We start from the raw sequence: 144,179 nt of genomic DNA, 5'->3' as shown, positions 1-144,179 counted from the left end.
TGAATCAGGCATAAACATCTTGCATTTTTAATTAACTCCAGTCAATAGTTTTGAAACCTAACTGTAGAATGGTGCAGAGTGTGTGTTCAGCACCACATGTGTGGACAGCAGCCAAATTAAATGGGCCGGGCGTGTCTTTATGTAAACAGGTTTCTCATTTCCATACTCATTTGAAGTGATCTAGTATGCTCAGAAGGCTGTAAGAAAGAAATTACAGCATGTTTTGAATCTGTGTATGTTAGAACAGAGCTCTGTGTGTTACAATATATCAAACTCTGCAGAGCTCAGTAAAAGTGACAGTCCCCAAACCATAAGCTGTAGCGTGTCTTTTGGATGGTGCTTAATAACACGTGCTTAATAAGTGATTTGGGGTTCATTTGTGCAACCAGTAAAATACATGGAAACATCAAGGTGCAGGTGGGAGCATCTAGGAGATCATCTAAATCACAATCCAGTAATATAATATTATTCATTGAGGAAATGAAAACACAGTTATTGCAATACACTGATGCACAGCAAAACAGTGTACCTTCAGCTCCACACATCTGGTGATCTGATACAAACACAGAACAAGTCATCAAAAAAAAAAACAATTGCAATGTTTATTTGAGGTTAAACATTTAACTGTATATTCAATAAGGCTAAAAAGGAAACTTTTAAAACAACCCGTACCACTATATAAAATGTATTGAGCTGTATATGCTGTAGCATTAAAAGGCAACAGAACTCAGTAGTCATGACCATACTCATACCTATGAGGTGTAGTGAGTTTTATTTTAACTGTGTTTGTTAAAAGTTAAAAGCCAATAACATTTTTGCATTTTTAACATTTTTGAATCCACTGTTGGAAAGATATTGAAAAACAAAGTCTGAATGTGAGAATATGAAACCAACTTTACCGCAGTAAAAAAGCATACCAGGTATTAATGTACCCAGTGGAAAAAACCCTAAAAGTGGGTTTTCCCCACCGTACCTTGCCGTACCATGCAGTGGAAAAGCGCCATGAGGTAACATTTTAAATGCATGCTGGGTACAATTAACTATATATTTTTTATCATATTTCATCTATTTTGTAAACAATTCAAGTGTAACCATAACAAAATACTGTTATTAAACCAATGTAATGTTCAAGTTAGCACATAATTTATAACTGAATTGAAGTGCTACCTATTGCAATACAATATAGTCACACAATAGCAACGCTCTCCCACATATTTTGCTCTTATAACTGCGCTTAACGTGAAAAAATACTATAGTAATTTATAGTAAATACTATAGTATTTTTGAACCATACTGTAGTAAAGTACTTGAATTAATTTGTTGTGTTAATTCTATAGTTGCTGTGGTAATATAACAATTATAGTAATATAAACAAATTAATTTACCTGATACTGTCCTATATAGTTTTCTACAATTATAGGGTATATCGGGTATACAATACACCACTGTTTACTGTAGTAAAAACTAAAGGATATTACAGGATTTATTTCAGTTCATTATAGTTAATACTACAGTATGCTGTAGCATTCATTAACAAAGTGTTGAAAATACTATAATATATGCAGTATAATACAATTTACTATAGTATGGTTCAAAAACACTATAGTATTTACTATAAATTACTATAGTATTGTTTCATGTTTTCTGGCAGTGGGTGGTAAAAGACAAGAAATGTGCAATGTTTTACACCATCATGCTGATAATGTTACTAACGCAACTTTAGTCTTTCAGCGATTCTACAGCTTGAACCACTGTAGGGAAACCAGCGTTACAAAACAATAGAGGGCAGTTCAAACATGAATCCAGTTTATCATGATTTTCATGCACACAGCCTCAGCCTGAGGGCAAACACAGAGCTTTAAAAGGTGACATGCCAAAGAGAATGCAAAAAATATTATGCAAACTCTGTCATGTGAGTCAACAAAATGATTACTGCCGAAGATGTTCATAATGTCCCTCGAACAGAACTGAAAGGTTTAACCTTCTTCAAAATGTAATCTTGTACAGATGTAAATTATTCAAGATTTATCTGTTATTATTAGTATTCTTGTTATTATTTACACTTAAATAAAAAAGAAAACCTTAAGATGCACATACAGATACATGCAACAAAATGGACAACTGCAACTGACTCAAGTGATCACACTCTTGTGTTAAAAGCATGCAGTACTTGCAAAGTTACTTATTACAAAGTTATTTACTTGGGAGACCATCAAAATAAAGTGTCAGTGTTTCCTAAAATAAAAAGCAATCTATGTATTTTAAGACTTATCTATAAAGTGTGGAAAAATAAGTATGATTTTCTAAAGACAGTATGTTATTTAAAACTGAAATAAATGGCATTAATGTTGCAAAAATAACTTTTAACTTATACAAGTTACAAGATTTTTTTTTTTTTTTAATACATCAATTAAACAACTAAATAAAACAACTATTTACATGAAAACAGTACAGTCCAATAAAACATGTTTAACAGTTATTGTAGGTTATTGCATCCTGGCGCACAGCAGCTGTTGAAATAGTAAGGTTTGTAAGGTCTAAATAGTCTGGTTTTAAATTGTTGTTCTACAACTGTCTATATCAATTCTACAGCCGCTCCAGCGCTCTCCTGATGGCCTGCCAAAATGGCAGAGTTTAGATTGCGTGACCTCAACCTCTGGACCTCTATTGACCTTCTGTAGCCCCGTCCCTTTTTAGCGCTGCATTTGCTGTCTTCTGTCTTCTGGTTGTATTTCCACAGTGATCTCACAGATTTATGAATGAACTGCTCATTTTAAAAACTTCCTGGTCTACTGACATTTGTTAAGACATCTGCTTTAAACATTACAATGCTCACGATAACTTTCGTTAACTATACAATACATAAATCCACTTTACCAGCTACCAAACAGAAGTTCAAAGACAATATTCTAAAGATTATGATGCACTTGTTTCTCTGGAGAATAAGGTCAATAAAATACCCCAAGGTATTCTATTGAAGAAAGCCCCTCCTTCTGAATAAAAGAGACCATTGCTAATCTGTAAATTCAGCGAGTCACTGCAGCTGCCATTAGAAGCTCCGATTGTTAGAAACGGTCAGCGTCCTGGAGATGTGCACTCAGGACTGTGCATCAAACATGAATCCAGTTCATCATGATTTTCATGCACACAGCCTCAGCCTAAGGGCAAACATAGAGCTTTAAAGGGTGACATGCAAAAGAGAATGCAAACAATATTATGCAAACTCTGCTGTGTGAGTCAACAAAATGATTACTGCCGAAGATGTACATAATGTCCCTCGAACAGAACTGAAAGGTTTGAAGTAACCTCCTTCAAAATGTAATCTTGTACAGATGAAAATTATTCAAGATTTATCTATTGTATTATTGTTATTATTTACACTTAAATATAAAGAAAACCTTAAGATGCACATACAGACACATATAACAAAATGGACAACTGCAACTGACTCAAGTGATCACACTCGTGTTAAAAGCATGTCATATTTTATTGTTACACTTTATTTTGATATTCCCCTTTAGACGTGCTGTTGACAATAACTTTGCAACTATAGCCTGTCAACTAACTCTAATTAGAGTATTATTAGTAAACTGTTAAGCTTAGTAGAATAAGACGTACTTGCAAAGTTACTTATTACAAAGTTATTTACTTGGGGGACCATCAAAATAAAGTGTCAGTGTTTCCTAAAATAAAAATCTGTGTATTTTAAGACTTATTTATAAAGTGTGAAAAAATAAGTATGATATTCTAAAGATATGTTGTTTAAAACTGAAATGTAATTAATGTTGCAAAAACAATGGATACTTTTACAAGTCCACAGGCAAAGTTTTTTTTTTTTAAATCAGTTAAACAACTCTAAATAAAATAGCTATCTATTTACATGAAAACAGTATAGTCCAATAAAACATGTTTAACAGTCATTTATAAGTTGACAAGGAAGACATATGGTGGTGGTTATGCAAGAATAAAAAGGCATGGTGTGCTTTCGTACATGTTTCTCATATATTATTATAGCACTGTTTGTGCTGAATACAGTGATATCAGACTTTAGCTATTAACATGTTACCGAACAAGCACAAATGTCAGCGCATGTCAAAACTTCTCCAGGACCCAAACACCCCCTCAGACCTCAGAGGGTTAATAAATAATGTCTGATTCTTGTATGCCCTTAATGGCACCTAGTAAAAGCAACTTGACCATACCTAGCTTTGAAACTAATGAAGCAACATATTTCCTTGGCATTCATCCCATTCCATCTGCCACGTCTTAATTAAGAGTTGTGCTGTGGATCCCCAGAACTGAAACTGAGAAGCACTGCTGTAACTCCACCCCATGCATTTCATTGATATTATAAAAGGTTGTCAGCAGCATTGATACACATACTGCTGAGTGAGAGAGCTTGTGATTTCAGTGCACAGTAAGTAGCTTATTTATAATGAACTGTTTGGTCTAATTGTACATTATTTTTTACAGTTCTGTTTATTCATTTCTAAACTCAATACCCTTATATACTGTATCTTCTTTTATAATATAAAATCCACTTAGAATATTAAAATCACTTATAATTACAACATATATTATACACTATACTATGTGCTTTGAGTTTTAAAAAGACGCATTAAAATTTTTTTTTTATTAATATTATTATACAATTTTATTAATAACTTAACATCAATGATGTCAACATTCTTTTTTTGTTTGTTTGTTTGTTTTTTGATGATTGTAGAGTGTAGCATTTTGTTTGTACACAGACCGCAAAACTGTTGGGAGCAGCTCTGGTGTCAAACAGGATCTGAAACCTTCAGATGACACGCGTCGGTATCACTGTAAGTTACTGGAACCTTAATTATTTATTCATTTATTATAATATAGGTGTAAAAACTGTTGCAGGTTCTCATGTCTTGTTAAAGTATTACTGTTTTTCTCAATGGATTTTACACAGTTCCTCAAACTCAATGCACTCAAAACAATCTAGGCAGCCATCTGAATACATTGACATTATAAAAATAACTAATATTATATAATAATGCAAGATTTAAAAGTAAAATATAATCTCCTTTTTTAATCATCTAGATTTCAGTTTAAAATTCCTGGATTACTGATTCACGGCCACTATCATCATGAGTTTAGAGAATCTGCATTTTATGTCTTGGAATTCAAATGGGATCACAACTAAAATAAAGGATGTGAAGCGGGAAATAGAGAAACAAGAATGCCATGTTGTTTTCCTTCAAGAGACCCGTTCAGGTGTTGGTTTAGAGACGCTGGAAGAATGGAAACCATTTTACACCCCACGAACATCAAAACATAAAGGAGTGGCTATTTTGATAAGAAAAGATATATTTGATGAATCATTCTGCACAGAAAGGGATGTTGATGGCTGCTTTATTGTAGTTAAATGTACTCTAAAAGGACAACTATTTACACTTGTGAGTGTATACAATCGTCAGTCTGATCCAAGACCCTTAATGAAACTCAGAAATGTAGTTGAGAAATATGCAGAGGGCATCTTACTGATTGGAGGAGATTTTAACATCGCTCTGAATCCATATCTAGACAGAAATTCAAAAACAATAAATGAAAAGCATTTACATTTCAAACCAATTATGGAGAGTTTTATGACTACATTCCATCTTGTAGATGTGTGGAGAAGATTTCACCCAGCAGACAGGCAATATTCTTATCAGCAAAAAACTGTCATGTCAAGATTGGACTATTGTTTTGTTACAGAGGAGTCGATGAAATATGTTATAACCTGTGAGATTTCTACCGAAAAATGCTGTTCTGACCATCAGCCGGTTCTGTTTCAAATTGGGATATCCAGAGAAGAAAGCATGGAACAAGAATTTAGTCAGGTTATCACTGAAGAGGAGAACAAAATTCGTATCTCTAACATGATAAACTCAGTTACTGATAAATGGTTAAGCCAAAAACATAAATACTGTCCAGAACTTGATTTGACTATAAATCCCTGCAAACCTCTAATGATTAGCATCAGGGAGGTTGAAAATGCAATTCAGTCTTTGGCAGTAAACCCAAAACACATTGAGCATCCAGATGGTATACCAGTCTCCTTCTATCTGAATAACTCGTATGCTCTGATTCCATATCTGTGTGCTTATTATAACAACATACTTGAGCAATCAATGATGATCCCAGAGTCTTTCAATACGGCTCTCAAAGTGTCTGAGACTCACTACAGATTTAATGTTGACTATCTGATCTTAGCCTCCATCATGGCCAGGTGGCTTAATGACCACATGGAGTCCCATTCAGAGGACTACACAGATGATGGAAATAATAACGCAGTGTTGTTTACCTTCAAAGAGCAACCAGTAAAGCTCAGGTGGACTGTCTTAAAGAAGTTTGTGTTAACAGAAATGAATAGAGACAAGACAAACCCACCTTTATCCGATAAATTAAAAATAGACATCCTTAACAGGGTCCTGAGAAACAGTTCCAGAGGTAATTACAAATTACTGTGCTGGGGCTGCCCTCTGACTCCAGTGCTCATGACGCTGTGTCTTAAATGTGTTGCTAAAGAAATTATTGACAGTGCGCGAGACAAAACATCCAAATTATTTATTTCTAGAGAGAATGTCGTTGCTAGATTCTCTGTTGGTTTTGATAGAGGTTTACTGAGGGCATTGGAACAAAAATATAGTCTTGTGAAATGTATACTTCTAGAATAAATATAAAAAAACATCAGAATGTAAATAGAAATTTCAAAACTACTTTGTACATGTTGCTGTCATGATATCTGATGATATTCACAGTTCATCAGAATGCAACTTATTTTGGTGGTTTTCGAATGTTTATTTCAATTGTATGTACAGAATCATCCTAAATTATCTTTGCACAGCATGATAATATATACTATGTATTTTTGTTTTTTAGATCAATGTACATTTCTGATATTACAACATGATATTCCTTTAGTTGATGTTGCTTGGACTATAAAATGTTTTCCTTTTACACAAATATTAATGTAACAAGAACTGATGTAAAAACAATGTGTCTAATTTACTGAGGTACATAATTCTTAAGTGCATTACAGAATAAACAAGAAAATGTATAAAAATGTAAAGGTCTAGGCCAGGGATGGGCTGCTGACCTGTGGAGTTTAGCTCCGAGTCTAATCAAACACACCTGAACAAGCTAATCAGTGTTTTCAAGATCACTAAAGCTACAAACAGGTGTGTTTGATTAGGCTCGGAGCTAAATTCTTCAGGACAGTAGCCTGAAAGTTGCCCATGCTATACAATTATTATAATATTGCTGCTTTGTTCGCTTCTTCAAGGCAGTTTGCAAAGTTCACTTCTTATCAAAATAGGGATGTAATGATGCACCCTGAGCTGTATGAAAATCAATGCAAATATGCTATGATTCAAGTTTGTTGAGATGATAACCAAACTGTGATACAATTGGGGGTGGGGGTTTATATAAATGTATCTGGTATTTTCTTTTCATCTTGCCTCTGTATAATGCATATTAATGTCCTCATGAAGTCAAAAATGTATGTTTTTTTGGCTTTTAGTATGTATATGTTAGCCTTAATGTTATCTATTGGCTGGGTCATTCTTCATTTGTGGTGGCAAGTGGTGTCCCTCTACTTTACAACGGTTGAAATTAACTTTAAATACCAATAAATCATAAAATGATTGCATGTTTGAATTCTGTAGGGTAAACACAATTTGTGCACTGTTAATAGTTATATTTTTGTTTTAAAAATACATATTTAATTGAGTTTTAGAGATTGCATTTGTAACAAAATATGGATGTTCCCGCCATACCTTAGAGAGGTATCACGGAATGTAATTGCAACAATATAACATTTTTAATACAAATATATTGGTTATATTGTGAATATAGATTTTATTTAACATGTACAATTTTATTAAATTGTTTTAAAAATATATTTTGTTATATTTAAGAAAAAAGTTGTGTCCCCCAAATTCATGTCTGTGGTGTTACAGCAATGGATGTAGCCTCTTTAAGAAAAGGTGGCTGTAGGAGGAAACCGGAAATGCTGTAGGTGACGTCAGACGCTGGAGACTTGGCAGAAAAACTGAATGAACAGCGAGGACAACGAGGAAAATTTGGAAACTCTTCAGGAATACATCGACTGGTGCTTCGACGTTATAGTCATGAAGAAAAACCAAAATGCATGTTCCCCAGCCAAAAGCGAGACGCCGTCTTCCAAAAGAAGTCGCCCGACAGACTCGCCTGAAACAACATCGCCGACAGGTAAAAGCTTTACCGACATCCTGGATTCAATCGACAAGCGGTTATCCAGCTTCGACGCGAGGTTGTCCCTGGTCGAGATCCTGCACCGTGAATTCAAATCCCTGAGGGAATCACTGGAATTCAGCCAGCAGCAGGTGGAAACACTTGCTGCTGAAAACGCATCACTACGGGACTCGGTCAAGTCTCTAACTGAGAATGTGACCCGTATAAGTGAAGAAAATAAAAAAATAAAAGAGACTATTATCGATCTCCAGGCCCGTAGCATGAGAGATAACCTGGTGTTTTCGGGCATCTCGGAATCTGCCGAAGAGGACGTAGAAACTACGGTTAAAACCTTTATCAAGACATACCTGAAACTTCCGGAAGACACCGTGGAAAACATCTGCTTCGAAAGAGTCCATCGGATGGGAGCGAAGAAACCTGGAGCCCCGAGGCCGCGTCCTATTGTGGCCAAATTTGGATACTTCAAGCAGAAAGAGCAGGTGAAGAGTCGCGGCAGGGAGCTGAAAGGAACCGACTTCAGCGTAAACGACCAGTTCCCCAAAGAAATCCTGGAGCGGCGCAAAATTCTGTTCCCAATCCGACGCAGTCTTATCCAAAAGGGCTCCCGAGCTGTCATCGCCGTGGACCGGCTCTACGTGGACGGGCAGCTTTACCGTAACCTCAGTACCACTCCGTGGTTATATTAACACCACTCCAGATAAGAATCCGTTATATTTTTCTTTTTTTCTTTCCTCTTTCCTCGCTTGTTCTTCCATTTACCTCTAACTATTTATGTCAATTCGCTAATTTAATATGATATCATAACAAACACGATACCGTCAGTCTCCGCAGCGTTTAAATGTTGTTGCAATGTTTTTGTTTCTTTCAAGTTTTTACTTGCATCCCTCTCTGCTTGCTTCTTTGTATATCTTTCTTACTTCTAACTCCTTTCACTGCACCGATCACCTGCTTTACTACACATACACACACACAACACCCTATATCACACATCTGCACGGCACGACCATGTACATATACATTCAGCGTCAACGCAACCACTCCGACCTTACAGCGCACACAGACATGAAGGACATACTCGCATACAAGCGCGTACGCCCGCTCATATCTTATTCATTTGAGCATCACACGCAGCGAACAGCATTAGCTACACACACACATCTATGGGCGCACTGAGGTTTGTCACATGGAATGTGAATGGAGCTGGCTCCAGAGAAAAGAGGTTAAAAATATTTAACCAGCTTAAAAAACTACAGGCAGACGTTGTTTTATTACAAGAGACTCATAGATCTGCCACAGCTACAGATCAACTTAAAACAACTGAGTTTCCTAATGTGTTCTCAGCCTGCTATAACTCTAGGCAAAGGGGGGTAGCAATTTTAATACATAAAAATGTTAATTTCACAGTACTCAACACAGTTATAGATCCAGAAGGTAGATTTCTAATCATTAAATTATCTATATTTGACAAAAAGTTATGTATTGTTAGTATATATGGTCCAAATGTTGATGACCCCTCTTTTTTTCACGGTTTTTTTACCGCACTCTCTGAACACCTAGATTGCGCATTTGTTCTTGGGGGAGACCTCAACTTTGGACTAAATAAAGAAATAGACAGGCTGAGTACAGCTGGAACTCAGCGCAATTGGGAATCCACAAATATAGTTAAACAGTACATGAGCGACTATGGACTTTGCGATGCATGGCGTTCTTTTCACCCCAACCGTAGGGAATATACTTTCTTCTCACATGTCCATCACTCTTACTCTCGTCTGGATTATTTCCTAGTCAGCAGCTCTCTGCTGAGTGACATTTCAGACACAGAGATAAACCCTATAGCTGTCAGCGATCATGCTGCTGTTTCTTTAACTCTAGTAAATAAGAAGGCCACTCCACCAAGTAATAACTGGAGATTCAATACATCATTGCTTAAAGACGATGATTTTATTAAATATTTTAAAGAAGAGTGGGCTTTATATTTAGACTATAATGACCTGCCTGGAACATCAGCATCTGTTCTCTGGGAAGCAGGCAAAGCTGTGATGAGAGGTAGAATAATCTCATTCTCATCGCATAAAAAGAAAAGAGAAAATAAATATATTCAGGAATTAGAAGAAACTATAAAAACTTTAGAAGAAGCCTACGTATCCTCCCAGGAACAGGAAATGCTGAAAAAAATACGTAAAGCAAAACTAGAATTAAATGAAATTATTAATAAAAAAACCCAATTCTTAGCACAAAGACTTCGCTGGCAAGAATTTGAATATGGTAACAAATCAGGTCAATTCCTAGCGAACCAGTTAAAAATAAATAAAGAAAAAACAACTATATGTGCTGTTAAAGATTTAACTGGGGATACAGTATATGACCCTGAAAGAATAAACAACACTTTCAGGGACTTTTACAAATCTTTATATTCTCCACAGATAAACCCATCTAAAGACGAAATTGACCAATTTCTTGACAATATAACTCTTCCGAAATTATCAGAAAATCAAGCGATGACATTGGATTCTCCACTGACATCAGATGAACTTCAGGAAGCCTTGAACAGTATGCCCAATAAAAAGGCTCCAGGTCCAGATGGCTTTCCAGCAGAATTCTATAAAGAATTCTGGGTAATTCTGTCACCAACATTCTACAGAATGTTGCAGGAAACCAAGGAAAATGGTAGACTTCCACCAAATATGAATTCTGCCAACATTAGTCTCTTGCTAAAACCAGGCAAAGACCCTGTATTGCCTACCAGCTATCGTCCAATATCCCTTATTAATGTGGACACTAAAATAATCTGCAAAGCTATCTCAAAAAGAATAGAGAAGATAACCCCTCTCATAATTCATTCCGACCAAACTGGTTTCATAAAAGGGAGGCACTCCTCAACAAATACACATAGGTTACTTAACTTGATAGACTATTCATGCAATAGAAACCTTCAAATTACAATATTGTCTCTAGATGCAGAAAAAGCTTTTGATAGGGTTAACTGGAATTTTCTATTTGCAACTTTACACAAATTTGGTTTTGGAAACTCTTTCATAAACTGGTTAAAAATATTATATAACTCTCCAACAGCATGTGTCAGGACAAATGGCCAAACATCCTCTAGCTTCTATCTTAAGAGGGGCACCAGGCAGGGATGCCCCCTCTCCCCCTCACTGTTTGCAGTTTTTATTGAACCACTAGCAGCAGCAATTAGACAGGCTACAGTGATTAAAGGCATTAAATGCAAGAATGTAGAACATAAAGTTAGTCTTTACGCAGATGATGTGTTACTTTTTCTTCAGCATTCACAAACCACTTTCTCTGAGGTAATTACATTAATAAACTCTTTCTCAAGAGTCTCAGATTATTCAATAAACTGGTTAAAATCAACAGTTCTTCCAATTAATTGCTCCTTCCAGAATTCCTCCACTCCACTGCAATCTGGAAATATTAAATATTTAGGTATTAATGTTTCTCCTAGGCTGACAGATTTGATTAAATTAAACCACATCCCACTTTTAAAGACGGTAGAAGATGATCTAACCAGATGGAAGTCTCTACCCATATCACTCATGGGAAGAGTCGCCTCAATAAAAATGATGGTTTTGCCAAGAATTAATTATTTATTTGCAATGATCCCGAGCAAACCATCACCTGACTGGTTTAGATCTCTGGACTCCTCCATCTCTAAATTCCTTTGGAAAGGTAAACCCCCGCGTATTAGCTTAAAAACGCTACAAAAGACCAAGGATAAAGGAGGACTAGATCTACCTAACTTTCACCACTATTTCTTAGCCAACAGGCTTCAACACATTTCAGGGTGGTTAAAACACACCCTCTTAGATGAGCCTTGGCTAGATGTAGAACAGGCATTATGCAATAATATAGAGATTTCGGATCTGCCATTCATTAGCTTGATCATCAAACGACACGTATGCTTCAAAAGCATCAGTATCAGCTCTTCTCTGACAGCATGGTGGGAGTTTCTAAAAATGACTGAGTCTTCACTAATCCCGGCAAACGTACCCCCATCTGGAACAATCCTGACATATTACTAAACAATAATATGATGAACCTCACAGATTGGAGTTGTAAAGGTATTAAATACCTGGAACATATATTAGAAGGGACAGACTTTATTCCCTTTGACAAATTAGTTAAACAATATGGGATTAACAAAAACAGATTTTTAGAATATCAACAAATTAAATCTATTGTAAAAGGGAAATTTAAATCTAATCATATCAAATTACAAATACCACCAAGTGTGGCAGATTTTCTTAATCTCAAAACCCCCAAATTAATGTCTAAAATATACAGGACACTTTCCAAAATAGATGAATCAGTATCACTTCCTATTGCAAAATGGGAGGCAGATCTAGCAGTAAACTGGGACCATAATTTCTGGTCTCAGATATGTTTAAAAACCTTTGAACTGATTAGAAATCCTGGTTTACAATTAATACAATACAAAATCCTGCATAGAGTGCACTACACAGGTCATCGGATGTTCAGGATGGGTCTTACAGCTTCTAACAACTGCTCACACTGTCAAGGCAATACACCTGACAATTACATCCACGCTCTATGGTTCTGTCCACCTGTTCAGAGGTACTGGTACAGGATTTGTGAAGATTTATCAAAGTGTCTTAAATGCTCTATTCCAGCCTCTCCTTCAGTCTGCTTGTTGGGCGACCTAGATGGTGTCACTACAGAAGGTAACACAATCCACATGGCTTTCACTGCCCTATGCATTGCTAAGAAGACTGTCCTCATGAACTGGAAAAATAAAAATAATCTTAATATCAACCAATATAGAAATCATTTGTGGGATTATATTAGTCTTGACACAGCTTCTGCTGCCACATTAGATCAATCTCTCTGGACTCCTTTGATCAGCTCCATCACCTAGTGTGAGTGGGGGTCCTGATTCTGTCCGGCTGTGGTTTTTGCGGTTGGGGTGGCCATATGGGCTTGGGGCATCTGGGAGTTCCCTGGGGGTGGGTTTCTTGGGTGGTTCGGCGCTGGGGCTGCGATCTTGGCCTGGATGGGGTATTGGTGACTCTTGGGTGCTGTTTTTCTGGCGGCTGCATGCGGCGCTACTGGGGATGCCTGTGCCGGCGGACGTAGGTTGCCGGCCTGGCGGCTGCACTATTCCGGGGTTGGTCCGGGGGGGGCTTGGGGTTCTGGGGGCGCTCTGCCTCCCGGTTGGGGTTACGGCTGGGCCTGGGGGGCTTGGGTCCTGGTTGGTGTGCCGCCGGGAGCATGGGTTGGTGCATGCGCTTGGGCCCGGCCCTGGTGTGGGGGTCTTCGATGCATCGGTGCCTCCGCGGGGGGGATCCAATAGAGGCAGGGAAAACGGGCCTAACCTGGGTGTCTTATTGTCTTATGTAGTCTGGGAGTTGAATGAGTGATGGGGTGGGGTAGTTTTTCCTCTGCTGTGGGGTCTGGTGGGCTGCCCCGGGCTGCCATGGGCCCTGGTCTGGATGGGCCTGGGCCTGGGCCCCCCGCCCTGGGCAGATTTGGGGTAACGGGGGTGCCTATGGGGGTCAGCGGGGGAGCTGGCTCCGAAGGGGGGGGTATTTTGCCCCCTCTGATGCTTTCCTCCCCATCCCTAAGGCTTCACTTCTCCCGCCCCATCACACCAACACATAGGTAGGGTTTTGAGGTGCGGGTGTGTCGCTGGGATGCGGGGGAGGTGGTACTCCTCTGTCTCCTCGTGGCCACCTGCATCTCAATCACACATTACAGCTTAGACATTCTCATTACTTACTGTCACATGACACATACATATAGGGCCTTGGGGGTGGGCACACTGAATGGCATCCGGAGGGCGGTCTGTTCATTCAGCCTTCCCTCTGGTGCCAGTGCCCACTTCTCAATTTTAAGTTGCACATAGACATTGAGGGCTCTAGGGAGGGGACGAGCTGACACAAGCTTGTGGAGGGTGCCCCTCCCCTGTTTTAAAGCACCTTAGAACAACACACACCAACACTACATTTGAGCGGGTGAGGTGAAGCATGGGGTCTCTTTTTTTTTTCTTTTTTTTTTTATCTCACACCCCTGTTCTCTGTTCTCTGTCCGGGGCCGGGGGCTGCGAGGATGAGCTGGCCGCCCGGTCGGGGTCTGGGCTGGTGGTCTTCTCTGCTGCTGCGGGGACCGGGGTGGTCTTCCTGTCCCCACGCCAGAGCGAAGGGGGTTCAGCTCCGGGATCGGGCGCTGATTACCCCTCTGGGGGTGGTGGTGCCTGGATCTAGGAGTATAGAGTGCATATAGGGAGTGTGAGTGTGGGTACCATGTCCATTTTTGTGTGTCTACATGTGGGGCGAGGGTGAGAATATTCGTTGCGTGCTTGAGGGTGGGAACGTATGCTTGTGTATATGTGTGCTTGTTCGTCTACGTCTATGTGTCAGGTCGGGCCTTAGACTCCACCTCACTCATCATCTCAGTCGACCCCCACCCCACCACCATGCCCTGCCGGTGGAGGATGCCGCCGGTGCATTGGTGGTTTCTCGCGCCGGGGTAGGATGCTCGGGTGAGCGCTGGCCCACTCTCGGCGGTCGCTTGGCGGGGCCTGGCCCTACTGGCCTTGCTGGGCCCCGGTTGGGGGGTGGGGGGCCCTTGGATCTCCGGGCCCAGGGCTCGGTCTGCCCTGGTGTGGTCGGCTGCCGGCGGAGCCTGCGGGCTTGCCGCCACGGCACCCTGGGGTGTCTACACTGTGGCTGTCGGATGTCCCACCTTCGGGCTCTCCTCTGCCCTTTTCTGGGTGGGGGCCGCAGTTGTCCCTGCGGTGGTTCCCCTGGGGGCCCCGTGACCTGGGGGGCCTCCGGATGTTTGGGGCCTGGGTCTCTTCCATGCCTGCTTCATGCCTTGCGGGATGGGGCTGTTGTTCCCCACACACACACTATTAAACATTTACATGGAGGAACCTTATGAACACAAGCGCGCTCACACACACAGGTGTACACTCAAGCATTCACATTGGTGTAAAAACGGGTGCTCACAGACACACATTGTTCTGATCTGCTGTTGCTTCAAAACTTACTTTGTAATATTAGTTATGCGTGTTGCTCAATAACATTTAACATTTAGAATTTATTGTGATTCATACAGATGTTGGTTGTTGCTGCAGTTTCTCTGATGTTGTGTCTTCTGTTGTGTCTTCTGTTGTTTTCTCTTTTTGTCAGCAGGTATCGAAGCAAATTGTCTGTTTTTTTTTTCTTTTTTTTTTTTTTTTTTTGTCTTGTTTTTTCCTCTCTCTCTCTCCCCCTTCTCTGTTGACTTTATCCACAATTTTTTTTTTTTTTTTTTTTTTTTTTTTATTATTATTATTATTTTTATTATTATCATTATAATTATAATTATTATTTTTTTTTTTATTATTATTATTATTATTATAATTTTTTTTTTTTTTATTTATTTTTTTTCTCTCTCTCTTGTTTCCTCTGTCCCCTGGTCTTGTCGGTCATAGTATGGTTAAATAAAAGGGTATATAAAATTTAATTAATTAATAAAAAATAAATAATATAAAAAAAAAAAAAAAAAAGGCTGTGAATGATGATAGCATAACTACACATACGTACTGTCATGTGTTATCTGTGTTACTGACAGGCCAAAAAAAAAAAAAAAAAAGAAAAGGGGGCAATCTATTTGGACTACTTCCTGTGTGTAAAGGTCACTGCAGGTGCTGGCTGATCTGAGGGGTGCATGGGGAGTACATTCTGTCTTATTAATCTTCTTAACGTTAGCTACATTTCTGACAATTTCATGTGCCGCACTTTATTAGTGTCTGTGGTGTTGTGTTGATACCTTGCAGATCTGACATATTTTAATCAATTTTGATAAATACATACTTATTAATATTTCCAAAATGTCCCCTGATCTTATCAGTAAGATTTTTTATGTTTTTTTTTAAGAAGTCTCTTCTGCTCACCAAGCCTGCATTTATTTGATTCAAAATGCATTAATATTTTGAACTATCTTTATCAATCTTTACAATCTTTATCACTAATCTTTATCAATCTGTGGAGTAAATGAGGACGAAGAAGATCTCGAGATACCAAATGTTGATGAGGCATTATTAAAAACAACAGTCTGGGTTGCCAGTTCCTCGTTCTTCAGTCGGGTTAGGTTACTTTTAAACTGTTGCTCAGAAGAATATAGTCTGACAGCAGATAAAAGTAGCTAAACATTAAATTAATCAGTGATTGTTACAAAAAAAAATGCGCATCAGTTACACTGAACACTGAATTACTTTGTCGTTTTACTGCATGTTTAAGATCTACTCGACTAGATTTTGTAATAAGTAGTTTAGGTAGTTGTGAATCGCATGTGTTTCATATAGAGCAGAGATTGATGTGCATTGCTATTGATCCTTTGAGGTTTAGATTTCACTCGTTTAACTTTAAAGCGATGGAAGGATCTATAGTTGATTTTATATGTGCGACCCAAAATATACGTTCAATGGATCTGAAAGCAACCTTTACAAAAGAAAAGAAAAAATTAATGCGGACTACATTTTCTGGATTAATTATTTATTCATTTACTTATTGATTGATTGTCCTGTTTGGACCTTAACAGATGCTCTTAACGACGAATTTAAATCATTTTATGGCTGGACGTTTCCTCGAGGACCTCTGAAATGAAAGTGACATAAAGTGTGATTTCATAAAGCTGCCAGTGAGGGGCAGTAATGCTCTTCTAATATGTAAAGGACTATTAAAAAATCCAGTCATTTAGACTATATGCAGTTTGTTTCCTTTTCTAGTTATCCAAGAGACATAAACATTTCCTGTCATCCCTAAATATAAAGAAATGCACTTTAATTTGTTTTTGTTTTGATGATGATGATGATGATCTGGGCTAAAGAGCTTACATGAATCCTGCTGTATTTCACACTTTCAGGTGAAGATACTGTCTGAATATCTTTACACATGTGCCTTATAGAGCAGAGACTGATGTGCACGTCTCTGTTGATTCATAGATAAATGTTGATTATCAGTATATGTAGCATATGAAATATCAGTTCAGCATCTGAAAATATATAAGCGATGAAAAAGAGTAATCTTTGCAATGCATATATAAACATTGTGTAAATTTACTTAATGTCATAAACCTGTCATAAAATCACTGATTACATGTTCTGTGGTATTTCCATAGACCACTTACACACTGGATATGGTGTGTTATTCAGTCAGCATGGGTTCGTTCAACTTAGATGTGTTGGGTTATCAATGGGGCATTTGCTTGGGTTGAGGATGGACTATTACTGTTTAGCATGCAAAGCTCAGCTCATCGAAACCAAATCAAAAGATCAGAAAAATTAGGACATTAATCATGTTGAAAAAATCATATTTTTAAAGACTTGAGTATGAAGTGTGTTTTATTTTAATTTGCGGTCTTAGTAATTAATTGATTCTAATTCAGAGTGTAGACAACTGTGCAAATTCAAACCACTTTTTTTCAGGTTAATAGCCACAACCAGACGTGTGTACCGGCAAAAATCAACAGCAATGTGGTTTCAAGAAGAAAGAAATGTAGTTCTTGTGTAGATGAAAAAATATTTATTTTTAACAACAGTGAAATACAACATAAAAGAAAAACATACATACTACAAAATGTGCAGCTTGTACAATGCATGTAGTATTGTTCATGAAAGAATTGTGCAAATGAAAATGATACAAATATACAACACATTCTCAGAAGCAATTGTAAAGTGCCTTTTGTAACAAGGAGGAGCAGCCATGGAAATGCAATTACTATAATGATGCAATTAGGGCTGCCACTAATTACTATTTTTATTTTGATTAATCTATCGACTCATTTTTCGATTAATTTCCCGCCAAAAAAAAAGAACAATTTTACTTAAACCAAATTAAATCTAAATTTCTAATAAAATATTTTTATGAAATCCTTTAAGGCAAAAGTAAAGTCCAACAGAGTGCAAGAAGCAAGTGTCCATCTCATAGTCCAAATCACTGAAATCACAGTTCAGTATTATTGTGTGAGATATATCCATGTGTTCTAGTCTAATAATAACACAATTATAATCAAAAAACATTTTTTAAAGGAGTATTTACCAGAAATATTATTTACCAGAATTCATTTAGGTGAAAAATGTAAATGTGCAGTATTTCTGAAAAAATCCTGTTTTTAATATAAAATCAATTAATTGGAGATGCTTTTTATTATTAATATTTAATGGAACGATTCAAATGGAATACAGAAAATATGGAAAACAGAATTTGGTACAGATAAAACTGTAAAACTCAATTAATTAGACAGGCTTTTTGATTAATAAAATTTAACAAAACTGAATTTGGAAATAAAACTGATTTCATAGGGCCCTATAATTATAATATTTTTTTTTGTGGTAATAAAAATGGATTTAAGTGAACAATAGCTTTTAAAATGACTTAAAGTACATATATAATAGCAATAATAATTAATTCAAAAAGTATCAAAAGCAAAAAATCATATGGTTTTATTGAACAAAACGTATTATAAACAATAGAGCTAATGTAGATTACGCAATACAATAAAGGCCTGCAGGGGTGCCAGCGGCCTGATGATTATTTTTACACATTACTGTTTAATATTGACCAATCACCATTTAATTCAAACGTACACTTAATCTTTAACATTTGGCCATTTCTTTAGGACAGAAATGCTATAGCTACTGTAATTACATGAATATGTGGACATCAAGCCGTGTAAACTCAGAGTGAGCGTTTGAGCTTTTATTTTGAAATCTTGATGTATTCTCCTGTTTGTGTAGATTTATAAATGATTTACCTTACAAACCTGATGAAATGGTGCATGTTGCGTTCCCAGATGAATAAACCCAAACTCACAACAACATGCAGAGATGAGTTTGAGATGCTCCACACATAAATGATAGCAGTTTCTGTGGAGCTACTGTGAACTATGAGACGCACAAACTTAACCTACACATGGAAATAATTAAAGAGCATATACTGTGTGAACTGCATCACATATAATTATTTAATTAAATCATAGCGTTTGTGAATTCACAATTATGCTTAATTATGATTTTTAAATGGGTTTAATATATCATGCAGCCTTGGAAAATAGTCTAATAATGTGATTTATGGATTCTCGTCCGTGAAATGCGCCACTTCCGGTGTTTTGCCGATTAGTCGACGCGAGCAAAATGAAGTCGACGATTTTTAAAAATCGACTAGTCGACAAAAATCGACGAATCGCGACAGCCCTAAATGCAATGAAACCATAAATGAGACTTGCATACTTCAATTTCTACTGCCATTCATAAAGATAGGGATTCAGTATTTTAAGAACAAAACACAATGTCAAAGTTAGAAATAAAATTAAATATACAAGTATAACAAACAAGAGACAGTCTTTAGCTAATAAGTCATTAAGATTTCAGCATCATCATCACATGCCTACAAGACTAAAGTCTGCCAGGCTCAGATTTGTGCAATGATATCAGTCTGCTATTTATTTCTATTCATTAATGCTGATTGGAGGTTCTTTAATGACGAAATGCTGAAATATGTATGACACAATTAGACTAGTTGTGGCTGGTGCACAGCTGGTGCTATCAGCAATATAGACACAAAAATGAATAAAATAAATGGCTACAATTTTTTTTTATTAAGGCTTCATTGAACCCTTAAAATCTTCTATATATTTAAATCAGAAATGTATATTAAATAGTCTTTGATTATATAGAGCTCTCCTGAGTTCACTGGAAAGGGAAAATTCAGGGATGTAACGACGACAAGACAGCATAACATTTATGCAAGGAATAATATAGAAGTTTAACAGTAATGTAATCTGTGTGTGCATATAGGGCTGTCAATCAATTCTTTTTTTTTTCAATTAATTACACAATGCAGCGATTAATCTAATTACCAGCATATTAATCACACATCGAAATTTGCTGAGAAACTACCCAGAGAAATTGCTCATGTGATATTGCTTAAATATGAGACAATAACTCATACGGGGCATTTTTGGATCTTTATCTTGAACTTTGGGATACCTGGATCATCTGCACCAGTGTGTTTCTCATTCACTGCTCTCACAGGAATCACTTGCAGTCAGGGGACCCGCAGGCCTAGTGTTGACGTTCTCACTTCTGGCTGAATCAGGATTTATCTGACCTAGAGATGATACAACATATTAGAAAACTTTAGCATTAAGACAAGCTCAGGCTGATTTCATGAATATTCAGTATATATTTTACTTCCTTTAGCATATAAAACTTATAATCTTACAGCAAGATCTCTATATTTAAATGCAGAAGAAATTTAACTGAATATTTCATCTCAGATTAAAGACAAATGAGAACTATCTTTTGACATCAAATCTAGAGAAACACATCTGGAAATATGACACTGAAAATTCTGAGTCAGTTTATTCCTTTAATTAATATGAACTCACCATTTAACCATTTGTAGATTACAATCATGGCTAAGACTGCAAATACAGCAGCTGCAATAAATCCTGCCAGCAAATAATGCCCTGTAGATTCCAGACTTCCAACTGCAGGAGAAATAAAAAAAAAAACAAAGCCAAACATAAATCATAGTATTCCTTTGTTGCATGAATTTATGAAATGGTTAAAACATTTAAGAAAGTCTGACTGAGCTGCCAGCTGCGGTCGGAATCTACAACAATTTTGCAGACAATATTAACTTCTGACTGTTAATATTGTCATATTTACCCCATGATGATGTAAATGTCTGACCGCTGTGAAGGACATGACACTCATAACTCTGTTTCTCATCTCTGTGTATCTTCACTCTGGTTCCCGTCTGAAAGGTTTGGTTATCGTTGGGTCTGACTCCAGTAGAGCTGAAGGGTTGGAGTGTGATGTTGTTTAGTGTGATCTTCATCTCTATGTGTTTGGGGTAGAAGCCAGTGGCCAGACAGGTCAGAATCAGCTCGCTTTGGTCATGAGGAGCTCCCGATGTAAACATGTGAAGAACTGGAGGAGCTGCAAGAAGAAGCAAGAGTAAATCATACTGATTAAATCATAAAACACAAGTATAAAAAAATAAAAATGTAGTTAGAGCAATGCATACTTATGATTGAATCATTAAATGTGGAGATCCAGTCCATGCAGTTCTTGAGGTCCGTCTTGAGGACTTGTCCGCGAAGTCGTTGGTTATTCCACTTCATTTTGGTTTCTTTTGCCTTTGTGCTTTTCTCCATCCACTGCAATGTGCTGACATTGAATGCAATAAAATCCTCTCCATCATATCTGTACTCCTCAAATGCATTCACATTCACCACTGATCCATCTAGACGTCTGTCCACCTCACAGCCGACTCTCCTCTGTAGTGTATGGAGCCCTAAACATTTAAATAATAATAAAGAACATAAGAAATTATTACAAGTTCAAAGAATATATACAGTGGCCCATAAAAGTAACTGGACAGTTAAAAATAGATTATTGTCATTCCAATAAACCCAGTGGATTCACCGTCACATGTGGAGCTTGTGCAGTTTGCCAGAGTGTTAACCAGATTTATGAACCAGTCTCTAGAATCATCTGGTTCTTTAGTATCTCTCCAGATTTCTGCATCCAAACAATCTCTCTTCCAGGTTTCTTCTTCATTGCTGTAGTGAGAGATCTGTCTGTCGTCATACAGACCCACTGCACTGAACACAGGACCAGAGAATCCATCAGGTTGGGTGAGTGCGGTGTAAACATAGAGGAGATGGTGTCTATCTGATGAAAAATTATGACAAATCAAGAAGGATGTTACTGTCAAAGTGAACATGAGTTAAATCTAAACCTGTCTAAAGTAACTGAGGATGAATAAAGCAAATGTAAGTACATGCGTGGATTCCTTCTTTTGTGTTCAGCAGAAGAAATAAATGCAAACAGCTCTGGAACAATTTGAGGGTGAGTTGAAGAAGAGAGAATTTTCAATTTTAGGTGAACTAAACGTTTAAGTCTGATTTATTTATTTTTTTTTAATGGCAAATGCCAATGAAATCGGCTGCCAGAGCAAGTTTGCACTTATCAGGGTGACATGAACACATGAATATCCAGTGGTAAAGTAGACTAGTGAGCACGTTCTACTACTACATTGTGCAGTAATTACCATGGAAAGAGAGGAGTTGTTAAAGAAATTCAGAGATAAGGCTTTAACCAATTTAAATCTAATAAATAGGAACTTAGAGAAATACTTATCTCCAAATAATGGGATTGGAAAATAGTATTTAAATATCACATACTGCATAAATAATTATTGTTAATAATAGCAACAATATTTTTTCCCTGGATTGTTTTATTTTTCTTTCCTACCGATGCTTCACACTTAATTCCAGCTGGTGGCGGTAATACACTATCCCTGCGTCCCAATGTGCATACTATCCTATCTGCCCTAAATAGTATAAAATTATTAACGTTACATAGATTTTAGGATGGATAGTGTGCACATTGCATTCACGCCATGTGGTAATTCCGAGATGACAACACGTGACATTCTACTCCATCTAAATGATGTGTTTCTATGGCAACACTATCAACGCCAAAGCCTTCACGTGCTCCTGAACTTGTAATTACTGGTAGGGATGGGCGATACCACTTATTTTATTTTCGATCCGATGCCGATTTTTTTATTTTTTTTGTCTTGTACTTGAGAGATTCCTTCTGCAGTGCTCTGAAAAAACTGAAAAATCATGGATTTGATCAACTGGTCCCGCAGCGAAATTGACACCATCTTCTCGACGAGAAGCCTGGGATCGGGGAACCTGATCGGGGTCGTGTCTGGCGGCTCTTTCCATGGAGGACATTGACATCTACCTATTCGGAACCACGATAACGGGTTTTCTGCTGATTGGATTAAGCTTTGCTCTGGGTTATCGAAGAATTCAGGAGACGGAAACAGCTGTCCAAAGCCTCACAAGGCTGCCCGTCATGATTGGAAATTGATGGATTTGGAGACCAGAAAGGACTAAGAGAGTAGCCGTGAAATTGGAATGCGGCTACTCGATCCAAGACCAAACAATCGCAATCTTATCTTCTTTCGGCTCCCCTAAACCAGCTGGCTCGGCAAGGTCACTGCTGGTGTAAACAACCCTGGAAGAGCACTGCAGTGAAGACGCTCTCTTGCGTTCCTCCCCCCTTCCAGACACCTGATGTTGTTGACTCTGTCGGGGTCCTGACCAAGGCTGTTTCCGTGGCAACCTGCTGTGTCGCTATTACAATCTGCGGACTGAGGCAACTTGTTTTTGAATTCCAGCGTGACGACTCACCAGGCCAACGAACACACGAACTCCACTCATATACTGATATGCATTTCACCTCCCAACCCTAATCCAACGCCTTCGCCGCTTCGCACCGCCACCTGACAAGCGGGTCTGTGACCGGCGCCTTGGGCTGCAGGACCGGATGGCTGCTTGCCAGAGCTGGATCAACTCTCCCCCCGTTGCTAGTCATGTGTCTATGTTATGATTATGTGCTTGTTGCTGAGGTGTTTTTTTCCTGTTCTCACACTGTACTCCCGCAGGAGCATAGTCTGGGGGTTATATTTTTTTCTCCTCTCCCTTCCTCATGTTTATGCTGTATTATCTTCCAAAATTCCCTGTCTTCCTGTCCTGTCTACCCCCTTGTCATATTGTATGTATGTTTGTGTATGTATGGACAGGTTGATGGCTAATTTCGCTGGTACTTGTGACTAGTGACAATAAAGGGCTACTACTACTACTATTTTCAAGCCCAGTATCGTCGATATCGATACCTCGACTAAACTGATCTTTTAAATTATTAAAAAATATATAATCAGTAATTTTACTCACTTAATATTAGATTTTTTTTTTTTTACATTTCATAGGCTTTTTTTGTTTTTGTTTACACTGTCAGAAATAAAATAAATTGTATTTCAGCCCTTTACTGGGGCAGTAACCTCAAAGGTGCACCTACCCTAAAAGGGAGCATATTAGTACCATACAAGTATGCATGCTTTAAGGGTAAATAACAAATGTGCACCTTTGAGGGTACCTCATGAAAAATAAGCATTGTGTTCCATAAGTACTAAAATTATTATTTTTATGATAAATTTGTGGTTACTGCAGTTTTACTACAAATACTGTGGTAAACTGTGGTTACTGTAATAAAACCATGGTTAATTTTTGTAAAAGGCTCCCAGGCTGCTGTACTCCTAAAGGTGAAACTTTAGCATATTTTTTTATTAACAGCAATTACAGAAGCTAACACAATCCATTTGAACTTTTAACAACCAGTTTAAATAAATTTACTTGCACAAACTAGCCTATTTAAAATAAATATTACATAAACCAAGTTTGTGGTTAGTACGATTTTGTAATATTTTTTAAATAAACCTCATGCTCACCAAGGTTGCACTTATAATACAGTAAAAAGAGCAATATTGTGAAATATAACCATTAAAATGACTATTTTCTATTTTAATAAATTTTAAAATGTCATTTAAAATGCCTTTGTGATCTGCAGCTGTATTTTCAGCATCATTACTCCAATCTTCAGTGTCACGTGATCTTCAGAAATCTGCGTAGCTGCGCAGAATGGCATCAGTGAAAACTGAATTGTTGATATCGTAACACCGGTTCACTAATGAGAAGCTCACACGGTAACGTTACTTTACACCAGTGATCAATACAAAACAAGCCATGACCAAAATGCATTACATAACACACATTTAGTAGATATAACATACAATGAATCATTTTACATATACTTAAACAATACGCATTTGGTTGCTTACCGCTCTGCACATGGAATGTAAACACTACAAAGTTAAAAATTAGTGTAAAAAGAACACACATTTCGAGGTTTTTACGGGCATTGTCTGTGTTATGAAATATTCGGTGTCTGAGATTTTCTTCTGCTGCTGCAGGATTAACATAATAATTTTCTTCTGCTTCTTCTTCTTTTAGGATTTAATGGCGGTTGGCAAACCAACTTAAAAGGTGCATTCCCGCCACCTACTGGAAAGGAGTGTGAAGCGTACAATGAATAGGAAGTTTAGAAACAAAAAGCTACTTATTCAAAAAATTAAAAAAAACAGGGAACCCGGTATCCTATATCCTATTAATCAATCCTGTTTCCTTTAAATAAACAACTAATACTCGATATATTCTTGATTGTTTAGGTCCATCACCTAACAACACCGGGATTGACAAATCATTTATTTCCAAATATCTTAAAGCTTGACTTAGTTGGAAACGTTCTCTTTCATAAGCCTCACATTTTATCAGTACATGTTCTACATTTTCTATTAACCCACATTTGTCACAATTTCCATTCTCATATTTTTTTAGATTAGATTAGATTCAACTTTATTGTCATTGCACATGTAAGGTACAGGGCAACGAAATGCAGTTAGCATCTAACCAGAAGTGCAATAAGCAGAGGTACAGGATATACAGTGTCTACAATAGTTACATATGTACAGAATATACAGATAAGGCAGTAGTATTATGGACATAATTTACAAATTTTTAAATACTATCAGTATGATATACAGATGGGTGATATGAACATACTATACAGATGGATTGTACAGTAAATGTATGTACACTATGAGCAAAAACTATGAATATAATTACAAATGGATATGAATAAGCTATACATTAAGATATATAAATACTAGTGCAATGAACATTGAAAGTGCATAGAAATTAAAATTTCCAGTGCATAGTACTCAGTGTGTGGATGTTTTTTTGTTTTTGTTTTTTTTAACCGATTTTAATGATGGGGAGGGGTGAAGAGTTTGTGGTGGTGTGTGAGGGGGGTATCATTGGGCAGAGTTTAGTAGGGAAACAGCTGTAGGGAAAAAGCTGTTCCTGAGTCTGCTTGTCCTTGATCAGTAATTGTCCTTGACCAGAGGGCAGTAATTTAAACAGTCTATGGTCAGGGTGAGAGGAGTCCTTAAGAATGCCGCGAGCTCGACGTAAACAGCGTTTTCTCTGGACGTCCTCAATGGCAGGAAGTGGTGTCCCTGTGATGCGTTGGGCGGTTTTCACCACCCTCTGCAGTGCCTTGCGGTCAGCAACTGTGCAGTTCCCATACCAGACTGTGATGCAGTTGGTCAGGATGCTTTCAATTGCACACCGGTAGAAGTTCCGCTGGATGATTGGAGACAGGTGGTTCTTCTTCAGTGTCCTAAGGAAGAAGAGGCGTTGGTGAGCCTTCTTGACTAGGCTGGATGTGTTGGTGGTCCAGGTCAGGTCCTCCGAGATGTGGGTTCCCAGGAACTTGAAGCTGGAGACACGTTCAACAACCATCCCGTTAATGTGGATGGGGTCATGCGTTCCACTTTTCTTCTTCCTGAAGTCCACAATGAGTTCCTTTGTCTTGCTGGTGTTGAGGAGCAGGCTATTGTCAGCACACCATGCAGCCAGGTGCTGTACCTCCTCCCTGTAGGCAGTCTCATCGTTGTCTCTGATGAGGCCAATCACTGTGGTGTCGTCAGCAAACTTGATGATGGAGTTGGATCCATGCACAGGCCTGCAGTCATGGGTGTAGAGGGAGTAGAGGAATGGGCTCAGCACACAGCCCTGTGGTACGCCGGTGTTGAGTGTGATGGTGGTGGAGCAGGTGTGGCCTGACCTAACATGCTGAGGTCTGTTGGTCAGAAAGTCCATAATCCAGCTACAGAGGGAGGTGTTAACACCCAAGTCTCCAAGTTTAGTGATCAGCTTGGAGGGAATGACGGTGTTGAATGCTGAGCTGAAATCAACAAACAAAATCCGTGCATAAGTGTTGTTATTATCCAGGTGTGTGAGTACCGAGTGCAGTACTGTGCATACTGCATCCTCAGTGCTCCTATTGCATATTTTCCTATTCTATGTAAGCATTGATTTAATAAACAATGTCCAATACGCATTCTTGTTATTAAAACATCTTCTTCTCTCTGAACCAACTTTCTCTTGTATACAAATGTCTACCTTTTGTTCCTTCTTTCCATTCATTCTGCCATATTTCCTGTACTACTTTCGCTGTTATCACTTTTATTTCTGTTTTAATGTCACTTCAATGTCTATTTGTGAATGATTTAATGCCTGTTTATCCAGATGATCAGCCTCCTCATTTCCTTTCACACCCATATGTGATGGTACCCACACAACATTTACCAGAAGTCCATACTGTCTTATTCTAAAATGACTTACTTCATTTATCATATCTTGTCTTGCTAATGATTTTCCACTTGACAAACTGTTTAGTGCTGAAAGAGAATCTGTGCATATTTCTGCCTTTGTTGGTTGTATTTCTTCTATCCACTGAAGTGCCGATAATATTGCTATTAGCTGTACAGTATCAGCATCAGAACAAAGTCTAGAAGCGACACGAATAAGAGGTGTGTAAAATAATCGATACAATTATTATTGTTCAGTAATCGTGCAACGTTGCACATTTAAAGTTAAATGATTTGCTAAGAGTTGATATCGATTAGTTTTAATATGTTAATAGGTCTAAAATGTACTTATTGAGGGTCAGCATTTGCACGTAACGTTATGCTGTTTGTTTTCTTTGTTTAAAGAAAGAGCTTCGACTTTTATGTGTTTGCGAGCTATTTTGATTATTATCTCTTGCAGATTGGAAACTCGTCTATGAAGAGGTTTGAGCACATGTATAAATCTTTTTCACATTGTTTTATATCAGCTGTAGTTTATCTTCTAGTTATTAATTTCATATTTGAATGGCAAGTGGTGGTCTGCTTAATTTGTCCTTTTACTCTCACAGGACACTGCCAACATGCATGTTATTGCCACAATCCTCCAGTGAGTATTGAATACATAAATCATACTATTTGATATCTACCATAAGTCAGAAGTCAAATAAAAGGTATTCTTTATTGGTGTTATATGTGTTTTTTAGGATAACGCTTTCATGTGCCCTGCATGAACACAGATCATTATCTGTTATGTGTAAGATTTTACATGCTGTAGCTCATAAGAATATAATAATTATTAAACATTGTGGTTTGGAGGGATTGTTCTTTTATGCTGGTTTTACGGAGGGTGATTTTACCCCAATATAATAAGGCAAAGATAATGCAAATGTGAAATGGATTGTCATAACACTTTTATATGCATCCCTATAGATACAGAAGCCACTCTGAAGAGAGATCCTCCTTCTAGTCTCCCTGTATAGTCATCAAAGCCTGGGTTTGGAGATGACCAGCACAGAGACATCTTTAGGTCCACAGCTAAGAGACGATTCCCATGTTCCTGTGGCATATAACGCTGACAGTATGCCCTCTACACTCCAGTCAATTTCCCTCAGGTGAGCTTTTCTGTTTTCTTCATTAAAAGGTTGCTAGAAAGTTGTTGTACTTTATTGCTGGTCATTGAGTCGTAACAATAAGATCTGAATACTAATCCTGTAACATTTCAATTTCTGTTAGCTTGACATCCCTGAATCCAATCTGCTTTACCGACACACATTGGACAATACTGCAGTGTACAATACAAAAGAGCCTCTAGCAAGGGTTTCAATCTCTGTAGGCTGTTGAGTCATGATAAAGATTACAAATGTGCTCTTTCAGTTTTAAAAAAAATGTAGAAACAGTTTAATTATTAACTAATGATTCACAAAATAATCACAAAGAGCGCTTGTAATGTTACATAAATCTTTTATTGACATTTGCTTTTGAACATTATTGTAAAAATGCAGGTTATAGAAAAGACGTGTGGTTTCTATAGCAACAGACTGTAAATATATTGCTTTGAATCTCTGTCTTTTTTAACATTAAGTCTTTATATTCAGAGCATATCTATATTTACATTTGCAGATTACAACAACACCCCAAAATATTAGTCTGCATAAACATGTAATTATCAATAAAAGCCTTTGACACGTATGAAATACTTCAGTGTACCATAGTAACATCTGACAAAAAAGTCTAAAAACACTGAAGCAGCAGACTTTGTGAAAATTAATATTTGTGTCATTCTCAAAACTTTTGGCCACGGCAGTAGGCCTGACAGAAATATGAGCTAGTAGAGATTTTGATTATGGTGTTGTTGTTTGAAATTGATTTGTATTTTATTTGATGCACAATAACTAAGATTTTAACAATTATACATAGCAGATGAATGAGGAGTGTGACATATTTACATGATATTGGTATATATTTCCCTAGTAAAAGAAAACGTTATATATTTAAAATCCATTTATTTCGTACTAAGTACTGTTCAAATCTATTAACATATTTACTGCAGATAACTCAAGACTTACTGATATACAATTTTTCATTAAGCTTTATTTGGAGCACTGCTTGTGCACAATGCACATTTCTTAATATTAAGTCTAAAATGTGTTTTAATGTCACTATTGATGAGGATTGTATGATATGTTCAAAGTGTACCTAAAGTATACTTGCAATAGTTCTACTTTAGCACAATTAAATATAATAAGTATATCTTTAATTGGACTTCAGCTCAATTAAAATGCATTAAGTACAAAATTATAGAGTTGTTCCAGTATAGCAGATTAAGTATACCAAAATTACAATTGCAGTGTATTTTATTAAGTACATAAATATAAAAATGTATTTTTAGTATACTTAGCATGAAATAAATGTATTTCAAATACATTTAAGTATATTTAATTTTTTACAAGCCATTTTATATTATCTGCTTTTTTTGACTTTACTGTAGCATGTGATCCCAGTTAAGCTTTTTCATTCACATTTCTCTTGTAAATGTTTGTCATTTTGGATAATTTTAATAAAATGAACTCTGTTCTTCAGTTACGCTCCATTCTGCAAAGAATTACGGCTTTTTTCATGCAGTCATCAGTGATATCTGCTTCAGTGTTTCTATCAGCTGTTTCTCATGTCTCTAACTTAATCATGACCCTGTTTATGTTCCTTTATGTTAAGTTGAAATATGACTGCATCAAAATTCACGTTTGAAAGTTTCTTGCAACATTTTGAAGGATCAAGAACGCATAGTATTTGTTATTTATGTAACAGTATTATTCTCTGTCATTGTTTCAGGGACATGGAAAAGCTGAAAAAGAAATCGGCAAATTATTGTGAAATTTCAGAGGGTTAAAATCTTCTGGCCAAACTGAGTATAATAGCACACTGAAGTGTTTTCATTTTACATCATTAATGAACCATTTTTACATTTCACTTTTGTATTCTTATTTGCTCCAGTAGAAAAAGTAATAATCCAAGATAGTATTTCATGACTTTCCTAATTAGAACAAAAAAGTAGAGAGATTGATTAAAGCCATCAGACAAAAGAAAGATGTCAAATGTATAATTCTCTCAGCCGTTGCATTAGATAAGCCCACAGAAACCTGTACTAGTTTTTGTAATGAAGATAATATGATACAAGGCCAAAGCACAAATATAGCGCTATAATTGTACATTGGCATTTTTAAAAGGTATATTTAAAAAAACTTGAAGTTTAGATGTCTACAGTGTTACTGTGTGAAACAATTCCTGACAGTTTGTGAAAAGGAGCTGTGAAAAAAAACACTGTATTTTGTGTCATGTTCATAAAAGAGGTGTGATTTCAGAAAAAAAAAAAAAAAAATTTTTTTTGATGAACTGGAGAGTTGACATTAATTATGCTGCATTTCATGCTTTCAGGTGGTTGTTTATTGATATGAAAATACTATCTGAAAATATTGAGCAAAGACTGATATAGGGTCTCGTTGAGATCATTATTTGTTCAGGCGGATGTAATTCTTCAGAATATTAAATATCTATGTTCAGCATCTCATTTTGTTAATTTTCTTATAAATCTGTCATAAAATGATTGTTCTTAAATGTTATATTTTCATAGACTGCTTACACAATGAATATGGTGTGTAATTCAGTCAATATGAATCAAGTTCACTCAACTTCGATGTATTGGGTTACTAAATCATAGATAGTTATGTTGTTGCTTTTGCTTGGGCTGAAGACAGATTTAATATGCAAAGTAAACTGTTGCTAGCTAGTAGTTAGCCAGTCCATAGAAACCAATGAGATCACAAATTAGGAGATTAATCATGTTGGGGATGTGATTTCTCTCCCTCATTTTACACTTAAGTCTGTGAAAATATGTTTATTTGAATTTGCAGTATCTGAGCAATTTTTGTGCAGACAATCACACAAATTCAAAACACATCCACATACAGACATGGACCGGCAGGAATGAACTGCAATGTGCAGACAGGTGTTGTTTAAATCCATAATAAAGAATGCTTTTACAAATTTAGTTGTGCAGGTAAAAAATAATAATGATTTAACAACAGTGAAAGACAACAAACAACATAGCATATTATAAAATGTGCGGTATTTATTCATATTGAAGTAGCTTTGTTATTGTAAACATTTTCAAAAATAACAAAAAACTGTGGAAATGATAGCAAATATTCATTCCTTGAAACGATTATAAAGTGCATTTGTTACAAGGAACAGCCATGGACAAGCCAAAAGATCATAACATAGCATATTTTACAGACATGCATAGCTGCAAATGGATAGGAAAGAATTAGGTTAAACGTTTCTTAATACATTACATAATTTACTACAAAACAAGGATTGTAAAACATTGGTTTAAAGTGCATAACACAATCAAGAAATCAGTTGGTGACACCAGCAGGACAAGCTGGTTGGACACTCTTTTCAGCTACTTATTTAATTAATTTTAATGGAGAAATGCTGAAATATTAAAATAGCACAATCAGTCATGGTTTGTGCACAGCTTGTGCTGCAATAACAGCATTTAATGTTAGTTGATTTAAAAATTAAAGCTTAGAAACCCATCTTCAGCATCATTGCTGTACTAAATTTGCAAATGTTTTTGGCTACAGAAAATATGTATTAAAGCTTTTTCTATATATTTAAAGCTGAAGTGCTGATTACAGTTTTTCTCAATTGCTTTGGCACATGTTTTGAAACCGCTTTAATCTCTCAGCTGTAAGTGCAATTGTCACAACTGTTTGCTAAAACATCAGAACCCTATTTCATGTCTGCAAAAGGTAGTAACTCACCCAAAACATTTCATTCAAGCTTAAAAACCTTGTGTCAATGACTTGGTCAATGCCACCAAAATAAAAATAGTTTTTGTCATTTTGTAAGCCAGTGTGGTCAAAATGTTTAGATGTTTTTTAACCGTGGAAACATTTGTTATATGCAATTTTCATTTAATTTTTTTGTCGACAATCTGCTTTACAAGAATGTCTGTTTTGTCTGTGTATCACACTGAGCATTTTAGATATTTCAACAGTAGGTAAAAATGTATTGGGGAAAAGTCAACACTGTAGTATACGATAAGGAAATTAACATTTTTATTTATACACTACTTTTATTTTTGTAGAAATGTTACATGTAAACTGAAATTTCACCATTGCTTGTTCATTTTTACACACTTTGTTGTCTTCCCCTTACTACACCAACATTACCACTCATTCTTACATATCTCTCTATTGCTCTTCCACAACAAGCAACTGTGAATGTTTACAGTTTACATAACACATTTCTACTGATGAATGTACTGTACAAATATAAATGTATTTATACAGCACTGTCGCAGCTGCTGCGCTTTAGGGTTGTGACGTTCATCCTCGTTTAAAAAAATGGTAGTGATTGTGCTGGGCAAACTCTATATATGCTTCCAAATTTGATTGTTTGGCAAGATTGCGATCCAGTGTTTGAAGTTGAAAAATTAAGTACTTTTTAATTTTCATAATTCACAATGTACGTGTAGAGTCACATTAAATCAATCATTAAAAGTTTTCAATACAAATAAGCACAAGTCAAGCAGCAATACCAAACAGGGCCACAGGGAGACGCCAAAGACCACTAAACCTCCTGCCTTGAACTGACTGCAGGCTATTACTATATGGATCCATTCAGAATCACTAAACCTTTGACCACCGCATAATCTAAGACACCTTCAGCCAGCGTTCATTATAAAACACTCTTACTTATATACACGCTGAAAAGAATAATTTACTGACATATGGACGTAAGTCACTATTCTCTGCATTATAGAACTGTTTTGAACTTATTGTTTGAATTCTTTTTACTGATGTGATCGCAAAAACCTGCTTCTTTTCATTTTTAAGGTATTGTTTTCATTATAAAGTACTGATTCCAATTAGTTATCAATAATTCATTATTATTCTGCTACTCTGCACACCTCCCCTGACATGTTCTCGCGTCCCACACATGAGGTAGACCGCTTGCATTTCTTCACATATTTATTGAGATGAGAGGTGACCCCTCTTGGTAGTGATTTATATAATGGCATAGTGTCTAATCACACAGACACTGACGCTTTGACACTGAGAACTGGCAACATGTCAGAAGTGCCGGTACACACTAAAAAAAGTGCTGATATGCTATAGACTAAAATACAGACGTGCAGGTACGTACCGGCCCACTTCAAGCACTGTTGTGATCCCCATTTCATTATAATGGCAAGTAGGGTTGCAGAGGGGCAGAATTTTCCAGTGAATTTCTGGAAGCTTTCCAAAAATTGCTTAAAATTTCCACATTTTTTCCAAAAGTGTCCAAAAAATAAATAAATAAAAATCACAAATGTTCCAAAAATTCTCTAAACGTTCAGAAAATTTACAGAAAATCTTCCACCCCTTTGCAAGCCATCTGCCAACTTAGCAGACACTAAAACCATTCCATGTCTGATATTTATAGAATTTACATGCATGTTTGATAGATTTTGATAATCAAACGGGTCATTTTGCATGTGATGGTTTAGAATTTGTGAAGAGTTTGATCACTGGGAATCATCTTGTCAGTTTTAATCAGCAAGCCATGTGCATTTAGTTGTGTAAATTTTAGACAATTACACTTATTCATTTGCACACGTGCCAAAACATAGGCAATTTGCTTAAATTAATAAGAAATTCAAATCTGATGTGAACAAGAAACTAATCGTTTAGACATCTGAACTTCTTAATTTGAGAGAAAAAAAACCCGTCATTTGAGAACTGAGCCAAAGCGACTGAGAAAAACTGTAAATAGCCTGAGATAATAGAGCTTTTCTGTAAGTAAACGTAGTAATTAAGCAATGTGACGACATTTTAAATGAAATTTAAGCAAGAAATTCTAACAGTGATAGGATCTGTAGGATCCTATAATGCTAATGAAAAAGCTGATACTGCAAAAAAATAAAGTTAAAAATGAATGAGCATAATGAACTGGTTTTGTTTTTAGTAGTTCATGCAGAGTGAGTGAGTGACATACTGTGTCGTTAAAACAACGGACATGATTGTATCATAGACGACACATCCAGGATCCTGCTTTTCACTGAGGAACGTGAATATCAAGCGGAGATCCATGGATCCTTTCTGGTTCACTGCTCTCAGGCGAATCACTTGTAGTCAGGGGATAGTGCGGTTCATCTGGCTAGAGATGATACAGTATATTATTAGAAAACTTTACATTTATTCATTTAGCTGACGCTTTTATCCAAAGCGACTTACAATTGCTATATATGTCAGAGGTCGCACGCCTCTGGAGCAACTAGGGGTTAAGTGTCTTGCTCAGGGACACATTGGTGTCTCACAGTGGATTCGAACCCGGGTCTCTCACACCAAAGGCATGTGTCTTATCCACTGCGCCATCACCACTTTAGCATCAGATCATACCTATTCAGATAAACCCCATTCATGAGCATATTAAACTCAAAGTTTAATAGGATTATTTATATTTAAGAAATGTTTAATACTAGATTTTACAGCATGGTCTCCATATTCAAATGCTGAATAAATATTTCATTCAATAATTTATCTCAGGTTAAAAACAAATGAGAATGAGAAACAAAATGACATTTGAAACATGCTGTTATAATGTTTGTACTGTTTACAGTTGTTGGATGGCCGAGTGTATAATATGAATAATATGGAACAATATGAGGGAGAGTAAATAATGAACATTTTCAGTTCTGGGTCAATTATTCCTTTAATTAATATAAACTCACCATTGAACCTGTTTTTGTAGATGAAAGACATGATGCATAGAACTGCAATCACGAAAGCACCTGCAGCTACTGCTACCCAATCAAGACTTCTAGATTCCAGACCTCCATCTGCAGGGAAAAAATTAAATGTGTAATGTTCTAACCAGTCTATAAATTCATGCAACAAGTAAATGACTAATTCTGAGCTGGCAGCTGGAGTAGGAAGCTACTGTACAACAATTTTGCACAAAATATTAACTTCTGACTGTTAATATGGCCATATTTACCCCATGATGATATAAACGTCTGACCGCTGTGAAGGACATGACACTCATAACTCTGCTTCTCATCTCTGTGTATCTTCACGCTGGTTCTCATCTGAAAGGTTTGGTTATCGCTGGGTCTGACTCCAGTAGAGCTGAAGGGTTGGAGTGTGATGTTGTTTAGTGTGATCTTCATCTCTATGTGTTTGGGGTAGAAGTCAGTGGCCAGACAGGTCAGAATCAGCTCGCTTTGGTCATGAGGAGCTCCCGATGTAAACATGTGAAGAACTGGAGGAGCTGCAAGAAGAAGCACATCACAAATAAAGGATATTGGAACCACTCAACTGATTCTGAACAAAAAGACATAAATGATTGCGTTCAAATCACTGAAGTCATTAGAGCAACACATACTGCTTATCGAAGTATTATATATTGAGATCCAGTCCATGCAGCTGTTGAGGTATGACTGGAGATACTGATTGTGAAATCTGTCAGCGTCCCATTTCATTTTAGTTTCTTTTGCCTTTGGACTTTTATCAACCCACTGCAATGTGGAATAATTAAAGGCAATAAAATCCTCTCCATCATATCCGTACTCGTCAAATGCATTCACATTCATCACTGATCCATCTGGACGTCTGTCCACCTCACAGCCGACTCTCCTCTGTAGTGTATGGAGGCCTAAACATGTAAATTAATCAAACAAACAACAACATAAATTACTACAAGTTAAAATATAGGTTGTAATTTAAAAAATAGCATTTGGACACTTAAATATGTATCATGTGATTCCAATAAAACCCAGTGGCTTCACCGTCACATGTGGAGCTTGTGCAGTTTGCCAGAGTGTTAACCAGATTTATGAACCAGTCTCTAGAATCATCTGGTTCTTTGGTATTTCCACAGATTTCTGCATCCAAATAATCTCTTTTCCAGGTTCCTTCTTCATTGCTGTAGTGAGAGATCCGTCTGTCGTCATACAGACCCACTGCACTGAACACAGGACCGGAGAACCCATCAGGTTTGGTGAGGATGGTGTAAACAAACCGGAGATAGTGTCTCTCTGAGGAAAGATAAATGCAAGACAATAAAGGTGTTACAGACATGTCAACCAACATATAGTCAGACTGCCTGAGAGTGATCCAAATAATATCTCTGTCTCTCTCAGATAACTCAAATGCCTCTCTAAGACAGCTCAGTTCACTCAGCAGCTGATAATAACACTTGTTCACGCCTGTGGGCTTATTTACTGGAGTAACTGTAGCAATGGTATTGTGTCAGAAATGTGGGACATTACCATCAAATTTTATTGTTTCAACGTAGAATTAAACATGGGAAGGCATTGCAGTTTTTTTTCATTTGAATTTTTTCACTAAATAGATGCGTTGAAAAAGGCCTTGATTATTGGTTATGAAAGCTACCTGTTCTACAGATCATTCATTAGACACTACATCAAAAAAAATAGAGAACACAGTGTGCAGAGCATCTAGTGACAAAACAATGTTTATTGAATATAGTTGTCACGAATCCGGTTCATGGTCTTCTGTACCCTCACTTAGCTGCCTTACCGAGCCTTCTGTGTTCTCTAAGTTTAGTTTGTTTTGTTCATATTCTCGTTTCCTGTTTCCTGCCCTTGTATCGTGGATTTACCCTTGTCTCACCGTTTCAGACTCTGTGCATACCTCGTTTGGATTATTGCTCAGGTTATCAGACTACCCCTCTTCTCAAGCCCTCTGGATATTGTTCACCGATCGAGGACCCATGCATGCCCTAGGATTACTCTTGCGTCTTGCCCATGCCATACTCGTTTGCTGGTGTTTTGACCCTGTCTGTTATTTGACTGTTTATTAATAAAAGCTTGCAAATGGATCCAATAGTAAATATTTTGTGTGTAATATAGGAATACACACACACACACACAACTAAATAAATTACACCCAAGTTTGGTGAATATACCAAAAATTAAAAAGGTTACCCTCAAAAAGGAAAACACACACACGTGAGCTTAAAGGGTGCACAGCTATGAAAATCACACAGCTTCAGTGTGACATCAATAAGAAAAAGTATAATTTCATAGAAATTGTTAATAATAGTTGTTCATATTAAAATATGTATGAACTTAATACATGAACTAGACTATTTATGTAGCAAAATCCTGTCATTTAAAGAAATATTACATGTGGGAGCCAAATGTAATTTTGTAACCACTAGATGGCGGTGTTGGATGGGAGGAGTTAGTGTACGTCATATGATATTTAAACCCTCATGGTTGTGTGTGTGGGAGGGTAACAGGTGGCGGGAATATATGGTTCTTACCATATCCTAAGACCCATTGAACAAAGCAAGAAATTGATTGTTGGCATGGACAATGATTTTATTTCCAACTTATGCGTGAAGAACATCTTACCACCTGTTCCTGGGTGGATAGGAAGCCACTACAAAAAGTAAGAACCATTAATGCAATACAAGAAAAAAATGCTTCGGTTTGGTCTACTTTTCTCTGGGCAATGAGCGATGCCCATTCGCGAATGATTCATTCTTTTGAGTCGATTCTGTTTAAAGGCTTTATCAAACCCGTTGGCAAACCAGTGAATCGGTTCGCGAATCAGTTCGAATGATTCGTTCAGTTCCTGCCGCACGCGCCGAGTCTCTGAAGCGGTTCTCACTCAGATAACAGAAAGTTTAAGAACATCAAGAGCGCTGAAGACGTGGCTTTGGATCTACAGCCAGCTGAAAGCAAATCTGCAAAGGCTTGTTTGCTAGAGCTATATGAAGATCTTTTATTAGATGAACACCGCGTGTGCTGTCTACTGTTCCACAGGTATAGGCCACGATACCACTATGACATTACCAGTTTGTTGTACATGTGCCTTACATTAAATACAATGTATAATTTATACATTAAATAAGCTGTCACAGAGTATGAAATGAACACCCGCGGAACCCGCGTTTTATCCGGTACTTTTTTACTCTTACTCAAGTAACTATTCAGACTATTACTTTTACTTTTAGGGTACTCTACCCACCTCTGTTAGAGCCATCTATGACCCCTTGGGGTTTCTTTCACCGTTCACTTTGCCTGTAAAACAGCTGCTGCAAAAAATGTGCAAGTCTAACTTTGGTTGGGATGAAAGAATTCCCCAGGTGTTCTTGGAGCAATGGACAAGATGGTTGACTAACTTGCATCGTATAGCAACATTGGAGATAGATCGACGTGTAAAGCCAAAGGATTTTGGACCGTCAGAACATGCAGAACTGCATCACGTCTCCGATGCCAGTGAGGGTGGCTATGGCACAGTGTCTTGAGGTTGGTGAATAGCGGAAAAGAGACTACCATTGCTTTCATGTTAGGAAAGTCCAGAGTTGCTCCTTTTAAAGCAGATAACAACCCCAAGGTTGGAACTAACAGTTGCTATGCGAGTTGATAAAATGCTTAAAAGAGAGCTATAGATTAATCTGGACCCATCAGTGTTTTGGACAGACAGCATGACTGTGCAGCGATATATCCAAAATGAGACTAAGCGATTCCATACCTTTTGTAGCAAACCGAATAGCTGTGATAAGGGACTCCACAGATGTTGCTCAATGGAAGCACATAAAGTCAAGTTTAAAGCCTGCTGATGAGGCATCTAGGGGTCTTGGTGCTGAAGAATTTTAAGATGACAAAATCGAGACATAACTATAGTTTATGGCCAAAGATGAAAGAGGCATGTCGTCCATCAGAAACCTGTCGTATCTGTCCAGGAAAAAAGCAAATAAAGGCTGGAACACACTATATGACTTTTAAAATGTGAACAGATTTTTAAAACACCAGGCATCATACACTTAACGACTGAGGATCACACGCTAGCAGACTTTAAATTCCTTCCGATCACAACAAACTCCCACAGAAATGTGTGCTTCGTTTCAGTGTTCATCCCCATGAATCAAATGTTTTATTTCATTTTTGAATATGTGTTACTTAGCTGAACGTGGACTAGTCTTGATGCTGCAGTGTGCTTAAATGACACTTCACTATGAATAGATAACTGATCAAATTGAATGTCTTGTTGCTAGATTTTAGATGTTTTTTTTTATTTATTTACTTTGTACCTTCAAATAAAACATTTTTTCAATTATTCATTTTTTTTTTTTTTTTTAAATAAACAAGAATTTTTAATAAAACATGATGTGAGATTAATGGGAACAGGGGTGTGCTTAAAGGTACGCAAAGGTACCCATTAAGCACAGACAGATTTTTTACGTTTAATGATGTATATCTTAATAAAAATTCTTGTCGTCATTTAAAATAAAATTAAATATTTCTATGTGAGAAATTTATATTTTATTTTAACACAACTTTTTGTACCGAAACCAATATCTTGTGCACTAAATATGTAAGTCAAAAAGCTTCTATTTAAGAACTTTTATTTTAGCAAAAATCTAGCTATTGTCATGAATATTTTTGTGGTTGATTAGGGCTTGCATTAATAAAAAGGTTGGAAACCACACATACAGATCATATACAATGGTTCTCTATTACAAGGTAAATCATTTTCTTAATTAACAAAGCCTTTACGCACTGTCCCAATCAACCAAAATTATGTTGACAAAATAAAAACAACCTAATTCTGAAAATAGAAACATGATATTAACACTTTTTTACTGATTTTGTAGAAGTATTGCATCATTTGTTTCCATCAACAGTTTATATAATATAGTAGCTATGACAACTTATAAGCTTTTGCTAGTTTTCATAATTTTCATGTCATTTTCCTCAGTTCATGCATTTCATGGTCAAAGTCGTGACGTATTGTCAAGTATGGTGACCCATACTCGAAATTGGTGCTCTGCGTTTAACCCATCCAAGTGCACACACACAGCAGTGAATAGTGAACAAATGCGCGCGCACACACACACACACACACACACACCGTGAACACACACCCGGAGCAGTGGGCAGCCATTTATGCTGCGGCGGAGCAGTTGGGGAGCAGTTGGGGGTTCGGTGCCTTGCTCAAGGGCACCTCAGTCGTGGTATTGAGGGTGGAGAGAGCGCTGGACATTCACTCCCCCCACCTACAATCCCTGCCGGCCGGGGACTCGAACCCGCGACCTTTCGATTACGAGTCCAATTCTCTAACCACGACTTCCCCCAACTTTGTGTTTGATGCCCACCTGCATAATGTCCCACCAATGAGGGCATCCCATTTTAATTCTGTGGTCTTATGCCTAGGACTCTGCAAAAAAGTTTTTATTTTCACTCATTAGGTGAGAAAATAAATTCTGTATAGTTATACTGTCCCATTTTACCTTATCGAGGGGTGAGAACCAGAAGGGCGTAAGTGATATTTTGGTGAAATGGATATATATATATCTCAAATGAAAGCTCTTAATGAGCTCTTTCTACTGGCAAAAGTACTGTCATCCATGAGTGTACAATATTGTTTTTTTTTGTTTTTGTTTTTTTATAAACAATTGAAATCAGTACAGAGTCAGTCTGATCAAACTACAGACAAATTTTAGTTTTGGCTCTCCTGTAAAGTTGGTGAAATGTTACTTATGCCTTTCTGGTTCTCACCCCTCGTTATGTCCCCATCAACCTATTTCACACTACAGGTACATCTCAAAATTTGAATATCATGAAAAAGGTCAATATTTTTTTGTCACTCATTTCAGAAAGTGAAACCCATGTATTATATAGATTCATTACACACATAAATATTTCAAGCCTTTATTTTCTTGAAATTTTGATGATTATGGCTTACAGATAATGAAAACCCAAAATTCAGTGTCTCAGAAGATTTGAATATTACATAAGATCAATATAAAAAAGGATATTTTAAACAGAAATGAACATACTTTTCAGAAGCCTGACATTTCTATGCACTCAATACTTGGTTGGGCCTCGTTTTGCTTTAATTACTGCATCAATGTGGCGCGGCATGGAGGCAATCAGCCTGTGGCACTGCTCAGGTGTAATGAAAACCCAGGTTGCTTTGATAGCGGCCTTCAGGTCATCTGCATTGTTGGGTCTGGTGTCTCTCATCTTCCTCTTGACAATACCCCATAGATTCTCTATTGGGGTTCAGGTCTAGCCAATCAAGCACAGTAACACCATGGTCATTGAACCAGCTTTTGGTACCGTTGGCAGTGTGGACAGGTGCCAAGTCCTGCTGGAAAATGAAATCAGCATCTCCATAAAGCTTGTCAGCAGAAGGAAGCACTGACTGTGGAAACTTCACACTGGACTTCAAGCAACATGGATTCTGTGCCTCTCCACTCTTCCTCCAGACTCTGGGACCTTGATTTCCAAATGAAATGCAAAATTTTCTTTTATCTGAAAAGAGGACTTTGGACCACTGAGCAACAGTCCAGTTCTTTTTCTCCAGAGCCCAGGTAAGACGCTTCTGACGTTGTCTCTGGTTCAGAAGTGGCTTGGTAGCTCTTAGCTGAAGACGTCTGAGCGTGGTGACTCTTGATGCACTGACTCCAGCTTCAGTCCACTCCTTGTGAAGCTCTCCCAAGTGTTTGAATCAGCTTTGCTTGACAGTATTCTCAAGCTTGCGGTTATCCCTGTTGCTTGTGCACCTTTTCCTACCCAATTTCGTCCTTCCGGTCAACTTTGCATTTGATACAGCACTCTGTGAACAGCCACACCTTTCAGTAATGACCCTCTGTGACTTACCCTCTTTGTGGAGGGCATCAATGATCGTCTTCTGGATCATTACCAAGTCAGCAGTGTTCCCCATTATTGTGGTTTCAAAGAACAAGAGATTCACAGAATTTATACTGTAGGGATGGTCATTTATTGAAACTCAAATGTAAATATTATAATATTTTGAGATACCGATTTTTGACTTTCATGAGCTGTAAGCTCTAATCATCAAAATTAAAACAAAAAAACTTTTGAAATGTTTTACTTTACATGCAATGAATCTACAATATATGAAAGTTTCATTTTTTCTTGTTACGGTGGTTGCATGCACTCGTGAGAAATACAGGTACATCTCAAAAAAATTAAAAAGAAATTAGAATATCATGAAAAAGTTCATTCTTATTCTATTTTTTTTTTTTTTTTGTTTGGTTGTTTTTTTTTTTATATCATGTAAAGGTTCTTGTAACGCATTTATATGTACCTGTACTTCTCACGAGTGCACATGCAACCAACGTGACCACTACACATGGATGTGGTACATTTGCTCATTTCCGCACCGAGTCTATTTTGTTGTGTTAAAGCAACTATAAGGTTTAAATTGACAGAGCAAAAATGTATTGATACAAAATGCATTTAATGCACCATAAATGCACATAAAGTCTGTCTTTCAGAGTAAACACATGGCTTTTTAGCTATAAGAGTAAAGCAAGGAAAAGTAGCCTACAGACTGCTCCTATAGATTGCACTCGTGGAGTTAGAAAAACAAAGTTCTTGGATTACTTGTAATAAGGATCTAAATGCAAAAGAAAAGACACATGTTTCTGCCAATGGTAAGTTTTAATTGAAAATGTTTGTGATAGCCTACTACCTTTTAAAGTAAAAGCAGACTAGACTGTGTTTATATCACAGGTGTCAGACTCAGTTCCTGGAGGGCTGCAGACCTGCAGAGTTTAGCTGCAACACATGCAGTTTTCAAATAATCCTGAAGGACGTGATTTGCTGGATCCGGTGCATTTATTTAATTAGGGTTGAATCTAAACCTTGCAGGGCTGTGACCCTCCAGGAACTGAGTTTGACACGTTTTGCCACTTGCTTAAGCATGTTAATGTACAGATGTATATATTCATTTAATTTTTTTTTTTTTTTGCTTTCGGATTATGTAAACAGTAGGGGTGTGCGATACTGCAAATTTTGGTATCGATCCGATACAGAGTAAATACAGGGCCAGTATCACCGATACCAATTCCGATACTTGTCATTTAAAAAAAACATACATTTAAATGATCAACAACAATTAAAAAAAATAACAATACTAATGTTGATATGACTAATATTCACCTTAAAGTTTCGTGGATAATATTTGCCTTTCTAAAAGGACTTTGCAGGCAGAGGAGCCCAGAACATGAAAGCAATGCACAGTTTCATGTTAAGTATTTTCCTTCCATAGAAAGGAGTTATAAAAAGAATTAACATGGCTTAATAAATTAAGAACGTAATATTAATAGACAAAACTTAGTATACACCTTATTAATGTTGCAAACTAGATATACAAGTAAGCAGATGTGCCTAGAATATGAAAGCAATGCTCAAAGTTTTCACTATGCATTTTACTCCCATTGAAAACCATTATAATGAAAATTTAAAGTGTTTTAATGCATTAAGAAATAATTTTAAAAAGCTAAACTCAGTACACACCTTACAGTGATACTGTATAAAAAGGACAAACTCGGTATACAGGTATAATATGCACTGTGAAGGATTTCCTTCCCCATTTCATTTCTTTTGTAGCTCAGTTCCGTTTCATCACCCGCCAGAAAACAAATCATACATTAATACAAATAGAATGACTTACCGCAATAAACGCAGCTGATGTATGCAAACTGTGCAATGAGAGAGAACATAAACTCCATTTCGGGTTTACAGGAAACTGCGATGAACACGCATAAAAAAACAAAGCACATGGAGATCAAAAGCTACAAAACAATGCCGGAAAAAGAGGTGCTTACTGCTCAGACTGAAACATGTGGTTACGACTAGATGGGGTTAAGAAGGGATACAGCTGCGGCTACTGAGCATGCGCACATCAATACAGCCTCATTTTTATCACACTGTACAACAATATATATATATTTTGCATTATTGTAAGGGGTAGGTTTAGAGTTGGGTTAGGTCTAGACGTTAACGAAACACAATCTAATAGGTAGAAAATTAAATTTCGTTGATAGTTTCCAGTCAGAGCTGTATACCTTCTAGCCACTACAGCCACCTACTGCTTTCAGATCATTTTATAACTGCATAATATACATTAAACTGTGCTGAGGCATTCTTTAGTACCGTCACATTTTCTATTCAAAAGAATTTCTGTATTAGTTGAATTGGCTCTCTTTCATATGCTACACAATTTAATAGCACATGTCCCACAGTCTAATTCCAATGACCCGAGTACTAAATGATTAAGAGCTTTATGACCAATACGAAGCATTGCTATTATTGTCTTCCTTCCTACTTCCAAAACTTTCCCTTCCATGTTTTTGAATGCCATATAGATTATGACCTTTAACCTCCCCATCCCACATTTCTTGCCATTTCCTAGTCATATAATATCTGTACATGCTTTATAGAATATCATATAACATATCTTGTCTAGATGTAGACTTGTTAAAACAGAATATGAGTCTGAGCAAATGAATGTTCTTAATGGCTGAATTTCCTCCACCTAACGAAGAGCCATTAGGATGGCCATGTAAACTGAATCATGGTTACTTGTCCTTTTAGCAACTCTGGTTTTAAAACGGGGAATGCAAACTGAAGCTGCTGTGTCCTGAATCAGGGTGAGGTGTGTATCAAAAAAAAATTCAGCAATTTTTAGTGAAGCTTTGCGTTGGTTGGTTGTGAAACACTTTGCGACACAACCCTCACTTTCACCAGCAGAGCTCCAAAGTATCGAGATCAGATTGAAAAGAAAATAAGTGGTAGGCCTATATCGCCCTATTTGCTGTGAGCTTTTTCAGTCACATCTGGCTTCAGTTAGTAGTATTTCCATCTGTATTATTATCAGTGGGCTGTAGCAGGGGTGTCACTAGGCCCTTTTTAGGGGGGCTTCAGTAGATTAAGCATAAACATGTAATGTTACATAAATCTTTTATTGACATTTGCTTTTGAACATTATTGTAAAAATGCAGGTTATAGAAAAGACGTGTGGTTTCTATAGCAACAGACTGTAAATATATTGCTTTGAATCTGTCTTTTTTAACATTTAAGTCTTTATATTCAGAGCATATCTATATTTACATTTGCAGATTACAACAACACCCCAAAATATTAGTCTTCTTCTCAGTGGCTTTCTGTGCTCCTGATGACAACAGCAGGTCAGATCGGTTTCATCCATAAAGAAAATAATCTGACCAGCACAAGACCACCAGGACCCTCTGTGTGAGCAAACCTCAAAATAACTCGCTGAACTCAGAGAATCTCACAAAAACTGTCCAAGAAAGATATATATTCACATAAATAGAATTCATACTAAATTTTCATATAAAATATTTTGTCACATTATGGCATCACTTTCATGACAATCACATAAAAACCCTCCTAAATTGCAAAAAATTATTAGAATTAGATTTGTGAAACATATGTCATGATACTATTTCTGGTATTTAATTTTGTAAAAAAAAAAAAAAACAATTATTATAAAATAATAATAAATAAAAAATTAATTATACATCAATAAAAAAAATGTAGCTCATATTTCACCCCAAATAAATAAATAATAATAATAATAAAATTCATGAAAATATTTAAATTGTGATCCTTACATCATGCTAGTATTTGCTGTACTGAATTTAATTTTACAAAAAAAAAAATCTAAATTATTAAAAAGTATTTCCATTGTAAACCATACATGTAGTAGTACTGAGTTAAATTTTATAAAATAGAATTAATAAATAAATAAATTAATTAAATTAAATTAAATAAAGAGAGTTTTTGTGGAAGGACATTTTCATTACTTATTTACTTCTTACTCTTTGGGGTAAAATGTGTGACCCAGTCATTTGTTGTCCTGAATTTAATTTGATAAAATACAATAACAATAAAAGGGGGAAATTAAAAAGTTTTTAAAAAGAAAGAAATAATTGTATCGGGTACAGGATGTTTTTCATTATTTGGTGAATTAATAAAAAATGTGTTGGGCCAGAATGTTTCTCATTATTTATTTACTTATTGCTCTTTGGGGTGAAATCTGTGACCTAGACATTTTTTGTGAGATTCACCAAAGCATCAGACAGCTAAACTTTGATCCCCGTCTCCATCTGTGAACGGCACACAGTCTGTCACAAAATAACACAAGTGCCATAGATATATATTTATATAAGAAAAGCAGTGTGTGTTCAGTCGCAGCACATTCTGTGTCTGTGAATGAATGTGGCAGTGGAGAAACTGATGAAGTCCAGTATAAACCTCACGCTTTCCTGAGCTGATCGTTTACAAACCCACAATTCCCATTAAATCAGGAATCAGAGCAGATGCAATCAACTCCGATCCCATGGGTTCATAGCTGCAGCTAAAGGCTTTTAGAAAACATTGGACAATATTAAAATCTCCTCGTATTGCATTGCTCTCCCAGAATAGTGCTTGGCACAGAAACCCACATTTCTTTACAGATAGAAAGGTATCTACATTCTTACACGATAATGTACAAACAGAGATGTAAGTGCAAATACAGTATGCATGCATGAGCTTCAGCTGCGAAAACTCCACGAAACGAACATCTTCAAGAGCCTCGGCTGCGAGGAAATAATACTGTCAGCTCACAGGAACGATCACGCCACTGCATGTCACTGGCTGGAGGAGCTCCAATATCAAACATCAAAGAAAATCACTCGGCGTGATCTCAGAGTAAAGAGAGGACTTGGCTCTATATGACATCTTCAGCATGACCTTTGACACCGGTGTGTTTGTTCATTCACTCTCAGTTCATACTGTAGGGCCGGGCGATATATATTCTGTTACAAAATATCATACATTTATAAAATGAAGCAACACTGTAATGCTATTCGACCATTAAGTTTGTAATTTTAACAAACACGTAACTTTGATTCATTTCCATCAGTTCAAACTTGATTGATTCAGTGATTTGGTTGCACTTTATATTCGTTTATGTGTTTACGAAATATCAAATATTCATAAACTGAAGCAAAACTGCGATTATTTGGCCTTTAAGTTTATTTGAACTTCAAGCAAATAAGTTTGATTCATTTGAATGAATCAGTTCAAACTGTCCGGATCAATGAATCGATTCAAATGATTCGTTTGTTTGTTATATTTTGTATATTTAAAGACTGAAGCAATGTTGTGATGATTGTATTCTGGCCACTATGTTTCTGATTTGAACTTTGGTTGTTCAAACCATCTGTTTCAATGAATCGATTCAAATGATTCAATGATTTGTTTGCACGTTATATTTGTTTTTGTGTTTACAAAATATCATGTATTCATATACTGAAACAACAGTGTGATGATATTATTTAGCCATTAATTTTCTGATTTGAAATTCAGACCTCAAAAACTTAAAAGGCAAGTCTGATTCATGAATCAGTTCAGTGAATCAATTCAAATGATTCAATGCTATTTTTGTGTATGTTAATATTGCTGTTTATGTTTTGTTATATAAGTTGTGTTCAAATGACTTGTAATATATTTTTAATATTGCATTATGTTTTTAATCAAACTGGTTGAAATTACAGATCCTCTGACTAAAATAAATCAGCCTTTAAATCCAAATATATAAATATTAATATATACTAAACATGGTCAAAAGGCTGAAAAAATTAAATATTAAAATTTAATATATTATTGTATAATCATATCGCCCAGCCCTAACAATCTGAAGTACTAAATTCATATATAAATATGGTCCAGAGTGCTGGTAGAAGTTAAATAGCATTGACAACTGCATTTCAACAAAACAATGCTGAAAAAGTTCACATTTTCCCAACGGACAGGAAAAAGCTTTCATCGATCAGTCATTTTTTACATTAGGAAACAAGTGTTTGGTGCTGTCCGAACACTAGTGTTGTGCTCGAGCGGACTGATTCACTGGGCTCTGATTCAGTCCAGCAGGCGGTGTCTCAGACCCGGGGCTCCAGTCGGTGCGAGAGCTCGAACAGCGTCTGCTGATTGTCGATGATGTGAAGGTAATGAACGCTGGAGCGCACCTCAGGACTGTCGGACGGAGAAAGCTCGTTCCCTGAGAAGACCAGAAATCAATGCAGTTCAAAGACTGATTCACCGCAGATCTAATGCACTGCTACACTTCACACAGAGCTGACCTGAGACATTCATTACAGCCTAATTAACATGAATCCACCAATACAGACATTTCAGCTGATAATTAGCAGTGTTTGCCAAGTCAAGCATTATTTTAATAATTTACAGATAATCATTTTAAGAGACCTGAAGATGAAAATTTGAGTCTTTTATTTGTATTATTTTATTATATTTAATATTCTTAAATACTTAATTTAAAAATGTAATTAAGTAAATATGATATTTTTTCTGGCTGGTAACCAAGATGCTAAAAGATACTGTCAATTTTTAATATAATCAGACTGATTATGATATGTGACCCTGGACCACAAAACCAGTCATAAAGTCATAAATGAGATTTATATATCATCTGAATAAATGCGCTTTTCATTGATGTATGGTTTGTTATGATAGGACAATATTTGGCTGAGATGCAACTATTAGAAAATCTGGAATCTGAGTGTGCAAAAAAATAAATAAAATAAATTCAAAATATTGCGAAAATCAGCTTTAAAGTTGTCCAAATGAAGTTCATAGCAATGCATATTACTAATCAAAAATTCAGTTAATATATTTTTGGTAGGAAATTTACAAAATATCTTGATGGAACATGATCTTTACTGAATATCCTAATGATTTTTGGCATAAAATAAAAATGGATAATTTTGACCCATACAGTGTATTGTGCTACTTATGACTGCTTTTGTGCTCCAGGGTCACATGTACAAGACACTAATATTAGGCAATACTATTAAAATGACTCATATATATTTATTAATGTATATTGTATTAAACAATTATATTAATAAATTAACAAAAATGATTTAGTATATGTATATGGTATATAAAATGGTAGTATTATAGTATATGGTACATAAAAACATTATAATATCATAATATTATTTATTATATTTTTACATTTTTAGCCAAACACCCATTTTTTCATAAAGATATTTCATAATTACTAAGAATTACACCAAGAGAGTGAGGCAACATTGATTCTGTCCCCAAAAGTCTCTGCAAAACATCTGCATAATAATACGATCTCTGCTCAGAATAAAGCTAAATGATTTAGATTTTGATTATGTTTATGAATGTGTGATTAGCAGCAAGAGGAGAGTCTGACCTGTCTGATCCGTCTGACAGTGGCGAATGAGTCGGACCGTATCGGCGATCATGTGCTGAGAACAGAGACAAACGTCAGTAACACTGAAGATCTGACGAGTGATGAGTGACAGCTGTCAATCACTGACACACAAAACACTCACCAACTTCTCAAAGTTCACCAGATTATCATGAAATGTTTTGTTCCCCTCGTGGATGAAGGTGATATCTGAAAACCAACACAGATATATATTATATATTTAATATGTAATATAAAACATTGCAATATTACAATGTAATAATAAAATGTCAACTAAAATAATAACAAATATAACATATTTATAATATATATTTATTATATGTCATAAAAAACAGTATTAGTATATAATAAAATGTAAATAAATAATTGTGTGTGTGTGTGTGTGTGTATATTATATATACACACACATATATAATATAACAACAGCATTATATTTTCTTAATAAAAATTTAAATATATTTTTTAGAAATATAAACTAAAATGATAAAAATTAAAATAATTTAATATATCATTATTTTAATAAACAGGATAATGAAATCAGTATAATATAAGCTAAAATGATATATATAATTATATACATATATATATATATATATATCATTTTATAAAACATAAGAATAACACATATCTGTTATAAAAAACAGTCATAAAAAAAAGAAAAGAGCAGTATTTTATATTTTTAATCATTTATATCAATTATTTTTAATTTATATCAATATTATTTTAAACGTGGAAATAATCAATATGTCAAAACAGTCATTCTATATTTTAATATAAAACAAACTAAAATAATAAAGTTATAGCTTTAATAAATATAAAGTAGTATTTTATTTTAAATATATCAATATTATTTTAATAAACAGAAGAATAATCAGTATCTATCATAAAAAGCAAGTATTTTACTAATAAAATCTAAAATATTGTATATGTATTTTTTTGTTTAATATCTCACTATTAAATACATGTTAATAAACATGTTATTAATCAGTATCGGTCATAAAAGCAGTAATTTAAAACCATGTGTTTTTAATGAAGTGGGTGTTTACCTTTGAGCAGCAGAGGCATGAAGGGGATTTTGGGCGGCTTCATTTTCTTGAAAGCGTCTCTGTAGGCTTTGTGATTCATGGATGGATCCTGAGGAAGAAATCAGATGAATCTCTTTATGTTACTGAAGTGACATCAAATCAAAATCAACTCTATTTGTATTAGAGCGCTGTTTCATGTTGTCTTCGTAGACAGGGTTTGGCTTACAGTCAGCAGCTCCAGCTCAGAGAAAAGCTTCTTGAACTTTCCAGGAACTTTCTGCAGGAGCGAGACAGAAACAGTGAGAGAGAGCTGGTGAGCACAGGCTATAAACACAATGAGTAGAGCGCCTTTACCTCCCAGGTCTGGTTGAGACGGCTGACAGCGGCTGTGTTTAAACCCATGATGATGGCAAACGAGGAGTTGAGGTTCCTCTGCGCTTTACAGCTGAAACACACACAGAGTCAATCATCATGACTCACAGTCTGCTCAGATCGTCCACAGTCCCTTCACTGGACAGCTGAGGAGTTAAATCTGTGCTAAATACTCAAACACCTCCTCATTCAGAGAGTCTCTAAAGAGCAGTCTCCGGAGAGAAACTGTTAGACATTAGTACAATTAGAAAGCATTAGACAAAATCATTTACAACCATTCAGACGGCAAAACAACCTAATAATAACTGCAATAACAATAATATCAAATATTCTATTATTACTATTTAAAAAAATAATGACAAATATTATATATGTATAATATATTATTGTTACTGTATTAAACAAATTCAATTCAAGTTTATTGTATAGTGCTTTTCATGATGCAAACAAGGCAGATTTACAGAAAATTAAAGTTTCTACATTATATTTAGTAATGATATAGTAAAATAAAAATATAGTAAAGTATAATATAATAATCAGTATCTGTCATAAAAGCAGTTTTATTATATATTTTAAAAATATAAACTAAATGCTTAATATTTCAATATTGTTTTATTAAACATATATGAATAACCAGTATGTCAAAAAGTAGTATTATGTTTTAATAATAAACTAAAATTATTAAATATTTAATCATTTTAATATATCAATATTATTGTACAAAACAAATACAATACGTATCTGTCATAAAATGTGTTATTAAAAGTAATAATAAAAAATAAAATTAATATATTCCAGTTAATATCTCAAATATTATACTTGTTTTTTTATTTATATCTGCGAAAGAGTCTGTATTTAACACTTTATTGTATTACACCTAAGAATAACTCATATCTGTCATAAAAAGCATATTATATTGTAACAATAAAATAATCATAAACATGAATGATCAGTATCTGTCATAAAAAGCAGTATTATGTTTTAATAATAAACTACAAACTAAAATAAAATAATTGATTTTATTAACAAAAACAATCAGTATGCCTCACGAAATGCATTATCATTTAATTATAAAATATAAAGGAAATAAAAAAATATTTTGAATGTATTTTATTAAAGTATTTTATAATTTTATTTTATTAAACATAAGAATAATCAGTGTCTGTCATAAAAAGCATATTATATCGTAACAATAAAATAATAAAATGAATCCATTGAATAAAAGAATAATGTGAAGTGAGACTCACTGCGCGGCGATCTTGATGAACTTCTTGAGGAGCTGCACTCGTTTGCTGAGCGAGGGACAGAGCAGCACCTCAGACATCACCCACTGCTGGACCTCATTACAGCGCTGCAGCAGGAACTCTAGAGCCACCGTGTGTCCGCTGCTCGCCTGACGACTGAACGTGTAGAAGATCAGCTCTTGCTGCACACACAGGAGAGAAACACTGGGGTCAGCGTGATGTCTTTAAACAAATTCATACTTTTAACCAACAGAGATGCATTAAAGTGATCAAAAGTGACAGTAAAGACATTTATAATGCTACAAAACATTCTATTTCAAATAAATGCTGTCTATTCATCTGTGAATCCAGAAAAATAAAATGTATCAATGTTTCCATAAAAAATATTGGGCAGCACAACTGTTTGTAACATTGATAAATGTTTCTTAAGCAGCAAATCAGCATATTAGAGTGATTTCTGAAGATCATGTGACACTGAAGACTGGAGTAATGATGCTGAAAATACAGCTGCGCATCACAGAAATACATTACAATTTAAAATATATTCACATAGAGAACAGCAGAAGAAACTTCTTTTAAGAGATTTTTTAAAAATCTTACAGATCCCCAAAATTTTGAACAATTATTATGAGAGAGAAAAATATAAGCTTAAAAATCTCCCGTTTAAAGGATCTTCAATCTTGAATGTTTCTCCTTAAAATAAATGTAAAACAACTTTAGCTGTTTTATTAGATTAAAATATATAATACACTTAAAATACAATACATTTGCACGTTTTAATAATTTTAATGTAATAAAATGTAAATAAAATAACAATAGATTTTTTTTTAAACATTATAATAGTACTACAATTTATTCATGCAAATATACATTTATCATCTATAGATTATAAAAAAATATTTAAACAAAATCAATCATAACTTTCTTTTTGCAAATATATATTTAAATAAATAATAATATATAAATAATAGATTTCTATCTTTTTAATATAATAACATGAATGTGAATATAATATAAATGAATATAACCATATAGATGCAATTGTCTGGTGTCAAATCAAACCGGTTTGTGCTCATGATTTCACAGCAGCATCTGAGAAGCTTCACCTCGTGGATGGAGTTGAAGAGACTCCAGTCGAAGTTTGTCAGAGCCACAGCGACGTCCCATGTGTTGATGCCCAGCAGTCTGACGGGCTTCTGTCCCAGCTCTGGACACTCAGTCAGCGGCGGCTGAAACACAAACACCGTCACTGAGTTATGTTTATCAGGTTCTGGCCCAAAACCAAACACACTGTGCTAGTTTGTCATACCAGGATCTCGCTGAGGTCTCTGCGACAGGCGCTCAGTCTTCCCGGCGGCACCAGAGACTCCGAGTAAATACTGTCATGCGGCTGAAGAACACGCTTCTCTGAGACACAGAGCACAGGGTCAGTGTGTGTGTGTATGTGTGAGAGAGAGAGTGTGTGTGTGTGTGTGTGTGTGTGTGTGAGAGAGAGAGAGAGAGAGTGTGTGTGAGAGAGTGTGTGTGTGTGTGTGTGTGTGTGAGAGAGAGAGAGAGCGTGTGTGTGTGTGTGTGTGTGTGAGAGAGAGAGAGAGAGAGTGTGTGTGAGAGAGTGTGTGTGTGTGTGTGTGTGTGTGTGTGTGAGAGAGAGAGAGAGAGAGAGAGTGTGTGTGTGTGTGTGTGTGTGTGTGTGTGTGTGTGTGTGTGAGAGAGAGTGTGTGTGTGTGTGTGTGCACGTTTTTGTGACATGAGGACACAAATTTGTATAATGACACAGGTATGACATAGGTATTACAAGGAGAAGGAGACTTATGAGGACTTATTTCAAAAGGCTTATAAATCATACAGAATGAGTTTTTTTGAGAAAGTAAAAATGCAGAAAGTTTCCTGTAAGGGGTAGGTTTAGGTGTAGGGTGATAGAAAATACAGTTTGTACAGTATAAAACACCATTACGCCTATGGAATGCCCCCACAATTCACAAAAACAAACGTGTGTGTGTGTGTGTGTGTGTGTGTGTGTCTGTACCTCCGCTGTAGGTCTGTGCCACCAGCATCATGTCGTCCTCGGATCGCTCCATCCGCTGAGAGACGATGTGCAGCAGCTCCTGAGCCACGACCGCAGGCTTCACCCGCATGCTCAGATACGAATCACAGCTCACATACACACGGCACATCACTGAAACAACTAACCAATCACACACAGAGACGCTGTCAAAATTCATGCTTCATCCCAACATCACAGGATGAAAAAATTAAAAAAGATGTATTACATTTATGACTGCAAAAAGAAAATCTTGTTCATATTACAATTTGCCTATTGTGTTCTATTTTCAATTAAATATTATTATATTAAAAATATTTACATTTATTATTAACTTTATATTTGCATAAACAAGGCTTGACAATAAGGAGTGCCTGATGACCCAGGGCCAGCGTGAAAGTTTAGCATTTGCATGTATTTTTAAGCCTATTCTAAAGCAGTTTTCAAGCAAGATGTTAGCTATGTGTGTCAAGAAACCTTCCTGCAAAGCTCCTGAGAAAATCTGCTCAAGTGCACCGAGTGCAAAAGCTGCTTTAAACGCAGAGGATGCACACACCAAATGTGGATTTCATTTAGTTGAATGAAGTTAACAGATAAAGAAAATCTATTTATGACATTATTTTTGACAGAATCCTCATTTTACAGCATTTTTACACAAGTGCCTAAAACTTTTAACAGTACTGTAGCTTTGCAGGTAGGTCTTGGAGACACAGTTCTTCTGGATTTAGTCTGTCTCAGTTTCTTCATGTTACTCCAGACAGACTGGATGATGATCAGATCAGTTCTCTGTGTGGAGCACTGGCTGTTCTCAGACAAAAATCTCACTGGATTATTACAATTAATGACAAAATAAATGTTTGCAAATGTAAACTGATATTTCCTCCTGACACACTGCAGCAAAAGGTAGCAATAACTGACTTAAAACCATTTTAACTGGTGAAAATACTAGTGTTGTAATCATTTTGGCCATCACTGAATATCTTCTAAAACAGTATTTAATTCACTTCAGATTTAACAGATTTATTTTTAATTTTTGGCGATGGTTCTGTTACAGCTTTCTTAAGTTCTGATACAGTTCAGCTTTCTTATGTGTTTGTATATCATTTAATTTTTATGTATTTCAACAGATCAGTGTCTGAGACAGTTACTGCTCTATTACAGTGTAATGTATGCATGCACTTTATAGAAAAGAAATCAGAAGAACCCAGACATGAGAGGACAGAAGTATTACCGTCTTTGCTCTCGACTGGAGATGCTCGGAGAGGAACACAGTTCTCCTTCAGACTCAGCTGCTGGTACAGCGCTTTATTCTGGAAGAACACAGAACAGTTCAGTATGTGTCCAGTAATCTCTTAAAAATAAGAAATATATAAATATATTATGAGGAGAATATTCAGTCGTTTACTTCATTTCAGCAATTTCATTACTTCACTAAATGTTCATTTTTTCATTGTTTCCACAGTCTCTCTCACCTTTTGATGTGGAGAATAGTCGTCCATCGTACTGAGGGGAAGAAAGAGAGAGAGAGCAGCTTAGAGACACATGACGAGACGCTCACGACTGCAGAAACGCTCCTGATGTGAGTCTGAGAGACAGCTCACGAGTCCAGACAGACAGAGACGTCTCCTGTGAGACTCGTTTGTGTCTGTCGCTGAACTACATCCATCTATCAGAAGAGTGCTGCTCTAACAGGAGCTGATAGACACATGATTGTGTTTCTGTCTCGCTGCGCTGCAGACCTCCACCAACCAGACAGTGAGAAGTCTGATTTTAGCAGGATAAATGAGTGTTTTAATCACCGTCTCGTCACTTGTTTTAACACAAAACCTTTCTGAGGAGAATAAAATTATCACTTTCTTTTTTTTACCCGTGACAAATGCCAACGATGTGGCTCATTTAGAGTTTAGAAGACTCAGCTGTTAGTGTTCATCTCAGATGTTTCTCCCAAAGTTCATCAGAAGAAATAAAAACAGACAGTTGTTGTCACAGAGCAAGTGCTATAGAGCTATAAAATGAATGTACATAACAGCTCAGGTTGGTTTTGGGAGAATTTAATGGAAACTGTTTGAGATTTCTGACTTTTGATGGCAGATTTTGGTATTTTGGTCAATCTCAGCACAGTTTGAGACATTGTTGAAATCTTTTATGAAATTTCAAAGGAGACGTCAGATTACTGGTGTCTGTTTCCAAGATTCAAAATGTTATAAATTGAAGAATGTTTGAGCTAATATTGAGATTTATTGGCAAATCCAAGCAAAGTTTGAGACATTGAGCTCTCTTTTGAAACTTTATATGAGACGCATGAGATTACTGGTGTCTTTTTCTCAGATGAAACGCACTAGACTTCAGCAAAAGTCTCCATTTATTTGCATTGTTGTCCAGGAGAAACAATTGAGATACTCAAATTAACTTGATAAGACATGTTTGAGTTATTAGCACATCTGAGAACAGTTTGGGACATTATTTAGATCTCCTATGAAAATCTAGTGCAAACAAAGTCTTAAGCCTAAATCTCAATTCAATCTGATTGCTGTCCAGGAGAAACAAATGAGATTTTAAACAAATTAAATTCAAATTAACTCCATGAGAAATGTTTGAGTTGAGATCTGAGCACAGTTTGAGACATTAAAGAGAAATAGAGCAAACCCAATCTCAGGCAAAGATCACAGTTTAATCATGAATAGCATGGATATATTTGTAGCAATAGCCAAAAATACACTGTATGGGTCAAAATTATCCATTTTTCTTTTATTCCAAAAATCATTAGGATATTAAGTAAAGATCATGTTCCATGAAGATATTTAGTAAATTTCCTACCGTAAATATATCAAAACTTAATTTTTCATTAGTAATATGCATGACTAAGAACTTGATTTGGACAACTTTAAAGGTGATTTTCTCAATATTTCGATTTTTTTACACCCTCAGATTCCAGATTTTCAAATAGTTGTATCTCTGCCAAATATTGTCCGATCCTAAATAAATCTCAATTTAAAAAAATTGACACTTATGACTGGTTTTGTGGTCCAGGGTCACAAATGTTTGAGTTAATCTCTGGTTTTTCAATTCAAATCTGAGCACAATTTGAGACTCTAGAGGAAACACACATGAGATTATTGGAGACTCGAGTCTCCATTTAGTCTCAATGCTGTCTAGGAGAAACATTTGATGTGACGGCTCTGATGGACAGCCGTTTTTGACATCAGCAGCGATCACACACACACTGACATTATTTCCCTCTATTATTCATCTCACATCTCACGCTCATGCCCCATTACACATCTGCCCCTGGGATGCTGCTCGGCGAGCCAATCAGATCTCTTCAAATGGGCGTGAGCTCAGTGAGTCTCCGCCCCTCGCAGCAGTCATAATTACACCTCGGAGCATGTCAGCTAATTTAGTGGGATAACGAGCGTCTGCCTGCCAAACCCTGAGGATGAGAATAACTCCGGCGAATCAACGGGAACCTTTCCACACTAAGCTGATCAGACGACAGCTCGTAAGGAGCTCAGGAGAGGCGTGCATGCTCATCTGCATTCCTGCTCATGTTTCATTTGTTTTACTCATCAAATACAGAAAACCTGGGGTCATTGGATGCAAAATTCACTTTACAAGTTGTTTGAACATAAATGTGTGTTGGCAGTGTTTGTACACAACCACCCTATAATGATAAAAATCCACCCCCCGATAAATGATAACTCCTATCTCAAATCAAGCCGTTCTCAGATTCTTGGCTGTGTGACGTCACACAGACCCAGGCCCCTCCCATGATTGTTGATTGACAGTAGCATTTAACCTTAGTCCCGCCCTGAGTGAGCCATTGTTTCGACGTAGACAAGAATGTCTCCATATACGATTGAGGTGTTCTGCTGTTGGATGCAATAATGAAGACAGCATCTGAGCCGCTGAAGACAGTGGATGATGTTTGTTTTTGAAGGGAATGCTCCCCCGATTCGCGCGAATCAATTATGATCCAGCCTCACCTACAGAAGAAGTGAGTAGAAGTTTTTTTATGAATCTTTGCAAATCGCCTTTCCTAATAATGTGCTGGTTAGCCAGTTCCACGGCTAAATGCGGCTAAAGTAATCAGTCTCATGAGAATGAAGAGAGGGGCGGGGTCAGCAGAGCTCATTATCATTTAAAGGGACAGGCGCTGAAACAGGTTGCTGTGAACAGAGCTGTTTTTGACCGTGTAAAAAGTTGTTTTACACGACCATTGAGAAATTTAACCAAAGTATGTTATAGACTTTTCATTAAGACCCCAAAGAAACATATCAACTTGTGGAAAATGGGCATCCGATGACCCCTTTAAAACTGACTTAAATAGTTTCTTATTTTAAAGGGGTCATATGATGTTGCTAAAAATAATATTATTTTGTGTATTTGGCTTAATGCAATGTGTTTATGTGGTTTAAGGTTCAAAACACATTATTTTCCACATACTGTACATTATTGTTGCTCCTCTATGCTCCGCCTTTCTGAAACACGTCGATTTTTACAAAGCTCATCGTTCTGAGAAGCGAGGCACGCTCTGATTGGCCAGCTATCCAATGCATTGTGATTGGCTGAATGCCTCAAATGTGTGACGGAAATGTTACACCCCTTACCATAGTTGGAAACACACTGCGTCTCCACGACAACAATATTACAGCAAGAATAAAAGTTAAGCCTTCTTTTTTTGCATATATATATATTTGGGCGGTGTTATGCAAATCTTCCCACACAGTGATGTATATTTGTGGGGGCGTGTATAAATGAGGCGTTTAGGAGGAAGTCTTCATTTTTTATAAAGAATATCTCTTTGGGTTTGAGACTTTAATCTTTGCGACTTCACAGATCTCATCTATGGATGAACAGCTTGTAACACTCCAAAGAGAAAGGAAAACATGAAATCGCATCATATGAAATAAGTACATGAAAGATGTTTCTTTCTCATGAAATGTAATGTTATTTGCAATGCAGAAGACCGATTTTCATGTTTTAGATCTTTTTTTATAGAGAAAGTCAAGTTACAGCTGAAATGCACAGAGGACACTAATTTGGAGCTTCTAAGAGCACTAATGCTGTGTTTAGTGCAACTAAGCAAATGAAGAGAAAGCAAGGCCACAGATGATGAAAAGCTTCTTTCTCAGTGAGAGAAAGTTGATTTATGCAATTTTAAGAGTAAAGCTTAAGTACATGAAAGATGTTTCTTTCTCATGAAATGTAATGTTATTTGCAATGCAGGAGACATATTTTCATATTTTTAAATTAAAAATGCAAAGTGTGTGCGACTCACTGTCTCCGTCGCAGAAGTTTCTGGAACTCCTTCAGGTCCTTCTCCAGCGTGGGGAACTCATAAACGTCTTCCAGCACGTATCGATACAACGTCTGCACAGAAGAAGATGCATTTATATTAGTGGTTGATTGATCTGTAGATATTTGGTATTTCACAATTATTGGAATCAATAGCTTTTTCCAGTTAGATGAATGTGTCACAGACAGCAGAACTGCCAAAATAATAACATTTTTAGCTTGTATATTTTCAGTTTTCATTTTAATTTTAGTTAAAGCTTTAGTAATTTTGTTATGTGCTACTGTAATTTTATTGTTTTTTTTGTTTTGTTTTTTCTTTATTGGGGTTATTTTTATATTTCTGTTTAGATTTATTTCAGTTTTGTTTTAGTACTTCAGCTTATTTTAGTTGCAAGGCAACATTTCGGATTTTTAAGCTTAAGTTTTTCATTAAGTTTATATTTAATTTAATTTAATTATCATTCATTAATTATTTCACCTTAAACATTTTTAAACATTTATTTAAATTAACAAACATCTTTTAGTTTTAGTTATATTTAACAATAAAAGCACTGCCAGTTTGAATCAGTCTGATGAATCCTTCACTGAATCTGATTCGACAGAATCTACTTTCTGCACTTAAGCTTCATGAAACCTCATGATTGTTTGTGTAATGTGTAGTTAAAATACACAATTACAATGTTTTTTGTGTTTAACACATTTTATTTTAATTCAAAATAAATATTAAAACTCATCTCTCTTTTCTCTCTATAAAGGCAGAATTCTGAATGAAAACACGGGTTGGATGCCGACTGAATGTATGCATGAGAGACTGTGTGAGTTTTGACCTTGCACGCATACTGGGCAGTCAAGAGGCAATTTATTACCCAGCATGCACTGGGGATGTACCTTATAATAGTGTACATTCTCTCAATGCATGCTGGACACTGTCAGTACACAAACGCACTGATGGAACAGTGTACTTTTACTGTCTCAGTGCTGTAAAACAGCAGCTACACACACACACACACTGTTCTCAGGGGCGCTGTAGCGTTTGATGGAATCTGAATGTTTGTGTGTCTTGTGTGTAATTGAACACACTCTCTGACCCATCAACCCCCCCGATCCTGCCTGTTACCAGGCAACCATCACCTGGGAAACACCGCATTTAATGATCTATACGGGCAACCATGAAACAGCCTCGTCATTGCAATGTCATGATGGTCGCCATGGAAACACTGCACGAGTGTGTGTGTGTGTGTGGGTGGGACAAAGGCAGGTAGGAACAAGATGTGCATTTGTGATGTGTGCGTGTGTGTGTGTGTGTGTGTGTGCGTTTGAGTACCTACACACAACTACACAAACACACTTTTAATGAGGCTTGAAAGTGTTTCTATAGTGTTCATTTACATGTGGCCTTCAGCAGCGAACAGAAGAGAGAAAACCTGTTCTCTGGAGCGAAAACAAGAGAAAACCATTAACCAGCTCAAGTCGTGACTGAGCTAAACATTTTACTGACAGCCTTGAAGTAAAATAATTACAAATAATTTTTCAAAAAATAATATAGAAATATATATATATTTTTATATTTGAGTGAAAATTGACTAATTAAAAATATAAAAATAATACATTATAATACAAAAATAAATATTAAAATATATTTTAAGTAAATATTGTGTAAAGTACCAGCAAAAATATTTAAAAATGTAAAATATTATATAAAAATAAACACATAAATATATATAATTTTGTGTAAAATATTTAAGATAAAATATTACAATAATATATAATTGATATATATAACAGTCTTAATCAATTTTGAAAATATTAAAATAATACATAAATATTAAATATAATTTTTACTTACAGACTTGCATAAAAAATGTACAATATTAGGTCACACTTTATTTCAAGGTCCAATTCTCGCTATTAACAAACCATTAACTTTGACTTTTGCCTCAATAAACTAGTAAGGTAGTTGTTAAGAGTAGGATTAGGGATGTGGAATATGGTCATGCAGAATATGTGCTTTATTAGTACTAAGAAACAGCCAATATGTTATTAATAGGCATACTAATAAGCAACTAGTTAATAGTGAGAATCGGTCCCTAAAGTGTTACTAAATACTCAATAAATTTATAAATATAAATATTTTGCAATATGTGTTCATTTTACACATCTTTACTTATATTAAACTATCAGCATTAGTCATTGCATATGTTGCTTTCTAGAAAGCATAATCCACTTTTGAAAGCTCACATCAGATGATCGCTATTAAAAACAACAGCAGCAGATGTCTGGCACGGTTCTCAAATCAGGTCTATAACACTTCCACACAGACTCCACAGAAAACCGGGCTGTTATACGCTAAATCTTTCCTTGTCACACAATTTCTGAAAGCTGTCACTGCAGAAGCACACACCAAATCTGCAAAACCAGACACGAATTCTCAGCCTTTGACTCGGTTTTCAATTTCATGAAACACACAATTCTCTATGCAACACAAAATCTAACAGGAATTAATATTATGTCAAAGGTGTTTGCAAATGTTTGCTTTTGAGATATTTTGAATGCAGTGCTTCATTTTGCAAGAAATGCGAGGCGTTTGGCATTTTGTGTGTGCAGTTCTTGGATTTGTGTGTAAAGTTTTGGAAACGTGTGTAAGCAGTTGTAAATCTAATGTTAGGTTGCCAGAGCGTTGGTCTTGCGTTGTGACCTTCATGAAGAGCTTGACGTTCTCCTCCTCTCGCAGGAAGTCCTTGTAGAGCGTGCTCCACTGAGACACCAGGTGCAGTACTTTCCTCTTCCTGTAGAGAGCCTCCTTCCCCTCCTCCTTCCCTCGGCAGTGCTTCGTACAGTAGGTGAGATCCGGTTAAAGACCAACAACCAGATGAACAGACACAGAAGAGCCTCTCTATACACCACAGATCACAGATAATGACAATATATTCAACCCACGACACAAAGACACAAATGTCGTCATGCATTAAAAATATTACAAATATTTAGTGAATACAAAAATATAAACAAAATATATAATTTTTAAGTTATGGTATAAATCGTAAAGCCTGACAACCCTATAATAATAGCAATAACAGGTGTTAATAAAAATATTTATTAAATAAAAGCCATTTATTATATCTAATATAATATTTATTATGTTTTGTTATTTATTTGTTAATATATTAAAATTATTCACTTTCTAGGTCACTAATGATATATTTTCCTTTTTTTCCAACCACATTTGAACAAATTATTAATATATTATTTGCACAATGTATTAATTTATTTTAAATGTAACTTAATATTTTATTATATTTGTTTAAATATGATTCTGCAGGGACTGTGATTATATGTTGAATATTTGTTTTTTTTTCAGCTTCAACTCTCTCTCTATATATAGAAAGAAAGATTTAATTTTTTATATATATATAATTAATAATATAAATAATATATAATGATATAATTTACTACACATAAAAACATTTACTATATATAATATAATATGTATTATATTTGTTAAATTATGTTGAATATTTGTTTATTTTTCAGCTTCAATTCTCTCTCTCAATATATATATAGAAAGAAAGAAAGATTTAATGTTTTTTATATATTTTTAATACAAAATAATATATAGTGATATAATATACTACAAATAAAACATTTACTATATATAATATAATAGCTATATTTGTTAAATAATGTTTTCAGTTAATAATTAATAATATATATATATATATAATATATCAATTACAAATAAAAAACATCTAAATCTAATTTAATATTTATTATATTTGCTTACAATTCTGCACTTTCTAAGGTCACAAATGAAAAACATTTTAGTTGTGTATTGTAAACCACACATTACCATTATTTATATACACAACAGATTGTAATTGAAAAACCCCTTTGTGCTGTTATCAATGTACATTTTGACAGCCTTTAGCTGTGACTATATGCGACCCTGGACCACAAAAGGGCCATTTTTAAAAAATCTGAAATAAATATGCTTTCCATTGATGTATGGTTTGTTAGGATAGGACAATATTTGGCAGAGATACAACTATTAGAAAATCTGGAATCTGAGGGTGCAAAAAAATCAAAATATTGAGAAAATCGCCTTTAAAGTTGTCCAAATGAAGTTCTTAGCAATGCATATTACTAATCAAAAATTAAGTTTTGATATATTTACAGTAAGACATTTCCATCTTCATGGAACATGATCTTTACTTAATAGCCTAATGATTTTTGTCATAAAAGAAAACTCTATAATTTTGACCCATACAGTGTATTGTTGGCTATTGCTACAAATATACCTGTGCTACTCATGACTGCTTTTGTGCTCCAGGGTCACATTTTATAACACAGCACGGCCATATTGCTTGATTATAAACACACACAACACATGCACATTGGTGGTGTGAAAGGCTCTGGAGGTCTGATCTGAAGGATATTGTCCCAGCAGGGCCTGGCAGAGCTCACTGGTGGACATGAACACCAGATACGTCAACAGGAAGTCATCCAGAAGCATTTCTGCAAGAAAACATCAGCAGATATGAACACACACAAACACAGTTCATCAGACACACAGCTCTCCTGCAAGGCATGTTTAATGAGAGCTTTAATGAACACAATATTCATTAGCACTCATTAGTGCTGTTTGATCAGGCAAGCGACACTATTACTACTGCTCATACTCGGCTTACTGAGTTAAACAAGAACTCAACTCAACGAAAAGAGTCCAGATGCTTCACCAAACTGCCTGCTAGACAATGAATCTGAACTTCCAACAAAGACCAAAACATCTGCTCGAACCCAAAACAGTCTCCTAACGGATATGAATATGCAAATCAGCCCCTAAATGTTATTAGAAAAACATTTTCTGCTTCATCAGCTGGCTTTAAATAATCTCACTTAAAACCATCAAAACATTCTAGAAATTAAAAAATATTTAGCATTTATTATAAATATTATATACATATAAAAATGTTTAGAGAGAGAGAAAGTACTAGTCTTTTAGACAGCCTTGAACAAAAAATATTTTAAAATATTATATATATACATATGTGTGTAAACGTTTTGATTTTTTTATTTATTTATTTGTATTTGTAAATATAGACATAATAAAGTTATTATATTAAATATAGGCCTGGTTTCACAAACGGTGCTTAGCTTAAGCCAGGACTAGGCCTTAGTTCAATTAAGATATTTAAACAACTTTTACAAAAATGCCTAAGAAGAAAACATTACAGGTGTGCATCTTGACACAGAACAATGACACTGACATGTTTTAAGATATGTTAGAGCAAGATATTTCCAGTTGGGACAGCTCAAACATGCATTTTAGTCTGGGACTAGCTTAAGCCTTGTCTATGAAACCGGGGGATAAAGTTATATTTTTCAATATATATTACTCTATAGTTAAATATACACACCCACACAAACACACACACACACACACACATATATATATATAAATATAAATATATGTGTACAGTGTTGGGAAGGTTACTTTGGAAGGTTACAGATTACAAGTTACCCTACTTAAAATGTAATACGTAGTGTAACTTTTCAATTACTTTATTAAAGTAATGTAACTGATTACTTTTTGATTAATTTTCTAAATTCCTAATGTTATCAACTGTAAATCAGATTACTGTCAGACAGAGCCGATCCTCCCTATACGCACAATACAATACGCAAGCTGCTAGGGCCCCGAAACACCAGGGGCCCCCCTTACTCTCAAAGAGGATTTCATTTTAGTTTTGTTTTTGAATTTGGCCAGCAGTTATGAAAACATGAATGATCATTTATTTTAATGAGTTGCGCTGTCACCCTTTCTACGTAAAAATCTGTCAAATCATGTAACGTGAATGTCTAAAGTCTCTTGCTCGAGACTAAAAAACGAGTTGAAAGCGAGCCGTGGAGGAGACACTGTTTCTCAAGCGCTTTCCGCGAGCGTGATTCAAGACGGAGTGAACACGGATAAAAGCGTTTCATTCATACGTACATAACCACTCGTAACCGCGCACATCCACCAAACCCCCCCATAGGGCCCACAGAAGTCTAGGACTAATCCTTCATCACTTGAATTAAGATTATAATATTTTATTTTTAAAGGAGACATAGGATACCAAATATCTTCATTTGCATATAAATGTGTCTTGGCAGTGTGTGGACACAACCACTCTACAATGATACAAATTTGAAAATTATAAAATCCATTTTTTAATCCCCCAAAGCCTAAACAGTCTCAATTATCAAGCCATTTTGATTTTGAGTGAATAACCAGCGCTCTCTGCCACCTTCAATACCACGACTGAGGTGAGACCCTTGAGCAGCAACCGAACCCCCAACTGCTCCCCAGGTGCCGCAGCAATATGGCTGCCCACTGAATGAGGGACAATTCAAGGCAGGTTTTGTTAAAAAGTTAAAACTCAAGGATGGAGCAGTAACCATTGTTCATGATCCAGCTGCACCTTCAGAAGTAAGTCTCACACTTTATATTTTTTATGATTATTTGCGAATCGCCTTTGCTCTTCCACAGAAGAGCGGTGCGGGGTGAGCAGAGCTCATTAGCATGTAAAGAGATATGCAGCGAAACAAGTTCGAGTGAACAGAGCTGTTTTTGACGGTAAAAAGGGTGTTGTTTTTCACGACCACTGAGACCATTTCCAGAAGACCCTAAAGAATCATAACTTGTGGAAAATGGGCATCCGATGTCCCCTTTGAAGCACAGCCACCACAAAATCAGACTTACTTTAAAATCATTCTGAGGTTAAATACAGATTTAAAATCATAAGATATAGTTTAAAAGCTATGATACTGTTTTTGAAATCAAATCTTTGCATAGCTATGACAGGAAACACTGGAATCTAACTTTGCCTTAGAAAAAAAACTGTTAATTAAATAAATAAAGCATATACATAAACCCATATAGGAAATATGAGAGTTATCGGATAAGCATGTTACAGTATAAACTTCTGAAACATTGGTGTTTCATATTTTAGAGCAGTCACAGCAGAAATAAATTAAATCTGTATGTGGGAGTATGTGTGAAAAAAATCAGACGTAACCCCCTTTATAATCTTTAACATTTTCATAAGTAACTGTAATTTAATTACTCATTTTTTCTTAGTAGCTGTAACTAATTACAATTACTTTTATTTTGTAATTAAATTACGCAATTCCATTACATGTAACTAGTTACTCCCCAACACTGTGTGTATATATATATATATATATATATATATATATACATACACACACATACATACATTCATATTTACAGACATACATACATATATATATATATATATATATATATGAGTAAATATTAATATTGAATAATAAATAGTAAATATATGATATGCATTATACATAGGTCTAAGCCTTTATATATTATTTAGGTCTTTGAGTAGAATTTCTACTACTATTATACAATACTTTCTCAAAATAAAGTTTTACAATATATATAAATATTATATAATAATATTTTATAAATGTACACATATTTTAAATATTTATAGACTCAGTCATTTTTGGTTTATACACACACACACACATATACAAAACTTTTGAGTAAACAATATAAATACTGAGTAATAAATAGTAAAATACTAGTAATTTGACAAAGTCCTGAATAAAAAAAATCCAGTAACACTTTATTTTAGGGTCTCTTAACTAGTTGCTTATTAGCATGCATATTAATAGAATAATAGCCATTTATTAGCAGTAATTAAACACATATTAATGCTTTATTCTACATCCCTAATCCTACCCAACACCTAAACTTAACAACTACCTTACTAACTATTAATAAGCAGAAAATGTGGAAATTACTGAGGGAAAAGTCATAGTTAATAGTTCATATATGAGATATATAATACATATAATTCATATAATAGTTAGAATGTTCCCTATTCTAAAGTGTTACCAAAAATCCTTTAAAATATTAAAACCTTATATAAATCTTAAATCTAAAAAAACTGAGTAAATATTGTGTAATACTGGTAGAAATTTTAATGAGAGTCTTGAATAAAAAGAAATATTGAAACTATGAGACATTCAGTGCAGTATTCCTGCTCTCTACCCACAACCCCCTTCTTCCTCTCTGTTTGTCTTCTCTGCGTCTGCTGATAAATAATCATTTCCATTTTTATCAGCGGTGCCTGTGCGAACAGAACGCCGGCCCACAATGCAGCGCTGCACCTTCACCTGCTGCTGAGAGACACAATCAGACACCAGTCAGAGGAAGCTGTGTGTGTGTGTGTGTGTGTGTGTGTCTTTCACAGAGGTCAGCGGTTAAAAGCAGTGTCTTCATTACCTGAGGTTTGTCTTCTGATGCTTCTAGCACAGCTCACCAAACATTTACTATCTTGAATACAATTTTATACTAAAAATAGATGTATCTGTGAAATGTGAATGTAGTGAAAAGTGATTAATATATATATATATATGAATTATATACATATTTTAATTTAAGTAAATAAATTAAACCCACTTACCATAGAAAAACTCTCATTTTGAATAAACATATTTAAAAATACTAAAATGTACTTTTAATATGGTGTAAACCTGGTAGAATTTTTACTGACAGTCCTAAATATTTCTTAAAATATAAAAATATTGCAGTTATTTCAAAATCTAAATAACAAATACTTTACAAATACTTTTTTAACTAATGTAAGTTCTGATATATCTTAAAATAAATTCAACACAGTAAAAATAAAAAGTTCAAAATGTTATAAATACAAAAATATAAATCAAAGAGTTTTATATTTTGAGTAAATATACAAAATCCTAAAAAAAATATGCAATCTGACTTAAAATCAAATTTTTAAGTGGTTTGCAAAACAATAAAAAGGCATTTGATTTACTGTAGATTATCTGTTTTGTAGCTATTTGTAATAGCACTAAAGGTTTATTTGAACTTTTTTAAGCTTCTATAGTCAGTCTGCAGCACCCACGGAAGCAAAAGCCAGTCTCATTCAAAGTCCTAATGATTTAATTCACACCTCTTTCTTTTAAAAATACCTTGGGCTTCTCTGAACGGCCGGGTTCCCGCTGAGAAACAGCATCACGAGACGATTTCTCACGCACAATAGAGAATCTCTGAACAATTATCACCGAACACCGACGCACGTCTGAACACTAACACTGGCTTACAGTTATTCAGACGTTTTACATCAATACTGCGCCGCTCATGCATTCAGCGTTTAAACACAATAGTGTAATATCAGTGCACCGTGGGAGTGTCTAATGAGAAACGACCTCAAAAACACATACATCTGAGGAAACGGTGAGACTGCTGGCCTTTAACAAAACGCTATAAGTCTTTCTCTCCATTTGCTGGCGTGGCACGGTTTAATGCTAAACACAGCTGCCAACACACCGGTAATTACCCAGGATGCACTGCACTGCAGGGCTAATTTATGGCCTATGGGTGTGTTATACAAAACACAAGGGTCATTGAATTACACTCATACACATGCACAAACACGCACGCACAGAACAACTCATTATCTGCTTGCTTTTCTCTGTTTTTGTGTGTCTCCCTCCTTATCTCATATCATCACACAGTGTTTTCTCTTCATTTGGGCTCTTTAATTCAATGCAAACACTAAAAACTCATTGCATGTTGAATTAGATATTGCATTGACTAAATCACCTCATCTGAGCATCAGGATCTAAACACACACATGCTATCAGCATGCACACATTGTGGAAACACACTCATGAATATTTATGCTTCTGCAAGAGTAAAAAACAAGCTGTAACTAATAGGTTTTGCATGCACAACTTCAAAAACATCCTCAGAAGTCATCTTGTGCGACTTCAGAGAGTAAAGACACCCGGAGGCACAAACTCCACGCAACAGAAAGCAGAAGAAACACTGCTGGTGGCAAAACACAAAGCATTCCTGCCGTATTTGTGGATGGAGTGGTTCAGACACGCCACGTGCTCAAATAACTGACAGCTGGAATGTGTGTATTCACCTGATCACTGAGATCACAGAAAACCATCCGAGTTATGCTTCTAGATTAGTTCTGACGCTACTGTATTCAGCTTTAAATGTTATTCAGCCAAACTAGTTTAGGCTTGTAAGAGAAAACCATAACTATGCCACAAGAAGTGATTGCTACAGATATTTATCTATATACGGTAGATCTAATAGCTTAATGGGGGGATAAATTTTTTTTTTATATATATATATATATATGAAATATATAAAGTATGATTATTTGGAAGTCCAGGTTTCTCAAACAAAATAAGTTTCAAACAGTTAGCTTTTATTATATTGTTTTATAGCATATATGAATGTATAATTATATTAACTTAATAATTATCAATAATAATAGAAATAATTACTTTATATTTTAATGTATATATTTAATATAAAAAATATAAATTAAATATATACATAAAATATAAAGTAATTACTTCTTATTATAATAGGACCACAACGGATGATTGTTTTGTACTTAATATAATTTAGTATGTATAATATATATGTGTGTGTATACACTAAATGAGTATATATATATATATATATATATATATATATATACACACACATACACACACATACATACATATCATATTTGTATTACATACTTGTATAGTATATATACATACTATGTAATAAATTACTATTTAATATATAAAATGAATTAATAATATATGTATTAGAAAAGTATTATTTTATTGCATTATTTTTACTTAGCATAATTTTGTGTGTATATATAAATCAGTAAGTTTATTATTAAAATTGCATTAAATAGACAGAAATATACATTAAATGTACATTTATTGTAACTGTAATAATTATAATTATTTGTTGTATGTACATATATTATGTTAACATAGAAAAAGAAAGATAATAGTTCTTACATGATATATTTGATTAATAATTATGAATTATTAAAAATAATAATAATACATTTAATATGTAATATAATTTAATTATAAATATTAGCAGCAGTAATAGTATATCTTGCCTTATTATACATTGTTTATAATATCATAGACTATCCATATCAAACTAATCCAATTCTGACAAATTAAAATACATTATCATCTGCTAGTTTCACAGTGAAGTGCTTGGAGGTAAAATGTGACAAAGAACCACAAAACCAGTCATAAGGGTCAATTTTTCTAAATAGAGATTTGTACATCTTCTGAACGCTGAATAAATAAGCTTTCCATTAATGTATGGTTTGTTAGGATCGGACAATATTTTTCCAAGATACAACTATTAGAAAATCTGGAATCTGAGGGTGCAAAAACATCTTGAGAAAATCTCCTTTAAAGTTGTTCAAATGAAGTTCTTAGCAATGCATATTACTAATCCAAAATGAAGTTTTGATATATTTACAGTAGGAAATTTACAAAATATCTTCATGGAACATGATCTTTACTTAATAACCTAATGATTTTTGGCATGAAAGAAAAACCGGTAATTTTGACCCATACAGTGTATTGCTGGTTATTGCTACAAATATACCCCAGCGACTTCAGACTGGTTTTGTGCTCCAGGGTCACATATGTGTTTCAAACACACAAATGCGGATCAGATTTTCAGCCAATGCTATGGCTGGAGTCACTCACCTGCCTCTTTGCTCTCCGTCGCGCCCTGCTGCTCGTCCAGACGTAGGTCGCTCAGCAGGTGCTCCAGGATCTTATGGGGCGTCCCGGACACAACCACGTACCTGCGGGACAGAGAAGAGGAAGACTCGGATGGGTAATCATCCTCAGAGGAGGAACACGTTGAGCAGGAGCCGCTGTTAATGACATAACCATCCTCATCATCATCGTCAATGTAACGAAAATGAGGAATGTCAAACGTGGGCATTTCATCCTCATCCTCCAGACTGTTGCTGTACTCCCCGTCTTCATCATCATAGTCATCCTCCTCTGCCTGCACCAGCGTGACGGGTCTGAGTTTGAGGAAAGTCTGCCGGTCCATCCCAGGCAGCTGCGTGCTGCGTCATGCCCAGTGCGGGGGTCCGTTCCCCCCGAGCTTCTGGGCAAACTCACACCAACCTGACAAACACGACCAATGCAGCAAAATGCACAGATTTGCACACAAACACCAACTAAGAAATCATTTACATGCACACACAAGTTTTAAGCTGTCAGCAGCTCCTGTTCAAGCTGTAATGAGGAAGAAAACATCAGGAATGTGTTCGAGAGAGAGAGAGAGAGAGAGAGAGAGAGAAGACAGGCTCCACCCACAGCCCTAACATTCCTTAAGCAACTGACAAAAATCTAAAGTATAATTTAGATTTTTTTTTTAAATAATTAAATAAATCAATAAATAAAAAAATAAATTTGACCTCCAAACCAAACTCAAACCAAAAGGTCATTGCAACCTGAGTCCGAAAGTTTCGTAAGTTGGAAAATAAATACCTCACATAATGTCAGTCACATTAAAGGTCCTTGCACAAATTTCAGTCAGAAAAAGTTTTTTCACTTTTTTTGTATTCGTCATCCTTTCCTATCAAAATGCTTGGTACAGAAGCGAAAACGCAGAAAATCGAACCTGATCCGAATTTTTTATGACGGACGAACGTTTCGGAGGCAGTGTGTAAACGTGATTGACACAACATGAGGTCGTAATTATTTTTTAACGTGCGAAAATTTCTGACGAAAATTTGGTACTCAGTGTGCAATGACCTTTACACACTGTCTCCGAAACTTTCGTCCATCATAAAAAAAAAAAAAATTCCAATCGGATTCGATTTTCTGCGTTTTTCGCATCCGTAGCAAGCATTTTGAGAGGTGTTTTAACAATTCAGAGCAAGCGAAAGCCAAAATCCAGAATAGCAATTGTCAAGTTCATCTACTTCATCTCGCAGCACAAAGCTGTATATAGATCCTTGCACACTGATTTCACAGAAATGGTCTTCTTTTTAATATGTGGCTCTAGTATCGCTAGCAAAGCATCAAACTGAGCCACTGACATCCTGAAGTTGTAACGTATCTGTTTCTGTTTAGTTTCCTTTCTGCCCATATTTGGTTCTTCCTGTTTTAGTTCATGACCCAGTTCTGTTAATTAGTTATATGCATCACCTGTGTTTGATTAATCATCTAGTTTGCTCCTTTGTTTCCTGTTTCTTTATAAGTCCTCAGTTCTGCCTTTATGTTTGTCGGATATTAAGTTGTAAATGGTCTTACGTGTGTTGATGCTATTAAATATACCTTTTTGTTATCCTTTTGTGTGGGCGCCGATTACTACAACCACCGACCGTGACAGAATATCCGACCACAAACGAAGACGAGATTAACGCTCGGAATGTTGGAGCTGGTTCCCGTAGTTTGCGGGGGTTCACGCCGCCGTTCGCGGCTCGCCCCTGCTCGTGCTGCGTGGGATGTCGGGCTGCCTATCGCGGCTTACCGAGGCCATCCGTTTTGGGGAGAACGGGTTGCCATTCGCCGCTCGCCCCTACCCACCGCCCGAGAGAGGTTCGCTCCGCCTGAGACGGCGAGGAATGTTCCGCCCGCGGCGAGGAGGATTCCGCCGCAAGGGGCGATGAACGTTGCGCCGTCCGCGGCGAAGAGGATCCCGCCGTACACGGCGATGAATGTTCCGCCCGCGGCGAGGAGGAAGCCGCCGAAAAGGGCGATGAACGTTGCGCCAGCTGCGGTGAAGAGGGTTCCGCCGCCTACGCCTCAGGTAAAGGACAGGGGGCTATTGGATGAGGCTCTTCCCCCGGAATTCTCGGCTCCCATGCTCACGCCAGAAACTACTCCTCACCAATACCATCCAGTGCCTGCTCCTCGCCAGTGCCATCCTGTGCCTGCTCCTCGTTTGTGTCCGCCTATCCCCGCACCTCGCAAGAGGGTCCCGTCCAGCCCACCTGAGTTCCCGCTGGTCCCGTCCAGCCGTCCTGAGTTCCCGCTGGTCCCGTCCAGCCGTCCTGAGTTCCCGCTGGTCCCGTCCAGCCGTCCTGAGTTCCCGCTGGTCCCGTCCAGCCGTCCTGAGTTCCCGCTGGTCCCGTCCAGCCGTCCTGAGTTCCCGCTGGTCCCGTCCAGCCCACCTGAGTTCCCGCTGGTCCCGTCCAGCCCACCTGAGTTCCCGCTGGTCCCGTCCAGCCCACCTGAGTTCCCGCTGGTCCCGTCCAGCCCACCTGAGTTCCCGCTGGTCCCGTCCAGCCCCGCGCCTCCCGTGCGCCCTCTAATGTCTGCGCTACAAGAGCGCCCCTTTGAATCCGCGCTGCAAGAGCGTCCTCAAGAGTCCGCGCTGCAAGAGCGCCCTCCTGCGTCTCCGCTGGTCCCGTCCAGCGCTCCTTCGTCTCTGCTGGTTCTATCCAGCTTCGCGCCTCCCGTGCGCCCTCAAGTGTCTGCGCTGCAAGAGCGCCCTCAAGTGTCTGCGCTGCAAGAGCGCCCTCAGGAGTCTGCGCTGCAAGAGCGCCCTCCTGCATCTACGCTGGTTCCGTCCAGCTCCGCGCCTCCCGAGCGCCCCCAAGTGCCCGCTCCTCCAGAGCGCCCTCAAGTGCCCGCTCCTCCAGAGCGCCCTCAAGTGCCCGCTCCTCCAGAGCGCCCTCAAGTGCCCGCTCCTCCAGAGCGCCCTCAAGTGCCCGCTCCTCCAGAGCGCCCTCTAGTGCCCGCTCCTCCAGAGCGCCCTCTAGTGCCCGCTCCTCCAGAGCGCCCTCTAGTGCCCGCTCCTCCAGAGCGCCCTCAAGTGCCCGCTCCTCCAGAGCGCCCTCAGGTTACCGCTCCTCCCGAGCGCCCCCAAGAGCCCTCTCCTCCAATGTGGCCCCCAGAGGGGAACTTTCCCAAAGAAATTTTGGGGGGGTGCCATATAGTCCCAGTCTGTGTGGCCAGGCCAAAGGCCAAGGCCACAATGGACTCTGATCCACCATGGACTCCTGAGCCTCCAGATCCGCCATGGCCTCCCGAATCTCCAGTCCTGCCATGGCCTCCCAAGGCTCCAGATCCGCCATGGCCTCCCGAATATCCAGTCCTGCCATGGCCTCCCAAGGCTCCAGATCCGCCATGGCCTCCCGAATCTCCAGTCCTGCCATGGCCTCCCAAGGCTCCAGATCCGCCATGGCCTCCCGAATCTCCAGTCCTGCCATGGCCTCCCAAGGCTCCAGATCCGCCATGGCCTCCCGAATCTCCAGTCCTGCCATGGTCTCCCAAGGCTCCTGATCCGTCCTGGAGGCTCCCCTGTCCTATCCTGGTCCTGCTCCAGCCTCCAGGACGCCCGCCCCCCCTCCCCGATGTTACTGTTACGGTGCGGGACGCACCTTCCGGGAGGGGGAGATACTGTAACGTATCTGTTTCTGTTTAGTTTCCTTTCTGCCCATATTTGGTTCTTCCTGTTTTAGTTCATGACCCAGTTCTGTTAATTAGTTATATGCATCACCTGTGTTTGATTAATCATCTAGTTTGCTCCTTTGTTTCCTGTTTCTTTATAAGTCCTCAGTTCTGCCTTTATGTTTGTCGGATATTAAGTTGTAAATGGTCTTACGTGTGTTGATGCTATTAAATATACCTTTTTGTTATCCTTTTGTGTGGGCGCCGATTACTACAACCACCGACCGTGACAGAAGTAAACTTTGAATCGCCCAGGATAACCCCGCTGGGAACTCTCCTTCCTCTCTATATCTAGTCTTTTTCTCTTTTTAAGAAGAGAGAGGATGACAAAATCATTCTCACTGCTTGAAAACTCCATTTAGTACTGTTTTGCTAATTTTTTCGCAACTGATTAATTAATACGCATTGGACTCAGTGTGCAAGGTTTCTGTGCGTGACGACTTTTTAGGATAACGAATACGAAAAACGCATTAGAAAAGTTTGGACTCAGTGTGAAATCACCCTAAATAAAATAGAAATACAGTCTGCTGTTATGTTTTATTTTGTTGTATTTATATTAGTGCTGTCAAACGATTAATTGCGATTAATTGTATCCAAAATAAAAGTTTTTATTTACATAATATATGTGTGTGTACTGTGTATATTTATTATGTACATAAATACAAACACATGCATGTATATATTTAAGAAAAATATGCAATGTTTATATATTAAATATATTTATATATAATATAAAATATAAATATATATACATGCAAATACTTGTAAAATATTTACTGTATGTGTGTGTATTTATATAAACATAATAATGATAAACACAGTACATATAGTATGTAAACAAAAACTTTATTTTGGAAGCGATTAAGCGTGATTGATCGTTTGACAGCACTAATTTATATATTTATTTACTCTCCTTTATTGTCACCTGTATTACTTTGGTGGTGTAATTATATTCTGTATTTTGCACATCTAAAATGCTTTGGCAATACTGTAACACACATGTCATGCCAATAAAGCAACGTGGATGAGGGGTGGAGCTTATAAGGATATGTAAATAAATGGGAGGGATATATAAGGGGCGTGGCCTCACCTCTTATCGCCGTCCTCGTCTTTGACTCCAGCCGTTTGCGGAGACGCTGGATCTGACGGGACTCTCTGGAGAACCAGCACATCTTGACCCCTCTCCTTCAGACAGACGCGCACAACGCCCTCGCCCTGCGCCTGAGAGAACCACACACAACCCAATCACTCACTGATTCACAGCAAAACACAATGCCTATCTCACTCAAACAGACACTGACTGAAGAAATTCGTTCAAACAAATGAACATGCTCTCATTTAGACTGACTATGTGAACTGAATCAACGAGTCATTCATGAATAATTCATAATGAACATGTTAAGAAAAACTAGAATGAATACTGAGATCTTCAGTGAACACTATTAAAACACATTAAAACACAATGGTTTTCTTCCTTAAACAGATACTGAAGAAATAGTTCATTCAAAAAATGAGCATTCTGTCATCATTTAAACTGAATCACTAGATTCAATATCTGACTCAAAAGAATGAATCATTCATGATTCACTCATAATTACGTCTCATGAACATGCCAAGAAAAACTAGGGCAAATATTAAGATCTTTAGTGTATAGTGACTTAAAATTGAACATTGCCATCATTTACGTGAACAGAATCAACCCAAAAGAATGAATAATTTATGAATAATGCATAACTACTCTTAAAAAGCTAAGCTTAAATTTCAACTTGTTTGTTGCTGGAAGATTTGGAATAAAGCACACATTTATATGAACTACTTTCTTGGTGCTTTTATTATACTTTTTTTTGTCATTTCTGGACTTTCATTTACTGACTGACACAAACATGAAAATAAAACAAAAATAATGACACAATTACACATCAAAACAGTTGTCTTAAATAGAAAGTGGAGAAATAGTTCACTCATAAATGGAGCAATCTGTCATCGTGTAGTCTGGCTATGTGAACTGAATCAACTGAATCAACTCAAATCAATGAATCAATCATGAATAATTCATAGCTACTCATGAACATGCTAAGAAAAACAAGGGTGAATTTCAAGATCTTCAAGAGACTTTAATTTCAGCCTATATGTTGCATTAAATCTTGGGAAAAAATATGCTTCTATGATACATTTTTGTCATTTCTGGACATTGGCATCAAAGCACCTGAGAAACGGAGAACCAAATCAATTACCGATTGACACCAAAAATGAAAAAAATGACAATTACACACAATATTTATCTTACTTAAACACTGAAGAAATGTCAGTTCATTAATAAAAACGAACATTCAGTCACCTTTTATACAGGCTATGTGAACTGAATCAACCGATTCAATACTCAACTCAAAAGATTGAAACGTTCATGAGTAATTCATAAAGTAATGGTCCATTCATTTAGAACAGCATACAAAAAAGACAATAAAATATTGATTGGAATATGGCAAATGTTGATTCTTTCATTAAAAAGCAAAATGATTCAGTTACAAACTACACAAATACAACTTCTATTGGAAAAAACAGGGTGCAATCAAAACCAATCAGGTTTGCAAATATATCACAGCGTGTATTTCTGCTGCCAAACCCGACAAGTTTCCACATGCATTTCTGTCACACTCAAACTCTCACTTTCAGTTTTAATTAAGCAGCACATCATTAGGGAGAAACGAAAGTCATTACACTCAGAATCACAATCCTGCCCGCAAAAATATACTCTTTAAAATCAAACTCCACCAAACACACAGAAGCGCTTCATCAATCTTACAAATAACTAATGAACTTCAAAACAGTTCTTGCTAAGTGATCTTTGCATTAACAAATGAATGAAAGGCTAACTCAATCAGCTCTGAACAGCGCTTCAGCCACACACCTGACGTGTTTGTGTGTGTTTCAGACGAGTCTAGACAGCAGCGTTTGAGGAAGATAAAAGGCAGGAAAAGGATTAGGAACGTCTCTCTCACACACACACACACACACACACACCTGCCGCACAGGTGAGAATCACGACACACACATTCAGATGCACAGCGGTTTGTTGCACAAAAGAAAGACGCACATCCGTGGCATCAGAAGGCTTTGTGTTTGAAATCCGGGTCTTGATGTGGCCTGCAGGTGCAGATACTTCAAAAACTGTACACTGAAGACTATTAAAAAACCTGCTCTACGACATGTTGAATAATCACATATAATCACAATAATCTAGCAATTAAATCAAGCGACATCTGATTCATCTGTCCACATCCTTTTAAGTAAACAAAAGACTAATGCAAAAAGTAAAATACAGTAAAAATCTATTTGAAAATAAGTTTTTACTTCACACAATGATTTAATAATTTCCATTTATATACATTCGTATACCATAAACAGCATTTATCTGCATACTCTATGGTTTAAAAGTTTAGGATTTCTCTTCTGCTCACCGAGACTGCATTTGATTAAAAATACAGTAAAAATTGTGAAATATTATTTCAATTTAAAATAGCAGTTTTCTATGTGAATATATGTTAAACTGTAATTTATTGCTGTGATCAAAGCTAAATTTCCAGGATCATTATTATCAATGTTGAAAATACTTGTGCTGCTTCATATTTTTGGAAACTTTGATACATTTTATTTTTCAGGATTCTTTGATGAATAGAAAATTTATTTGAAATAGAAATCTTTTATAACATTATGAATGTTTTTACGGTCACGTTTGATCAGTTTAATGCATCCTTGTTGAATAAAAGTATTAATTTCGTTAAAAAGAACCCCATATTTGAATTGGTAGTGTATATTTTTACAGTTTTTTACTGAAATAGTACTGCTCTGAAAACTAATTAACATTTTTTAAGCTACATAAAAATATACTGTGCTGATAAATCATAATGACAGCAGGTAAATTCAGAAATGGCATCAGTCCAGATGTGTGTAAATACTGCTGTGATCAGAATGAACAGAAAAACAGGGCTGTCTGTGAGCATCCGCTGACCTGACTCATTCTCTGACTGAACACCTTCACAGGTGACAAGGTCACAAGCTCCAGAGCAGGTGGGCGGAGTCAGACAGGTGATGACACGCTGTAATGCAAGACTCAGAAGTAGGTCATCTGAACTCCTGCAAGGGTGTAAGTTTAACACCGTTTCGAAAGAAATGAGAACATGTGATGTTGAATGACTTACAATATCATCCAAAACAAAGACTGAATTAAATTAAAATTTTGTGGCTTTTAGTCAATGTTCATTAGCTTTGAGTGCATCTACACGACCGCTCAAAAATTTGGGGTCTGTAAGATTTTGTAATGTTTTTGAAAGAGGTCTCTTCTGCTCACCAAGGCTGCATTTATTTGATCAAAAATACCATAAAAACAGTAAAAATGTGAAATATTATGCTGATTCAAAATAGCTGCTTTCGATGTGAATAACTGTTCAAATATGATTTATTTCTGTGATTCAAAGCTGAATTTTCAGCATCATTACTGCAGTCTTCAGTGTCACATGATCCTTCAGAAATCGTTCTAATATACCGAGTTGATTTTCTAATATACTAATATACTGATTATCATCAATGTTGAAAACAGTTGTGCTGGTGAAAAATTTTGTGGAAATTGAACTGAGATGCATTTTATTTTTCAGATTCACAGATAAATAGAAAGTTCAAAAGAAAAGCATTTATTAGAAATAGAAATGTCTTTACTGTCACTTTTGGCCATTTTAATGCATCCTTGATAAATTAAAGTATCCATTTCTTTAAAAAAAAAAAATATATATATATATATATATATATATACACACACACACACATTTTTCTTGTACCAGACTTAATTTATGGGGACTTGATTTTTTTTTTTTAAAGCATTATGCTTCCAATTCCTAACAGCTTTTATCAGCTTCACTTGCTAGTTTTGGCATCTGTGATGTAAACTAAACATTATTAGCCATTTTAAACACAGAGCAAGTCTTACAAATACATTCCAACCCAACTTCCTTTCCTTATCAAGACATACATCAACATGAAGCAGCAAGCATTTCATGCGGTCAAAATCCAGTGAAACGTAAGAAATGACCACTGTGTGTGACAACAGCACAATGCTATCGACGCTCAAACCGCCCACAGGCTTCCAAACCGTGGACAAAATGTTCTGGAACATGTTCACTAAAATATACAATATCTGTCAGCAGCCCAAACTCTCCTCCATCCCTGAACGACCTTCAGTGGAGAGTCTGCTGCCTGCGAGATTGGTGAGCGATGATTGGTCACTTCAGCCGCCCTCCCGCGGAGCAAAGGATGCTGGGACGCCGCAGGAGTCATCTGTCAATCACCAGACCGCCGGGACGGGAAACAGATGGATTATCTACATCCAGACAGACACAAACATGACCTCTGACCTCCTAACGAAGGTCACGACCTCCTCAGAATTCACTGTTACTTCACCGGAATTCGAATTCCAAAAAAACTCCTGAAGATTCCAAAAATACTTCCAGTCTGACCACAAATTACTCAAACCGGAACAAACACGCCGTGTTTCCCAAACATTCCCCAAACACTCCAAAACAAGCCCAGATCAGATGGATTCTGCGCTGCTCCTCCCTGCAGATGTGTTTATAAAAAGCAACGCTAACAAGATTTTACTGCAGTTACGCAATTCCACAGAAAAGCACCTACATTAACAAACACTACAGGCCAGAGGCTGCTGGGAAAAAATGTTGGCGATGCAAACGATAACAAACTGTTTATCTGCAGTTTCTCTCGAGCCTTTCCAAAATCAACTGTTATGTGTGCTCATATTTAAATGTCAGTGCTGATGAAAAATACATTTTTTCCATTTTCAAGATGCCAGTGAGAGCGTTACATAACAGAAGCAGTACATTGTGAATGACTGAATGAGTCTCACAGAAGATCTGCAGGGACACAATAATAAAATAAAAATAAAACATGCCTGTGATGATGAATCTGGTCTGAAGATGCAACAGGAAAGTCGATTATTCTGTCTGGCGTCATATTTAACCACAAAACGATGAGTTTGACCAATCAGAGCGAAGTATTTCAGAGATAATGAGGGTTCAGCGCTCACCCAGAACCAGCAGCTCAAGCAGATTATATCATAACCACATCAGACCACAGCAGACGCATAAAACCAGACCATCCCATCCTCCAGTTCCTGTAGGAAAACCCCATCTCTGCTTCTCCAGGACATTACCTCATCACCTGACCTCCCAGGCCCGGCACCAGAGAGAGAGAGAGGGGGGGGTTGGTGCAGGGGGCTTTGGCCCCCCATGGACATCCCTGTGCCCCCCCCCCCAGACCGAGGGGGACGGCTGGACTTTAGTTTAGCGTGTATAGTGTAAAATAGTCTAACTGATTCCTTTTAGATGGAAAAGCTGCCCATAACTCCTGGTCTAGTATCTGTTTTCTTCGTAATAATAGCATAACGAAATAGATTTGGCAAACAATCCAGTGTATCTTCTGCTTTGGAAAGCGTCAAATGATTTTACAATGCATTTTCGCAGAGGGGAGCAAAGCAGCCAATCAAAGACATGTTTGTTGATTTCTACAACACAATGGCCAATCAGAAGTGTTTAGGTTGGAATCCACGCACTCAACACTTTTTGTCCAGCACCGAGCTCTATCATGCTCGTAACTTCATTGTAAAAAGTTTCATTGTGTTGTCAGATTCATTGATTTAAACTAAACTTTGTGAGATCGTGATGAATGAGTGACAGTTTTAATAAATTTAAAAGAAGTGCTCTTTGCATGCTGTATACGATAATATATTCAATATTTAAATAATACTTGTTTTTCATGCTTGATAAGCAGCCATGTACGACACATAGATAGCTAACTACACTATATAGATCAAGATAATAATGTCAGAAGCACAGAGTGATGATTCTGCAACCGAGCCTGGTCCAAACACAAGATTTTGGTAAGGAAACGGTTAGTAATTATTTGTATTAGCTGCCATGCCAAATCATGCACCTGCTTGCTTTTCTGTGTAATTGTAACATTTTACAATAAGGTTCCATTAGTTAATGTATTAAAGTGTTAGTGAATTATTGTAAAGTGTACCCAAATAATGGAATCTGAGTGTTTACTTGAAACCAACCGCAATCCCCCCCCGCCCAAGAAATATAAAAGTCGTGCGTCCTGGCGCCGGGCCTGTGACCTCCCCTGCTTTCTTCTTCCTCTCAGTCTCACGTTTACAGTACATTTATGCATTTGGCAAATGCTTTTATTGAAAGTATTCAGGGTTTGCATTTTATCAGTTCACGTATAAAAAAAAAAACTTTACCTGCACAGAATTCTTTAAAAAAATAATCATAAAAAAATATTACATACAATCTTCTTTTTGATTTAGAACATTTCTTTGAAAGAAATAAACACTTTTATTTAGCAAGGATGTATTATAATGCTAATATGTATTGTTAATTAGGCATTATAATGTATAATAATGTTACAATTTATATAATAAAATATAATATTACAAAATATTACAAATATATGAATTGTAAATGATTTCTGAAGATCATGTGACACTGAAGACTGGAGTAATGATGCTGAAAATACAGCTGCGCATCACAGAAATAAATTACAGTTTAACAGATATTCTATACAGTATAGAAAACAGCTATTTTAAATTGTAATAATATTTCATTTTTAATCAAATAAATGCAGCCTTGGTGAGCAGAAGAATCTCTTTCAAAACGTTAAATTCACTTTTAATTGCATCTTTAAATGCTTTTTTAAATGCTTCCTAAGCATAATGTTTTTTTCTAAGAAAGCATCACTAGCTTGAGCGGTTGTGTTTAACTACAGACCGCATTGCTCTGTTAATGACAGTGTGTGAGGATCAGCGGGACAGAGGTGTGTGTTTAAGTCTCCACCTGTCCTGCGGTTCAGGGGTTGAGGTTGGTTCTCATGCTGGGTGGGGATCGAGTCCAGAGACCTCGCTGATGTACAGAGAGCACAGGAAAAGCCAGAGGAAGCACTCAGTGTTCCCTTCCTGTGTTTCTGTACAGAGAGCGATAGTGTGTGCGTGTGTGTGTGTGTGTGTGTGTGTGTGTGCACGCTGCGTTTCCTTAATTACACCAGAAAGTTGTACAGAAAACTCCCATGATCCTGGAAAAACCAAAGGACACGATCTTTACTCTAACAATGCAGCAGAACCGAAACACACCAAACAAACTCCACCTAAAGTCACAGCACAAGCCCTGCTCTCCGTAAGGAAATCCCGTGCGCAACTGTGGGAATGATTTGATCACAAAGATCTTTTTAGGAAAAAGATGGTTGAATGAATCTCATATTCAGGAATTGGGCTGACTCCACGTCTCCAGACATCATCCTGGTTTACATAAGACCTGAAACCACACGGTCATGAAGAGGGAAAAGAAACAATACAACACTTCTGTCCAAATCAAACACGAGATGTATAATGTCAGTCCAAAAACAGATCTGGAGAACTTTATCGCTATCAGAAGACATGGAGAACATTACTTAAATAGAAAGCAGTTGGCATTCTCTCTTTCAGAACGAAAGCTATGCTTGACTTACAGGTGCTTTCTAATTTTCAATCAAAACTAATGTTATTTTTGCTGCAGGCAAGTGTTTGTAATTTAAGACTAGGAGTGCCCCTTCAATTTATTAATTATTTAAAATATATATGTTTTTTTTTTATATATATAAGACTGTTTCTATATAAGGGATGTTATTCTTAAATAAATAAGTGAAGGTAAAACTATTAAAATAATTTTTGTGATTTGAAATAAAGATTAAATTAAATATAAATATTATTTGGAAAACTTAAAGTTCGAAGGAGCGAAAATGAGGAATGTTGCCTTGGCAACTAACTGGAACAAAATTATTTTAAGATGAAATATTAAAATTACTATAATTAAAACGCAAACTGAAAATATGAAAATAAAAGATAATGAAAAATGTGAATAAATACTAGAAAAATATATACACAAATTAACACTATCATTCATACACCAAATTTAAAGTAAAAAAAAAGACAAAAGCACATAAAATTAGTCAAACTAAAATTAAAATGAAAACTGAAATTATAAAAAAACTAATATTATAGATAAATAAAATATTATAGAAATAATACTAAAATAACACTAATATTTAAATAAGCCATGTCAAACGATTAATCGTGATTAATCACATCCAAAATAAAAGTTTTTGTTTACATAATATATGTGTGTGTACTGTGTATATTTATTATGTATATATTTATATTCATATAATTCATATTACATATAAATAGGCCTATATTTAATATATAAATGTAACATATTTGTCTTAAATATATACTGTATGTGTGTGTGTGTGTGTGTGTGTGTGTGTGTGTGTGTGTGTGTGTAATAAATATATAATAAAGATATATAATATAAATCACGATTAATCATTTGACAGCACTAATTTAAATACTGCATTTCCAATATTTGATCAGTTTGTTGTTAGACTGTATGTAAACAGCATGTGGAATGGAGATGGACACCTTCAGCCGTGTGATCTGTGACACCAGAGCAGCGAATCCTACACCAGATCACGTGAACATGAGCTCCAACACTACAGTTCATCCACCAACAACACCTTACAAACACAAATCGCCACTCGCAGTCCATCCTACCTCCTTAAACTCATGCATTTCTGAGAGAAAAGGAAATCAAATGAGGCAAGGCAAAGACGTTCCTAGAGACTGATAATCACACTCACGTACTTATTTCATGTATAATTTGCATAATTACTTTAACTTAAGTTTTGAGAAACGTACAGCATGTTAAGTTAGACAAAAACATATTGCTTTTTATTTTTAATATAATTATTATTATTATTACTACCATTTTATTATTATTTGCACATGTATTATTATTATTAATAATGTTAATAATGTAATATATTGGAAATATTTATTTAGCAAAATAAATTTTCATAATTGCAATGGAGTAAATAATAATAAATTAACTAAAATATTTTCTTTATTATTATAATTATTGAAAATATTGCAATTATTTATTTTGCAAAACAAATTTCCATGAATACAATAGTGCTAATAATAATAATAATAAAACTATAGCACATTATTATTACTGCAAATACATTGCAATTATTATTTAGGAAAAAATAGCATGAATATAATAGTGCAAGTAATAATAATAATAATAATAATAATAACTATACCACATTACTATTATTATTATTGCAAATAAATTGCAATTATTTATTTTGCAGAACAAATTTGCATGAATACACTGGTGTAAATAATAATACTAATAATATAACTGTGTAAAATATTAGTAAATTAATTAAATTAATAGTAAATAAATAAACAGTACTATAAATTAGTAGCAAAATATTCCCAATTAATATGAAATAATTGCTATAGCATAAGTATTATTATTTAACTCTAATTGTGCCAAAATCCTACAAATGTATAAATCAGTTATCAAAGACTTAAGTATGAAAATACTTAAGGTGGTTTTCTTTATGAAACTTAAAATTCTTCTCCTGTGATATCAGCTTATAAAACTCCCTCTGGTTCTTTATTTTAAGAGTGTACGAGCAGGAGCTTTAGAAAGCAGGACTCCAGAAGTGTGTTTTAGAAACACCTCAACAGGTTGATATCTGGTGAGTTTGTCATCCTCATGTGACCCCTGACCGCTGTTGTCATGCCAACAGGCTCAGGTGCGCCCGAGGGCCGTCCTACCTGAGCGGAGCGGTCCGGGAGCCGGTAGTTCTGGTTCTGGAGGAAGCGATAGCCGTCTTTGGCCAGTCGCTGGACCATCTCCAACCGCGAGAAGTCATCCGGAGCCCGGAGAGCGCAGACGCCCGCCTGCTGCAGAGAAAATAGATACTTCAGTCCACAGTCCCACGACATCTCAGCCGGAGTTACTGCCAGAGACACAGAGAACACACAGCCATGCTCTCTCTCGCTCGCTCATCTGCCTGAGTCACTTTCCTCTGGAAGAGACTCTGAACGCATTGAGAGTGTGTGAGAGGGACAGAGGGGGAGGGGTGTGGCTGTGTGGCTCCGCCCACAGGAGGCGGGGGCAGATGATTGACAGCATCTACAGCACACCTTAGAGAACGAGAGAGACTTTGGGTGCTTTACTACTTGGAATCATATTTTGTGTTTCTATCAATTGCTTGCACTTCACATTATTGATTTGTTACTTCAAGTAACAGGTTGTAAAACAACAACAACAACAACTAAGAAACCAGCAGTGAATTTTGTACAGAAAAGTGGACATAAAAAAATATTTAAAAAATATAAAAAGTAGATGAACAACTTGAAGTGAATAAAAATTAAAAATGTGTTCTTGCCAACTAACTGAAATAAGTTTAAGCTGGAGCATTAAAATTACTAATTGGAAATAAATAAAAACTAAACCTAAAACTGAAATTAAAAATAACAATAATAAAAATAAAACTTAAATAGTATCACAAAAAAAAGACAAAATCATAAAATAATGTAACTAAAATGAACTAAAACTGAAAAGATCAAATAAAAGCTAATTTGTGGTGTTTATTTTGTATTCTATATTTTCATTTGTATTGATAAAAATACTGTACTTCAAACAAATATGCTAATGAAAAAACTGAATCAAAGACAGATGATTGACAGCATCTACAGAACGAGAGAGACTTTGGGTGCTTTACTTGTAATCATATTTTGTATTTATATTCAATTTCATTTCAGTTGCTTGCATTGAGTTCACATTATTTATTTGTTACTTAAAGCAACAGGTTGTGGAAAAAAACAACTAAGCAACCAGCAGTGCATTTTATACAGACAAACACCAGCAGTGTTGCCATTATATAAAACTAAATAAAACTATTAAAAACATATTTTGTTAATTGTAATAAAGCTGACTTTAAATAAAATATAACAATTAGATTAGAAAAAAAAATGCTTCCTTGCCAACTAACCAACTTGGAAATAAATAAAAACTGAAATTGAACTAAACCAAAACTGAAAAAAAATTAAATAGTAAAAAAAAAAAAAAAAAATTACTAATAAAAATGACAAAACCACAAAATTACAAATTGAACTAAAATTGAAAACTGAAAATATAAAAAATCTAATTCTATTCTGTTTATTTTGTATTGCACATTTTCATTTGTATTGATAAGAAATACTGTACTTCAAACAAATATGCTAATGAAAAATATTAAACTCAAATAAAAATACATTAAACCTAACTAGTAACATTTATAAAAAAATGATAGAAATGACAAAAGTGCAAAACTAAAACTAAAATCGAACTCAAAACTGAAAATAAAAATTGTATTAATTTTATTTAAAATATTAATAAACCTATAATGGTAGTTTAAGTTGTGCTTATTTTCAATTGTAAATTCTCATTTGCATTGATAAAAAATATTGTACGTAAAACAAATTGAGTAAAACTTAAAGCTATATAGAAATATTAAATATTAAAATATATTTTTAATTAACAAAAAAACAAGGAAATTAAAAAAGCATGTAACAAAATTACCAAAACTAAAACTACAATGAAAACTGAAAATATAAAAATGATTAATGAATTAAAAACACAATTCTTCAGAAACTGTACAAACATAGTACTCAATATTGCCTTTTTCTGTACTTTTAGTATTTTACAGCTTTTATATGAATAATCCTGCCAATAAAGCTTTGTCTCTATTTTGGAGAGAAGCCAGTGTTGTTATCGTTAGCTAAAACAAAAACTTTTAAAAATCATTTTGAAATAAAGTTGAAATAAGATATATATATTTTTAGATGAAAAATTAAAATTAAGAATAATAAAAATAGAAAAGCTATAGAAACAGAAATAATAAAGCACATTAAATTACTAATAAAAGCTCAAATTAAAATGAGAGCTGAAAATATGAATAAATAGTCAAATATTAATAAGGCCGGCACTAGCAGATGATCTGAGAGAGAACAAGCTCAAATCCTGAACACACACAGATAAAGCTCATGTCTGTCAGTTATCACCAGAGTCCTGAGTGTTTATTTATTTACTCAGCGCTGTGTTTGGATTGGCCCGAAGCACCGCTGGTTTCCTGTGAGCTAAACCGCCTTCCCACAAAACCATCCCAGACCAGCACAGACCGGACCGAAGCAAAACAGACACACAGCGCTGTCAAAATACAGCAGACTGCCGTTCAGAACAACACAAGCTGCAGCTCATGAACATGTGATCAGAAACTCTTACTCTGAGCTAATAGTGATGCAGATCATGTGACCAAACACAACGGCTGCTTCAGAGACCACGTTTGAGATGAACCGGTGGTATTGTCTTTAGCGCGGTTTGCTGAGCAAATCCTCACTATTAGTGCTCAGACTTCTTTGCCAATAAAAACTCGAGATTTTAATTGAAACACACTGCAATATTGCACTGAAAAGTGAAGAACCAAGTATTTAAAAAATCATTTTAAAATAATTTAATTATTAAAACGTAATTAAATTACTTCATTATAATTTAGTTATTTAAAAAAATATAATAGTATTATATAATACATTGTATAATCATTTTAATACAATTTAATAAACATAAATAATACAATAACATAAGTGACAACATACAGCTCAAGCTATACATTTGTTTCTGTTTTTGTGCCAATGCAACTTTAAGGTTTAACTGAAAATAAATGAAAATTAAAATAAATATTATTTTAAAAATAAGCTAATTAATTTACAAAAACTATAATTCAAATTAATTATTTTTATCATTGCATTTATCATATTCTTGCATAAACTGTGAATAATTAATGCAACAACAGAAAATGAAAAAACCCAAAAGTTCAACAGCAATATTGCTTTAAAAATTAATTCCTTTAAAAACATACAATTTAAAAAAGAAAACAAATGTCTAAACTGTAAAGAAATAATGCAAAAATATTCATTCAAAATACAAACTAATTATTTTATATATCATTTATTTTATATTAAAATATTAAATAATTAATAATAATATTAAATAAACAGAACGTCCTTGTTTAACTGTAAAGAACTAGGAGCATCCTGCAAATTTGCATGAAAATTATTATGCATTTATTTAAAATAAATAATAATAAAAACTTTTCAAATTAAACAATTAAAAAATTTTAAACCGTTACTTTTAGATGATACTTTTTATGTATATTTAAATTATAACAATAAAATAAAATACAAAAATAATTTAAATAAATAAAATGTAATTATTTTTATATAAATAATTTATATGACAATTATATCCTTGCGTAAACCGTAAAGAATTAATGCATCAACAACAACATCCACAACATTCAGCTCCTCAAGAAACAACACACTTAAACAGCATAAATCACATTGTAATACTTTAGTTTTGTGTCTTGTATATTTTTGTTGTATCATTCAGTAAGACACACTTAAGATATAAGGAGAACCCTAGTGACTAAGAGATGCAAACAAGTCTGTGTGACTAAAATTGACTTCATTAAACGTGAAAATTGAGTTTGAGACCAAAACTGAATGTGCAGCGCTGACAGACGATAGAGCAGAGCAGAAGATAACGAGAGCCAGACAGAGCCGTTATTACCTTGACTGTAATTATGGGCTAATGAGCGTCCACTAACCACAGAGGAGAACTAATCAGATCCCAGCCTGCTTCACCACACACACACACACACACACACACACAGAGGCACATAGAAACACACACACACACACAGAGACTCACAGAGAGACACACAGAGACACACACACACACACAGAGAGAGACTCACAGAGACACACACACACACACACACACACAGAGAGAGACTCACAGAGACACACAGAGACACACACACACACAGAGACACACACAGACACACACACACACAGACACACAGACACACACACACACACACACACACACAGACACATAGACACACACACACACACACACAGAGACACATAGACACACACACACACACACACAGAGACACATAGACACACACACACACACACACACACACACACACAGAGACACATAGACACACACACACACACACACACACACACAGTGAGTCCCTGTGAACTTCATTAGCTTGATATGGTGATGCAAACCGACCTCAACACTTCCTGTCCCTCACACAGCAACTTCCTGCTGGACAACAACAGTTACACAAGACCATTAGTGTGTTACTCTGAGACCAGACCATCAATCATTCAGATCCAGAGGAAGAGCTCTCCTACGTTTGAAGACGCAGAGAGACCTTGACTACTTTCTGAAGCCCACACACACACACACACTCGCTTCATGAAATAAACATGACTGCACATGTAATCTCATGTACTTTCAAATACGCCCACAAATGTCATGTAACTTCATGAAAAGCAAGTTGACAGTGAATTAGGACGCTCTCGCTCTCCGTGAATCACCAGAACATCAATCTGTAGATGTCTGAATGTCATCTTATAGGTGTTTTTGAGAACACATTTTTATGTTTTATAAAGAAGTCTCTTCTGCACATCAAGGCTGCATTTATTTCATCAAACATACAGTAAAAACTGTAATATTGTGAATTATATTTTGGCTTTTGGCTTCTCTCCTCAGGTCACAAGAGGGTGCATCGAGCAAAATAATACTCAAAATATCAAAGTAATAAAATAACACGACTATCTTTGAAAAAAGTGAATATTTAAATAATGTTTATAAACCATATGTGACCCTGGACCACAAAACCAGTCATAAGTGTCAATTTTTTTTAATTGAGATTTCTACATCATCTGAAAGCTGAATAAATAATCTTTCCATTGATGTATGGTTTGTTAGGATAGGACAATATTTGGCCGAGATACAATGTGCACGAACGTAGCGATGCAATGACGTCACTTAAATGAGCCACAAACTTCAACGTTAATATACTTTTTCTCTTTACAGTTAGATATATAAGATACAACTATTTGAAAATCTGCTAAATTATATCAAAATATTAAGAAAATCGCCTTTAAAGTTGTCTTAGCAATGCATATTACTGAACAAAAATTAAGTTTTGATATATTTAAGGTAGGAAATATACAAAATATCTTCATGGAACATGATGTTTACTTAATATCCTAATGATTTTTGGCATAAAATAAAAATGGATAATTTTGACCCATAAAATGTGTTTTTGGCTATTGCTACAAATATACCCCAGCGACTTCAGACTGCTTTAGTGCTCCAGGGTCACATATATAATTACTTAAGTTGCTTAAAGAATTAGAAACTAAACAGCATGATGTATGTAGCCTGTGTATAGTTTAATACAAAGGACCAAATTTCAATCACAAAGAGTACTTTTTATTTCAAAAACATGAGATGCAGTGGGATGGGAAAAAAATGCCATAAAGTCTCGAGACATGTTCTTTAAAAGTGGAACTTAAATAAATTTGACATGCTTTCTAAACATGCGGCTCTCATGACGCGAGTGCAACGTAATAGAGGTCCCTATAGAAAATGTGATAAATATGTGTTCTGTGTGAACAGTTTCGTTCCAGTTTTGCTGTAAACAACATCTTCTCTGCATTGATGTTCTATTTTTCCACAATATTTTGAATGAACAACATAGCAGCGCTGCATCTACTGGATAAGCTAAAAAAGCATTAAATGCAATGACAGCTACATTATTATCGCATCTCGTGCGCCACCGATAAAGCTGCCTGACGCACACCTAAAATTCAAATGCAACGTTTTTGCGTTTGAATGTGGATTTTTATTTTAAAATCGATAAATATTCGAAATTTGAATTTTTTAATATACCGATTCAAAATTTAAATAGAAAACAGCAATTTTTAATTGTAATAATATTTCAGATTAGTACTTTATTTTTTATCACATAAATAAAAGACTTTTTTCCATTTTTTTTTCAGTCAAATTGCTTTATTTAAATTTTTCATGTAAAAAATTATTTAAACTCAGATCAATATTTCATGTCCATTTATTTATTTATTTGCCAATCAGCCACTTCATGTCAGGGTTTTTTGCGATAACGACCATCTGCACAATTTTCCTTATGTATTTTTTTATGACAAAATGTATTACATTATTAAAGATGCTGTCCATTAGTCTGCCTGTTGCCTCTTATTTATTATGTTTGGCATGCTGTATCATGTATGCTGGCTTGCTTACTGCCTGCCTGCTGCATTATATATGTTAGCATGTTAAACTGAAGCATGCTGCACAACTAGTGTACTTCATACAGTCACCATATCGTTGATCAAGCTACATTTTCAGCATGCAAAAATTTCAGAATATAACCGAGGCTTTACAGAGAGGAGGTAAAAAATGTTTGGAAAAAATTGTAGTTAAAGGTGTTTTTGCAACGTTTATCATACAGAATCATAAAAATAAAGACACTTTTTATCACCACTTTGCATAAAAAAACATACCTTTTATTTCTTTAGGTGTAAAATATTTGAATGAGGAATAAATGTATGGAGTGCATCTTTATTTGTGTGTGTTTACCTGGCTTTTGTCTTCAGTGGGTTTCTGCGGTTCTTGAGGAGAAGCGTCTGATGCCTCCGAGCTTTCGTCTTCTGACACTAGAGTAAAAATCAGAAGGACACAGACAATTAACAGTGAAGTCAAAAATAAATCAATTATTGTTGTTTTGTTGCAAAAACACCTCGACTAAGTGAAGAAACATAGTTTGATATGACCATCTTACTTGACTTCTTGGCTTTCCTGGCGAGAGCAGCAGCGAGTTCATTCTGCACCTGAGGTAAAAACACACAGCATCTCTGAAAGTAATCCAGTGAAAGCACAAGAGTACAGTGTCTTTAGTTCATTCTACAAGCAGATGAAAGCATTGCCTCAGACAGCAGGGGCTCATGGGATACTGGAGGAGGACAGCTGTGTGGAGATTAACACTGATTCAACACTCGCTTCGGTGACACAGTTAGGCATTTAACCTACTTCACAAGGAATTATATCATCAGAATTCAGTATAGACTACCAAAGCTGAGCATGTGTGTTTATTTGACATGTATTGTGGGAAATGTGCTGATGATGCGGCTAATAATCAGGCTGATTTACAGGGTAATGCATTATGTTTCAGGGGTAACACATAACAAATATTATTACTTTTATTTATTTAATAATAATAATAGATGTAGGAAAAATACTTGTTAATTTCCATAACATAATCAGTAATCAATTAAGCAATTTGTAGGCAAAATATTTATTTTAATAAATTAATTTGAAATATTATATATTACATTTGATTACATTTGTTTACACGTATATACTATCAGAAAACACCTAGAATGTTTTTGTAAATTAAATTAAATTGAAAAAACAATTCTAATATATATAATATATATATATATATATATATACAACTTTTATTTATTTATTTAATTTTCTGGCATACAAAATAATCGAAAAGCTCTCTTTTGCATTTCATCATTGAACATTTTTTAAATTGTTTTTAATGTTTTAAAGAAAGGGACAGACGTATTATGTGCAAATTAGGTCAAACACTTTTGCGCATTAAAAATAATATCAAATAGAAATTTTTAATAAAAAGCAAAAACAGATAGTGAAAAATAAAAATTTAAGTAGTGCAAAAGAAACTAAAACTAGTAATTTTCCTCATCATTAGTAATTTCCATTAAGATTAATAACACTGATGAATCAGATGAGTATAGTAATTAATTAATTTAAGGAATATGACAATAAACAGTAATTAATTTGTAGCTAATATATTTATTAGCTGAACTTCAAACAATTAGTATTATTATTTTATTGTTATTTTTAATTATATATTTTTAAATATGTTTTTATATATTATTTTATATATATATATATATATATATATATATATATATATATATATATATATATATAAAGAAAAAATTATTAATACAAACAATTAAATATTATAAAAAGTACAAAGAAAAATAATAAACAATACAATTTGTGTTAAAAAAAATAGAAGATGTAATTACTTTAGATTTTGTTCATTTCAGGGATATTTCTGAAAGTGTAGATTTTCCGGTGGATCTGAATAATGTGAGCAGCAGTGTCAGTGGTTCACTGGCGAGCGAGCACTGAGTGAGATGGATGTTTCTCTGTGCTGCTGTCAGACGAGTGTGTGTGTGTGTGTGTGTGTGTGTGTGATGGATGAGACTCTTTGAGGCTGCAGTGGATCTTTACACACACCAGAGGACTGAAGACACAGTCAGGGATCAGAGGTACGCTTACCGTGGACGTGAGTCTCTCCAGAGCCTTCATCTGCAGGATCTCGCTGCAGATATCACGCTTTCTGTCCGGGTCTTCCTCGGGTCTGAGGGAGAGAAAACACACACACACACACGCGTGAGCCGACCTCTGTGTTAGATAAGCAGCAGATGTCATGTTCAGAGTCGGCTCTGTCCCAAATGGTGCACTTGATGTGCACTAGAGTGTCAGTTCAGGTTTGCCCTTGATGCACAACTGGACCAAGTATGCACTAATGTGGATTACTACTGTCAGTATAAGCTGCGTTATTTCATCAAATTGTTGGCAAGAACAAAGGACACCATTTGGGACAGAAACACTAGTGCACTATCTATGAATGCTAGTATACTATCTAGTGTACAGTATATATTCAGCAATGACCACTGACTGTGAGACAGCTTTCCATGATAATATCACGATGTGTAAATTCAGAGAGCGCAACCAGGGTTATTATCATTAACTAAAACTATTTTTTTTCTTGAAAAATTTACTGCAATAATTAAAATAAAATAAAATGAAATATCAGATGGAAAACTTAAACTTGCCAAGGCAACATTTATAATTTTCATTTAAGTTTAACACAAAAATTTCTAAATTTATTAATAGAGTAAATAAAACTAAATTAAACTAAAACTGAAATAAACATATACAAACCTAAACAGTAATATTAAAAAAAATAATAATAAAAAGACAAAAGCACATAACAAAAAAAAGACTAAAATTAAAATGAAACCTGAAGGTCTAAAAATTCAAAATATTAATAAAAGCCATAATAGTTGATACTACAATATAATTCAAAATAGCATAAATCTAAAAAATGCACATACTGTGCACACAATACATACTGCGTACTGAAAAAAAGCCCTGGCTCTCTGCTGCCTCCTGCTACTGGTGCACTGCATTACATAAATCCTGTATATAAGGTTAATCCACATTTAAGGTCTGTTGGACAAAATATAGGCAAAAAACACCTATTGTTATGACCACAACCCCACGGCACACTTGTACTCTATTATTAATAATAAAAAATTTTTTGGCTGCATACACTCTCAAAAATAAAGTGCTTAAAAGGTTCTTCAAAGCGATGCCATATAGAAGAACCATTTTTGGTTCCACAAAGAACCATTCAATCAAAGGTTCTTTAAAGAACCATCTCTTTCTTACCTTTTTATAATCTGAAGAACCTTCTTTCGCCACAAAGAACCTTTAGTGAAACAGAAAGGTTCTTCAGATGTTAAAAGTTCTTTATGGAACCAAAGGTTCTTCTATGGCTTCATGATGCACCTTTATTTTTAAGAGTGTAGGGTTCTCAAATTACTAAAGATATATATTTATTTTTACTATAGTTGCTTCAGATCAGTGTTTTAGGTTCATTAAAGCACCAGATCATTTTCCTAAAGAATAAAAACATATATTAGATGGTTCCTTGTGCATTATTATATTATATTGTATTAAATTATATTATATTATTTCAAATATTAGCTGAACAACTACAAAAATGTATCAAAACCATAAATATAGTATTAAGCATAGCTATTTAATACTTACAAATGTATTTTTTATGAAATACATAAATCTTAATTTTTTTAGAATAAATAGATTTATTATATTTTATTATTTAATATTTAATATTAAAATATTTGTTCATAACTAGCTGAATAGAAAAATTAAAAATTAAAAAGTAGTTTTAAAAAATACATATTTAATATAAAAATAAAATGAAATAAAAATAATGTTTACAAAATAATTTTATTATATCTAGTTAAAGATGTCTATACAATAAATAGATGAATAAATACATGAATATGTAAATAAAATTTAATTTTTGTTGTAAAAATGTGTTTATATAATATATTGTGTTAATTTTTTAAAGAAAATATTCTGGTGCTTTAATAAACCCCAAGCACTTGTATTTATTTATTCAATTATTTTGTATATAATAATAATAATATTTACAAAATGTTTATATTTTTTTAAACAATACAATGAATAAATATACAAAATAAATGACTAAATAAATACAAAAATAAGTCAGTGTTTGGGGTTCTTTAAAGCACCAGAATATAAAAAAAAGACAAAAATAAAAAATGTTCTACACGCATCTAATATCTTCTTATTTTTAAGAGTGTAGAGCAGATTGTGCAATAAAGGCCTGAGAGCTGCTATTATCCAGGACAAATGAAACCTTCATGTCTCACACACGGCTCAAACTGGGCCAGCGAGTTTGAGAAGTGGGCCAAAGTTTCTCTCTTCTCCTGCACCATCACTCCATTCATCACAGCATCTCACCTCCTCCAGACACCGCGGCTGAAGTGATTCGCAATGGCAGCGACTTCTAAACGAATCAGCCACGATTGCACGAGATTGCAATTCACACACTCTCACATGCCTGCATGCAAACACACACACGGGCAGGCAAATGAAGATATAAACGCACACACATACGCAAATGCACGCTCATTCTGCACACAGAAGCATTACTAGTTTCACAGAGCTGAAGATAAAATTCAAATAACATGCAAATGAGGCGTGCGGCGCGAGGTGTGTGTGTGTGTGTGTGTGTGTGTGTGGGTGGCTGAAAGCGAGGCAGTATCCAAACAATCCTGGCTAAAAGCGTCACTCCTGTAGCTCCAGGGGTTTCAATTCAGCCGAAGAGACGGTCACGACCGGCACAAAGCAAACCAACAGAACACACATTCACATCCACACAACAGAAATGACCAATAAATAATCAAATAAACACTCGATAAAACAAATACAATTCATTTTTATTCAGTTTAGTCCTAAAATTATTTTTGTATTACTTTTTCCTTTATTATTTTGTGTCTTTATATTTATTTTAATTTTAGCTACATTTAAAATGTAATTTAATTTGAATTCTGTATAATGTATCTATTTATATTTAATCTTTATTCTATCTATTTTTTTATTTATTTTGTTTTTATTTGTATATTAATCTGTAGTATGGAAACAAAATATATGCAGGAAAAATAAATGAATGTATAAATATAAAAACAATAAAAACATAAAATATACAAATAAATAAATAAATAAATGTGATGTAATAGGAAAATAAACAAAGTAATAAATGACTTAAAACAAATACAAAAGTAATTTGTAATTTGTTCTAAATGCAGTCAATTTAGTTCTAAATGAATTTTTGTATTAATTGATTTCATTTATTAATTATTTTCTGTATTTATTATATATATTTAACTATATATTTATTAGTTCTAACTATATTGGTTATACTTTTTTAATTTATTTATTTCTAATAATGAAATAAATGCATGTGGGAATAAATATATACATAAAAATAAATAACACCAATATAAAAACAATAACAACATATATGAACAAATCAAAAATAAATACAAGTAATAATAGAAAAATAAATAAAGGAATAAATGACTTGATAAAACAAATACAGTTCATTTTTATTCAAATTTATCCCTAAATTTGTTTTTGCATTTTTTTTACCTTTATTATTAATTTTCCATATTTATTTTTAACTTTATGTTTATTCTTTTAAACTTTATATTTTAGACTTCCTTTAACTTATTTTTTTTTTATTTATAATTTATAATTTATAAAAATAAATAAACACATTAATATAAATATAATAAAAGCATAAAATAAAAATACAGTTAAAAATAAAAAACACTAACAAATAAAGGAGGGAAAGTAATAAAAAAATTAATTCAGGGCTCAATTTAATTAAAAATGTATTTTGTTTGTTTTAGGAAATAATTTATTCCTTTATTTATTTTCCTATTAATTATTCATTCATTTATTTATTGTATTCTGTCCTTTATAAAACCACACACACACACACACACAAATGCAGCAGTAACAAAATTCAGACTCATTTTACCATCTTTTGCATGTTGCATCATTCACTCTAATATAACAAACCTCACTTTCCAAAACATTTTCACTACGGTGTCGACATCAAACTGCTTCTACAGAATTGCTCTGCCCATAACTAGCCCTAACCAGTCCTGCCAGCTGGTAAAACCTGTAACTAACCACACAACCATTCAAAAGTTTTTTTTTCATTTTGATAGAAAAAAATTACCAACAAATGTGGCCTTTATTGTCAATGTCTAAAAAAGGCAGCATTCAACATCTACAAAGATGCTTTGTTGGCGACGTTTATGAATCGAACTGTTTGTTTGTGTTTTTTGCATGCAGCGCAATAGAAAGATGCACTGTCTGTTGATATTCTCTGCAGCATCATCCAGTATTTTGATCTCATCGCATTCAATTGAAAATGCAAGCTCAAAACTCGGGCCATGAGGGTATTGCAGCACGGTAATCTCAGCAATATCATTTTGGTTTGATCTCATTTGGTTGTCTTGTGCGCGAGGATCTGGTTTCTGCTTGAATACGCTGCGGTCTGTGATGAGAGCGGCGCAGGCGAAGGGGATCTGGATGATTGGGTCGGAGCGCGACTCATCGAACGGACAAACCATGTCACTTCCAATTCTGTCAGCGAGGGAAAAAACTGCTGGCGTGGACGAACAACGCCGTCCCATGTTCACCTTCCTGAAAATGACATCAACTGTCCGTTCAGATTTAATCTGGCGCTTCACATCTCTCTGTGCTCCGCTCAATCCAATCTCAAAGTATTGCCTTCTCAATCTCATCGTCTGCACCCAAGACACGGTTAAACCAATCAAATGCTTTAATCTACACGCAGTTTAGTTCAATCCAATCGAGCTCGACTCAGTGACCCACAAATGGGTTGCTATAATCAGAACTGGAAAACATGCAAATCAAAAAAATTATATAATTCTGCGTAAAAGGGAGAAAACACTTCCCATATCTAATTGATTTTTTTAAGTCACATGGACATTTTTAGGAGGTGTGGAGACATTTTTAGGATTTTTAGGGGATTTGGAAATAGTAACCACTTACTTAAATCACATAAATAAAATAATTACCTATGTGGAAACCCTACTGTGACAGTACTATACAGAAATACACTACCGCTCAAACTTTGGGCTTGGTTTGAATCTCTTCTGCTCACCAAGGCAGCTTTTATTTGATCAAAAATACAGTAAAAACAGTAAAATTGTGAAATATTATTGTGATTTTAAATAGCTGTTTTCTCTGTGAATATATAGTCAAATGTAATCTATTGCTGTGATCAAAGCTGAATTTTCAGCATCAGTCTTCAGAGTCACACGATCCTTCAGTAATCAGTCTAATATCCTGATTTGCTGCTCAATAAACATGTCTGATTATTATCAATGTTGAATACAGTTGTGCTGCCCAATAATTTTGTGGAAACTGTGATGCATTTTATTTTTCAGGACTCACAGATGAATAGAAAGCATTTATTTGAAATAGAAATCTTTTGTAACATTGTAAAATGTCTTTACTGTCACTTTTGATCAATTTAATGCACCCTTGATGAACAAAAGCATAAATTTCTTTCAAAAATAAAATCTTACCAACCCCAGACTTTTTGAATGTTAGTGAATAACTTCAAATAAATGATCTAAAACATGATCAGCACTAATGATCTGTGAGAAAGAAAAACCAATCTAAAGCTCATATACATGATGCTAAATACACTCACACAAAACAAACACACACATAGTTCATTTCCTTCTTCCATGAGGATGATTTGTGGTTTAACAGGGGAAAACAAAGCAAAAGGTCATGAGAACAATTGGTTTCCTGTTGTATTCAAATCAAACACAAGAAAGACAATGATGGAAACTAATGCGCTGAACAGTATATACTCAGTATATACTCAGCATAAACTGATACAATATTCTGTCATATAAATATAAAAAAAAAATAAAAAAAAGATGTGTGCGCATATACATACAGTATATATATATATATTGCCGCTCAAAAGTTTGGGATCAGTAAGATTTTTAATGTTTTTTAAGGGAGTCTCTTCTGCTCATCAAGGCTGTATTTATTCAATCAAAAATACAGAGAAAACTGTAATATTGTGAAATCTTATTGAAATGTCTAATATTGGTTTCCTATTTTAATATAAAAATATGAAGCAGTCATCGGTTTCCGACATTGATTATAAATCAGCATATTAGAATGATTTCTGAAGGATCGTGTGACAATGAAGACTGGAGGAATGCTGAAAATTCAGCGCTGCGTCAAAGAAATAAATTACATTTTAAAGTAAATTAAAATAGAAAACTGCTATTTTAAATTGCAATAATATTTCACAAAATAATAAAATCAAATAGATACAGCCTTGATGAGCAGAAGAAACATAAAAAATCTTACTGATCCCAAACTTTTGAGCGGTAGTGTGTGTGTGTGTGTAGTACTTACGGGCTGACGACCCTGAACTGGACGTAGGGCACGAGCTGCAGCAGAAGACGGACGCCATTCTGCCATTCCTCCTCGTTGCGAAATTCACAGCCCTGAGCGTCGCACTCCTCGAACGAGAACTGATAGTACGTGTTGGAGTCTTCAAACACCAGCCGCTGGTCGACTGAGGGGACGACAGAGAGCAATTTTAAACATGGCACACATATGATGTGCTATAGAGCTGCGGCCCTAGAGAATTGGCATTTTCCCATTGGAATTTGTGGAATGGTTTCCTAAAAACCCATTAGAAATTTCAGAGGGATCCCACAGTGAATGTGCCTCCTGGGTTGGCCTACAAATGTACATCACGAGTGAAAAGCTCAATTATACATATACAGCTGATGCTTTACACTATTCAGTATTAGGGATACAGTATTCCATGCAGTGCGCTCCAGTTCTATACTGCACTGTATTCCATAATCCATACAATATTCCAATCCTATATTCTATATTGCAAACAGGAAATTCTAAATTCTAAAAACGTAGCAGTAGGAAATATTGCATTCCAAACATGCAGTGTTTGCGTTTACCTAAAACCGCCGGAACGGCTTGCACTTATAGCTGAAGTGAGAGAAAAGTGTTTATTATGTTTGAAATATGGGTATTTTTCTGACAAAAACGCATGGATTCGCTACAGAAGGCCTTTATTCACCCCCCGGAGCCGTGTGAGGCACATTTTATTATGGATGCACATGCTTCATTTGATGTGTTTTGGACTGTTGAACAGAAACACCTGCTGACTGCAATGATAACGCTTGGAATAGCCAGGACAATTTTTTAATATAACTCCGACTGAATTCGTCTGAAAGAAGAAAGTCATATACACCTAGGATGCCTTATTTTAAGTTAGTTGCCAAGGTAACATTTCAATTTTTTATATAATTTAAGTTAAAGTATATATATATATAATAGTAAAAAAAAATATTAAAACTTTAACTAAAATTAAAATGAAAACAGAAAATGTTTAATTAAATATTAAACAAACTATAATAGTATTTCAGTGATACTAATTAACCCTGTTATTGACCTGAGTGCAGTATTCCCAGCTCCAGCAGCACCTGCCAGACACGAGACGCCATTAACCTGCACTGAACCGACACACACTGCTCCAGCAGCCACTGGACCAGCTCCACACCGACATAACTCCTCCTGCATCGACACACACACAGGGTCATTGAGATTTCTTTAAAAAGAAGTGCTTTTATTCAACAAGGATGCATTAAATCAGGGATGGAGACCGTTGATCCTGGAGGGCCGGTGTCCCTGCAGAGTTTAGCTCCAACCCTAATCAAACACACCTGAACCGGCTAATCAAGGTCTTAAGGATGCGATTAGGTATTTTTTCCCAGGGTTTTTCAGGGTTGGAGCTAAACTCTGCAGGAGAGTGGCCCTCCAGGATCAACGTTCCCCACCCTTGCATTAAATGGATCAAAAGTGACAGTAAAGACATTTATAATGTTACAGAAGATTTCTATTTCAAATAAATGCTGTTCATTTGATCTTTCTATTAATCTGTGAATCCTGGAAAATAAAATGTATCACAGTTTGCACAAAAATATTAGGCAGCACAATTGTTTTGATAATAATGAGAAATGTTTCTTGAGCAGTAAATCAGTATATTAGAAGGATTTCTGAAGATCATGTGACTCTGAAGACTGATGCTGAAAATACAGCTTTGATCTCATAAATAAATTACAGTTTAACAGATATACACATAGAAATCAGCTAGTCTAAATTTTCTATTTTACTGTTTTTACTGCATTTTTAATCAAGTAAAAGCAGCCTTGGTGAGCAGAAGAGGATTGTTTCAGAAATATTTAAAAAAATCTTACATACTACAAAGCATTGAATGTTAGTGTAATTTTATTAGCTGCCCACGAACAAAACACCAAGCAGTTTTATAAAACAGATCCAATAAATTCCAAATGGTTGTATTTTTTAATGGCATGTCAGCTTCTTTATCTGTTTTCATGGTGAAAACCATAAACGAGTTATTAACATTTAAAATAGACACTAAATAACATATTTAAGATGCATTTTCCTCAAACTGCATTTGGATTAACTTGATTAAAAACCTTTTCAAGGGTATCAACAGAATAAATCAGTTTTCTCAGAGGAGTATAAATATTATAATCCAATAAAATATAGTTCATTGACATGCATAAACGGCCTGCAGTTTTGCTAAAGGCAGAAAAATATTGTTCGTTGCAATTTAATAGATGTAATAATTTAATATTTGTGTTTTCAAGTACATAATGCTGCTGCTACTGTTTTTCATTTTGCTATAAAATCAACATAAAACCCATTTTGCCTCTGTAATGTGATGTACAGTATTTCCAAATGAAAGGCAGGAATTGATTAAATCATGAAAAACGGTCTCTATATTTCAACAAAAATAACATACCAAACGCTCTTAATTTAGAATAACACGCACTAATGAAGAACTCACAATAAGACCAGGAATGCGATTAAAAAGCTGCAAGTGTTCAAATCTTTGTAGCACTCTCATTGCTCTGCTGTGTGACATTATCATGCTGTCACTGATTTGCATTTTAAAGTCATTAAGCTGCTCGTTTTCATCGAGTGCATGTGTGCATTCGTTAAAGCATGTAAAGCTCTGATTCTGCGTTTCGCTGTCACACGTTCACACTCCACCTTCTGACGGGACATTTTTATCCAATCAGAGTGAAGTTTGGACAGCGGCCATCCATCACAGCGATAACAGACAGCTGATGAGTCAGCCACACACACACACACACATGCTTTTAACCTCTCTTACATTGATCCTGTGATAGTAACGTCACAAGAGTTATATCACACAACCACAGTACAACATGTACAACAAAAATCAGACACCAGATAGAATTTTTGATATTTTTATACTAGTGGCTGCAGGACACTATAGTTCATTAATGTAAATGAGGGTAGCAAAATAAAGTAAACTGTGACATATTATACCCACAAATTCTTCATACAGTGAAAAATATAAAACAGTAAAATTGTGAAATATTTTTACAATTTAAAATAACTGTTTTCGATGTGAATATCTGTTAAAATGTCATTTATTTCTGTGATCAAAGCTGTATTTTCAGCATCATTACTCCAGTCTTCAGAGTCACATGATCTTCAGAAATCATTCTAATATACTGATTTACTGCTCAAGAAACACTTCTGATTATTATCAGTGTTGAACACAATTGTGTTGCCTAATATTTTTGTGGAAACTGATAAGATTTTATTTTTGATGAATAGAAAGAACAGCATTTATTTGAAATAGAAATCTTTTGCCACATTATAAAAGTCTTTAATGTCACGTTTGATCAATTGAATGGATCCTTGCAGAATAAAAGTATTAATTTCTTTAAAGTTGTGTAGCTTGAATAAAGTGGCTAGCAAATGCACAAATGTAAACCTCTGACCTGATGATCCTGGCGAGGTGGATCTTGTCTTTTGCTGGATACGGTCCATGAGACAGAAAGGCGTTTCTCAGAGCACGTCCAGCGCAGGGAATACTCTGAGAACATGTCTGAGAGACACAAAGATCATCTCAGGATCCAATTAAACACTGTCACTGTGTAATACGAATGCTTGACGCTATAAAATAATTTGAAATATAAAGAGATGCACGAATATAATCTCAACTGTTTCTCCTAGAGAGCAATGAAGAGGCCAATGGAGGCTTTTGCTTTTCAGATGTTTTTAATGAGAAAAGACCCCAATAATCTCACATTAGTCTCCTCTAGAGATGCAGAAGAGATCTCAGTAATGTCTCAAACTGGGCTTAAGCTCAAAAAACTCTCAAGTCTCAAAATATTCTCAATTGTATAACTCTATACTCACAAAGAGTCTTTTGCGTCTGTTTTTATAAGAAATCAAAGGAGAACAAAATCATAATTGAAAACTTAAGCCTGTTGAGCAATGAAAGAACAGTCTTTTAGCAATATATTTTTCCTCTGGTATATTTTTATTCATGTTAGTGTGAATGTGAAACTTGGAAAAACAGCTTGATGAACATAAATAATGTCTTAGTGAAATGTCAAAGCGATATGCTTAGGGTTAAGCGATAGAAAATATGACTAGATCAGTGCAAACAATCAAAGTCAACAGAAAGTCGTGACAGAAAAACAAACATGCTGGTGTGTGAACTTGATTATTAAAAATACAGTACAACAGACACATTTGACCTACATAGGCAAAGTGAAATCACCTGCTCTGTGTGTGTGTGTGTGTGTGTGTGTGCATCTATTCACTGGTATTACAGCGTTTCCTCCTGAAGCTCTCCTCCATCTGTCTCGTTTTAATCAATGGCTCACTGGTCTCTGATCCACTCAAAAGCCCCTTCAGCATTATTGATCAGCTTTAATAAGAGCGTTAGAATCCATAGAGACACCTTCAGCAGCAGACACCCATGTGAGGTCAGAGGGCACGACCCCAGGCCGCAACACTCTGACCTACAATACAGTCTAAACTCTAAATTCTGACTGGATCAACTGAAATGGATGAAATTCAGTATTAACACATTCAGCTATTTATTGATTTTAATAAATTTTATTAAAGCAATAAGGCTGTGAATTAGATTAATTTTACCTCAGCAACTCAGAGACCTGCCTTTGCAACATGCCTCCTCCTTACATGGTAAAATCACTATAAATCCAGGTGTGATAAATCATATTTTCTGTTCTAACTCAAACAGTATTGAGATTCTATTTATATGACATCACACAGGAAAGCCCCGCCCACAGTGGAATCTCATTGGTCAAAACTCTACATTAAGCATCAAACATTCTGACTGGATTTATTGCGCTCAGATTAAATCGCGGCTGTGATTGCGGCGTAATGCTCGCTCTCTCGTGGCTTATTGCTCTAATAAATTCTGGGGTCTTTGAAAGAATAAAACAGATAAAGATCATAATCTCTAGTCAGCGATAATTATCTATAATCAACATTATGTTCTGATCTATGAAACAGAAGAGCCTTCAGAGGATTCCTGACATGTTTGATTTTGTATCTAATGTATGTTCTTTTGCACACATGGGTGATTAGCTGTTAGCGCGAGCGTTTAGCAGAGCTCACGCACGGATTAAAAGAGCTTCAGAGATTCTAATGAGACGAGAGAAGATACTGATGAACACCACCAGCATCACGAGTGTAAGAGCTTTCAAGGGAATATATTGATCAGATGTTCCTCATGGAGTTCTCAATTGAGTGTCTTTTACTGCAGTGATGTTATTGTTAACTAAAACTAAAACTGTTAAAAATCGTTTTCAATAATTGAAATTTAAGATGAAATAAAATATAAATATTGGCTGAAAAAATTAAAAACAAAAAAGAGAAATCGGAAATGTTTCCTTGGCAAATAACTAAAATAAAATAAGCTGACATACTAAAATGACTAAAACTAAAATTGAAATAAAAATAATAATAAAAAACGGATTAAATAAATAAAAATAATGCTAAGTAGAAAATAGAAAAAATAATAAATATTCCACTAGTAGATAAAATTTCTCAAACAAAATTAAATTAAAATGAAAACTGAAAATCTAAAAATAAAAGCTAAGGCAAAATATTAATAAATACAATAAAAAATAATATTAAAATACCACAGATTACATTTAATTAGTTTTAATAATAAAGAAAATGTAAAAAAAAAAAATATTAAAACCTAAAGTGAAATTAAATTGAAAACTGAAAATATAAAAAATAAAATATGAATAAATGCTATAATAGTATTTAAAATATAAAAAGTATAACAGATTTACTGCGAGTATACATTTAATCTCAGGAAAAATTACAATTAAAATTTTGAAGCAAACTACATACACAAGTAAATGAGATGTGAAAATTTGCACGGCCCTTTTAAATAACACTCACAGAAGACAATTGTTGACATGGTCTTGGATGAATTTGATGAGAAATATTTGAGTTTATACCAAGACTTTTGATGACAAACTTTGGTACCTTTTCAGTCTGAGCACAGTTTGAAACATATCATCGTAAACTCTAGAGGAGAAGTGTGAAATTTTAGCAAAAGTCTCCTCTCGTTGTCTTAGGAGAAACACTTGAGATGAGTTATTCATCAATGATATGCAGGGTGGGCCAAACTGTAGCAGCTCCTCACGTATCAGCGTTAGGTTGCACTTTCTTACCTTGGGTTTGGGTGTGACGCCCGCGCTGGGTCCTGGGATGGTGTCAGGTGACTGCTGCAATCACAAAGAGACAAACCAGAGGCCACAAGTCAAAAACACAAGCACACATGAACATCACAACCTTCAGATACAGCTGAAATGTTCTGCAGGGGCCCTTAAGGGCCGGTTATAATGCGCCGATGTGACCTTCACATGAAAAGCGCAACAGAAATGCGATTTTACGAGCTAATCCCATCTCGACAGTGACATTCTGCCATGTTTCTGGATGTCATGATGCGCTTTTGACATTGTGTCATACTACTGGATGCATCCAGATAAGCAGAACTTCCTTCTGGTTTGGTTTTGACATTTCACACTGATACAGCATGCAAATGTTTTTGAAAGGTGAATGGGGTCAAACTTGTGTATTTTGATAAACTATGGTACTAAATGACTTCCATAGCTATATACCATGACGATTATTCCACAGCACAATGGTTCATATGCACTAATTGAATTTAAAAAACACAAAAGCACATAAGCAAATTACTAAAACTAAAACTATAATAACAAGCAATAATAAAATGTAAAAAATTATAAAAATAAAAACACAACACAATTACTAAAACTAAAATTAAATATAGTATAAAAATAAAGAATAGAAATATATTAAAAACAAAAAGTAATAAAAATGACAAAAGCACATATCCCAATTACTAAAACTAAAATAAAAAATATAAAAATAAACATTTTTTTTTAATTATGAAAATGACAAAAGCATAACATAATTACTAAAACAAAAACAAATATATATATATTAAAAAATTACATAACACAATTACTAAAACTAAAATGTAAAAAATATATTTGAAAAAATTAAAATAAATAAATAATACTTAATTAAATTTTTCTAAAATAACACTATCCTAGGGAAATACCATGGTACTTTTGTTCATGGATGCTGAACCTCACAGCTACCAAAACTTTGCAGGCAGAGTCTGTGACATGAGGGACTTAATGACATTTCACTTCTACTTAATAATTCTCTCTCAGCATGACATAAGTTCATATTAAACAGGTGCAGTCGTGCGATCTTGTCAGACCCTCGATCGGCTCTGAGCTCTTTAAAGTGACTCACTGTAAGAAAGAAGGCTTGTTAGGTTTGATTTGGACAAACTCTCAGTGTCTGGCCTTCATTTCCAGAGCCGGATAAGTGGACAGAACTGGAACAAAGACGCTGATGCTCATTATAATGATCAGAACTTTGATCAGATGGAGTTGTATCTGTGTGGAGTGACCCACATTCACTCCTCTATATTCGTCTTATTCTCCTCATATAGAATATATAATGATATTTCAGATTGCAAGGTCCTTATTCTTCACTACATATGTGTATTTTATTATTTAAGTTACCTGCATATAGTCATATTTGTTCATTGTGCAATCTGTGTCACTCAATTCTGCACTTTTTTCTAATTGGTTCAATCTCACATATGTTGAGCAAATAGATAAACACTAAATATAAAAAAAATTAAAAATATAAACATAAGAGAACATTTAAAGTTCCAAAAAGAACGGCCAATATATATGGTTGCCAAGGTGTTCTATGTGAATAGTAGACAGTTGCTAGAGCATTAGGGCACAGAGTGTTCGAGGTGGTTGCTAGGGTGTTGCCAGACCATTACATGTAGTTGCTAACTAAGATCTTCTATGTGAAAATTACACATTTGCTAGGTAGTTGCTAGGGCATAGCTAGAATGTTCTAAGTGGCTGCTAGGGAATTGTTAGGTGGTTGCTAAGGTGTTGCTAGGCCATTAAAAGTGGTTGCTAGGGCATTGCTAAGTTGTTGCTAAGGTGTTGCTAGAGTGTTCTGGTTGGTTGTTAGGGCATTGCTAAGTGGTTGCTAAGGTGTTGCTAGGCCATTATAAAAGTGGTTCCTAAAATGTTCTACAGTATGTGATTAAAATGTTCTACAATGATTGTTAGGGCACTGCTGTTGCTAAGGCATTGCTAGAATGTTCTGGTTGGTTGTTAGGGCATTGCTAAGTGGTTGCTAAGGTGCAACAGGTGATTGTTAGGGTGGTTTTGGTGGTTTCTTTCTGGTCCAAATTAAAATAGCCCAAAACACAGTTTCTCAATATATGGCTTGTGTCTAGAGTTTATTAGCAATATGCGATAAATTTAAGATTAATAATTCAAATCGATCTAGATCAATCAAGACCAATTTAAAGCCACTGAATAAGGACAATCCAATGAGTCTGCTGAATAAATAAATCTAAAAAAACATTAAAATCATGTTGCAATGCAACCTTGATGGTAAAGCGTATTACAGTAGGTTAGTCCACAAAATATCTACGCAAGTTTGATGGATTCTTCAGCAATTTAACAATCCACCAGTCAAACAAAACACAACTTAAGTGTTCAATAAAGTGACGGCACTGCTCTTCTCAAGAAACATGATTCAAGGAATCAATCACGTTTGGAACAAACACTGCACGACGATGCACGCGCTTAACTTCAATACATAGTGTTTGAGGTTTGTTCAATTCAGCAGTTTCTATATCTAAACAAATCACAAATTAATATTTCCAAACCGGTTTTACAAACACGCAAATCAGGGAGATAAAAATGGCTTACAACCAACATTACCATTCTGTTATCGTGTTTATCATAAAAAAAAACCCTCTGAACAGTAGAGATGAATTCATTCGGCATGAATACTGTTTGAAATTCCTGTGATGATGGTATCTGTGGTTTTCTGCGGGCTGCTTTCCGTGGGCCAACCTGCAGGTATCTGCAGACAGAACGCTATCAGCAAGCGCTTGCCTCTCTGCAGACGAATCTCTCCAGGGGCCGTGCGTGCGCTTGTTGGCTTTGTTTTGACTGGGCTCTGAAGACGGCGTGTGTATCAGATTTACTGTATTGATTTGCTGGAGATCTGGGAGCTGAACTCTGTTTGGGTCGGATAGGAACTGGAGCAGACAGGCCACAGATAAGCAAATGCATGAGGTGGAAAAGGCTTTTTAGATAAAAAGAAAAAAAGCATTCTTGTCCTTCATGCATAGCTAAAATCTTTTAATGAAATCACCTCTCTCATCATTCCTGTCTCATAAATCACAAAAATATACAATTTTCTCAATGTCATTTGAACAAACCCCTAACCTTAAGCATTAAAGTACTGTGCATTATTCAAAAAAATGTGAAGAGGCGTGATGGTACTGTACTAAGCACTTGAGATTTTCATGTAACGACCGAGCAACTACACAGAACCCCCCCCCCCCCCCCCCCCCCCAAAAAAAACTAAACAAAAAACACATAGCAATGTCAGACCCTAGCAACCACCAACAATATCCTAGCAATCATGTAGGAGCAACTACTTAGAACACCCAGAAACCCTAGCAACCAACCAATCAACATTCATGCAACCCTCCAAAACACCCTAGCAACCACCCAGAACACCCCAGTGAACACGTAGCAACCACCCGTAACACAAGTCTACGTAAAGCATTTAGAATCATTACTGTGTGTGAAATGTGTTATATAAATAAGCTTGCCTTGCCAGCATCCCCCCCCCGTACCAAAAAAAAAAAACATGCAACCAACTAGCAACACCCTAGCAACCACCCATTAGATGTCAAAGTAAAGCACAAATTACCGCTATACATGAAAAGTGCTATAAAAATAAACTTGCTTGCCAGTAGGGGTGGGCGATATAACCAAATCATGATGAGCAATTTTATATCATGATAACGATACAGTATGAAATGAGTTATATAATTAAACTTGCTTTGCTAGCAACGCCCCCCCCCCCCCAAAAAAAACAGAGACACCCATGCAATCAGCCAGAAACAACCTAGTAACTATCCATAACACTCAACAATAATAATAACAATAAAAACATAAACTCCCTAGCAATCCCCCAGAGACGCCTAGAAACCACCAAGCAACATTCTAGCAACCACCCAGAACTCCCCAGCAAACCACCTACGTACTGTAAAGCACTTTGAATAACAACGGTGTATGAAATGAGCTCCACATAAATAAAACTTGCCTTGCCAGTATCCTGCCAAAAACACCCATGCAACCACCTAGCAACACCCTAGCAACCACCCATAACACCCCAAACCAGCCAGCAACAACCTAGCAACTATCCAGAACACTCAAAAAAAATGAAATAATAATAATAACAAAAAACACAGGAGCCCCCCCAGAGCCCCCTAGCACCTCCCCAACAACCACTCACAGCATGCTAGGATTGTGTTGGTGGATGGGGCATTGGAAAAAAAAAAAAGCACACATTTTCTTCAGGAAATGTAAAATTGTAGTTTAGTTCTGCCTGGCAGTTGCAAAAAACCCTCAAAAGCACTTTTATTCACCCGCACTCAGAACCAACACTTCAATCTCCTTCCAGCAAACAGAGAGAGAAATGGAGAGAGAGAGAGAGATAGATGAGGGAAAGGATTTACAAATGCACGAAGGAGGGAGTGTACAGAAGAAATGGTACAGAAGATGAGTAAGATGAAGAGAGGGAAAGAGAACAGTTAGGGAAGGATGCACAGAAAGCATCCTGGTTCACTATGTAGTGCACACTGTTCCAGAGTGCAGTGAGTCTGTGTGTCATTATGTGTAAGAAATGGATTACTCTCAGATTAGAGCGTGCGCGCACACACACACACACACACACTCATGCACCTCTCTCTTGCATGGCTTGCGGATAAATCTGTCGCTCTGGATGAGTGCACTGCAAGATGGAGACATCAAACAAGCCTTGTCTTTCTCGTTAAGATTTCATTACATTCACAGGCGCTCACACACACACACACACACTCGCACACACACATCCACTTAGCAGCATGAGGACTGTGTCATTAAGTGCAGCTTCTCCATCAGAGAATTGCAGTAAATTCCATATGAGACGTCACATCAGCACACTCTTCCTTTGAAACGCTCTTCCAGAGACGAGCGTCTGTCGCCCCATCTGAGAATAATCCCAGCGCTCAGAGGAAAACCGTATTGCTCAGAGACTTCTCATATAGGAATCAGCGTTGTCTTAGATGTTTCTCCAAAGACATGAGACCTAGTTGACAGTGTAAGAGTAAAATTAATGTAAAAAATGACTAACGTTCATTTGAACTTGGAAAAATTTGATTGAAAATCTTCATATTTAGATCTTTTTCTTCAGGAGAAACATCTGAGAAACTCCTTATTTAATGTTTAATTTAATTATTAAATTTACTAGTTAGGTGATCATAACTTGACTGCTTTATCATTGACATCAATTGTTGGGTTTTCAGTGTATAAAATTACAGAAAAAGGTTCTCTTTTGGGATTATTGGGACACTAAAAGGTTCTCCTACATATCATCAGCAGTTAAAGCTTTCAAGATAACTTTATTTTCTGCTTGCGGTTGTATTTTACAGCAGCAGAACCTGCTAAACAGATGCTCCAGTAGTTGCTGTCATTGCAGCACACAAGGAGACAAATGTCACGAGTGTAATATTTGTTTCTCATTTAGTACTAATGAGGCTTTCATTTTTTAATTCTCTAATCACCCCGGGGCGGATGAATTGAGTCAAATGAGCCTGAACCACACATTCTGTTCGAAGCCGTAAGAACCCTCACGGTAAAAGACATCTCAAGCAACACATCAGAGAAAAAGAGATGAAACCCTGAAGAACCCTGATGTTTATGCCCAAAAGTCTATAAACAACAGAAGTTACTGAATAAAACTCAAGAGTTACAAAAGTCTTCACTGATCACTGTGGATTTCCTCTCATCCTCACGATTAATCAGGTTTATGCAACTGAGAGGTATTCACCAAACCAGCAAAACAATTCCTGTCTTCAAGCCTCTGGAGCGCTGAATAGCCCCTCTGTCACGCCACAAGTGTATAAACAGAATATTATCAGCTCTTTCCATACAGTCCACAAAAAACCTACTGTGACAGTACCACGGTTCAATTATGGTATCAGACACCTAATGATCACAGCATTTGAATAGCATATATTCACATGGTCACTTGAAAATATAAAGGTTCCAATTAGAACTTTTGCACTCATGATGTCATATTGAGCATTTTTTAAATAACAACAACAATATTCCAACAATAATGCATATTCTATACAGCTACAGAACCATATTCATACAACAAATAGCCTATATATCAGCTATTCTACAGCTCAGTTTCAACTGCACACATGTACGCTACTTCAAGAAAGTCTCCAAATACCACAATTTAAGATGTTCACAAAAAGTAAGACACAGTATATGTCTGAAAACCATAGTACATTTTTTAAACACCTTCATTGAATTATTCAGGCTTTACAAATATCATTCTGCCATTATAAAGTGTACTGTCTGTTATTGTGGTAACAAATTGTGGTAAATCGGTACGAGACGTCAACGTGAAAACAAATTAAACAAAAATGACAGGAACATTCCCAAAGCATCCCATATTAATTCATCTTTAAACAGCACCTACAAAACTGATGTAGCTACTTTGGCTGAAATTATGGTTGCCATGGTAACTTGTATAAGGGCGCAATATTGCAAAGAATATTAATCAAATTCAGCAAATATGAACCGCAGAACATTTTCTATTTTCATGTTGGGAAGTTACAGCAGGTGTGAGTGTGTGTTTGTGTACCTGACTGTGTGTGTGTGTGTGTGTTTGTGGATCTCTGTTGCCTTAGATACCACGACTTAAAAAAGCATTACAGCCGCTCCTTCATAATCAATGACATTTGGAATAGCGCATCAATGCATTGACACCACGCATCAATCGTAACATCGGGTTGTTCGTGCGCATCCACTGTAATATCAGTGATGGTGGATAGGGGTGGTGTACTGATCACGAAACACACACATTCTTCATCAGGCACATTTTGGTAACTCACGCTCTTTTTGCGCAGGTTCAGCCCGTGCTTTAATAAACCGGGCAGATCTCGGATCTTCTGCTTGATTTGGACCTGATCCCTGGCGGTTCTGTTCCATCTCCAGCTCGACAGGAGTCCGTCCTCCGCGGTGCAGGGGATGCTGTCGGATTCCTCCATCATCATCATCCTCCTCCTCTTCCTCCACCTGCTCTTCACGCACACGGACAGAGAAGCGACATTCCGCAGCCGCTCGATGGATCTCCAGCCGCCGCAATGAGAGACGAGACCTGCCGTACACTGCTGCTCCACCCAGCGATCACACACTCACACACACACACACACACACACACACACACGCTCGCATAGAAACACACACACACACACCCGCTGGCTAAATTTGACCCTGGACCACAAAACCAGTCATAATTTTGCAGTTGAGAAGTATACATTTTGAAGTCTGAATAAATAATCTTTCCATTGATGTATGTTTTGTTGATAGGACAATATGCTGAGATACAACTATTTGAAAATCTGGAATCTGAGGGTGCAAAAAAATCTAAATATTGAGAAAATCACCTTTAAAGTTGTTCAAATTAAGTTCTTAGCAATGCATATAACTAATTTCAAATGAAGTTTTGATATATTTACGGTAGGAAATTTGCTAAATATCTTCATGGAACATGATCTTTATTTAATATCCTAATGGTTTTTGCCATAAAAGAAAGATTTATAATTTTGACCCATACAATGTATTTTTGGCTATACTGCTACAAATATACCCCAGTGACTTAAGACTGGTTTTGTGCTCCAGGGTCACAAAGGACATTCGACAGACTTCTGCTTTTATACTGAAAGCTGCACCAAAAAGAAAACTTGTGATAACATACATTATTTACGTCGCGTAGGAGTCATTTCACTAGTAAAACGGAGATTCTGTCTATTATTTTAGGTTATTAGCTAACTTCAGCTTTCGGATAACTTCTGCGGATAATCGCTTCGGAAGTAAACATGCGTGTAGCTGAAAGGTAAAGCAGACTTGAACACACAGATGTTAATCTTGAAATCAGCATTAAACTATATAATATTCCCAATGCGGTGTAGATTACTCCCTAATCCGTTACTGATTCCAAATTGCATGGCAAAAAAGTAGGCCAGTAACAAGAGCTGGGCAGATTAGCCGATTTACAAACTGTAATCTGTTACTGTGATTCCAAATAGGCTACATGACAAAAATTAGTTAGTAACGTAATCCATTATATCACACATTTTAGGTAATATAATCAGATTACTTTTAGATTACTTTTGACCTTACTCATTTATCACATTGATTCAAATAGGACACCATATTTAGGCTACATAAAAATACAAAGAAAACATATGCATTTGTTGTTATTAACAACATGATGTGCATTAAACATATGTCAAGGTTTCCCAAACTGGGGTTTGTGAAGGAACTGAAGGGGGTTTATTAAGCTAATGATTAATTAAATCATAAAAAAAAGTTCATTAAAGAAAATGAAATATTTTATTTGTTTACCTGCATGTCATGTGACCATAACCAACATCAGAGAACCATGTGATACTTCATTTTTAAGATATTTTAAAATCTCAGGTGTACTTCACGTAGGTCTAGATATGTTAGGTAAAAGGTAAGTTTGTGTGCATTTTAATGTGTTTGGAAGACAAAAGCCTTCCAGGCATAGAAATACATAACCACAGTGATAATTCAAATAAACATTCATTTTGAATTGAAAACACGTATTAAACACTTATAACAGTATTTTTTTTTTGAAAATTTAGTAAGAATTAATATGAATAAAGGATTAATAATTTATTATAATAATTAATGTGAATAAATAGCATACATATTCATAAATGGGCCAAATATTTAAAAAGTATAGGCTGATAAAAACAAAGATGGCACATCTTTCATTCCTCCTCTGCTCTGATCTGGAATTTTAGCACTGATTAAAATCCACTGATTGGTGTGTCATTGTAATTATTATTTTGTGCTGCAATTTACTGATTTGGGCCCATTTTATATCATTCTTACCCTGTGTTTTCTAAGAGAAAAAAGTCCAGCCAAAAATGATTTTTCCCAGCTGGTCCGGATCAGTGAGACGCACAGAATCATTTAACCTCTTACTGACCGGCTTCCTCTACGCCCTAGTTCACAATTATGGAGAATTTTATTGCATTTGTATCATTTCTGATCTTGAAATTTAAGTTACGAATGCAAGGCTAACATTTCAATAAAATTTTTAATATTTAAAGATAGAACCCAAAACAATTTCAGCAGAAAATATTATTTTACATGGAAATTATTATTATTATTTTGATTATTATTCTGTTCAAAATAATATTGCATTTATTTTATAGATACATTTTATTTTGGAATATATATTTAAGTTCTGAATGCAAGGTTGACATTTCAGTTAAATTTATTCATATTAACAATACATGTGTGTTAAAAAGAACCCAAAACAATTTCAGCAGAAAATATTCTTTAAAAAGAAATAAAATATTTTTTTACACATGTACGTGCTTTATTTCTTTAATGAGTAAAAATCCAGTCACATCTTTTAAATGATCAGTGGATACATTTTTACAGAAAATAGAATTTTATATGGAAAATAAAAGCATTTACATTATTTCTATAATTACATATATGCTGTCACATCTAAATGATCAGTGGATCAATTTTATATTTGAATAAACATGAACTTTGTCTTATTGCACACTGACAGGGACACAGAGCTCAGCGTCTAAAGGACATGTCTACTATGACCCACATGTCTGAATAAATGAATCCGTGTGAAATCAATATCAATGTTCAGAGGTTCACATCAATAGAACTGGTTTGATCCTCAGCTCTGTGGTGCTTCTCTGTGGTACGCTGTGTTAAAGCATTGATCAGGCAGTTTGTCTCTTAAGACTGCTGTTGGTAATCCTTGATTCCATACGAAACACATCAAGAGTTTTCCAGCATCATGTAATGGAGTTATCGCTAGATTTTGTCAGACACGTTAAGAAGCAGGTCTGTGATTTGACACAGATTGTTTGGGTGCTCTGGCTTGTATTTGATGACGGGCGGACGAACGGACGCCTGGGGTTGTTATCCATTAGCAGGTTGGCAGGCGTCCACGCTGCTCACAGATGCATGATGGGACAGAAACAGCCACGCAGCTGAAACCTCCAGGACGCTTTCGGAATAAGCAAAGTGTTCACGATCCATGAGCTGATCTAAAGCTGAGGCCTGCTTCTCGCTGTATGAAGACGTTAACAGTGAACGGTCGCGCTCGACAAACCAGTAGCTCCACATCTCGCATGAAAGAAAAGCTGATGATCTGTCAAAATGAAAGATCACCTCTATACGGCTGAATGGAGCACATGCCTGGAGGACACCAGCGTGTGTGTGTGTGTGTGTGTTTGAGGTACCTAATGGCTCGTCCAGGTGGAGTTGACTGGGGCTGGTGTGTGTGTGTGTGTGTGTGTGTGTGTTGTGGGTGTGTCTGTGTGTGCTCTAATTTCAGGTGTAACGCCGCGGTGTTGGATGTCATGAAGAACACAGTGGGAAGCAGGTGTTCAGTCTGGAGGATCTGCAGAGAGAGAGAAACAGCGATTAACTGGATTCCACTGGACGCTCTCTGTTCATTTGGAATATAAAGGATCATAATGGGGAGGGAATAAAAGAATCTAAAAAGGAATTCTGGAAAAAGAAGCGTTACCATTGGGATACGTGGAGGTTGAAGTTGACCTTCAGCTTTCATGTCCAGGTCAAAAAGCCTCCTCATGTCATTGGTTTTTCCCCACAATCCACTCTGAAAACATGCATTCAGATCTGACCAGGGTTGTATTTAACTAAAACCATCACAAATGTTCTAAAACAACTAAAACTGAAATAAAAAAATATATCAAATAATAACTATATGGACATAAAAAGAAACTAATAAAAATGACAAAAAAACTTTATCATTAAAATAAAAACTGAAAATATAAAAATGAAAACTATAATAAAATAAATAATAATTACTAAAAAAATTACTTTAGTAATTTTAAAATAATAAAATTACTTTATTATTATAGTGAAAACTGAAAATATAAATAAAAACTACAACAAAAAGACAAAAAATGACAGAATAAAAAAAAGACTAATTTTATCAGTAAAATAAAAACTGAAAATATACATGACAGAACCCAAAATAAAATGAAAAAATACTAAAACTTTATCATTGAAACATATTTTCTAATATATTAAAATATAGGTTATCATATTGTTTATATTAAAATATTGCTTCATTATATTAAATATGTGGAAAAAACTTCTTTATATTGTATTTATATAAAATATATCTTATCATAAAATAATTTTAGAGGATTTTTATTTGTTGCCATTAGGATTCTTTGGGAAACAATAATATTGTTTTGTGCATTTCTGTTTGGTGCTGTTCATGGTAAATAAATTACACTTGAAAAATGTATTTTTGGTAGAATGTGCACTCATCTGATGAGGAACGTATTTATGAGCGTTATGAGTGTCCCTCTGGGAGACACGTCTTGTGTGTTTTTCTGTCTGTTGTAATGTTCTGCTGCGTTCAAACACTGAGAGTCTATTCTTAGAAAGGCTTATCGTGATTAAAAATACTCTTGAATTTTCTGTTAATCCCTGCGTTGAAGTATTTACACACCAGTCCTTTCCTCTCAGAGCTGATGTCATGTGATCTGATGACAGCATCTCAGAGCTCGGTGAAGTGTGTGATGCCGCAGGTCTGTTTAACATGTTCAGAGTCCCAACGGACAGAAACTACGCTGTAAAACACCACAGTAAACTAATGCTGAACTAAAAAATGGTTAACTAACTGTACAAGTTGACAAACAGACCTGGGCCCGTATTCAGGAAAAATTTCAGTGCTAGTAACAAAATTCTAAGAAAATTCTTAGAAATGTGGGTGTTTCCTCTTAAAATTAAAGAAAAGATCCTAAGAAAAAAGTAATTCAGAAAGCATCTTAACCCTTAAAAGAGGTCTTAAGGTCCAAAATTGTTAGGAGTACGAACGAGGACTTTCAAGGGGCTTAAGAGTATCTTTAGCAGTGGAGAAAATGGAGGAAACATGAAGAGGGAGAAGAAATGTGTTGCACACAATGCATGACTGAGTTAATAAAACGCTACACATTAGATTGTGTAGGGATCATGTTTGTGACCAATCTTATTAGAGACAAGCTAACAACTCCGACACCGCGCTGAAATGCCATAGCGCCAGAAATGGATGTAATCACTACATTAACATATTTGGCCACTGGAAAAATGATGTGATGATTTGGGTCTGTTACAGCACTTGTTAGGCTATGTCTCTGTTCATTTCCTATAAAAAATGGTAAGTATGACAGCATGGTAAATAAAAAATAAAGAATGTATATACATATATAATCTGTGTGTGTGTGTGTGTGTGTATGAGATAGAGAGAGAGAGAGAGAGAGCGAGTACGGTAAAACAGGAAAGATTACGCCTGTAATTTCAAAGTGAAGGCTTATAATATACCCTACTCAAGCGCTCTTTTATTTCCTTCTTGACAACCAACCAATCACAGCCTTCAAAAGACTGTCATAGCTAGCAATGGGTTCAGCCCCGCCTCCTAACTAAGATAAAAGTTTTTGTCTTTTCCTCGCTCAGAGTTGCTCTCAGATTGGTCCTGAATCACTTTTAAGCTAAGACTGCTCATTAGAAATGTTTTAACTAAATTAGGAGCTCTCTAAAAGGAATCTTTAGAATACGGGACCAGGACAAGAACATTAGGCTAACATTTTATACTTGAATAAGGAAACATGTCTATTTTAATGTGTAGAATATATTTAATCCATCATTTTGTCTTCGTCTATAATATTTCAGATATTGTTTTATTTGATTTTAACAAAAAAATAAAGAAAACTCATATGTGATTCAATCATTAGTTTAAGAAAACTCGTATCCTATATTCAACACTGGAGAATGTTATTTTCTAATATTTCTCTTGAAATTGCATAACGGATTGCATTATTGTTCTTCAGGATATTCTGAATGTAATTATTTTCAAATATTAAAACATATATTTCGTGAAGACAGTGAAAAAAGTCATGTCAACTACCTATTTTTGATGAAAAAATGGTAATATTATTTAATATAATACATGTCACTTTTACTATATAAATAGTTTTTTCAAAGATAAATTATTTATAAAACAAATTGTGCACTATATTTATCATGTTCATTTAGATTATATATGTATATATGATTTTAAAATGACATGTACTTTTACAGTTAAAATGTATCTTATTGTAAATAAATACTATAAAAAGTGACATTTCTCAAAACTAACTGTAAAACTACATATGCACCATATAGAAATCATCTATACATTATATATATATATATACAGTGCACACACACACATATATATATGTATATATATATATATATATATATATATATATACAGTACACACACACACACACACAAATTATATATATATATCTGTGTGTGTACACGCACACTGTAAGTACAGTTTTGTATCTTGTTAACTTGTCAATGCTTCAAAACAAAAAACTCTCTCGAAACAAAAATATCTTTCAAAGATTTGATGTCGCTAAACTTTGGTAAATCCAGCGATGATTTCATCCTTGAAAGATTTAATCCTCAGTCAACACAACTTTTCCAGACAGACTGGAGAAAAACCTTCTTGGAAGCTGCATAAAGTCAGCTAATCACATTAGAGCTTCCTAGACTGAGAAAGTGCTTGTGTTTCAGGTGAAACATGCCTCAGACGGTCAGCGGACGGACGGCGGGTGTCCCGTCTGATGCTGAGATGAGTGCGAGTCCACAGAAGAGCGTCTGCATGTGAAAGTGAGAAAAGAGAATGAAGAAAGTCTTTCATCTTAAACCTTCTCCTCTCCAGTTACTGCTCTCACACACAGACAGATCTTCAAACACACCCTTGATTAAATATTGAAGAACGCCCATGGCTCTCTAACAGAACACAACCTCCAAAAAAAGAGAGGAGAGGAGGCTTGGTACCAACCCAAGGAAACGTTCCTTTGTGAATAGCATATGTGTTGGAGTAGCACTGCTATCAACCAGTCAGATTTTAGAGTTAGGCTTCAAACTGATTTAACTAGTTTAAAGGGATAGTTCACCCAAAAATGACAATTTTATCAGCATTCACTCACCCTCAGGAGTTTCTTTCTTCTGTTCAACACAAAGATATTATGAAGAATGTTGGTAACCAAACAGTTGCTGGTATCCATAATATTTTATTATTTTCTTTCTCCATATTAGTCTACTGAAGTCAATGACTGAGGTGGTACCATCAACTGTTTGTTTTCATTTTGGGATGAACTGCCCCTTCAAGTTACTATTTTTGGCAAGACTATTGTTCCAGGACCAACAAAAGTCATGCCTTACTTTACAAATTAGGCTATAATAAGTAATTGTGTTTAAAACGTGAACTGGGCATTACTGGAAAGAAGTGTTTCACTGCCATCTTGTGGTTGCTTGACACAACTTTAGTAATGTCCTGCTCAAACAAACAAGATCCTACTCTGTATGAAAAACGGCACAGCAAGAAAAAGTCTGCCATGATTCACGTTACACATATATTGTACAGTAACGTGACAAAGAAAGAAACAATGGTTAATGTGGTAAATTTAATTTGAAAGTCAGTTACCCGGCAGCTGTTTCAGGAAGGGAGAGTCCTCCAAATGTTCTCTGTGGATAGATTTGAGGGGAAACCACCAAAACCAGAAAATCTGCAAACATTTGGCAAAAATTTGGCAAAGATGGTGTATTTTCCCAACTCTGGTCTTGTCTAGACCTTCAATATTATCGATCTAACTCGCTATTTTCGAAGCAGAGATACTTCGAGGAATCCAAATTGTCTTTTGTACGCCCAAAGTTATCTTAAATATCATCTTAAAGTATTCTTAAATAAGTTTTACACAAAAAGTATTGCATTTCTCAGACTTACCTGTTAAAATTATAAATAATGACTACTAATGTTTTGTCGATGCTACCAGGCAGATCCCAACCGCAGGCGCTCAACGGTTGATCTGCTGTTGCTATGGTTACCACCTTGGCTTCCCGCGAATTCTTTTCTGGAACAACGCAAAATACGCGCTCTTTCTGTCTTACTTCAGTGATTACTATTCAAAACGTTTGATGAAACGTTCCTTAAGTAAGATGTCAAATTAAAGGTTTTAATACATTCATGAACATTTTACATGTCTGATTCATCAAGCATGTAATCTTACATCCTTCCCAGCAGAACATGAGTCCAACTATTCCTTCTCCCGTTTTCTTGATGCATGCTTGATGTTGTGTTGATGCATGCTGCTTTCACATCATTTCATGCACGTGTGCACAGCGAGAGTGATGCGAGGGATTTCACTGTGGCAATCACTGGAGAAAATGCTTAGCTCAGCAAAACTCCCACATTTTGGCTAAAGCTTGGGCCTGTTCTACACGTACCACAGGCTCATTGGCACAAACCACATTTCTGTTACTCATCATGGATGCCGGTGCTTGCTCAAGCTGGAAAACCTAAAGTTGCTCAGTTTAAAAGCGTAAGAATGATTTTTGGAGCACTTGGGTCTGATTCACTTTTTCTCAACAGTAGCTGTTTGTGGTGGTTGCATTGCATTCTTGACTTCAGTTACATTTGGTGTTGACAGCGATCGGCAGAAATAAAAAAAAGCCCACAGTTTCGGAAACCAAAAACACCCACACAATCACGCTTCATTTCTGTGGAAAAAGGCCTTAGCATAAATGTGAAAATATCTGCACATCTGTAGTTTCACAACATATTTCTGTGAAAAACATTTTGTTTAAGCTCCACCTCACAACATCTGCTGACTCCGAAAAGAGTCAAATAAACCCAATAAACAGGTTTTACTCCTTCCTTACTTATTCCATTCCTCACTGGTCAAAAGACCAGTGTATGTTGTGTTTAAGATGCTAGTATTTTCAACTACAGACAACCGGCCTTTCCAAACCTCTAAACCATCAAGACTTGATCTAAACCAGCAAAACCCTCCAATAACTTCACCACAAAGACCAACTTGGTAAACCAGTTTGGTTAAACTGGTGAATGGCAACAAACCGGCACTAAAAAAAGTTTACACTAAGCTGGTATATTTAACAGAACTTAAAACCACTATATCTAGATCCATTCCAATTTATTATATAAACTAGATTAACATTCAGATCTAGTACTGACAGGACTGAAAGGAAACACTTTCACTAGTTTATCCGTTAATGACCCAATTTCGTGGAATAAACGCAAAGAAGCGCCTGTTATCTCTTCAGAATCACTGATCACACCTCGAATGTGGTTTCTGCTGTAGGCTGCTTCACCTCAAAGCTTCATGCTGTAGAAATTAACCATGAAATGGCAGAAGAAACTTTATTTCTCATCTATCACCACCCACTGCATCTTGTGCCAAAGATGGAAACAAACACAGCAGAATGGCAAAGTATGGGCATTGTTAGAATGCAACCTCAATGAACAGAAATCGGTAGCAATTAACAGTAACTAGTTTGCATAGACAGTGTAAGTGTGCTGTGCTTGAAAAAGCTGTGCATTGAATATTTATCAAGTTGAGATACATGTACAAGGAATATTAGCTAATGAATTAATTGCAAAATTAATATATATATATATATATATATTTAAATGTGCAGTTCAAATATTCTTCTAACATCAGTGCCAATAAACAGGAAGTTACCATTATGACAACATGCCCTACTATATATAGGCATCTATAAATAAATACAAATCAAATAAAAACAACAACAAAAATGAATAAAAGTGTCCAAACCTAAGGCTTGTATCAATCATTGTGAGTTTTAAGAGGGGGAACAAGTAAAAAGATAAAAATACATTCATGAAAATTAAAATCTGCTTTTAAAAATGTATTTTTCACTCCTCTTATACGATGAAAAATGTTTTATCTAAATCTAAAAATGATCAACTTAAACCTTAAGTCCATACTATACTTTGTACCTTTTATTAATATTAATAACAGGTCAAATTAAATAAGAAAAAAAATAAAAGCAGTGTTATTGTTAGCTAAAACTTAAAATACTGTAAAAACAATAATAAAAATTAGATGAAAAATGTCAAAGTAAAAACTAAAATGTTACCTTCGCAACTAAACAAACTAAATGAGATCAGTTTAAGTACCAAAATTAATTAAATGAAGTAATAAATCTGAATAAACCAGTAATAAACCATATAGAAAACCATATAGAAAAACTAAAAAATGACATATATATAAAATTATAATTATATATAGACAAAGGAAATATTCAGGCAAATATTCAGGACTCAACAAAACCCCACTGACCCAGTAATAATTATATTTAATAAAACTAGGGCATGGTTTTTGTCCCTTTTTACCAAAGCAAAACCTGGAAACTTCCACAATTGCTCAAAATAATATCACCCACACTCCATTATAACATCTTCTCAGCTTCAAACGTGAATATTTCCCCTCCTAAAGGGGAATCCTCTCTTACAAAAATCACAATCAATATGCATATTAACCAGAGGCCTGCGGTCTTCACTGAGGTCCTTAACGACTCCAAACAAAGCTGATATATTACAGAATGAGATCACTTAAAGAAAGCAGAATTTAAAAAGGAGAAGGAAAAGACAGAGATGCATTACTTTCACTTCTTTTACTTATAAAGCTTATGCATGTATAATGAACGATCCCTTTCTTAGAATTACAATAAAAGAAACTGTTAGAAACTGAAACCATATTTGCAGCAGTTTGCAAGATACATTATGAAAAAGATGTGATATTTAAGTCATGCTGGATTCAGAGGGCAAAAGCTGATTTAAACGCAGAGGATGCTCACACCAAATGTTGATTTAATTTGAAAGAAAATCTATTTATGACATCATTTTTGACAGCATTTTACACAAATTCAGTAGCAACAGTACTTAGCTTTGCAGGTAAGTTTCTTGGAGACATTGGCAGTTCTTCTGGATTCAGTCTGTCTCAGTTTGTTCCGTTTCTTCATGTCATTCCAGACAGACTGGAAGTCCAAACTATAAAATTAAACTATACATCCATATACTACATTTTGTATGTCACTGTATAGTTTCCAAATTCAAAAAAATAAAAATACATTATGCGTAATTTAATATAGTGCATAATTTAATACAATTAATAATATATCAAAATCAACATATGTTGTTATATATACAGTGGAGATCAAAATTAGAGAACAACCTGCAATATCCTAAATTTCAAGGTTACTGTTTAGTCTTGAAGTTATCCTAACAGCTGTTTTTAAGCATATTGCATAAATTGATTGTATTCTGAAGCACAATATAAAAAAAACTGAAATGAGATATTTGGAAAATAACTTTGAGAACACTTACTGGCCTGGTGCCAATTTCCTGAATTTAACTGCAGCATTCCTCTAATTTACACTGTGTAGTGGACAGCACATTCAAAATACAGTCTCTGACCTTCACCCAAACAACAAACTCATTCCTCAGTTTGATAAAAAAAAATCCTTAGGACCTCTGGACGCAGCAGCAGTGGGTGAAACAAAGAGAGAGATCACGGAGATCCATCCAAATCCACTCATAACTATGTTCTCAAACCTTAAACTGATGCACACTACAACACACATCTCATACGTATTCAGAGAAATAAGTATCCTCAGTGACAGAGATGTGTAGGGCAACATCTTACACAAACTCCGCCGTTAATGGACAAATGTGAGCCTGGACCACAAAACCAGTCATAAGGGTCAATTTTTCGAAATTGAGATTTCTACATCATCTGAAAGCTGAATAAATAATCTTTCCATTGATGTATGTGGTTTGTTAGGATCGGACAATATTTGGCTGAGATACAACTATTAGAAAATCTGGAATCTGAGGGTGCAAAAAAAATCACTTTTAAAGTTGTCCAAATGAAGTTCTTAGCAATGCATATTACTAATCAAAAAGTTTTAAATATTTACAGTAAGAAATTTACTAAATATCTTCTTAGAACATGATCTTTACTTCATATCCTCATGATTTTTGGCATAAAAGAAAAATTGATAATTTTGACCCATACAATGTATTTTTGGTTATTGCTACAAATATACCCCAGCGACTTCAGACTGCTTTAGTGCTCCAGGGTCACAAATGAATGCATGCATGCCAGTTCAATCTTTTCCCATCATGTTTGGACTTAATGTGTTCGTAACATTGCCAAAGGTATTCTGGTTGTGGTTTGGTAAGTGAATATGTATTTATTTATACATTTTTAACGCCATGCCAGCATCAAGGCTATTTTCACAGCAATTTCTGAATAAATTATACAAGGTATACAATTAACAAAAGGTTATACATGACATTTCAGATGTTGGCAAGTGAATAATGCACTGGTAAAACTTCAGAGACACTTTTCTAAATGTGTGTTTGTTCTATCCAGATGAGTTCTCCAGGAGGATGGAAGGAAGGGTGGGAAATGGTGAAGCACCAGATTGCAATCTTCCCAAAAGACACTCTTTGTTTGGAGTCTGACTCCCAAAAGGGAGAGACACTAACAGAAACAGTGAAGTTCTGAGCCTCCAGCCTGTGAGAAGAGAGAGATATTCTACATTCAGAGTAGTCTTCCAGCGAGACAACAACATCCTGAGTCCTAGAGAGACAAACCGGATCGACCAAGATCTGAGTCTCTAGCCCAGAGAGGAAGACGACACACAGACATTTGCAACAAGGTTAAGCTCCGGCGAGCAAACCTTCACTCCAAGGTGCTTTTGCTTGCTCGTTCCAGGCTAAGGATCTTCTGCACCTACTCCAGAGCCACATCTGCGTGTTCCAGATTTTAGGACCCTTGGGTGTTCCAGGAGATCAGCGTTCTCCAGCGCTTTGTGTTCAAGGCTGTCGAAACAGATTCCTGCTGCTTTCCCCACTGCATTGTTACCAGCACAGCCAGACGTCACCGCACCGGACTGCTCACCCAACCACAGAGAACGTAACTATCACCAATCCAAACCTCTTCCAGAGACCTTGGCATTGTTGTGTATTACTATGATACATCTAATTTACATTAGATGTTATATAGCTGATTGCAGTTGATAAAAAATAATCTTTCAGGTATTTGTTTGATGCATAATAAGGTTCTTCACCTTACTTATTTCAGAGTAGTGATAGTTTATCTTTCCAGATCACTTACACTTTATTCCTTTTCCATTCATGTTATTCATTTAGCAGTTGTTGATTACTCTTGTTACGGTGACCGCGAGGTGACATGTTCGGTTCACTTAGTTTTGTCGTGGCCACGAGATATTAACTCGCGGGAACGTGATATTATGTCGTGATATTATGCTATGTTGAGGGAACGATATTTTTCTTGTGGCCACGAGTTTAATGCGTAAACAAACCTGCGTGACTATAGCAACCCGAGATTATCAGAAATAGATTTATTAATATTTTATTTTGAATTAAGATATTAATATTAATTATTATAGAAATTATAACGTTATGAAGTGATTATATTAGGCTATCGGACTGTATTGCACACCATGTAGACAGCATTTGAATGAAGTTTATCATCAATAAATTTTACAGAAAGTACATTAAATAAAATAGGCCAACAAGAAAAATCATTTCGATCCATCCCACAGTCTTGTAAGTCCATTAACTAATCGTTTTCCCCTGTAATATTTGTATATAATATTTATTAGCCTATTATTATGATTATTATTATTAGCTGTATTTTTTTTGTTATTATTATTTAATCAAAACAACCCAACTGACATTTACAGGAATGCAGGACTTTAAAAAAAAAATTATAATAAAAAAAAAAAAAAAAGTAAAATTGGAGTTATCTGTTTTTGAAAATGAACTATATATATGTATATATATATATATATATACACACACACATACACGCATATATATATATAACCTAAATCAGCTTGTGGAGTCCTGAGTTTTGAGGGGAAAAGTAAAATTCTCTGGGCGGTTTTCTTAAATGATAAAAAAAAATGTTTGAAAGGCGGGTTGAGAAGTGGAAACTCCTCAAGTGTGTGTATAAAAACACTTGAGAAGTGTGGTTCAGAAGTCTCCCGAGATTTGTTGAAGACATCGCACACAATCTTGCACAATCAGGATGCCGTCAGCTCAGAGTAAGTGCAGCGTTTGGGCAATCGGACAGATAATCGTGTGCAGACGCAGCTCTTCACTTTCTCTCTCTCACTTTCTCTGCAGATGCAGCTCTCTTCCTGTCTACTGCCCTGGCAGCGTTCATCAGTCTGGTGGATGCGGTGCCTGCGTACAGCGGTCTGGCTGAACTATCTGAAATATCTGGAGATGAGGTTCAGGACGTTGATGGAAAGAGTCCTCTGAGAGACCGGCAGAAATGGCATCTGATGGCCAGAGATCTGCACAGAGACGTGAAGATGCTGCGAGACCAGCAGGTGCGGCCCAGCACACATTAATGCAGAGATGCTTTGTGTTCCTCAAACTAACTTTGAGCTCCTCCATCTGCAGTTTGAGAGGGACTTCAGAGAGACGATGAACATGACGGCATTTGAAGGCGTGAAGATCAAAACCCCGCTCCTCAAACCCTCTGACGGCTGTCTGTCCAGAAACTTCAGCACAGTAAGAACACACTTCCTCTCAAATTACTGCGCTTACGGTTTATTTATGGCTCTTTGTTCAAGCAATAGAATGTCTCTGTGCTCTATGCTGGTTTTAAACTATCTTTTAGTTTATTACAATTTTGAAACATTTTTATAGTCCCCGTTTGAACATTTTCTAATGCATTATGAACTATTATAAACAAACAATATTTGTGTTAACATTTTATAAACATTAACAAAGGTTAATGATGTAAAAATACATTATAAACTATATATAATATTTTGTTAAATTACATTATTATTACACTATATTGTATCATATATTTATATTATTAAATTATATTATTTGTTTTTATGTTTTTTATTATTTATAAAAAATGTAGTTCATGTTAGCTAATGCATTAACAAATGAGAACTTAAGGTGTTATTAAATAATTAATTATCATTTTGGTAACCCTTTACAATAAGGTGTCATTTGTTAATGTATTAACTAACATGAACAAACAATGAACATTGCATTTATTACACTATTTATTAATCTTTGTAAATGTTTGTTAAAGGAACACTCCACTTTTTTTGGAAATAGGCTGATATTAGGCAGCGCCTGAAAGTAGTCCCCTATATCATAACTAGTTACCTAGCTGGGGACTACTTTCAGGCGCTGTGTAATATCATTACGCCTGCTGCTCACACGGTACGGCAGCAAAGGTCCTTGATTATTACGCCGGAATGAGAGTATAGTTCCTAGACATATCAGCCTAGAAAATCACAGCTTTTCATTTTCCGCTGGTCTTAGTACACGATGAAACTATAGAAGAGTCAAGCTTTAAATAGGAAAATAATCGAAAATATTTGGTCATTTTTGAGCGAGATGCTAATGGTCTAATCAGATTCAATGATCTATGCTAAGCTAAGCTATAAGCGCTACCGCCAGACCCGGAGATCGGCTGAATGGATTCAAAAACGGTAAAACGCTACTGTTTAACTCTTGGGCAGTTGGAAAATTTCCAAAAAAAGTGGAGTGTTCCTTTAATGAAAATAGAGTGCATTAACTAATATTGACAAACACAACTTGTGATTTTAATAATGCATTCGCAAATGCTGAAATTAACATTAAGGTTAATAAATGCTGTAGAAGTATTGTTCATTCTTAGTTCATGTTTACTAATGAAGCTTATTGTAAAAGGTTAATTGATTTTTAATTACTGTAAAAACTTTTTTCTGAATTGTTAGGAAGATTGAAGGTCACTATATATAATGTCCATACTCTTCATAGTTCCGATAAATATAATTATTACTGTAATAATAATAATAATTCAATCAATAAATGTAATAATAGCAAAAATAAACATAACTGCATTATTATAACTATTAAAATAAATATGTAGATGTGTCCCAATGTTTGACTGCTACTCTATGCAAACTTTACTGCATTTGCAATGTTTGTTTATTATACAAATCAAGCAAAGCATTTTAATAGAAAACAGTTTTTCCAAAACATTTATATTTGTAAATAAGTAGTGAAGCACATCTTTTCCAGAACAGATTTTCATGATTTGAGAAGCTTTATTAGGTCATTAACAAATAAATTTTAATCCAGAAACAATCAATTTAGTGCTATTCTAAGTTAATATGCTGTATTTGCGAGTCCGGAGCATATCAAACTTTCCCTCCAAAAAAAGAAAAAAAGAAAGTCATTAGCCTTCGACACACTTTCACGCCAATTCATAACTATTGTAAGTTTTGGCAAATTGGTGGTTAATTTGTCGAATCGGTTTTATTTATATCGCACTTTATACTATACAGAATGATTCAAAGCATCTTTACATTAATAAACCACAAAATACTGTTTATTTGTATGAATGTGTACAATCTCATTCGTACGATCCGCTGACACCCCGCTACCAATAAAACACATCGAACTAATTCATACAAATCCTTCACATCATAAAACAGATACTGTACGTTTGATATCGGGTTGCTACGTTACACAAACTTAAAGAGATAGTTCACCCAAAAATGATCTTTTTACTCTGTCATTAATTACTCACCCTGATGTCGTTCCAAACCCGTAAGACCTTCGTTCATCTTCAGAACAAAACGTAGGATATTTTTGATGAAATCCGAGAGCTCTCTGACCCTCTATAGACAGCAAGGATCCTAACACGATCAAGGTCCAGAAACGTAGTAAGGATTTTGTTCAAATAATCCATGTGACATCAGTGGTTCAACCGTAATTTTACGAAGCTACGATAATACTTTTTGTGCGCAAAGAAAACAAAAATAACGACTTTATTCAACAATTTGTGTCCTCCGCGTCACCCTATAGTGCCATTTTGGAGAGGATCACATATGCAAACAACGTATGTCGTATACGCTGTTTACGTTCAGATCAAAGCGTAAACAAGGTAAACAGTGTACCCCGTAGATCATTTGAGTATGTTGTTTAAGTATATGATACTCTCCAAAATGAAGCAAATAAACCTTAATTTGTGTTCTGAAGATGAACGGAGGTTTCACTGGTTTTGAACGACATGAGGGTGAGTAATTAATGACAGAATTTTCATTTTTGGGTAACGATCACTTTAACGCTGAACAAGACCGTAATCTTTTTTCCAGCACACGATGCAATAAACGTTTTCGTTTGATTTCGTCAAATATCGAAGTGTTGATAAACGCTCATACCTGACAAATCCCTTCATAAATGTTTCAGGATTTGTGTCTGAGCCGCATTTATAGCGTCCTGACCTGGTATAAAGAGAACTGGAGCTTCATCGAGAACGAAAACCTGACCTCGAACCTGGTGAACGACATCAAACAGGAGACCAAACGCCTGCTGGAGGCCATCAATAGCCAGGTAAACACCTCACTGCTCCGCACTGCTCCAGCTGATGTCACGAAGACATGAACTTTTACAATGACTGATAAACGCGGAGGTTTAAGAGCACATATAAAATAAAAAGATAAAGTGACAAGAGCGCGGTGCTCTTATAAACTCCTAATAATTACAATGTCCGCTAACAGTTTATAGTTCAAATATTAAAATATAAAAGAGACATAAGTATCTAAATATAAAACAAATTATGAAAATAACTAATAAAAATAAAAAAGAATAAATTATGATTATATTTCATTAGGCATTTCTTTTAGAGCATAAACATTCAAATATTAGGTAATATTTTACAATAACTAAAGCACTTATTAATTTCAGGTCGTGTTTATTTACAAATGAGCAGAAATGTTAATATTTTTTATTGCATTATGAACTAATACAAAATGAATAATTTTTTTTGTAACTTAACATTAACAAAGATTAATACTAATTAATAATTATATTTGTCATTGTTTATTTTCTATTATTTTTATTATTAAATTATATAATTATTAGTTATTTTATATTTCATACTTTTATATTATATATTCATATTAAATTGCATTATTTTTCAATTACATATATATATATATATTAGTGCTGTCAAACTATTAATCGCATCCAAAATAAGCTTGTTTACATGTGTGTGTACTATGTATATATATATAAATACACACACATACATTTAAGAAAAGTGTTATTATGTTTATATATTAAATATATTTATATGCAATACAAATAATATAAACAAATACATGTAAATATTTTCAAAATATATACGGTGTGTGTGTGTATTTATATATACATAAATATACACAGTACGCACGTTTATATTATTTAAACAAAACCTGTTATTTTGGATGCTATTAATTGTTTGACAGCACTAATATATATATTTTGATATTTTGTTAGCTATTGCATTATCGAATGAGACTTTATTTTAACTTTTTTTTTTTGCATGTTGAAGCTCTCTCAAAACAAAGCTCATTCATTCATTGATAAATAGATGGTTATCTAAAAAAAAAAGAAACATGTATATTATGGAGTATCCCAGTCATGCTTACGACTAGTGATAGACTGACAACAAACAGGCCAGATAAAGCCAACAGCTTCGCTGCAAGTCCTGCCAATCTGAGCTCATCAGTTGCTGATTAGCGGTGTTTCTGATGTTTGTTTGTTCCTGCAGCTGCAGATAGCAGACGGAGAGGCAGATCCGATCTCCAGCGCTCCTCTATCGGTCAGATCCGCATGGACACGCAAGACCACGGTGCATTCGATCCTGTTCAACTTCACCAGCATGATGATCGACACGTGCAGAGCCGTCAATTACATGAGCAAACGCAAAGCTGCACATCGAGCAAAAGACACCAAGAGACCCGCAGACTGGAGCTCCGACAAGAACTAATTTAACTATTATTATTATTTATTGACCATTGCAGATATTTAATCCAGGGCAGAATAATTTTATGAGTCTGTACTTCTAACTTATTGAATGTTGTGCAACACTGATATTTATAAATGCAATATTTATGTGATTTCTATTTACTGTAATTTGGGATTTCTCATTCGCACGATACTGAAAATCAGTGCTGATGCATATATTTATTAATTTATTTGAAACTGAATGAGAGAACATGCTGATTGTTTCCAATAATCTTCATAGATTTAATAAAAAAAACAAAGAAAACATTGTGTGTTTCTCAATGCAATGTTTGAAAAAGATGAAGCAAAAGTCTTAAAATAATACAAGCGTTGGGTTGAGGTGACAGTGAAGTATTTACATCCCAGCACAGAGTTCAGATCCCAGGGAGCGTCTCATGATGAGATGAAGGACTTCATGGACTGGTCTGTAGTCTCCATCAGGAGCGCCTTCATCCCCAGAGCAAACTGAAAGACAAAACAGATCATCCCACGCTCATCTTCAGCAGCTGTCTGTGTGAAAACACTGTGATCTTCACAGGTCCAGCTCACAAAGCTCACCTGAGGACCGAGGGTTCAGGCATCCCTGGATCGGCTCCCCGCTTGAATCCTGGGAGAGAAATAAATACATTAAAAAACATACGTTTCTATTGAAACCTGGAAGATTCAGAAACGTGAACTGGCTCACATTTCAATAAAAATTAATATATATATAATTATAACTATACATATAATTTAGTGTGTGTTATATATATATATATATATATATATATATATATATATATATATATATATATATATATATATATATATATATATATATATATATATATATATATATATGTATATATATACACACACACACACACACATATATATATATATATATATATATATATATATATATACACCCACACACTTAATTTAATATTTTAAAATAATGAATTAGTATATAATTATATAATAACTTCAATAATATAAATTTTATTAAATTTTACATAAAATTATAAAATTAAAATGTGATTTTTAAAATGCAAATAAAAACTATACAATTGTACAATTTGATTTAATAACTATATATACACACACATATATATATATATATACACACACACACACACAAAAAATGTTTAATGTATAAATATTATATTTAATAACTACTTCAATTTATATATTGTATTTAGTCATTCTAAATATATTTTATTTTATATTTAGTAAATCTAAATTATATACAAAGAAAATCAGAGCAGTTTTCCCCATTACTTGTGATTTTTGTAATTCCCTTAATTCTCCATAGTGTTCCTCATTACTGTAATACTGCATTTTCTCATTTAAATCAGCACAAGAGCAAAACAAGAAATACTACAATCATAAATGAATCATTACAATTTAATGTCACTGTGTTTTGTTGTTTACTTGCATTACAGTACAAACAATGCATTAGCAAAACATTGAGAATTTGGGAGAAAATGTGTTCAATTGTCATTAATAATGTGTTCTTTTTCTTAATGCGCTTTATTTCGGGGGAATATTTGTTGTGTTCTGGACAGCTTTTGTGAGATTCACTAAACTACAGAGCAGGTGACATTCAATATAATACTGAAATGTATTACACCTTACTGATGACAAATGAGAGCAAAATAGCAGAAAATAAATGAAAAATTATTTAGCAGAAAAAAACAAAACACAGTATCAATTCCAGTTTTACAGTTGACATTTTATCGGCCAATCAGATGTGGCCAAATCCCGTGTTTGATTGGCCTGCAACAGATTCATCTGAGGGTTTACATAACATTAGTAAATGAGCTAATGCAGACCAGTATATGTTCTGGTATTGCATCAGCGTCTGCTCTCGATCTCTCTTTAGCAAGCCTGGACTCCTCACTCACAGGAACTTCAGTCATTAGGTTCGACTGGCATCATGAAAGTGCCTCACATCCGGACTCAAAAAGTCCTGTGTTGCAGCTCGAGCACAGTCAATCCTTCCTGTATTTATCCAATATTGACTGACTAACACAACAAAAGCCTCATCTGAGCAAGATCTCGAAGAATCCAGACGTCAGAGCTGATTCATCTGCTCTTTATGTGTTGAGCAACACACTCTGAGTGAGCTGTGAGGAATGACAGATGCACACACTCTTCTCAGCCCTCTTCTGCTTTTCATATTCTAATATTACACACATGCTGGACACTTGACTCGATTGTGGGGTCAAATCAAATATCAAAACCCTGTGTGCTATCCTGAATGCATTTCTTTAGCTAAATAATAAATATTGATTTTAACTGAAATGATCATATTATGTGAAAAAGAGAGAGGCTCAGGCTGGTTTAATTGTTGGTTTTTGGTCCAGTTTTATTATTTAAAAAATCAAATAGTAAAATTATGTTTCACATATATATACATATTAGATTTTTATACATTATATTCATATAATTTTATAATAGCTGTATATTATATAATTTTTTACATTATATTTAATCTATTAAATACTTTTTATAAGCCATTTATCATTAATGTTTTGTATATTTATATTCATATATATTATATGTTCATATTTATAATTATAACTCAATAGATGTTGTATTTGTATTATATATAAAATATATACAGGCCTAATACAAATACAACATCTATCATTTATTTATAACAATTCTAAATATTAATATGGATAAATATTATATATAACTTTCATATGCATTTATTATATTTCTATATATTATATTTTTATGGTAGCCTTGTATTATTAGTATATATATATATATATATATATATATATATATATATATATATATATATAAATAAATAAATAAATAAATAAATAAAGGTCAAAATTATCCATTTTTCTTTTATGCCAAAAATCATTAGGATATTAAGTAAAGATCATGTTCCATGAAGATATTTTGTAAATTTATTACCGTAAATATATCAAAACTTAATTTTTGATTAGAAATATGCATTGATAATAACTTCATTTGAACAACTTTAAAGGTGATTTTCTCAATATTTAGATTTTTTTGCACCCTCAGATTCCAGATTTTCAAATAGTTGTATCTCAGCCAAATATTGTCCGATCATAACAAACCATACATCAATGGAAAGATTATTTATTCTGCTTTCAGATGATCTATAAATCTCAATTTTGAAAAATTGACCCTTATGAATGGTTTTGTGGTCCAGGGTCACATGTATAGTATATATGCCTGTCTTTTAAATAATTAGTTTTCATAATTGTTGTATATCCTAAATGTTTTTTTTAGTAGTTGCTGTGTATTATAAATATATATTTATTATATAATTAATATATTCAACATTAAATTTGTATAATAGTTTTTTCCGCTGTCGTCCTCCTTCAGAAATGCTAATATTTAGACTCATGGGGCTTTTCTGCGTAACAGACATACAAAAAGCAACAACTTCCTTTTGCATCTCATTTATCTCTAAACGTTTCCCATCATGCCAAAAATACAGAGGCAGGCAAATTTCTGTGGATCCTGAAGCCTGATGAACGCTTCCTCATTCACATTTAACCCTGATGACGCTGCAGGAGCACAAACTCTGACCCCAAAGCCCGTCCCGTCTGGAAGAGCACTAACTATAGCCGTACTAATGAGGACAGAGCGTCACAGCGGCAGGAAGTGATGTAGTGCTGAACGACTGCACACACGCAACAAACACCATTAAACTCAACATTATCATTATCCTAAGCCCTTCATCCTGACGACTGTCCTGCAGTGACGTGAAACACTACTCAATGACCGACGACATTATCAGTAAGCAAGCAATATACAATGCAATTAAATAATGATCAATTAGACGAGAACATGAGATGAATTCAAATGAGCACACTAGAAAATCAAGCTGCCTATAAACTGACACAATGCCAATAGCGTGCCGTATCTGCCACAGAATAAAAACAATAAAAGGGCATATTCTCACAGTTATGAGTTACAAAGGCAATATAAAGAATTCTGAGAAAAATGTAAAAATCGCGAGATATAAACGTGACTTTCTTGCAATTGACTAACACTAAGAAATAAAGTCAGAATTGCAAGATACAAATTTGCCATTCTGAGAAAACTCAGTATTGCTAGTTTATCTCGCACAATTCTGACTTTATTTCTCGTAATTGTGACTTTTTAGCAATTGCAAGTTTATATCTCACAACGCTGAGACAAAAAGTCAGAACTGAGAGATATAAACTCGCAATTGCACAAAAATAGTATTTTGTCCCCTCAGAATTGGATTGCATGTTACAAAGTGACAACTACGAGATATAAACTTTTATTGAGAAATAATGTCAGATTTTGAGAAAATTTAGAGAAATAATGTCAGAATTGCAAGATACAAAGTCTGAGAAAAGTCACATTTGTGTGGTAACTCGTAACTGCAAGAAAAAAAACACTTTTATATATCGCGTAATTAACTGTTACTTCTGAAGGTCATTGCACACAGAGTCTGAAATTTCTGTCTGAATTTTCAGGCCATTTTGGCAAAGACTGTGATGCCTTCAGTGCAGAGACTAAAGCTGATGATCAATGAACTTCCCAGCAGGGCAGCCGCACAAAGAACTACTTAAAGGGACAGTTCACCCCCCAAAAAAAAAAATCTCATGTTGTTCCAATGCTGTCTCATTTTCTTTCTTCTGTTGAACACAAAAGAAGATATTTGGAAGAATGTTGGCAACCAAACAGTTGCCGGTAGCCATTGACTTCCATAGTATTTGTTCCCATAGAATGGAAGTCAATGGGTACCATCAGCTACATTTTCAAAATGTTGTTTTTCAGATGACCTCTCTCTTTAATCTTGGTGCAGGGATCGGTGGTAGAATGCTCTTAAGTGGCCTGTTCAGTCTTCAGCTAAACCTCATTGAAAATATTAGGTGGTATTTGAAGGGAGCATTGGCGATATGAAAACCAATGATTATCAGTGATCTGGAAGCGTTTTCAGGCGAGGAATTGGCCGAGATTAGAGAGGAGCTTACAAACAGCGTTTACTGGAGGTTATAAAGAATAAAAGGTTCTGTATCAAGTTTGATTTTTGGGGGTTGAATAATTTTGTGCCTCAATGTGTGTTAATAAACTCTTTAATATTTTTCTGATGCCTTCGTCGAAATGTTTTCATTAAATTGTTCTCGGAAGCAAAATGTCTTGCAGGTCAAAGGGGTTGAATAATTTTGATCACCCTCAAATTTTCCATCAGCTTTAACTGCACATGATCGGTTTTCACATGCTTCTGTGAATTTGCATAAATACTGTAAAAGTAAGCATTTAATTTCAATGTTTACCTATATATAAAGTTTACATTAAATCAGTCATTGCCCACCCTGTTCTCTGGATATATATGTGCGTGTCTGCTCACAAAGGCTGCATTTATTTGATCAAAAATACAGTAAAAATTCCTAAATATTATTATAATTTAAAATAAGTGTTTTCTATGTGAATATCTGTTAAAATGTAATTTATTTCTGTGATCAAAGCTGTATTTTCAGCATCATTACTCCAGTCTTCAGTGTCACGATCTTCAGAAATAATTCTAATATACTGATTTGCTGCTCAATAAACATTTCTGATTATTAGCAATGTTAAAAACAGTTGTGCTGCCCAATATTTATGTGCATGTACATATATACATTTATTTACACATGCATTTAATGTACATGCACACTACATATACATTGATTTACACATGCACTTAGGGCTAGTCTCTCGTTTGACTTCACTAACTCTTAAGTAGGATCACTAATAGTGATGTTTGACTTCTCAAAGGCTAAATATGTTTCATAAGCCGATGATATGAGCCCAGATACTGATGTTTGAGGGTGTATTACTGACCCAGGTACAGCACGGTGGGGATGAAGCCCCAGCGGATGATGAACTGGCCGCACTGGAACACCTGCTGCAGCCGCTGCTTGCTCTCTTTGCTCAGTTTGCTCATGATTTTACTCAGATTTGATCAAAGATCGTCTCTGGATCCGATGCGGAGCGCTGAAGGACACAGAAGCACGTGTATGCCGTAAAGCGTGCGGCGGCGTCGTTCCTGTGGCTACAGTTTTGCGACAGTCACCAAAAAAGCGCCAGGCTGACATCTAGTGGCCACACAGGGGACATCAGTGTAGAAAATATTTATTTTATTTTATTTATGAAAAATGCATCAATACCAAATCAAATAAATCTATATGTATGCAATTTGACAATTTCCTTGAATTGCTTAATAATTAAAGGCAAATAAATTTAAAAATGTCTTATTTTATTTTATTTTGCTTTGTTATTAATTAAAAATTGCATCATTAATACAAAATAGTGGCCACACAGGTACAATGTAGAAAATATTTTATTTTATTTTATTTATGCAAAATGCATCGATGCCAAATTAAACGTGCATCTGTATGCAATTAGTCAATTTCCTTGAATTGCTTTATAAAATGCAAATAAAATAACAAAAATCCCAATCAAATAAATATTTCTTAATTGCACTATTTTATTTTGCTTTGTTATTAATTAAAAATTGCATCATTAATACAAAATAGTGGCCACACAGAGGACGTCAGGACAAAAGCAGGTACAATGTAGAAAATATTTATTTTATTTTTTTTATAAATGAAAAATGCATCATTAATAACAAATTAAATATATGCAATTTGACAATTTCCTTGAATTGCTTAATAATGAAAGGCAAACAAATGAACAAAATCCCCAGTCAAACAAATATATTTGAATTATACTATTATTTTATTTTGCTTTATGAAAAAATGCATCAATATACTAAATTAAATGTTACATGTAAATGTGTTTTCTTATATATAAATTTGTTTTTTGACAATTTACTTGAATTACTGAATAATGAAAGACTATTCAAATAAAATATTAGTTAGAGGTTTTAATTATTTTATGATTTTGTTTTTGCTTTATGAAAAATCCATCATTAATCCTAAATTAAATTACACATAAATGTATGCTTTTTGACAATTTACTTGAATTACTGAATTATGAAAGGCAAATAAAATAACAAAATCCCAGAAAAACATATTAATTACACTGTATATGAATTATGTAGAAAATGGTGTTCAGTTGACAACGTAAATAATAGCAATTTACTATTAATTCAGACTGAATGTTTCAGCTCAACTGGCCTATATTATATTACGTGTTTGAAAAATTGCATCAAATTCAAATAATTAAATATTAATCTTATTTAAAGAATTAATGACCCTTCAAAATATGGATCTCAATTTAACTTTTCATTGCAAAATAAAAACGTTTTACCCTACAAACGTAAATTTAATTACTGTCCACAAATCCCTGATTAACAAAGACTTCTTCATTTTAATATAAAATAATATATCCATTAAAAAAACACTCAAAGATCAGTATTGTTTAATGAAAAAACATTCAATGATTTAATCTCAGAACCATTTAGACGTGGAAAAAAGCCATGTTAAGAGTATTTTAATTTAACATCAATTAGTATTAGTATTTTTTTCTTACTAAATCCAAATCCAGAGGCAAATTGAAATAGAAATCTTTATTTTCAGACTGTAATGGCAAAAAATGACTGTAGTACAATAATATTTACAATCCACAACAAAATATTCACATTCCCCAAATAATCTGAGCACGAGCACTGTTATTGATGATCCACTTCAAATTAAAAACACAAACCATTATGAGCAGAAAACGTCTTCAAAAACATCATCTTAAAAAAGAAAACAATAAAACCAGACAAATACTGGTGCAAAAGCACAGAAAACCGATGCTATCATTAGAGTCACCGATTCATCTTTAAATCAAGAAGTGATTTCTGGCTTATAATCACACTGTTTGATGGGTCTCTGCATGACATCGGTGTGGTTAACTAATACCAGTTTAACCACCAATACTAACCCGCCCGTCTCACGTGTCTAAGCCTCACATACAGCAATTCATATAATAACCATATTGCTTTAGAAACACCAGGAAAAGACGACTATAACTGAAGACGACTCATTTTGGTCTGATTTCTTCAGGATTTTTCCACTCGGGTTTGTACTCAAGCATCCAAATTCCTGGAAACGGTGACGTGATGGCTTCAGGTTGGAGCCCAGTGCATGCTGGGATACGTAGAGATAAGGAACTGCAGCTCGCATACATAAAAAACGTTCATAATGCCATGAAAACATCCAAATCGGCATTAAAAATACACAATATCTGACTTCACATGGATTAAAAACATTACAAAAATACATGAGTTTGGTATTCAATTACAACTGACGAAAACCGGAGGAAAAAAATGAACAGACTTCCTGTAAGGTGCTGCAGTTTCCTGCCACAAGGTGGCAGCGGTGAGCGTCTCTGTTTAGGGTCACAGGTCAGAGGTCATGTGGCTACTGGAACCCAAATCCACTGTGTCTGCGGCGGAGAGAGAAGAACCGGCCAAACGTGTGGAGTTTTTAAATGTTTTTGAGAGACTCTTCTGCTCACCGAGGCTGCGTTTATATGATGAATAATACAGTAAAAAAAAAAAACAACAGTAAATTAAATATTGCATAAGCATGCAATTTGACAATTTCCTTAAATTGCTTAATAATGAAAGCCAAATAACAAAAATTTTAATTACACTATTATTTTATTTCGCTTTGCTGTTAATTAAAAATTGCGCCATTGATACAAAATTAAATATTAAATGTATGCATTTTGACGGTTTACTTGAATTAGTGAATAACGAAAGGGAAATATCTGACTTCACATGAATCCGGTTCTCGTTTTGGTCTGATTTATTCAGGTTGTTCCACTCGGGTTTGTATTCAAGCATCCAAATTCCTGGAAAGTGATGGCTTCGTGTTGGAGCCCAGTGCATGCTGGGATACGTAGAGAAGAGGAACTGCAGTTCGCACACGTAAAAATCGAGTGATAATACCATGAAAACGTCCGAATCGGCATTAAAAATACACAATATCTGACCTCACATGAATCCGACTCTTGGTCTGATTTCTTCAGGATCAAGCATCTGAATTCCTGGAAACTGCGATACGTAGAGAAGAGGAACTGCAGTTCGCGCACACACGTAAAAAAGGTTCATAATGCCATGAAAACGTCTGAATCTGCATTAAAAATACACAACATCTGACTTCACATGGATTAAAAACACTTCAAAAATACATGACTTTGGTAATCAATCACGACTGACGAAAACTGAAGGAAAAAAATAAACAGACTTCCTGTAAGGTGCTGCAGTTTCCTGCCACAAGGTGGCAGCGGTGAGCGTTTAGGGTCACAGGTCAGAGGTCACGTGGACACTGATGGTGGGCGAGTGCTGCCGGTGCTGGTGGGCGGGGCTTAGGTGTTCCAAATAAGCCACACCCCCGTCGTCCGCCTCCGCGAGGTGATTGGCGGTGGGGCTGGAGGCGAGGGCGCTGCTGACCTGCTCGAAGGAGCGCGAGAAGACGGCGCTAGCGGTGCGCGACAGACTCAGCGAGCCGCTCTTGGTCAGCGTCAGGCGTTTGAGCGACAGCAGCTCCAGGTTCTCGCTCATGGCACGGACGGTGGCCTGTTTGCGCGACAGCTGCTCTGTGCCGCTCGCCGCCGCGTCCTTGTCTTTGCTGGAGCGGCCTGTCAGGCGGCGCAGACCCTTCCCGCCCGGTTTCCCGCTGCCGCTGATGACGATGGTCGGCGGGCTGCTCGGAGCGGCGCACGCTTGTGTGCAGATGCCCTCGTCCACCTCCGTGATCTCCGTCAGCTCATCCGGGGAACCCAGATCCACTGCGTCTGCGGCGGAGAGAGAGAAGAACACGACGTTCTAAAGTGTTTCTTTGAAAGACTTCTCTTCTGCTCACAGTTTATTTGATGAAAAATACCATAAAAACAGCAACATTGTGAAATAATATTATAATTTAAAATAGCTGTTTTCTATGTGAATATATGTGACCCTGGAGCACAAAACCAGTCGTAAGTGGCTGGGGGTATATTTGTAGCAATAGCCAAAAATACACTGTATACATAGTATAACCCTTATGTCTGGTTTTGTGCTCCAGGGTCACATCTGTTAAACATCTGTCATATATTTCTGTGATCAAAGCTGAATTTTCAGCATCATTACTCCAGCTTTTAGTGTCACATGATCCTTCAGAAATCATTTTATACATTCTATATATTTTTGTGGATAATGTTTTTTAACCAAAATATGAAAATAATTAAAAGTGACAGTAAAGATATTTTTACCCCCGGTTTCACAGACAAGGCTTGAGCCTAGTCCTTGACTAAAATGTAAGTCTGAGCTGTTTCAACTAAAAGAAACTAGCACTAAGTGATCTTAAAACATGTCAGTGTCTTTGTTTTGTCTTAAGATGCACACCAGTAATGCTTTTTTCTGAGGCATGTTTATAAAAATGACGTAAATGTCCTAATTGAACTATGGCCTAATCCTGGTTTAGTCTAAGCCCTGTTTGTGAAACCGGGCCTTAATGTTACAAAAGATTTCTATTTCAAATAAATGCTGTTCTTTTGAACTTTCTATTAATCTGTGAATCCTGAAAAATAAAATGCATCATGGTTTCCACAAAAATATTGTGCAGCACAACTGTTTTCAACATTGATAATAATGAGAAATGTTTGTTGAGCAGTAAATCAGTATATTATTATGATTTCTGAAGATCATGTGACACTGAAGACTGGAGGAATTTTTATCACAGCAATCAATTATATTTTACAATATATTTTCACAAAACAGTTAAATTTTTTTTTACAGTTTTTACTTTATTATTAATCAAATAAATCCAGCTTTGTTGAGTAGAAGAGACTCAAAAACATTTAAAAATTATTATTATTGGTTGAATCTCACAAAGAAACATCCAGCTCATATTTCATAAAAAAACTGGTATCTAATTCCACCAGATTTCCCACTTTCCATATTTTTTTGCAATAAAGTATCCAAATCAAAAAAATAATTAAAACACTGACATGTGTGTTATATTACATATTATTTGTGAGTTATACATATATACATGTGTGTTATTATTCATATATGTTATGTTACATGGTATAGGTTGAATATCCAGGTTGCATCACCCCAAAAATAAGAACGATATAAAATAAAAGTATAAAAAAATATATAATTTGCATAGAGAAAATTAAAACAATTTACTTCTGTTATTTTTTTATAATTGTTATTATTATTATTTTGATTTGTTCCACAATTAAGCGCATTTTCTCCTCACATCATGGTAGGGTGGGAATTTTAAGTAAATTATAAAAATCCAAAATTAAGATGAATAGTACACAATTTAATAATATATATAAAAAAATCAATCAGAAACGCTTACTAAAAAATAATTCATATTTTATTTGCTTATTTGTGTGTAATGAGACAATTAAACCAACACCAGTGAACCATGAACCAGCAAATGTACTGTTAAATTAATGAAATATTAATTTTAAATTTATATATGAAAATATTTTACATCAAAGGGATTCGGCTCATAAAAAGTTTTGGGGATCCCAGTTGTAATGTGAAAAACTTCCTGATGTAATAAAAATGAAACAACTGTAATAAAATACTGAAAATAAATAGTCAAAAACGTATTATAATATAACAAATACCACTATTATTAACACTTACTCTACCATCTCCCCATTTAAATATAATAGTAATGCAATTTCAGAGGAAAATATGCTTAAATATGCACTTAAGACAAAAAAAAAAAAAACTGAAATATGAACCACATATTTCGAGACTGTTTTTGTGAGATTCACCTAATAAACCAGATTAATTTTGCATTCATTTATTTTTGTTTAGAAATTTGTTAATAAGCAGCAGATTTTAGAATCAGGGATGATGAAATTTACATGAAAAGTTTCAGAAAATGCTTCTTCACCAATGCAATATGATGCACAAATAATATTTAAAAGCATCAGCGGGTCAGACAGATGAAAACACACAAA

The 144,179-nt window shown here is 35.3% G+C and overlaps 6 protein-coding genes across 13 annotated transcripts in view; 1 reads left to right on the top strand and 5 right to left on the bottom strand.

Moving 5' to 3' along the window:
* Positions 1-20,888: 20,888 nt before the first annotated feature.
* LOC306885267 (H-2 class I histocompatibility antigen, K-D alpha chain-like) lies at positions 20,889-25,140 on the bottom strand (the record flags this gene model as incomplete). Its single annotated transcript, XM_079441677.1, has 4 exons — positions 24,978-25,140; positions 21,707-21,955; positions 21,306-21,575; positions 20,889-21,217 (listed from the first exon to the last, which is right to left on the bottom strand). The coding sequence occupies exons 1-4, from the start codon at positions 25,036-25,038 to the stop codon at positions 20,889-20,891; spliced, it is 909 nt and encodes a 302-aa protein (XP_079297803.1). The 5' UTR covers positions 25,039-25,140.
* A 6,356-nt stretch (positions 25,141-31,496) lies between these two features.
* Positions 31,497-44,056, bottom strand: LOC306885632 (zinc-alpha-2-glycoprotein-like). Its single transcript, XM_079442292.1, has 6 exons — positions 43,898-44,056; positions 36,223-36,471; positions 35,820-36,089; positions 35,433-35,705; positions 35,167-35,274; positions 31,497-34,592 (listed from the first exon to the last, which is right to left on the bottom strand). Exons 1-6 carry the CDS (start codon positions 44,004-44,006, stop codon positions 34,585-34,587), a joined length of 1,017 nt encoding a protein of 338 aa, XP_079298418.1. The 5' UTR covers positions 44,007-44,056; the 3' UTR covers positions 31,497-34,584.
* Positions 44,057-48,173: 4,117 nt separating this feature from the next.
* rapgef5a (Rap guanine nucleotide exchange factor (GEF) 5a) lies at positions 48,174-113,529 on the bottom strand (the record flags this gene model as incomplete). The annotated part of the gene is made up of 26 exons (XM_079442279.1): positions 48,174-48,292; positions 49,478-49,532; positions 49,620-49,684; positions 50,542-50,629; positions 50,747-50,797; positions 50,875-50,965; positions 52,140-52,318; positions 53,243-53,365; positions 53,446-53,543; positions 54,163-54,312; positions 55,409-55,487; positions 55,650-55,680; positions 59,456-59,547; positions 62,168-62,312; positions 63,906-63,984; positions 71,062-71,162; positions 75,866-75,996; positions 85,505-85,633; positions 92,238-92,314; positions 92,440-92,488; positions 93,978-94,059; positions 100,308-100,470; positions 101,374-101,495; positions 103,766-103,872; positions 106,493-106,546; positions 113,368-113,529. 26 exons carry the CDS (start codon positions 113,527-113,529, stop codon positions 48,174-48,176), a joined length of 2,622 nt encoding a protein of 873 aa, XP_079298405.1.
* Positions 113,530-127,422: 13,893 nt separating this feature from the next.
* On the top strand, positions 127,423-132,514 carry il6 (interleukin 6 (interferon, beta 2)). The gene is made up of 5 exons (XM_079442306.1): positions 127,423-127,519; positions 127,602-127,810; positions 127,884-127,994; positions 130,689-130,832; positions 132,034-132,514. Exons 1-5 carry the CDS (start codon positions 127,504-127,506, stop codon positions 132,250-132,252), a joined length of 699 nt encoding a protein of 232 aa, XP_079298432.1. The 5' UTR covers positions 127,423-127,503; the 3' UTR covers positions 132,253-132,514.
* tomm7 (translocase of outer mitochondrial membrane 7 homolog (yeast)) lies at positions 131,804-138,339 on the bottom strand. Its single transcript, XM_079442312.1, has 3 exons — positions 138,099-138,339; positions 132,828-132,876; positions 131,804-132,734 (listed from the first exon to the last, which is right to left on the bottom strand). The coding sequence occupies exons 1-3, from the start codon at positions 138,199-138,201 to the stop codon at positions 132,719-132,721; spliced, it is 168 nt and encodes a 55-aa protein (XP_079298438.1). The 5' UTR covers positions 138,202-138,339; the 3' UTR covers positions 131,804-132,718.
* A 1,430-nt stretch (positions 138,340-139,769) lies between these two features.
* The window catches only part of hycc1 (hyccin PI4KA lipid kinase complex subunit 1), a 47,284-nt gene continuing 42,874 nt past the window's right edge, over positions 139,770-144,179 (bottom strand). For 4 of the 8 annotated variants that reach the window (XM_079442284.1, XM_079442283.1, XM_079442285.1 and 1 more), the window contains exon 12: positions 139,771-142,007. Coding sequence is in view for 3 of the 8 variants with exons in the window: in XM_079442289.1 (XP_079298415.1) it covers positions 141,514-142,007 (494 nt within the window). In the remaining 5 variants the exon portion in view is untranslated. Of the gene's footprint in view, positions 142,008-144,179 lie in introns of all 8 variants that reach the window. The other 4 variants (XM_079442282.1, XM_079442287.1, XM_079442288.1 and 1 more) reach the window with 4 other exon arrangements.

Source organism: Barbus barbus (genome assembly GCF_936440315.1).
Source record: "Barbus barbus genome assembly, chromosome: 19".
NCBI classification, from domain to species: domain Eukaryota; kingdom Metazoa; phylum Chordata; class Actinopteri; order Cypriniformes; family Cyprinidae; genus Barbus; species Barbus barbus.
Note: the sequence above shows the minus strand (reverse complement) of the source record. Positions and strands in the feature narration are given on the sequence as shown.

Excerpts from the sequence above, each read along its gene's own strand:
- tomm7 (XM_079442312.1), bottom strand. The coding sequence starts at position 138,201 with ATGAGCAAACTGAGCAAAGAGAGCAAGCAGCGGCTGCAGCAGGTGTTC. Across the intron at positions 132,877-138,098 it reads CCCCACCGTGCTGTACCTGG|GATTCAAGCGGGGAGCCGAT; the intron begins GTCAGTAATACA and ends TTTCTCTCCCAG.
- LOC306885632 (XM_079442292.1), bottom strand. The coding sequence starts at position 44,006 with ATGTGCTTTGTTTTTTTATGCGTGTTCATCGCAGTTTCCTGTAAACCC. Across the intron at positions 36,090-36,222 it reads CACAAGCTCCACATGTGACG|GCCTCCATACACTACAGAGG; the intron begins GTGAAGCCACTG and ends TTACATGTTTAG. Across the intron at positions 35,706-35,819 it reads ATATAATACTTCGATAAGCA|CTCCTCCAGTTCTTCACATG; the intron begins GTATGTGTTGCT and ends TTCTTCTTGCAG.
- il6 (XM_079442306.1), top strand. Across the intron at positions 127,811-127,883 it reads AGATGCTGCGAGACCAGCAG|TTTGAGAGGGACTTCAGAGA; the intron begins GTGCGGCCCAGC and ends CTCCATCTGCAG. Across the intron at positions 127,995-130,688 it reads TGTCCAGAAACTTCAGCACA|GATTTGTGTCTGAGCCGCAT; the intron begins GTAAGAACACAC and ends TAAATGTTTCAG.